The 144,179-nt window shown below is 36.2% G+C and overlaps 4 protein-coding genes across 4 annotated transcripts; all 4 read left to right on the forward strand.

The window, feature by feature from the left end:
• Positions 1-1,433: 1,433 nt before the first annotated feature.
• Positions 1,434-54,338, forward strand: si:ch211-39f2.3 (uncharacterized). Its single transcript, XM_056470153.1, has 62 exons — positions 1,434-1,504; positions 2,890-2,972; positions 5,443-5,832; positions 5,918-5,998; positions 8,087-8,491; positions 8,633-9,019; positions 9,124-9,210; positions 13,605-13,985; positions 14,106-14,162; positions 14,377-14,751; positions 14,851-14,904; positions 15,219-15,635; positions 15,802-16,188; positions 16,279-16,347; positions 21,044-21,430; positions 21,954-22,340; positions 22,457-22,546; positions 23,933-24,316; positions 24,892-25,338; positions 25,437-25,826; positions 25,915-25,980; positions 26,480-26,875; positions 26,998-27,408; positions 28,888-28,932; positions 29,111-29,232; positions 29,599-29,877; positions 30,033-30,128; positions 30,231-30,384; positions 30,526-30,779; positions 30,998-31,144; positions 31,231-31,810; positions 31,958-32,541; positions 32,652-33,216; positions 33,317-33,921; positions 34,141-34,696; positions 34,795-34,991; positions 35,155-35,290; positions 37,890-37,937; positions 38,400-38,441; positions 38,576-38,697; positions 38,915-39,193; positions 39,361-39,456; positions 39,547-39,700; positions 40,062-40,315; positions 40,573-40,719; positions 40,806-41,385; positions 41,533-42,116; positions 42,228-42,792; positions 42,894-43,498; positions 44,252-44,807; positions 44,906-45,102; positions 45,257-45,392; positions 45,540-45,587; positions 45,797-45,844; positions 46,946-46,978; positions 47,161-47,289; positions 47,400-47,584; positions 47,693-47,847; positions 49,725-49,970; positions 50,422-50,584; positions 52,856-52,958; positions 53,125-54,338. The coding sequence occupies exons 2-62, from the start codon at positions 2,924-2,926 to the stop codon at positions 53,226-53,228; spliced, it is 15,996 nt and encodes a 5,331-aa protein (XP_056326128.1). The 5' UTR covers positions 1,434-1,504; positions 2,890-2,923; the 3' UTR covers positions 53,229-54,338.
• LOC130238112 (uncharacterized) lies at positions 54,111-71,265 on the forward strand. The gene is made up of 8 exons (XM_056469019.1): positions 54,111-54,117; positions 56,687-56,947; positions 67,023-67,412; positions 67,497-67,592; positions 69,044-69,448; positions 69,611-69,997; positions 70,104-70,195; positions 71,239-71,265. Exons 1-8 carry the CDS (start codon positions 54,111-54,113, stop codon positions 71,263-71,265), a joined length of 1,665 nt encoding a protein of 554 aa, XP_056324994.1.
• Positions 71,266-72,579: 1,314 nt separating this feature from the next.
• On the forward strand, positions 72,580-96,567 carry si:ch73-181m17.1 (uncharacterized). Its single transcript, XM_056470157.1, is given in 28 exon segments — positions 72,580-72,949; positions 73,070-73,126; positions 73,347-73,721; positions 73,844-73,897; positions 76,528-76,944; positions 77,111-77,497; positions 77,588-77,656; positions 79,282-79,668; positions 80,170-80,556; positions 80,653-80,733; positions 82,939-83,319; positions 84,638-85,099; positions 85,223-85,612; positions 85,747-85,812; positions 86,689-87,084; positions 87,234-87,638; positions 87,830-87,874; positions 88,521-88,642; positions 88,999-89,277; positions 89,893-89,988; positions 90,094-90,247; positions 90,446-90,574; positions 90,684-90,868; positions 91,265-91,419; positions 91,882-92,127; positions 93,870-94,032; positions 95,990-96,092; positions 96,238-96,567. Coding segments are annotated over 28 exon segments (6,327 nt in total). The 5' UTR covers positions 72,580-72,717; the 3' UTR covers positions 96,342-96,567.
• A 2,709-nt stretch (positions 96,568-99,276) lies between these two features.
• Positions 99,277-110,333, forward strand: LOC130238113 (pancreatic secretory granule membrane major glycoprotein GP2). The gene is made up of 13 exons (XM_056469020.1): positions 99,277-99,322; positions 100,093-100,476; positions 102,352-102,411; positions 102,606-103,016; positions 105,017-105,415; positions 105,495-105,557; positions 105,825-105,926; positions 106,029-106,213; positions 107,754-107,905; positions 107,987-108,232; positions 108,645-108,804; positions 110,006-110,108; positions 110,230-110,333. The coding sequence occupies exons 1-13, from the start codon at positions 99,277-99,279 to the stop codon at positions 110,331-110,333; spliced, it is 2,415 nt and encodes an 804-aa protein (XP_056324995.1).
• Positions 110,334-144,179: the final 33,846 nt, after the last annotated feature.

A 144,179-nucleotide genomic window follows, 5' to 3' on the forward strand; every position in this document is an offset into this window, starting at 1 on the left:
CGCTTCTCGAAGCTTGGATGGAGCGACAGCATGCACTGCCTGTGAGCACCGCATTAACATGCTGGACCCCATGCTGGACTTATTGTACAGTAATTTAAAAGCTGTTATACTTTATAGTAAATTCACTGTATACTGTATATTAAATTAGCAGCTATTTTAAACTATAGTAACGCCACTTTATACTGTATAGTAAATTAGCAGCTCTATTATACGGTACAGTAAATTCGTTATATACTGTATAGTAAATTAGCAGCTCTATTATACGGTACAGTAAATTCGCTATATACTGTATAGTAAATTAGCAGCTCTATTATACGGTACAGTAAATTCGCTATATACTGTATAGTAAATTAGCAGCTATATCATAACAATATATAAAATTATAACTATAGTAAATTTGCTGTATACTGTAAAGTAAATTGGCAATTATTTTAAACTGTATAGTAATGTTGCTATATACTGTATTGTAAATAAACAGCTATATTATACTGTATAGTAAATCCGCTATATAATGCATAGTAAATTACTAGCTATTATACTCTATAGTAAATCCACCGTATACTGTATAGTAAATTAGCAGCTATTTTAAACTATCGTAACACTACTATATACTGCATAGTAAATTAGCAGCTATTTTAAACCATAGTTATGCTGCTACATAATGTATAGCAAATTAGCAGCTATATTATACTGTATAGTAAATCCACAGTATACTGTATAGTACATTTTAAACTGTATAGTAATGCCGCTACATACTGTATAGTAAATTAGTAGCTATTATATTCTATAGTAAATCCACTATAGAAAGTATTGTAAATTTACAGCTATATTATACAATATAGTTAATACACTATATACTGTATAGTAAATTAGCAGGTATTATAGTGTATGGTAAATCAGCAGCTAGGCTATATTATTTTATATAGTAAATCCACTGTATACTGTATAGTCAATTAGCAGCTATTTTAAACTGTATATTAAATCCGAACTCTCAGCATTAGACCATTTGTAATGTATTGTGTCTCGTATTACAAAATATATAATATTTTGATATAGTTTAATTAAACCTGAATCTAATGATATACTGTAATACATGGATGGCATGCTTGTGCTGTATTCTACCTTCTACTCCTGTAAAAAATAGTGTTCACAAAGAAAATAATTGTAAATTTGTGTGCTTTATATAGCAGATTTTGTTGCTAGATGATGAAATAACTGTAAAATTCAAATACTAGATATAAGGTTTAAGGTTGGTACGTGACTAGATTCTGTTCCTTCAAAAATACAAGGAAGTAAGAGCATTTAAAGTCAGGTAAACGCACAACATGCCATGCATTCAACTAATGGAAGAACTGGTTTAAAGTTATTGTTGAGAATGGTTACCCGTAATGGCCCACCCACATTTATCAATAATACACATTAAACGTGCAGTTCAGCTTCATTGTGTTCTGGTTGAACTGATGAAGTGAGAATCATTCTGATTTACTCTGCAGCAGCAACTCAGGTGAAGTTACTACTCGTTCATCTCATCTGACTATACTTATTGTTTACAATGTTTTGATTGAGTATTTTATTATTATTATTATTAATATTTTTATTATTATTGTTATTATTATTATTTTAATTAAAATCTAATAATAATAATATTACTATTTTCTCTTTAGTCTATAAACATTTTAATACATGTGTGCATTGCTTAGTTAAAGTAATTGCAGCATTTATACAGAACTCAGCATTGTATAGGTACACAGAGTTAAAGTAAGATATTTATATATATATATATATATATATATATATATATATATATATATATATATATATATATATATATATATATATATATATATATATATATATATATATATATATATATATATATATATATATATAGTTGAAGTCAGAATGATTAGCCCCCCTTGTGTTTAACAGATCTGAGAAATTTTCACAGTATGTCTGATAATATTTTTTCTTCTGGAGAAAGTCTTATTTGTTTTATTTTGGCTAGAATAAAAGCGTTTTTTTTTTAATTAAAAAAATATATATATATATTTTAAGGTCAATATTATTAGCCCCTTTAAGCTATTTTTTTCAATAGTCTACAGAACAAACCATTGCTGTACAATGACTTGCCTAATTACCCTAATCTGCCTAGTTAACCTAATTAACCTAGTTAAGCCTTTAAATGTCACTTTAAGCATTATAGAAGTGTCTTGAAAAATATCTAGCATAATATTATTTACTGTCAACATGGCAAAGATAAAATAAACCAGTTATTAGAAATGAGTTATTAAAACTTGTGTAAAAATGTTTAGAAATGTGTTGAAAAAAATCTTCTCTCCGTTAAACAGAAACTGGGGAAAAAGTATATATGTATATGTGTGTTTATGTTAAAAGCTTAAAAATAACTACTAGAACTACAACTATATAACTAATTTCACATTCTCAAATACTTTAATAATTCATTTAAATTTTTTTAAGATATAAAGTTTTTTTTTTTCCTTTTTTGGTCACATTTTAACAGAAAATAGAAAATGCTGATTGTTTTATTGTTTTGTTTTTTGACAGTTTTGAGGTTATGGTAAAGTTACTGACACAAAAATGTGTTTTCTTTTCTTTTCTTTTCCTTTCTTATCAGGAAGTCTTTTATGTCCACCAAAGCTGTATTTATTTATTGAGCAGATAGTACAGATAAGATTTAACACTGGAGACTAGATTTCCTGTTCAAGTCGTCTGCTGTGACAAGAATACAAGTTACTTTACTTTTTTCACAGGCTGTATTAATGTCATGCAAATGCAGCATTGATGAAAAAAGAGAGATACTTTAAAATAAATACTTAAAATCTTGACCATTAATGCATTTGTCTATGTATTTTGTGTTCATTTCTACAGACCACTTTGACCTCTCTAGGAGCAGTCTCCCGCAATGAGGCTTCCAATCTCATTGTGTGCGTCACTACTCCTGTTGGTTAATGGTAAGAGTTTCATTAAAATGTAAAATATGTTACAATTGATTATATATTTAGTCATTTTATATTATATTTAGTTATAAATGTGAAACTTTTTGATTGCTCACCTATAAAAGATCTGTAAGCTGTAAAAGATATTGCGGCACCCAAAATATTTATCTGTTCTAGAAAGATTCATAGAAACCAGAATTATGTCTGGCATTTGTTTCCTGTAAGTATGGTTTGAACTGATTAGATGGTATCCTTCAGTAATAAAATTACTTTCTGTTTGATCGCTTCTGTCAATATTGCATTTATTTGTCTACATAATAAATAATTTACTTTTTTTACATTATTTTATTAACATTATTTTTGTCCTGTTTATTATCATTTTCATAATGCTTATTATGTAAACCAACAATACACTTCATTTAGAGTCTGAAATAGATTAAGTTAACTAAAAGTGATTTTATTTAGTTACACTAAATCTAAAAATCTAAAAGATTTGATTTAGTTACACATTATTATTATACATTATTATTATACACTATACATTCCATACACTGTAAACTATACCTGGCTGCCTTAAAGTTGTAAGCTGAATCAAATTAACCTCATGAGTCCATTAAACTGTTAAAATTATGTTAAACTGACTTAAAACAGCTTGCATAGCTTATGAAATGAAGTTAGAACTTGATTAACTTAGTTTAATACAATGAATTAAAAATGTGCTGTTATGACTAATTGTTCATATAATGTTTTACAGTGTAGGAATGAATCAGAACAAATTATGAAATGAAAGTGTTAAACCAGCTCAGCAAGTGTCATTCCTCAGCAAGTGTCATGACAGAAGACTAAACTCACTATAGTTTAGCAAATACTGCTGTTGTAGTGTCACATAATGCTTTTAAGTGCAATTGCATTTGTTTGCACTTCAAATATGTGGTAATATAAACATTTGGGCTGTCAATTGATTAAAAAAATTACCTAATTAATCACACTTTTTTGTAATTAATCATGATCAATTTTGAAACACCATATTTATTACAGAAATAAAAACACAGGCATTTAAGTGCCATTTGAATTTCAAAACAATCAATGCCAATACCAAACAAAAAAGATTTCCATGTTGGATTCTAAGTGGACTACAAAAAAATACAGGCATTGCAAATATGGGAAATGGGAAATTATAATAATAATACTAATAATAATAATAATAATAATAATAATAAAGTATTGAATACAAACAATTGTACTCATTGTAAAGTTGTATTGTGAGTTGAGAACATTAATTATAAAGTAGAAACAATTTTACTTAGTCCTTAACATTTAGCCAGTTGCTAGGACCAGTCCAGCTAAGTCCAGTCTATTGACATTATTGGGGGACATTGACATATGTGGCCAAGGGGTACATTAAAGGCATGTACCACAGACTATAGACTTCTTACAGGGATTATGGTGACAAATAGAATTTGCGTATGTATTATATCATATTTGCATCAAATTACATGAAACGAATTACTGCTTATGCAAGGTGTTTGCAGTACAGCATATGGGACTGACAGTTAATTTCACGTTATTCACGGTTTTCAACCTCATGTGGATGTTTTATGTAGCATTATTGTATATTTTTTATAAAATTTAAATTATAAATTTATATTGGTGTGTGTGCATACGTATTTTTGTTTATCTCTGACATGCATCTGTTTGTTATTTTTATTTTTTCAACATCTTTTGTCAAGCAATTTAAATTCAATGATTTTTTTTTATCTCTCTTGCTGCTTGGGCAACAAACATGACATTTGTTGTAGTTTCCACTCTCCACTGTAGAGGTTTACACGTATGAGAAGATTACTCTTCTGAGAAGCCCAGGAATGTGAAAAGGGTCCTAATCCCTGCAGAGACAAACAACTTATTGCATGTTTGTTTAATTATCATTTCAATGTGCAGTGTCAGCTACAGAAGATATTTTAACATAATTGAACATTAAACCTTTACAGATTTTTCCACATATTAAAAGATGAGTAAATAAATCAATATTTTGAATAAACAATATAAGCCAATAAAAAAAAAAGAAAGAAAAAAAGTTTTATGTTCTGTATGAGCAATGTCGTGTAGCACTGTGATATGGCTGTATATTATAACGTCAACCATCTTTGCTCTGCTTAATATGAAATACTGACGGCAGCTGATGCGATGAATCAATTATGCAGTTTAAATAAATAAACTGCATAATTGCAATCTAAACAACTACATTCTCTCCTTAAAAACCCTCAAAAGTACATTATGTTGTCCAACAGCTGCAATGTTTGCCAAACTGTAGGGAGTTTATTGATCTGCTGTTACTCTATGTGAGTAAAACACAAGGGTGAAGAGGCTCAAGTTATGACATTGCAGAATATTGCACGGCTATATATATATATATATTATTATTATTTTTTTTTTTTAATGAAACACCTGTTGCTTTTTCACCAACGACCCTTTCCTTTTATAAAAGGTGCTTTCAGCAATGTCACCATTGATCCTTGCTACAACTATGAATCTCTGGATCGCCCCTGGAGAGCCACAAATCAATATGGCTTTTTCATTTGTGATGACTCTTTCTCCTGGAATGGCTGGTACCGACTTTTCTACAATGGACTGAACATCCGGATGCCAGAGAGCTGCGTTAGTGGAGGCAGCTGTAACACAGACATCAGCCTGTGGCTCAACGGTTCCCATCCTCGGGTACAGGATGGTGTGGTAACCATACAGATCTGTGGGTCCAATTTAGTGAGCGGCTGTTGTGATGACAGATTCACTCCCATCAAAGTCAAAGCTTGCCCAGGCAATTACTATGTCTATGAACTTCTAAAGCCAGAATATGGGTGTTCAGCATACTGCACAGGTACTGTGTTTTCCTCGCTTTTTAGAAATTGTGCATATTTATATGAAGTTTAGTTTTCATTAATGTCTTTTCTCCCTTTTTACAGACATCACCTCACTTCCCCAGACAACTCCAAGTCCAGCTATTAATGCATCAACTCCACATCCAGCTATAAATTCATCAATGTGTAGGTTGCAAAATAATACCAAATATGTATCACACACACAGAAATATGTGGCATAGTTAACAGTGCTTACCTGTATCTTGTTACAAATCTCTAAATTTTAAAACTAGAACTGCCAAGGCATTGTCATTTTGATCATTTTTAAAATTTGCAGTGTAAATTTATCGTTGACTTAAAACTCATACAACTTTTTTTTTTAGCTCTTTCACAATTAAATATTAGGAAAGGGTTGTAAAATATAATGACAGACATTCCATGCTTCATTACAAAATGGATTGTTTATTAATTTTAAAATATTTCCCAATTTTTTTTTTTTAACAGACAAGTTTAACACAGTTTTAAACATAAAAGTGTTTGTAACAAAGTAACTAGTTTAGTAACTAATTTATAATAACTGAGTTCTTTTGTCTTTGCCAATATGTTAAATATGTTAATTAGACAAGTCTTTGGACAACAGTGGTTTGTTTTGTAGTCAGTCCAAAAAAAATTAAGGTGCTAATAATATTGACCCTAAAATAGTTTTAAAAACGGCTTTTGTTCAAGTCAAACTAAAACAAATGAGACTTTCTCAAGAAGAAAAATGTATTATAGGAAAAACTGTGGAAGTGTCCTTGCTTTCTAAAGCATCAACTAGGAAATATTTGTTTTAAAAAGACAGAAGATTTCACAGACGAGCTAATAATTTTGATTTTACTGTATATGGAATAACAGTTTTTGAAACGCAATAAGCAGCAATAAGCATAACTTTGTAACTTTGTAAATATGACCTGACAAACCATTCTGAGCATTCTTACTTGACTATCCTAAATGTTACATTCTAGTATTTTAAATGTTAAACAATATAGGTAACCAAACAGTTTTAATGACAATTAGCTTCCATTGTATGGACAAACACATAAATAAAAAATAAAGTGTCCCAATTATGCTAAATCAAATGTTACCTGTCTGTAAGTATGTAGTGTAGACCTTTGTGAATGTAAAAAAATTCAGCAAAATTTTTAAGTTCATTGTTCATGTCAGATCACCGTATTTTCTCCTAAAAGAACAAATCAATGCTGAACTGCTAAAGCAAGTCGTCATTGCATTTTCACCTGCATAATAGATCTGTGTAGAATTACAACTTTACACAATCTCTCAGCATGCCTTTGCCAGCGCACAACACTCTTTAACCCACTCTCAAACACTTAGGCCCAATCCCAATTCTACCCCTTAGCCCTTTTTCTTACCCCTACTTCTTGTTTTGCGTGTACACACCAAGGGGTAAGGGTATCCCAATTCTCTTTAGCTTGAAGGTGTAGAGATAATGGGAAAGGGGTGAATAGCCCTTCGAACAAAGATTTTTCAGGACCACACTCGAAACCAAGGGGTAAGAAAATAGAGGTAGCAAAATGCTAAAAAATCTAAAATTCGCGACCTTTAATCCCTAATAATAACTCCTGCACAGCAGTCCCACAACATTCTGACACTCGGTGACACTCGAACACCCTGTCAGTAATGTCTAGTGGCTGAGAATGAGCTTTTTAAAGTGTCTGCTATAATGTTAAAGTGGTTTTTTGTGTGTTTACATAGATGAATATGGCCACTGTGTAAATACCCAGTATAGTTACGATCTTTTTGCCACATTAGATTGTTATGATAACATAATATATGCCTTCAGTGATTTCCTGAAGATAAATACCAAAAAATAGCACAACTGGAATCACTACAGCAGTCGCAGCGTCGGATCTCACATGAAGCATGAGATCCCAAGGACATATGATGACGTGTGCAGGTGCTGTAATGCTGTCCAAATTCGTAGGAGTAAATTTTGAAGCCCTTCCACTTAACCCTCGGTTATAAGGGCCAAGAGGAAGGGGAAGGAGTAGGGGTACAAATATAGAATTGAGATTGGGCCTTAGTGTTAGCACTCTAACCACAACGCTTGTCTGCTTTGGTATCTCTGAACTTTCCCAGATTCAACATAGAAGCCTAAGTAAAATGTACAGTTATGTATTCAGTATTTCTTTCCTATGTAAGAATAAACCATACAACTGTTTAGAGTTTACACTAATACCAAAAGATTTAAAAAGTAACTTTTTTTTATCTCCTCAGCTAATGTAACAGGTTATGATCCGTGCTACAGCTACAGCATTCTTGATGATTACTGGAGAAGCACGCTCAATTACTGGCATTTGTATGGATATATGTCTGGACATGATGACACTCGTGTTGCATGGCAGGGCTGGTATCGACTCTTCATTAATGGATCGAGCGCTCAGATGCCTGAGTGGTGTTTCAGCTCAATGTCATGTGGAGGTTTTACTTCTCTGTGGCTCAATGGTTTACATCCAGATCTAGAAGATGGAGTTGTTACTCGTGATGTCTACGGCTCTGTTAACGACCAGTGCAGTTCCTATCAATCCAACCCAATCCAAGTCAAAGCTTGTGCTGGAAATTACTATGTCTACAAGCTAATAAAACCAAAGCCATCGATCCCAGTGCCTACATACTGTGCAGGTAACAGAGACATGAACAAACACACTGTAAAAAAAAATTAAAAAGTTGACTCAACTTAAAACTCTAAGGCAACTTGCTGCACAGCTTTTTTTGAGTTGACTACACAATACGAATAATGCACTCTCTATATTTTTACTATAGTTCCATTCAGCCCTCCAAATACTGAACCCTGCTACTACTACACCAGTCTGGATGACCCTCAGAGAGCCACTGATAATTTTTACAGCAGTAATATGTGTGATTATAATGTCGACTGGAATGGCTGGTACAGGCTCTTCTACAATGGTCAGAGTGTCCAGATGCCAGATTTTTGTGTTGGTGATGGCATGTGTGGCTCTACTCACCCACTTTGGCTCAATGGCTCCCACCCAAGACTAGAAGATGGAGTGGTCACCCGACAAGTCTGCAGTCCCACCCGGAATGACTGCTGTGGTTCCAGATCTCATCCAATACAAGTCAAAGCCTGTCCTGGAAACTATTATGTGTATCAGTTTGTCAAGCCACAACAGTGTTCATCTTACTGTGCAGGTACACATATTTTCTTCATGTAGGGGTTGATTTGGGACTTTGTTTAACTGTTTTTGTTGTGATTGAAATGACGGGTTTTAATCTAAACCTTTTTTTTCCTTTAGATGTCACAGGTGTAAATATCCCAACTACAATGCCATCTACAACAGTGGCAATAATACCAGTAGAATCCACTACTGAGCCCTATCTAGGTATAGTATTGTACTTTTTCTACATATAATGTTTCTAATTTCATAGTTTTTTGATTATAATCATTATTATCATCATCATCACCACCACAATAGGTTTTATTTTTAAAGCTGAGTGTGTGGTGTACTTTTTTCTCATAGACTACATTCACTTAACGTTTTAACATCAATGACTGTATTATTGCAATACAGCATTAACTAGCTATTTTTGCTATAAATCATTAGCGTTATCAGCTATAAGCTAGCTATAATTATTCATATTGTTATCATAGCCTATATGTTTTTAATATGCTCAATTTAATTTATATATAAAACAAAAAACAATTGTCTTTATTTGGTTGCATATCTTTGTGTGCTTGAGGTCTCATTTAACGTTATACGTGGAGATAAATACACTTCAGTCTTCAACTTTCGCCCGGTCGACATTCAACCCCAGTCGTTTCGGATTTATTACGTCTGCGACTAACATTATTTCTGTGTATTTAATAAATTAAGATATAAGATATGTTTTGAAGTACTCCTCAAAACGCAGAACCATTTACGGGCAATTCTTCAACTCCGGGGCAGTTTAAGCCTTGTGAAGTTGAGTAAAATGAACTTGTTCGAAATTAACATAGCATAGCCTCATAAGTTTAAAAAAATTGTCTAGTTTTAAGATCTGTAAGAGGACAAACTTAGATATGAGGAGAAATTGTTAATATTTAAAAAATTTTCCATCGCGAACTGAACAAATGTCATTTCCACCACATCTTAATATACAGCTTTTATTTCACATTTACATTTGTCAATAAAAGAAATTAGTCCATTAGGACCAAATGCTGAATTGTACACCTGCCACACTTTAAAATTTTATATTAATTTGGTTAAGAATTAATATTAATTAGTTTTTTTCTTATTAGAAAAAAAAAATTACTCAATCTGTATATTGAATGGAGCATGAACTCATGAATTGTGAATACACTTTTAATGTGTGATAAGAACTTTAAAAAAAATGTAAAAAATGTGTGATGGAAATAACAGGGCGGTGGTGGAAATGACAGGGTGTGGTGGAAATGACAATGATTCAATTCAATTCAATTCACCTTTATTTGTATAGCTCTTATACAATGTAGATTGTGTCAAAGCAGCTTCACATAAAAGGTCATAGTAAATAGTAAATAGGAACAGTGTAGTTCAGTTTGTAGAGTTTAAATTCAGTTCAGTTGAGCTCAGTTCAGTGTGGTTTAATAATCACTACTGAGAGTCCAAATACTGAAGAGCAAATCCAACGATGCGCAGCTCTATAGATCCCGAACCATGCAAGCCAGAGGCGACAGCGGAGAGGGAAAAAAAACTTCACTAATGGCGGAAGTGAAGAAAAAAAACCTTGAGAGAAACCAGACTCAGTTGGGCACGACCAATTTAATTTCTCCACTGGCCAAACGTCTTGTGCAGAGCTGCAGTCTCAGTGGCGGAGGCTGGAAGCTGGCCTTAGTGAAGACTCGTCTGTCTCTGGAGCGTCACAGGAATCAGTCTCATGTTCTCCACTCTTCCATGACCATCACAGTAGCTGCTCAGGATACGGCCTGGTCCAGGATGAATCAGTGTTAATGTAGAAAAACATTAGATATTTATTAGAAAAAATATTAAACTCTTTACTAAGCATAACCATACATTTTTTGCATGTGTAAAGCTGAAATTTATATATAAAAACTGATTTGTCAAACAGATGAACAGTAAGTGCATACTGTAAATAACTGATTATTTTTCAAATATTATTAATTTTAAAATAAAATGAATTGCACATCTACAGGGGTTAGACAATGAAACTGAAAGGCCTGGTTTTAGAGCACAATAATTCATTAGTGCAGTGGTGCAGTTGGTAGCACTGTTGCCTCACAGCAAGAAGGTTGCTGGTTCGAGCCTCGGCTGGGTCAGTTGGCATTTCTGTGTGGAGTTTGCATGTTCTCCATGTGTTTGCGTTTGCGTTGCGCTGTGGTGACCCTCTAATGAATAAACAGACTGAAATGAAAAGAAAATGAAGAAATTTAAAATTCATTAGTATGGTGTCGGACTTCCTTTTGCGGACAATATACCATCAGTTCATCTCAAGAATGACAGACACAAGTCCTGCACAGTGGCCAAAGAAATTTTGAGCCATTCTTTTTGCAGAATAGTGTTCAGGGTCACTACGTGATGCTCCTGGAGGAAAACATTTCCTGACTCATTCCCCTACAATACCCTATAGTGCTCAATAATATTTGGGACTGGTGACTGTGCAGGCCATGGGAGATGTTCAGCTTCAATTTCATGTTCATCAAACCACTCTGTCACCAGTCTTGTTGTGTGAATTGGTGCATAATCATCCTGATACACACCACCGCCTTCAGGATGCAATGTTTGAACCACTGTGTGCACATAGTCCTTCAGAATGCGTCAGTAGTCCTTGGCAGTGATGCTTCATCTATCACCAGTATTGGGCCTAGGGAATGCCATGATATTGCAGCCCAAACCATCACTGATTCACCCCATGTTTTACTCTGGGCATCAATAGTCTTGGTGGGATGCTTCTTTGGGGCTCTACACCAGAACTCTGCAGGATGTGGTAAATATAGTGAAGGTGGATCTCGTCAGAGAAGAAAACATTCTCCATTATCCACAGCACAAGATTTTGCCTGCTGCATCATTGAAACAGGCGTTTGGCATTGGCACGAGTGAGCAGTTGGACATGTAAATTGACCCTGTGGAGGTCCCAACCAACAGTTTTGGTGGAAACAGTTGAGGTGCACATTTAATTATGCAGTGAGTCGGGCAGCTGTAGTTGTTTGTTGTATGTGTTTTGGATACAGTCGGTGTAAGGACCCGGACATCCCTTTCAAACAGCTTCCTCTTGCGTCCATAGTTACTTTGGTTGGATGTGGTTCTTCTTCTTGGTGGTTTGCTGACATTACTCTGGATACCGTAGCTCTTGATACATTATGAAGACTTGCTGCCTTATTCACAGATGTGCTAGCGAGATGCACACCAACATTTTATCTTCTTTTGAACTCTGATATGTCACCATATGACATAATGTTGTGTCCATTGCAATATTTTAAGCAAAACTGTGCTGTTACTCTGCAAATCAGACCTTCACACTTTGCGGTTTCTGGTGATATGTGAAATCAATGAAGACTGGCCACCAGCTGCTCAAATTTAGACATGAAACCTCTAACACTAAATTGGGCAGTGTTTCAGAGTCATTGTTCAACCCCTGTACTTTTGCAATCCGTATTAATTGTGTTTTGAAACCATAAATGCCATTTCCACCACATGCTGTCTTTTCCACCACGGTGGGCAGCATGGTGGAAATGACAGTGGTGGAAATGACATTTTTACAGTTTATTGTTAAAAAGATAGAGATGGCTTCACTGATTAGCTTTGAATTGATACTAGCATTTTATGTATACAAAATACACATATTTACCTTAATTTTGTTTGTTTTTTAAAATGCCTTTAAAGGTACAACATGTTTGTAAATGACGTAGAATAAATGTATTTACCTATCAAGCAATATTTATCTTGATTTTTCTTCAAGTGTTGTTGATGAAAATTTAAGTTCCCTCCATCTTGAACATGTTCTCAGATGGCACTATTCATTTTCATAGAAACAACCTAAATAATCCTTCACAAAAATTGTTTAAAGCGAAATTTCAGTGTTGTGGTGGAAATGACACAGATACTGTGCGACAGCTATATTTTGTATAAAAAATTATATTGATAATAGTCTTAAATTAATAACTATAAAATATTTAAATTATTTCACTAGTGATTCGTTAAAATACATTAATAGTTACCACATAAATCATATTTTAAAATGTTGTTTTCATTGTTGAAGTGTAAAAGTCTGGGTGTGCGACAAGGCAAAAACAGTGATTTTGAGCCCTAAAAGGAGGTTGAAATAATATGAAAAAAAATATAATAGAAAGCTGGTAATTTTTTAAAAGTAGGTTTTATTGTTAGTTTGACAAAGAAAAAGGAATTTGATCAAAATGATGTATATTTTTGGATATATGTTCAAAGGATTAAAAGTGCCCGTAGTTGAAGAATTACCCTTACAAACTTCTAGCCTATATTATTTTGGAACCGAGTTGTTTTTATGTCTTGACTGGTACTACCGCGGTTAAAACTAGCAAAGTACCCCTCAGAAATGTAAACCTACATGACATTTTATTTGCAGGTTCTAACATGTTTTCCTTTTTTTTTTTTTTGCCCATTTCATTTTTAAACCCCATGTTGTTAGGTCGCGTTCTTGTTTTACTCAAATTAAAAGCCTACAATTATCAGGTGGTGCATATTTATATAACCAGACAATGTTGCCAGTTCTGGCTGTTTTGTATGTGTCAGTGAAAAAAAAAACTCATTTCATGCATTTGCAGCACTCCAGTATGACCCGTGCGATAGCTACACTGTGTTGGATGAACCTTGGAGAGCCACAGACAATCGATTCACCTTCGATCTACGGTGTGACACTTATGTCAGCTGGAACGGCTGGTATCGTCTCTTCGTCCATGGCCAAAGCGTTCACATGCCGGACACATGTGTTGATCGGCTGAGCTGTGGCACTCATGCCCCTCTGTGGCTAAATGGTCCACATCCACAAATCGAGGATGGAGTGGTGACCCGAGGTGTCTGTGGTCACTGGTGGGGCAACTGCTGCGCTTTCCAGTCTAATCCCATCAGAGTGAAAGCTTGCCCAGGAAATTACTACGTCTATGAATTTGTCAGCCCTAGTTTCTGCTATGGGACCTACTGTGCAGGTATGTGTTTGCATTTAACAGACAGATTTGCGTAATGATATGAGATTTGTTAGACAATCGATCTGTTTTTTGTATATTTATTTCATTGTGTGTACATTTATTTATGTATTTATTTTATAGATGTCAGGAACACTAGTATCAGTGTTTCAACTGTGACTCCACAAACTGCCTTGGCTGGTAAGTTAGAATGTTGTGCCCTTTGCTGACTGTGTGTGTGTGTGGGTATATATATATATATATATATATATATATATATATATATATATATATTTTCTATATAATTTTCTATATCATTATATATATCATTATATATATATATATAATTATATTCTATATCAGTCTATAGTGGCCGTGTATTTATATATTTTCATATAAATGTTTGTAACACCAGCTTTCCAGATTGACCCATGCTATAACTACACAGCCCTGGATGATCCATGGAGGGCAATAGACTATCAGTTAGCATACAATTGTGATGCTAGTTTGAGTTGGGTTGGCTGGTATCGTCTCTTCCTCAATGGTCAAAATGCTCAGATGCCAGAGACGTGTATTGCTGAATTTAAATGTGGCACTGTTGCTCCACTGTGGCTAAATGGTCAACACCCAAGAGTTGAAGATGGAGTGGTCACCCGAGATGTCTGTGGCCACTGGAGCGGTGACTGCTGCAATTATATATTTGATCCCATGAAAGTGAAAGCCTGCCCTGGCAATTATTATGTGTATGAGTTCAAAAACCCAGTGTTCTGCTCTACGGCATACTGCGCAGGTAAATATATTTACATAGATCTATGTATGTAGAAGTGTATTTTTTATTTAATTTACAAAAAAAAAAGTATTTATGTAATATTCACCAAAAACTTTTCAGAACTCAGCAATGGTACCAACGATATAACTATCACACCACCGACCACAACAACTGGTAATGTAATGTTCTGTAATCTTCTCCTTTAACACTTTTTTATTGATTGGTTGATTTTTTTAATATTATTTATTTACTTTTAGGTTAAAGTTTATTTTTTTTAAATAACTCATAATATATAATAAGGACTTATTCACTGGGTTTTGAAGTGTCTACAATATTGTGCATGGTTTGCCAATTTGGATTGTCCAATGTCTATTATTACTTGCATTACGACAGAGAGCAATCAGTTAGTTTAATTCTATTTAAACAAAGTCATATGTAAAGGCTAACATTTCTAACCTCTGTCACTTTTTTCATCCTTTGTCTCCTAGATGTCACAACTCCCGTCTCTGAACCGTGCACTCAGTACAGTATTCTTGATGATGGCTGGAGAGGTTTAGGGGTACTCGGCCACAATTCCCCATACAATGTCCACGATGACACCCTTGTTGAATGGAGCGGCTGGTATCGGCTGTATTTGAATGGCACAAGTGCTCAGCTCTCTGAGTGGTGTGTGAGCTACTCAGAATGTGGTGGTGAAACTGGACTATATCTCAATGCCTCTCATCCCAAACTTGAGGATGGAGTGGTGACCCGTGATGTGTTAGGAATGTCATCAGGGTGGTATTTCAGCCAATGTGGCAACTATAGATCCACCTCAATCCAAGTCAAAGCCTGTCCAGGAGATTATTACGTCTATGAACTCGTCAAACCAAGCACATTTATGCCTAGGCCTACATACTGTACAGGTGCTTGTGTATAACATGGTTCTTTTTGATATAAGATTAATATTGTGTATAATATAGCTAAGAATTGCATTCTATTTAATGATATGTAGTAAAGAATCAGACATTTTGACAACATTCTAACAATACTACATTTAAACATTATAACAACTTTTTTTCTCCTTAACAGTTGCTTTCAACAACATCAGTAATGATCCTTGTTACAATTATGAATCACTGGATCGTCCCTGGAGAGCCTCAAATGAAAGTGGTTTCTTTATCTGTGATGGCGCTTTCACCTGGAATGGCTGGTACCGACTTTTCTGCAATGGAATGAACATCCAAATGCCAGAGAGCTGTCTTGGTGAAAACAGATGTAACACACAAAACAGTCTGTCACTCAATGGTCCTCACCCTGAGATAGAGGATGGAGTGGTGATCAGGGAGGTCTGTGGAAGCACAGGGTTTGGCTGCTGTGCTTTCAGATCAACACCTATCAGAGTCAAAGCTTGCCCAGGCGATTACTATGTGTATGAATTATCTGATCCATCATTCTCCTGTTCAGGATATTGTATAGGTGATACATTTAAACTTAACTTTTAATAAGTGGTTGGTTCTAGCACACAAATTGTCCATGCAGTAATTTGTTACACTTTCCTATTTTCAGATGTCAGCACACTATCTCAGCTTCCCACTACAAGTCCAGCTGCCATCACTGAATCCAGCATTACCTTGAGTATGTTTCTATTGTACAATATGTAAAAATCTTTACCTGTCGCTTAAAAGAATGATCAAACATAATTAATCCAGGGTTCCCATGGGTCTTGAAATATCATGGAATATTAAGGGTCAGGAAAGTCAAGGAATAATTTTGAATCATGGAATATGAGGGATTTTTTTGTTTGTCATTTTAAATTTTACTTTGCATTTATCAAAATTTATTTTTTTATAACATATTTATTTTTTCATTCGCATTGTTTTTAGCTGTTTTTGATTTTACAATAGGAAAAATATAATTATTGTGGCCTTACTATTTAAAACATTTGATAGATGAATGACTACAAATGATTAAAATAATATATATATATTTTTTAACTCTTGGCAGCACTGTGGCTTAGTGGTTAGCACGGTCACCTCACAGCAAGAAGGTTGCTGGTTTGAGTTCTGTATGAGTCAGTTGGCCACTATGTGGCATTTGCATGCTCTCCCAGTAGGTTTGCGTTGTTTCCTCTAGGTGCTCTGGTTTCCTCCACAGTCCAAAGACTTGTGCTATATGTAAATTGGATGAACTAAATTCGCCGTAACGTATGACTGTGTGTGTGAATGTGAACGTCTATGGAGCTTTCCCAGTGCTGGGTTGCACCTGAAAGGGAATCTAATGTGTAAAACATATGCCGGAATAGTTGGGGGTTAATTCTGCTGTGGTTACCCCTGCTATATAAGGGACTAAGCTGAAGGAAAATTAATAAATGAATGTTAAAATCTCTTCAACAAAAGCATTAGAAAATCCGGTTACATTTTCATATTGTAGTAATTGATTTATCAAACAGCCTTGTTCAACCAAAGACTATAGAATACACAAAACGTGTCACTTTTATAGATTTGAATGAGGAAATGTGTAACAGTCAATATGGTAAATAAAGCCCCACCTGCTAGTACAGGAGCCTATCAGCAATCGCTATAGACTGAAGTTTCTGCGAGGGAGGGGCTCAGATCAGTGTTTCTGCAGATTGTGTGTGATTCAAACATTTAAAAATGAAACAAAAGAGGCAGTTGCTTAATTTTATTGGTGATTCCTAATATGAAATTTAATCATAAACTTGGCAAGCAATTTTGGAGAATTTGTTGTTTCCCTATTCAAACAGAATGCCCGAGCATACTTACCGAGAGGCATTTCAAAGATGACCACAGAGTGAAATGACTTGCCTTAATAAGGACCTTGGTTTAACTGAGCTTTGGCTGAATGCATGTTGCCTTCATGCTGTAACACGGGGAGTGACACAGACAACTGAAGTTTGGAATTGTCACTGTAACAGAAAACAAGACTCGCCAATGGAAGTGAGTGTGTGTGCGCTGCTTAAATGGTGTAGTCCATTTACATGCAGATTTGTAGTTCTGTGTGTAAATGTTTACCAGCGAACTCTAGTGGTAGTAGATCGCTGGTGATCATGACAGAGCCCCCCCTCTAAGGAGTGGCTTCCAGCCACTCCTAATACTGTTCAGGCGGGAGGTGTAGTGGAGGCGGAACAGGGAGAGGGATGGAGGGCCAGGACCATGCAGCAGAGGTGTACCTGAAGCATGGGGCTGAGGAGGGCCTGGAGCGTGGAGCTGCGGAGGGCCTGGAGAGAGGAGCTGCGGAGGGCCTGGAGAGAGTGGAGCTGCGGAGGGCCTGGAGAGAGTGGAGCTGCGGAGGGCCTGGAGAGAGTGGAGCTGCAGAGGGCCTGGAGAGAGTGGAGCTGCGGAGGGCCTGGAGAGAGTGGAGCTGCAGTGGCCCTGGATCGTGGAGCTGCGTAAGGTCTGGAGCGTGGAGCTGCGGAGGGCCTGGGGCGTGGAGCTGTGGAGGGCCTGGGGCTGCGGAGGGCCTGGGGCGTGGAGCTGCGGTATGTCTGGGGGCTTAGGTTCAGCAGGCAAAGACGGGTCAAACACCCACAGTGGGTCAGGAGGCACTGGTTCAAGGGGCACTGGCAGTTCATCAAACCCCAGTGGGCCAGGAGGCTTAGGCTTAGAAAGCACTGGCAGTTCTTTAAACCCCAGTGGGTCAGGAGGCTCTGGGAGGTCACATGGCTTTGGGAAGTCACACAGCTCTGACAGCCGTTTGTGGAACTGAGGCGGCGGCGACCCTTCAGGAAACTCAGGCAGCGGCCATTCCGGAAGCTCAGGCTGCGGCCATTCAGGAAGCTCAGGCAGCAGCCGCCGCCATTCAGGAAGCTCAGGCGGCGGCGGCAGCAACTCTGGCAGCAGTGGTGGCATTGGCTCTGGCAGCAGCTCTGGCTGTACTGGCGGTGGCGGCAGCTTTGGCAGCAATGATTCTGGCAGCTCCGTTGGTGGCAGCTCTGGTAGCACTGGTGGCAATAGCTCTGGTGGTGACAGAGGATCTGGCAGCTCTGGCAGCACTGGAAGTGACTGAGGAACTGGCAGCTCTGGAGGATCTGGCAGCTCAGGAAGTGACTGAGGAACTGGCAGCTCTGGAGGATCTGGCAGCTCTAGAGGTGGCGCCGGCAGCTCTGGCAGTAACAGCTCTGGTGGTGGCAACAGCTCTGGCAACTCAGGTGGTGGTGGCCATTCTGGTGGCTCAGGTGATGGCGTTTCAGGAACTGGAACAGGAACTAATGGCAAGAACAGACTCGGAACAAGAAACCATCTTCTGAACTGGTGACAGACTGGCGCTTACCATATAGAGAGTTGGTTGTGGCCACTTTGTGAGCTGGAGGACTGGAGGCGGCCATTTTGTAAACTGGCAGAAAGGAGGCAGCCATCTTGTGAGCTGGAGGACTGAAGACGGCCATTTTGTGAACTGGCGGACTGGAGACAGCCATCTTGGGAGCTGTAGGACTAGAGACAGCCATCTTGTGAGCTGGAGGAGGACTGGAGACAGCCATCTTGTGAGCTGGAGGAGGACTGGAGACAGCCATCTTGTGAGCTGGAGGAGGACTGGAGACAGCCATCTTGTGAGCTGGAGGAGGACTGGAGACAGCCATCTTGTGAGCTGGAGGATGACTGGAGACAGCCATCTTGTGAGCTGGAGGATAACTGGAGACAGCCATCTTGTGAGCTGGAGGAGGACTGGAGACAGCCATATTGTGAGCTGGAGGAGGACTGGAGACAGCCATCTTGTGAGCTGGAGGAGGACTGGAGACAGCCATCTTGTGAGCTGGAGGATGACTGGAGACAGCCATCTTGTGAGCTGGAGGATGACTGGAGACAGCCATCTTGTGAGCTGGAGGAGGACTGGAGACAGCCATCTTGTGAGCTGGAGGAGGACTGGAGACAGCCATCTTGTAAGCTGGAGACAGGAGTATGGGTGATGCCAGCATAATGGTGTTAATGTGTTGGGCAGCAAGCCCTGTCGCCAGCGGGTCTTGCTGTCTATTGCCCCCCCCCAAAAAAAAAATATTTAGAGGTCTCCTCCACCTCGCCTACGTTGAAGGTTGAACCAATGGCTCATAAAGCCACATCCAGGGCTTGTTGGAAAGACCCCCGAGAACCATAACGGATGAGGGTAGATTTTAGTGGTTCATTTAGTCCATGATAAAAGAAATCAATGAGTATACAGTCCAGGAGGCAATCTGTCATTGGCAATCTCTAGAAAAGAATTAATATGGTCCTCGAGGGAATTCGTGGCTTGCCTTAATCTGACGAGACGTCCTGCTGGATCCATGTTTGGCCGAGTCTTCTGTAACACGGGGAGTGACACAGACAACTGAAGTTTGGATCCACATGCAGGTTTATTCGGAGTCAGGCAAGCAAGGGTCAACACAGGTGCAAACAGATGAATAACAGCAATCCAGAATCGTGGTCAATATAACAAGCGAGAGGTCGAAGGCAGGTGGCAGGTGGCAGACAGGGAGAACTGGATAAACAAGGTGATGTAAATACACGGGCAAACAAGACTAGAAAACGCGTTGAATTGTCACTTTACAGATAATAAGACTCGGCAATGGAAGTGAGTGTGTGTGTGCGCTGCTTAAATAGTGTTTGTAATCAGTCTTTGACAATCCTCAGGTGGTGCGAGTGTAATCAGTAGAGACTTGGAGCAGGTGTGTGTGTATGGCATGACTGAATATGTAGTCCATTTACAAGGAGATTTGTAGTCCTCTGTGTGTAAATGTTTACCAGTGAACTCTAGTGGTAGTAGATCGCTGGTGATCATGACACATGCGACATGATGTCACTAAAGAGAGTCACACAGAATTATCTCAGAATCAGAAAGTTCTGGATGGACAGTTTTCTATTCATTATAGTAGATCTTGGAAATTCGGGGAAAAGTCCTGGAATTTGACATTTACATTTTGTTTGGAGCGGGGACCCTGTAAAGCATGTAGATCTAATCAATATATTAAATCACATGTCCTATTTTTACGTTTGAGTGATAATTTAATAATGGATTTCAGTCCAAATTAAACTAAGTTAGGGACCTGATTGAGTTTAATTGACAGGTGATCAACCATAGGTTTATAGTACAGTATGTACCTCTGCTGCTATCTGCTTATCTGTAAACAAATACTGTCACAGTTAATAAAGTAACATTGGTGGACTTGAATCTTTACTTTGTATTTCAAGTCTGTCACATACTAAGTTGGTCTTGTTTAGGTCTATTTAGACCAAGAATTACTCACTTAAAATGTTGTGTGGTTAACTTATATGTAGAACAAAGTAGCACTGTTCATTTTTAATGTTTTTTCTTCTCTTTTCGTTACCTACAATCAATGCAGATTATGACCCGTGCTATAACTACAACAGCCTTGACAATTACTGGAGAGGCGTATACAATACCTGGATGGCAGATGGACATGGATATGATGACTCTCGTGTTCACTGGGATGGCTGGTATCGACTCTTTATCAATGGGTCAAGTGCTGAGATTCCCGAGTGGTGTTTCAGTTATATGTCATGTGGAGGTTACGTTTCCCTTTGGCTTGGTGGCCCTCATCCACAAATTGAAGATGGAGTTGTTACTAGAAAAGTTTACGGCTCTGTTAATAACCAGTGCAACAACTACAGATCAGACCCGATCCAAGTCAAAGCGTGTCCTGGAAATTACTATGTATATAAACTTATTAGGCCTAAGCTAACAATCCCAGCTCCTGTATATTGTGCAGGTACATTCTCCTTCATGACTTATATAATGGACATCTACTGTCATTTCATTTGAAAAATGCATTTACAGACTTGTCAATTTTAAATGTTTTATTAATTATTGTAAATTAAATTACATTATATTTAATGCAATAAAAAAGTTAGTACACCTCCTTTGACAATTAAAATTTTTTTGTATCATTTTATGAGTAAAATCGGATCATATACATTATATATTCTTAGCAGTTTTAGTTATGTTTAAGTTATGTTTAAACCTTTATTTTTTATTTTAAAACATCTGTTCATTACACTTTTATTTAGTTGTCTCCTAACCATTCATTGGGAAATCGTCTCAGTGATCTGCAGTCTTTTTTCAGCCTTTAGTATTCATCAAATGAATGTAATGTAAAACAAATTAAAAGGATTTGCACAAATATGTCATTTTATAAGATATCATAGAACATATTAATTTAAATGTGAGATCTACATGTGTTCTCATTTATGCTGTGCACTGACACATCTATTTTCTTTATATTTTCACTTTAGTTTCACTTAACACCCCAAATACTGACCCCTGCTATGACTATACTGGTCTGGATGAGCCTTGGAGAGCCAGCAACACTTCTTACTACAGTTATATATGTGATTATAATGTCGTCTGGAATGGCTGGTACAGGCTCTTCTACAATGGTCAGAGTGTCCAGATGCAAGATTCATGTGTTAGCATTGGTATGTGTGGCAGTTATCAGCCACTTTGGCTCAACGGCTCCCACCCAAGACTAGAAGATGGAGTGGTCACTCGACAAGTCTGCAGTCCCACCTGGTCTGACTGCTGTGGTTACACATCTCATCCCATACAAGTCAAAGCCTGTCCTGGAAACTATTATGTGTATGAGTTTACCAGGCCAACATTCTGTTCATCTTATTGTACAGGTAGGTCTTGTGATTTCTTTTTGTTTGTTTATGATTTATTTAGGTTGAGTTTGAAATTGATTGCCATTAACTAAAATGTATCATTCATTCATTTATTTATTTTCCTTGTGTTGTAGATGTTACCAGACATAACAACATATTAGCATCTACAACAGCCGTGACAACTACAACTCCAGAATCCACCACTCTACCCATTACAACCTTAGGTAATGTTCATTTATTTCTTTAAAATGCCCTATGTGAATCATGTGAAAAGTATAAATTTGCTCTCAGGTTAAAAAATCATAACCTGGGGCCTCATGTCAAAGACTTGCATTGAATTAATACTAAAACATGGACAAAGCTGTAAATGTGCGTACACAGTAAAAAAAATCAGATGTATTGAACACTGCGTATGCAGAATCCCACGCATATTCTCTTTGTATATCCGAATTACATCCCTCCCTGACTCCTCCCCCATATAAATATGGTAATGGCTCCACTTTAGCAAAATCAAACAAAAAAGCAATGGCAAAAGCAAGCAAGAAGGGAAACTTCACAGAATGTGAATTGGAAGTGCTCCTATCAGAGGTAGACCGGAGAAAAACTGTGTTATTTGCAGGTTTGTCTTCCAGAATTAATAACAAAAAAAAAAAAACAGAGTGGGAGAGTTTAGCTGACGTGGTTAACGCAGTGGGGTCGGAACATCGCACTGTGAATGAATTAAAAAAAGAAATGGTCCGATGTAAAAGTGCAGGTTAAGAGGAGCACAGCGGCGCATCGTCAAAGTGTGGACCGAGCAGGCGGGGGAACAGGGGATGCTCAACTAATACCCTTTGAGGAGAGATTTGCCTCAATTGTGGGTGACACGTTACTGTCTGGAGTAGTATCCGTGTCTGTGGGAGACACAGATGTATTAGAGGAATACTATGTTAGGGCGGTGAGTGCGAGATAGGGCATCATTGTGTCTGCGCTCTTGGTCAGTTTGTGCGTTATTGAGGGGGGTAACAGCCACGTCTTTTAAGGGATAACCGTGGTCTCCTAATATGCAGTTAAATAATTATGCTTAATAAAATAAAATAAACTTAGCTGGAATAATATCCTTAAATACATCACTCACCAAGAAGTGCGTAAAAATGCATTCCTTTGGATTCAACCATTGACAATGTCCTCTAATAAGGCCAACACTGCCATTGCCATAGACAAAGGGTTGTATACATTTGCAAATGCTATATATATATTGTGTCAATTAATCCATTTTATCAATTATAAATGAATTGCAAGTTTTTCACATGTGTTGGTGCAATGCTTTGTAGTGTGCAATTTAACATAATTGCCTCTAGGAGTCACCAATGGAAACAAAACAAACACACAAGAAATACACGTATGCCAGACATGAAGTTGGCGCGAACCAACGCACATTCTCGTTATTTTCATCATTAGAAAATCCAAAGGTGCGCATGAAACCTGGCGTACGCTAAGTTTTTGTCTGTACGAAGCATTGATACATGAGGCCCCTGGTCAAGGTTGTAAAGTCAAGATTAAGATTAACATGTAAATTCTGATTAAAAAAAATATTTCTTCCTATTTTTTATTTTACTTTTCCACAACAGAGGCTGATCCTTTTGACCCCTGCTATAACTACACTGTGATAGATGATTATTGGAGATCAGTTAACAATACACAGTCCTCCTCAATACGGTGTGACATGTATGCCAACTGGAACGGCTGGTATCGCCTCTACATTAGTGGCCAGAGTGCTCATATGCCAGACACATGTGTTAATGAGTATAGGTGTAGTACTCATGCCCCTCTGTGGCTAAATGGAGAACATCCACGAGTCGAGGATGGAGTGGTAACCCGAAGTATCTGTGGTCACTGGAACAATGACTGCTGCTATTTTCATTCCAATCCCATTCAAGTGAAAGCCTGCCCTGGAAGCTACTACGTCTACGAGTTTGTTTCACCAAGTTTTTGCTATGGGACCTACTGTGCAGGTAAAGCATATTTCTGTAACATTTGCCCTTAAATATTGAATAGTTGTCAGTTTGTCAGTTAGCTTTTATGCACAAATCATTTACAAGTACAAATGTACTGTAACCTATAGACTTTATCTATATTTAGGGTGAATGTGTAGACACATTATAATAAAACAGTTCATAGTCTGATTGCATCTGTATGTTGTTAAAACAGTGAAATGCAAACTTTCATTCACACATATTAATACAAGTAAGCCTTAAATAATAAAAAAACAGATTAGTGGAAAAAACAACAACAAAGGGATAATAATAAAGTAAGGCCTATTTTTATGCTAATGTCCTACTTTAAGAAAACATGAGATTATTTTTACCAGTTTTGTGTTTGCTAATCTATTATTCTGATTTAGTCACGGACCCTCTTTACAGTATGTGCAAGTTAATAGTTAAAAGAAGTTACACCAGTGATGATTTTTTAAATTCATCTTTACTTGATTTACTAAAGTCAAAAGTATTATTAAAAATGAAACAGCTTGTATTATATGTAAACTACAGTAGAAACCCCTCACTTTTCTTACTTTTTTCAACTATCTTAGAAGTCACAACTCAGAGCTCTGACCCATGCTCTGGATACAATGTTATTGATGAAAATTGGAGAGACTTGCGCCAGAACTACTATAACTATTACTCAAACCATGATGACACTCTTGTTGAATGGAATGGCTGGTATCGGCTGTATTTGAATGGACAAAATGCTCAGCTCTCAGAGTGGTGTGTGACAGCAACAGGATGTGGTGGTGATACTGGACTGTTTCTCAATGGTTCTCATCCACAACTTGAGGATGGGGTCGTGACCCGTGAAGTTTTGGGAACATTGTCGAGGTCATCATGGTATTGGGGGTGGTATTGGTGGTACAGCTTCTCCCACCAATGTGGCTACTATGAATCCGCCTCCATCCAAGTTAAAGCATGTCCAGGAGATTTTTACGTCTATGAACTTGTCAAACCCAGTACCTCAATCTTTAGACCTGCGTACTGTACAGGTGAAGTTTTATGTATTATGTTGTATGGTATAATGAAAAAAAGTACTCTTTAATACATTTAAGCAGTGATTTGAATAATTACTTTTTATCCTAAACAGTTGCTTTTGACAGTACCAGTAATGATCCTTGTTACAACTATGAATCTCTGGATCGTCCCTGGAGAGACACAAATGAAAGTGGATTTTATATTTGTGAGGAGAATTTCTCCTGGAATGGCTGGTACCGACTTTTCTACAATGGAATGAACATCCGAATGCCAGAGAGCTGTGTTAGTGGAAGCAGCTGTAACACAAATAACGGTCTGTCACTGAACGGTCCTCACCCTCAGATAGAGGATGGAGTGGTGATCAGGGAGGTCTGTGGAAGCACATGGAATGGCTGCTGTGATTTAAAGTCAACACCCATCAGGGTCAAAGCTTGCCCAGGCGATTACTATGTCTATGAATTTGTGAAGCCACCTACATACACATGTTCAGGGTACTGCACAGGTACTATTAATCTGTTGTTATTATTATTATTATCAATAAATTAAACTGTCTATATTATTTCTCTAATCTCTTAAATTCCACTTTTCAGATATTAGTACTATAACAGAAGCCTTTTCCTCTACAAGCCCAGCTTCGGGTATTGGGTCCAGCATGTGTAGGTTTTATAGTATATTCAATTCATTTAATGTACAATGAGTAGTGGGTAAATAAATAGCCAGTTCTTTTGCTTTTTAATTATGGTAATTAATGAGTTAATGGCATACAGTGGTTGTTTATGTATCGCGTCTTTTGTGCATTCAAGTTTGTTATATCTAATGAAGATGCAGAGCAAAACATCTAAATTTTCCCCAGGGGAGCATGATCACAGAAGTGTGTTTAAATTGGTCAAGTAAGCAACACACCTTTCACTTGCCAACACTTTTAGATGCAATATGTGAACAGCCACTTAGAGAACCAAGATGGACTGATTGTTAGCATTAATGCCACCTGACCAAAACTCAATCAACCAGTTCCATTTTATTTAATACAACCAGTTACAAGCTTTATTATTTCATTTTTCCATTAACAATGTGATGTCAGTATTTTGCAATATGGCCACCATTATTACACATATAAATTTAATCTTTTATTTAATATTTTAATGTTTTTTTCAGCCACTTTCAACGGAGATTATGACCCATGCAATGACTACAACGTGCTTGACAACTACTGGAGAAGCACATTTAATTATGGGTATCAATATCAATATGACGACAGTCGTATTGAATGGCATGGCTGGTATCGACTCTACATTAATGGAATTAGCGCTCAGATGCCTGAGTGGTGTTTCACTTACATGTCATGTGGAGGTTTTAGTTCTCTGTGGCTTGGGGGACCTCATCCTCAGTTAGACGACGGAGTTGTTACTCGAGAAGTCTACGGCTCTGTTAATTACCAGTGTAGTTCCTATCAATCCAACCCAATCCAAGTCAAAGCTTGCCCTGGAAATTACTATGTCTACGAATTAAAAAAACCAAAGCCATCAATTCCAGCTCCTACATATTGTGCAGGTAGAGTCCTTCCTTTAAACTTTTTACATTTCTGCATCTACATATCTGCTAAAGATTGCATTAACTGTAAAAATCATGTTTGTGTGAATTCAAATAAAATCTTTTTACTGTTCCTAATACAGATCCATTTACCCCTCCAAGTGTTGACCCTTGCTACAACTACAACAGTCTGGATGAGCCATGGAGAGCCACTGACCACTCATACTACGATAAATATTATTATTATTATTACAATGTAATGTGTGATTATAATGTCAACTGGAATGGCTGGTACAGGCTGTTCTACAATGGTCAGAGTGTCCAGATGCCAGAGTCATGCGTTAGTGGTGGTATGTGTGGTACTTCTATGCCACTTTTTCTCAACGGCTCCCATCCACAACCAGAAGATGGAGTGGTCACTCGACAAGTCTGTGCTTCCTCATGGAGTGGCTGCTGTGATTACAAATCGCATCCTATTCAAGTCAAAGCTTGTCCAGGAAACTATTACGTATATGAATTTGTCAGGCCACAATACTGCTCCGCTTACTGTGCAGGTAGTGTATGACTTCTTTATTTGTTGTCAGTATGCAAAACAAACAAACAAACAAACAAACTTGCAAATCATAAAATGCACATCATAAAAAAAACTTTAGTTGCATGGGGAGTAAAAGTGTTTAGTAGTAGCGGAAATAATAATAGTTGTACATACATTTCTGGTATGCATTAAATGGGTTTATGTACAGTTGAAATCAAAATTATTAGCCCCCCTTTCAAATTTCTTTTCTTTTTAAAATATTTCCCACATGATGTTTAAAGAAATTTTCACAGTATGTCTGATAATAGGTTTTCTTCTGGAGAAAGTCTTATTTGTTTTATTTTGGCTAGAATAAAAGCAGTTTAAAATTTTTTAAAACCATTTTAAGGTCAAAATTATTAGCCCCTTTAAGCTAATTTAGTTTTTTTTCCAATAGTCTACATAACAAACCACTGTTATATAATGACTTGCCTAATTACCCTAACTTGCAGAATTAACCTAATTAACATAGTTAAGCCTTTAAATGACACTTTAACTGTATAAGAGTGTGTCTTGAAAAATATCATGGTGGCGCAATGGGTAGCACAATCGCCTCACAGCAAGAAGGTCGCTGGTTCAAGTCCCGGCTGGGTCTGTTGGCATTTCTGTGTGGAGTTTGCATGTTCTCCCCGTGTTTGCAAGGGTTTCCCCCACTAGTCCAAAAACATGTGGTATAGGTGAATTGGCTAAGCTAAATTGTCCATAGTGTATGTGTGTGAATGAGTGTGTGTGTGGATGTTTCTCAGTAATGGGTTGCAGCTGGAAGGGCATTCGCTGTGTAAAACATATGCTGGATAAGTTGGCGGTTCATTCCGCTGTGGCGACCCCAGATTAATAAAGGGACTAAGTCGAAAAGAAAATGAATGAATGGCAAAGATAATATTATGAGTTATTTAAACAATTATGTTTAGAAATGTGCTGAAAAAAGGCAACGCGGTGGCGCAGTAGGTAGTGCTGTCGCCTCACAACAAGAAGGTGGCTGGTTCGAGCCTCGGCTAGGTCAGTTGGTGTTTCTGTGTGAAGGTAGCATGTTCTCCCCGCATTCTCCCCGTGTGGGTTTCGCCCGGGTGCTCCAGTTTCCCCCACAGTCATGCAGTACAGTTGAATTGTGGAAGGCTAAATTGTCTGTAGTGTATAAGTGTGAATGAATGTGTATGGATGTTTCCCAGAGATGGGTTGCGGCTGGAAGGGCATCTGCTGCTTAAAACGTGTGCTGGATAAGTTGGCGGTTCTTTCTGCTGTGGCGACCCCGGATTAATAAAGGGACTAAGCCGAAAAGAAAATAAATGAATGTGCTGAAAATTTGTTTCTCTCCATTTAACAGAAATTGGGAAATAAAATAAACAGAGGGGGCCTAATAATTCTGACTTCAACTGTATATATATATATATATATATATATATATATATATATATATATATGTATATAATTTTGTTTACCATATTTGTTTTCTTTACAGATACTAGCATCCTAAATACAACGACAGCAGCAAATATTTCCTCAGGTATGTGGTTGCAATTTACAAAAACAATGTAAATGTGGCATCACATGGTAACAGAACACTGAAATATTTATAGTTACATTTTGTAGTATATAATACTAAATCTGAAATATATAATGTGAACTTTATTTAATACACCCCCCACCCCCCTCCAAAAATGTTTCTGTCTACAACACATTAGGACCATTTTATCCATATGGAGTTGGAGACATAGAAACTGTTCGCTCTGATGATGGAATTTCATCAGTCATCTACTTTCTTCAACCATTTTTATTTTTTGGACAGACATACAATCAAGTCTATGTAAGTGATTCTGGTATTATGTTCTTTATACCACCATTGCATGATGCTAAGTTTCCCATTATATAACTTTTGAATACTCAGTCATTGTAGGGCTACACAATTATTGTGGTTATTTGGCGTCCTTGTACTCAGTCTCTCAAATAAACTCCATTACCCTACTAAAAAAAGAGCTTTCAGGTCACCATTGCCCAATAAACTAAACCAGTTATATGATATTACATTGAAATAACTTATGATGATTAGAATGTGGTTAAGTACTCCCCAAAAAGATGATTTTCTGCTGTCTCTTCAATATTGTGAATATTAAAGTTTAAGCATTTTTGACTTACAATATTGTACACTTGGTAACATTAATACTTTTTTCAGATCAGCAACAATGGATTCTTGACTTTTGATTGGCCATGGTACAGCTACTATCCATACCAATTCCCAGGTTATGGTGGACAAGATATCATTGCTCCATTTTGGGCAGATATTGATAACCGCATCACTGGTGTCATTTCGTATCAGCAGTACACCTCCGGCAGCGTGATTTCAAATGCCACACAAGACATTAACCAATACTTCCCAGACCTGCGCTTCTCTGCTACTTGGGTCTTTGTTGCAACATGGAACAAAGTTCCATATTATCCAAATTCAAGAACCGTAAGAAATCTAATCTGACTTTATAAAATCGTCTTGTTTAACACCACATCAAATATATATGTAATCCCAAAAAGTAGTGTTGGAATAGTTACTGTGTTTGTGGCTTTTAAAAATAAGTGCTGACCAGCATGTGATTATCACATTTGTCTTTTCAGGAAACATCTTTTCAAGTGGTTTTCATTTCTGATGGCCATTTATCCTTTATTTTGATGAATTATGGAACAGTTGCTCCAACTTATCGATTTGTACAGGTGTGAAAAACAGAAGTTGAATCAGCACCAACTGACAAACTTTACAAAAACACTAAAATATTTTTTCTTATTCTTTTAATTGCTTATTTTTATCACATACAGGCTGGTTATGACACCAGCAGTTCTAGATACTACTTCTCAATTACGGGTTCGCTACAGAGTGACATCACAAACTTAAACCACAGCAGCAATGTCAATGTGCCTGGCAGATGGGCCTTCAGAGCAGATGATGGATCACGGGGTTGTCAGTTTAATGGTAACAATTTTTGCTTCTTTTTAGCTTATTGATTAACCTTTTAATCATTATTCCTTGACATTATTTAGGTCTTTATTCTACGAATGTGCAGATGTATTGATTTCAAATGTGAAAGCCACTGTTTTTTACTTTTTATTATAGGTTTTGCAGTCCAGCTTGGAGACTCTTTCTGGAGTGATGCCACCTGCCAGCAGAAATGCATTTGTACCAACAGTGGTCTTCAGTGTAGCCCGGAGCCATGCAGTTATTCCCAAGCCTGTCGTCCAGCTGTCTTCCAATACTCTTGCCAGAACATTCCACGGCAAACATGTACCATCTCTGGTGATCCTCACTACTACACCTTTGACTATCAGGTTTTTCACTTTCAAGGGACCTGCACATACGTTCTATCAGAGGTTAGTGTTTCTCCATTACAGGTGTTGCTAAGCTTCCAGAGAGCCACCATTATGCTTTTATAGTAGCCATTATTATTCTGATTGGCTGAATCAGGTGTGTTTGATGAGGTTGGATTTGAACCCTCAGAAGCATGATTGGCTATGTCTACTCTATAGTGGCTTTCTGTTTATTGTTTAATAGCTGTGGATCTGCCAATAATCATTTAATCTTTGTTTAGGCTTGCAGCAATGGATTGCCATACTATCGCATTGAGGGCAAAAATGAGCATAGGGGTAGCACGCATGTGTCTTGGACACGGATGGTTAGAGTGTTTGTCTATGATGAAGTAATTGAACTGGTCAGAGATCACAACTATGAAGCAAGGGTCAGTATAAGTATTTATTTTAATTCTCTCTCAATCGCTGTCTTTTATTAAATTTTCTAATTCACTGTTTTTCTAATGTTGTTCAGATTAATGGAAGCTTTGCAGCAACACCATTCTCTCTACGCAATGGCTCCATCCAAGTCTATCAATCAGGTTTTTCTTTGGCCATCAGCACAGATTTTGGTCTGCTTGTTACATATGATGCATACAGCTACGTCAGCATCTCTGTACCATATGACTATCAGAATGCCACCTGTGGTCTGTGTGGAAACTATAACCTGCGCTCTGATGATGACTTCCGTTCACCCAGTGGGGAGATCTTGAGCTCAGATGTGGACTTTGCCAACAGTTGGAAAGTAGATAGTGACACTGACCCTGAGTGCCATAATGTCAGGTGCACAGGTCTGGCTTGTGCTGTTTGCACCACAGATGAAAGAAATCTTTACAGTGACACAAACCACTGTGGAATCCTAGGAGATGTTGCTGGTCCTTTTGCCGCTTGCCATTCTGTTCTTGCCCCACAGACGTACATGGAGAACTGTGTCTATGACCTTTGTTTGGGACAAGGGTACCAGCCAATTTTGTGCCAGGCTCTGAACGTGTATGCCACTCAGTGCCAACAACAGGGTGTACATCTTGGGCAGTGGAGGCAGCAAGGATTTTGTGGTAGGCCTCTTGATTAGATGAATGATTTGAGTAGAACTTTGACATCTGTTTAAATATCAAATTAGGTCTCTGTTTACTCTGTTTTGTAATATTACAAAATATTACAGAAATTGATGCATATTCTTTATTTTCTTCCTCCATTCACAGAAATTCAGTGCCCTGAACACAGCCATTTTGAGCCTCAAGGAACAGGCTGCCCAGCAACATGCAGTAATCCATCTGCCCCAATGAACTGCCCCTTGCCAAATCAGGAAAGTTGCATCTGTGACCCTGGGTACATTCTCAGTGCTGGAGTGTGTGTGCCTCAAGCAAACTGTGGTTGCACGTTTGAGGGCTTTTATTACACTGAAGGACAATCAGTGGTGTTGGACGGTGACTGTGGGAGACAATGTGTGTGCAGCAGCATGTCAATGATCTGCTATCAGTATCAGTGTGGTCCAGGAGAAGTGTGTGAGGTCCATAATGGCATCAGAGGCTGCAGACCTATTGGTTATGCAACCTGCTCAGTTGAAGACCTAGGGTCATATCACACCTTTGATGGACAAATTTTCAGATACGCTGGAGCATGTGGACTGACCCTAGCTAGGGTGATGGGGCCATCCTCTCTGCCACATTTTGTATTGACTGTAGAGAAAGTACCCAGAGGTCTTCAAGACTTTGCCAGATTTCTGAAGTTCGAGGCAGGAGGAATCCAGGTCTCCATTGAAATGGGAGAGGGAAGCAATGTAAAGGTAATACAGCATATTGACGTGTAAATATTTTATTTAGAATGAGAGCATTGTTGCATTCTGTTTCAATCTGTCTGCAACATGAAAAGTCTCTTCATACTTTATCTCTTCAGGTGGATGGACAGATGGTTGGTCTACCCGTCAGTGTTGGCTCAGGTCAAATCCACATCTATCACAGCAGTGTGAGGGGTTTTGTTTTGGAAACAAACTTTGGGGTGACAGTGAGAGCCGACTGGCCACACATTGTCCGCATCACAGTGCCAAGCACCTACAATGGCACACTTGGAGGACTTTGTGGAAACCTGAATGGAGATATTGCTGATGAGTTTTACACACCAGATGGTGTCCTTTTAAATGACACTCAGCTGTTTGCAGGCAGTTGGCGTGATGGATCCCTATCAGCCCACTGTGAGGAACCATTTGACAGCTGGGAGCCAGGACATTTTCAGAGCAGGAGCCAGTTCAGTGAATTGTGTGGTATCATGGCTATGCTTGATGGACCATTTGCTGAATGCAGCAGGACTTTTGATCCTCAACAGCGAATTGCTGATTGTGTTCAGTTGCTGGAGCAAACACAAGGTGCCAGAGAGGCTCTATGTGAGGCTCTGCGAGGTTATACACTGCTTTGCCAACAGAATGGAATCGTGGTAGAAGACTGGAGAAATGTCACCAGCTGTGGTAGGCATCTTGTTTTGAATGTGTGAACCTAAAACTTGATTCTATGTAACTGTAATGTTAATGTTTTCTGACACTGTCTTTGTGCTTTTTTAAATTCCAGAACCCGCCTGTCCTGAAAATACCCATTATGAGGTATGTGGCACCTCCTGCCCTGCATCATGCCCCAGCCTCTCATTTCCATTCCAGTGCAGCTTGCAATGCCAGGAGGGATGTCAGTGTAATGACGGAAATGTGTTGAATGGAGATCACTGTGTGCCCCCCATGGGTTGTGGTTGTCACTACTCTGGGAAGTATTATCAGGCTGGACAGAATTTCTGGCATGGTGAAGAGTGCCAGCTTTTGTGTGTTTGTGATGGAATTACTGGAAATGTCCACTGCACACCCTCATCTTGCAGTGAAGAGGAAGTCTGTCAAGTGTTGGATGGCGAATATGGCTGCCATCTTCGTCCTCAAGCACGTTGCTCTGCTTCTGGAGACCCTCATTACATGTCTTTTGACGGAACCTTCTTTGACTTCCAGGGCACATGCCGCTATGTTCTAGCCACAGTATGTAATGACACCATCGGTCTTCCACATTTCCAGGTGGATGCAAGGAATGAACCATGGCATGGACTCACAGTGGCAATTACAGTGGAAGTATTTGTCAACGTCTCTGGGCATTTGGTGCACATGTCACAGGATATGAATGGTCATTCTGCTGTTGAGGTAATCAAACATTGCTTATTGAAAAAAATTAACTATTTTTATTGACAGCCTTGTATAATTGCAATGAGGTCATGATATTCAACATAGAGTACCTTTTACCCTAATATTTCTTTCTTGCCCATGTTTAGAATTGGCAAAATCGCCTAATTGTATTGTGTCAGGTGGGAAATTACCTGCTTGAGGATAAGCTATTCATTAAATTATTTTCTGTTCAATCAGGTTGATGGAGAGACAAGAAACCTCCCCGTTCTGCTTGATTCTGGTGCTGTATCTGTCTACTCCAGCGGACAGTACATATATGTATCTACTGACTTTGGTTTCATTGTGAGTTATGGAGGCTCCTGGACACTGAACATTATCGTACCACCAGAGTACAGCAATGTTACATGTGGCCTATGTGGAAACTTTAATGGCCAGAGCAGCGATGACTTCATGACTCCTTCAGGTGATCTAGTGCGCTCAGCAGACCAGTTTGGGGCAAGTTGGAAGGTTGAAGATGGCCTGCCATGCATTGATGGCTGTGGAAACAATTGCCCAATGTGCCAAGATCAAACAACTGCCCGTTCGCTGTGTGATATCATCAGGTCCAATGAAGGCCCATTTAGCTTCTGCCATGTTTCTGTAGACCCTCAAGCCTACTATGATGACTGTGTGTTTGATGTGTGCCTTTCTGGAAACCGTAATAATGTCCTGTGTCGCTCAATCCAAACCTACGCTAGTGCCTGTCAGGCTAACAATGCTGTTATCTACCCATGGAGAGAAAGTGCATCCTGTGGTGAGCGAGATTATTGTCTTCTATTTATATTATTTTGTGAACAAATGGTACATGTTTATGATATGTTTGATATTAAATCATGTTTTCTACATTCCCAGCCATGGCCTGCTCAAATAACAGTCACTATGAGTTGTGCGGAACAGACTGTGGTCATACTTGTGCCAGCAGCATTGATGCTAGTTGTGATCACACATGCTCAGAGGGATGTTTCTGTAATGATGGATTGGCGAGGAGTGGAGGACAGTGTGTATCAGTGGAGCAATGTGGCTGCTCATATGATGGATTCTATGTTAATGTGAGGACTAATTTTGTGGTTTGATAAAGTTCCATTAGATCTCACCAAATATTAAAAAGCGGAGCCTTGTATCTAGAGTATCACTTCTGCAACAACTCCTCTCAAATGCTATCATCCTCTGTTCTCTAATCATTGTTAATTGTTTTGTGATGTGATTTCATAGGTTGGCGAGCAGTTCTGGAATCTAGAATGTTCTCAAGTCTGTGAGTGTTTTGCTCCGAATGATCTGCGCTGCTCTGCTTACTTCTGTTCACCAAATATGGAGTGTACGGTCAGAAATGGACAACGTGGCTGTTACGGTCAGTTCATTTCTCTCTTTTTTTATTTGTAGTAGCAATAAATACAGTACAATGATTCCATCTAAGAGAGTGTACATTTCCCAGTGCTAAATGTTTTTTCTTTTTTACAAACTATAAAGTAACAGAATACAATAAAAAAAAAGTTTCATAAAATAAAATATATGACAATAACAGTAACAATAAAATGCTAACATAATATCAACACTAAATATACATAGGTCAGAGAGGGTCAAATATTTATTTAATCACTCAACTTCAGGTTATTATCAACTGTGAATTCCTTATCTAAACAGAGGATTAAGAGAGGGAGTGCAATGGGTCGTAAATGGAAAAATGTTTGTTCTGTGGATGGGAATTAGATAGTATTATTTGTATATTTCTATGAAGATTGGATAGAGCAATCTAATGTAATCAGTCCAGAGATTTCTAAATGCGTTAATTTGATATCGAAGGGAGAATGTATTTTTTTCCATCACATAAATATTATATACTATCTCTAGCCATTCTTGGGTTGTTGGGGATTTAGGAAGTAACCAGTGTCTTGTAATTGCTTTTTTGGCTGTGATTATTAAATATCAAGTCAGTATTTATCAGATTTACTTATTTGAATGTCAGAGCTTCCAAAATAAATAACCATGAATTGAAAGGGTAGTGTAATATTAAGGAAGTTTTCCATTACTCCATGTACTTATACCCAAAATTGTTTTATTATTAGACATTGACAAAAGAGTGCCAGTGATTAGGTTCCTGTGACCCACATTGTCTCCAGCACTTAGTGTCCTTTCCTGTGGCGTATGCTCTTTGTTTTGGTGTGATGAAAAATCTTTCATCCAAATTTTCTCCACATATGTGAGTTAGTACATTTTGATGTAAATCTACATATTTCCAACCTCCGGAATAATGAGATTACTTTCCTTTTCTCATTTTTCTGTAACATATTCCATTGTGTGGGGTTCATTCGATCTAAATCCTTTATAAAGTTTTGAAATTATACCTTTACTCCCACTGCCTTTGTAGGCATCTGTAAAAATTTTCAGTATTGAGTCATCCAGAAACGAGCATATGCGTTTCCCAAACAACGACGTAACTCGCGGCTGAACTATTATAGTACGATGCATAGTTTGGGAAAAGAACGATGTAGTGACGAGTGTTTCCCAAAACCCCTAGTTTTTCTGTCGCAGATCCATCGCTTGAACCACATTAGTTATAGTGTTAAACGCCAATAATGATGCTCTAAACGGGGTGGAGTAACAACTTCTTTTGTTTTACACAAACATGCATTTAAAATAAAATCCAATATTAGTTTTACATAATAATTGAAATATATGTAAGCGGCACATATAGGGCCTGTGTTTTCTTTACTAATATTATTGAGAGGTTGAACATTGCATATTCTATTCTAAAACATAAAATCACTTATAAAAACTAATACGTTTTCTAATATCATATATAAATCATATAAATAAATAAATTAATTAATAAATAATGAGGCTATTTATTATAAAATGAAATTTAATATATATTAATTATTAGGAAATTTAAAAAAATCCTACTTTAATAATAGTATTATTAATATTAATGATGATGATGATGATGATTATTATTATTATGAAGTAGGAAATTGTTTATTATTATTTTTTTTTGAAAAGTATACTTTTGACACCTGTAAACCACAGCAGAAAGTTCTAATCAACAGGCCCATGTCATATACAGTACAGATACTCAATAAATAACCCACTATAAATTAATAGAATTAACGTATGCTATGTTTTTGTTTTCACAAGCTTTGGAGACGTAACATAAATTCCGCTTTTAAATAATAGGTCAGTAATAGCTTTCGCCATGAGGCTGTGTTCAAAATGACATCAATGCTTTTAAAGTGCACTGCGAAGGGAGCACAATTGTAAACATGAAGATCGCTAAAACTGAACTGTAAAAATAGTTTGAAAGCAAATTACACCTAAGAGAGATGACTTTAATGCTGTTTTATTTTTAATCATTCCAACTTTGAATGTTAGAATGTTCTAAATGAATAGGGCATAGAGGGGATAGGTGGGAATAGAACACAGCCAGGAACTATGTTTCTAACTACAGCTCCAGAGGTGTAGTTGCAAGTGCACAAGTTTGCAATGCAGTTTGCGAATGTTTGTTGGAATGATGGATTTGGGAAACGGCAAATCAACGAACTATGTTTGTAATGACAGAACTTGTAAACTTAGTTGGCTAACAATGGTTTTGGGAAACGCACTCCAGGTCTATTTATTTTTAAGGTATCTATAAAAATCAAATTTATCCAGGCTATATTCTTTCTTCGCATTTTCAAAGTCTTTCAAAAGGCCTTTTTCTGTGAGTGAGTAGAATGTAATGGTCAGTTAATTTCTATACTGTAATGTTCCTCAAAACCTTTCTTCTAGACTTTTACTAGCTAAAATGGTTTGCTTTATCTATAAATACTGTAAATGTTGTTTTGTTTTTGTTAGTGCAGCAGTTATCCATTCATATAAAGCATGGGTAGATGATCACTATTGCACTTAATACGGATATCCGACTTGCCATGCTATATTGTAAAACAAGCCTGTCATGTAATTTCTCTTTACAGAAGAGAGTACGACATACATAACCACAACCAGAGCAAGTCCTCCCTCAGGTATATGCATATTTTATTAATGAAGATTTTCTTTTTAAACACTTTAAAATATTTGACAGGTGGCAAAATGTTACCTCAAGGGTCTATACATTTATGCATAATATTATGTTTATTTGCATGGATGGTATAAAACTGACATTTGCAATTGTTCTTTTGACAATCAGCTCATGATGACAGTAAAATTATATAACGTTACACGATTGCCATTAAAATGTTAATTTCATCATTAATAAAATTATAAGCACACATAAACACTTTTTAATTGATTAAATGATTGTTGTTGTATTGATTTGTATTAAGTGGTTAGCTTGGTTTGGGACTTTAAATATATTTTCAGGACTTTTTATATATTTCTCAATGTAAGGGTTCTAGAAAATGAGAATATTTTTTGTGACCATTAGGGATTTAAGCATTGGCCCATAATGTTAAAAATCTCTCTTTTTTTTCACTCTTTCTTTTCAGGGCAGAGCACTATTAACATGACCACCAGACCAATCCCCCCAGGTATTTTCAAAACCATTTGAAATTTTTTGAATGTTTATTGAAAAAGCAAATAATTATTAAATAAATGTATGCATACACACATACAAATTGCTAAGATGGTTTCACCTTTGATATAAATGTACAAATTTCCACAGCTGTGTTTTATCCATTTGGTGATGGAGACACAGTGAATGTTCGTTCTGATGATGGGGGCTCGTCTGTGATCTACCTTCTGCAACAGTTCATATTTTTTGGACAAAGATATAGTCAAATATATGTAAGTCAGTATACAAAGCAAGCTTGTTCATTCGAAAATGTTTTCAACAATGTGTTGATGTCTGACTTTTTAAAACATATAAAACATTGTAATGGCTTTGTTTATGTATTGTTTACCAATTACTTAACAGTCTTGTAGCCTATAAGTATCTCTTAAAACCATGACTAAATCTTGCTTAAAGAAGCTGTACATTATAACTCGTGTTAATCTGTTTCAGGTCAACAACAATGGAGACTTGACTTTTAATGGGCAGTTTAGCAGCTGGACTCCATTCAGGTTCCCAGGTTATGGTGGACAAGACCTCATTGCTCCATTCTGGACAGATTTGGATAATCGTGGGAATGGTGTGGTTTCATATCGTCAGTACACCAACGGCAGTGTGCTCACAGAGGCCACAGAAGACATTAACCAATACTTCCCTGATCTGAGCTTCTCTGCTACTTGGGTCTTTGTAGCAACATGGGACAGAGTTGCATATTTCCCTCAGTCAGGAACGGTAAAAATCCTAACTCAATTTCTGTCCTTGATTGATAACCTATTAGAGAAATTGAAATGAATTAACCAAAGAAAGAATAATTGTTACATATTCTATGATTCATGTAATTAGCGACAAGAACTGTTTTAACCAGTATTGACTAGCACATTTATAATTGTATTTTTCAGGAAACATCTTTCCAAGTGGTTTTGATTTCAGATGGCCATTTCACATTTGTATTGATGAATTATGGAACAATTGCTCCAACTCAACGTACAATACAGGTGTGCTTAACATGGCAACTAAATTAAAGATAGTTATAAGACTATGTACGTAAATAAGATACTTAAAGTGTTTTATCATAATTAATACAGGCTGGTTATGACACCATCAGCTCTAAATACCATTTCTCAATTCCTGGATCTTTCTCAAATGACATCACAAACTTGACATACAGCAGCAATGTCAATGTGCCAGGCAGATGGGCCTTCAGAACAGATCATGGATCACGGGGTTGTCAATTTAATGGTATGTTTTTTTTTTTTGTTTTTTGTTTTTTTGCCTACTGTGCTCCTAGACTAGGGGTGTCTACATTTTGTCATGGAGGGCCAATGTCCTTCATACTTTATTACCCCTGCTAAAACACACTTGAACCAGCTATACAATATCTTCTATGTTGCTGGAAACTGGCAGATATTCATGTTGGCGATTTGTGGAACTAACATCTGCAGAAAGATGTGCGTTAAGAGAAGGATTGGACACTTCTGTCCTAGACTAAATAATCGTTCTGTCCTGTCCTAGACTAAATAAATTTTAAGTTTATTAGTGAACTAGGAAATCTTGATCCAGTAATTTCAAGATTAAAGCCATGTGAACTGTTATTTTTTAGGTAGTGCAGTCCAGCTTGGAGACTCTTTCTGGAGTGATGCCACCTGCCAGCAGAAATGCATTTGTACCAACAGTGGTCTTCAGTGTAGCCCTGAGCCATGCAGTTATTCCCAAGCCTGTCGTCCAGCTGCCTTTCAATACTCCTGCCAGAACATTCCACGGCAAACATGTACCGTCTCTGGTGATCCTCACTACTACACCTTTGACAATCAGGTTTTTCACTTTCAAGGGACCTGCACATACGTTCTATCAGAGGTTAGTCTTTCTCCATTGTAGGTGTTGCTAAGCTTCCAGAGAGCCACCATTCTGCAGAATACAGCTCCAACCCTGCTTCAACAGACCTGTCTATGGTTTTTTTAGCCATTATTATTTTGATTTGCTGCATCAGGTGTGTTTGATGAGGTTGGATTTGAACCCTCAGAAGCATGATTGGCTATGTCTACTCTATAGTGGCTTTCTGTTTATTGTTTAATAGCTATGGATCTGTCAATAATCCTTTAATCTTTGTTTAGGCTTGCAGCAATGGATTGCCATACTATCGCATTGAGGGCAAAAATGAGCATAGGGGTAGCACGCATGTGTCTTGGACACGAATGGTTAGAGTGTTTGTCTATGATGAAGTAATTGAACTGGTCAGAGATCACAACTATGAAGCAAGGGTCAGTATAAGTATTTATTTTAATTCTCTCTCAATCGCTGTCTTTTATTAAATTTTCTAATTCACTGTTTTTCTAATGTTGTTCAGATTAATGGAAGCTTTGCAGCAACACCATTCTCTCTACGCAATGGCTCCATCCAAGTCTATCAATCAGGTTTTTCTTTGCTCATCAGCACAGATTTTGGTCTGCTTGTTACATATGATGCATTCAGCTACGTCAGGATCTCTGTACCATATGACTATCAGAATGCCACCTGTGGTCTGTGTGGAAACTATAACCTGCGCTCTGATGATGACTTCCGTTCACCCAGTGGGGAGATCTTGAGCTCAGATGTGGACTTTGCCAACAGTTGGAAAGTAGATAGTGACACTGACCCTGAGTGCCATAATGTCAGGTGCACAGGTCTGGCTTGTGCTGTTTGCACCACAGATGAAACTAATCTTTACAGTGACACAAACCACTGTGGAATCCTAGGAGATGTTGCTGGTCCTTTTTCTGCTTGCCAGTCTGTTCTTGCCCCACAGACGTACATGGAGATCTGTGTCTATGACCTTTGTTTGGGACAAGGGTACCAGCCAATTTTGTGCCAGGCTCTGAATGTGTATGCCACTCAGTGCCAACAACAGGGTGTACAGCTTGGGCAGTGGAGGCAGCAAGGATTTTGTGGTAGGCCTCTTGATGAGATGAATGATTTGAGTAGAACTTTGACATCTGTTTAAATATCAAATTAGGTCACTGTTTACTCTGTTTTGTAATATTACAAAATATTACAGAAATTGATGCATATTCTTTATTTTCTTCCTCCATTCACAGAAATTCAGTGCCCTGAACACAGCCATTTTGAGCCTCAAGGAACAGGCTGCCCAGCAACATGCAGTAATCCATCTGCCCCAATGAACTGCCCCTTGCCAAATCAGGAAAGTTGCATCTGTGATCATGGGTACATTCTCAGTGCTGGAGTGTGTGTGCCTCAAGCAAACTGTGGTTGCACGTTTGAGGGTTTTTATTACGCTGAAGGACAATCGGTAGTGTTGGACGGTGACTGTGGGAGACGATGTGAGTGCAGCAGCATGTCAATGATCTGCCATCAGTATCAGTGTGGTCCAGGAGAAGTGTGTGAGGTCCATAATGGTGTAAGAGGCTGCAGACCTATTGGTTATGCAACCTGCTCAGTTGAAGACCTAGGGTCATATCACACCTTTGACGGGCACATTTTCAGATACGCTGGAGCATGTGGACTGACCCTAGCTAGAGTGATGGGGCCATCCTCTCTGCCTCACTTTGTATTGACTGTTGAGAAAGTACCCAGAGGTCTTCAAGACTTTGCCAGATTTCTGAAGTTCGAGGCAGGAGGAGTCCAGGTCTCCATTGAAATGGGAGAGGGAAGCAATGTAAAGGTAATACAGCATATTGACGTGTAAATATTTTATTTAGAATGAGAGCATTGTTGCATTATGTTTTAATCCGTCCGCAACATGAAAAAGTCTCCTCTCACTTTATCTCTACAGGTGGATGGACAGATGGTTGGTCTACCCGTCAGTGTTGGCTCAGGTCAAATCCGCATCTATCACAGTAGTGTGAGGGGTTTTGTTTTGGAAACAAACTTTGGGGTGACAGTGAGAGCCGACTGGCCACACATTGTCCGAATCACTGCGCCAAGCACCTACAATGGCACACTTGGAGGACTTTGTGGAAACCTGAATGGAGATATTGCTGATGAGTTTTACACACCAGATGGCGTCCTTTTAAATGACACTCAACTGTTTGCAGACAGTTGGCGTGATGGATCCCTATCAGCCCACTGTGAGGAGCCATTCAACAGCTGGGAGCCAGGACATTTTCAGAGCAGGAGCCAGTTTAGTGAACTGTGTGGTATCATGGCTATGCTTGATGGACCATTTGCTGAATGCAGCAGGACTTTTGATCCTCAACAGCGAATTGCATATTGCGTTCAGTTGCTGGAGCAAACACAAGGTGCCAGAGAGGCTCTATGTGAGGCTCTGCGAGGTTATACACTGCTTTGCCAACAGAATGGAATTGCAGTTGAAAACTGGAGAAATGTCACCAACTGTGGTAAGCATCTTGTTTTGGATGTGTGAACCTAAAACTTCATTTCATGAAACTACAATGTTATTGTTTTCTGACACTGTCATTGTTTTTTTTTTCTTTTTCAGAACCCGCCTGTCCAGGAAATACCCATTATGAAGTATGTGGCACCTCCTGCCCTGCATCCTGCCCCAGCCTCTCATTTCCATTCCAGTGTAGCTTGCAGTGCCAGGAGGGATGTCAGTGTAATGACGGAAATGTGTTAAATGGAGATCACTGTGTGCCCCCCATGGGTTGTGGATGCCACTACTCTGGGAAGTATTATCAGGCTGGACAGAGTTTCTGGCATGGTGAAGAGTGCCAGCTTTTGTGTGTTTGTGATGGAATTACTGGAAATGTCCACTGCACACCCTCATCTTGCAGGGAAGAGGAAGTCTGCCATGTATTGGATGGTGAATATGGCTGCCATCCTCGTCCACAAGCACGTTGCTCTGCTTCAGGAGACCCTCATTATAAGTCTTTTGATGGAACCTTCTTTGACTTCCAGGGCACATGTCGCTATGTGCTAGCCACAGTATGTAATGACACTGTCGGGCTTCCGCATTTCCAGGTGGATGCAAGAAATGAACCATGGCATGGACTCACAGTGGCAATTACAGTAGAAGTTTTTGTCAACATCTCTGGGCATTTGGTGCACATGTCACAGGATATGAATGGTCATTCTGCTGTTGAGGTAATCAAACATTACTTGAGAAGCCTGAAAGTGAAAAGAAAAAGTTAATGAGACATGGTTCTGAACCGCATTCCTTGAGGACAACCAGCACTGCATGTTTTGGATGTCTACTTTGTCCATCAAACGCATTTCAGGTCTTGCAGACTCTGTACATGTGCAGAACTGGTGGTTTTCCAGGAACGTGGTTGAGAAAAACTGACTGATCTACAACATACAATACTTTAGAGCAGGAGTGCCCAATTCTGTTCTGTTCTTCCTGCAGAGTTCGGCTCAAACCCTTATCAAAAACAACTAAACCATCTGAAGAAGCACTTGGTTAATAAAAACAGATGTGTTTGATCAAGGTTGCAGCTGAACTCTGCAAAAAGGTAGATCTTCAGGAATAAGATTGGACACAGGCACGTGCACAGATAGGACTCAACCCTTTCTCGGGGATAAAAAGTGCCCTTCAAAAAGTAACTAAAGTGCCCCATTACGCGATCACCTCCGCGCCTCCCCCTATCTTCAGTTTGCGATCGTCTTTTCTCTCCCCCACCCTCCCCACTGGTCTTTAATTTGCGACCCCCCCCCCCCTCTCTTAGCGTTTTTTTCAGCACATGCTCGTTGGAAAGTCTTTGCACGGTACTGATTGGGCACACCTGCTTTAGAGCAATTTCACTCTGGTATTACTCTCTAGCCCATGTCCAGAAATTAACTTAGTAGTTCAGTGCCTCATTTAAAGCTGCTTATTGACATTATTCTATTTTCAATCAGGTTGATGGAGAGACCAGAAACCTCCCCGTTCTTCTTGATTCTGGTGGTGTATCTGTCTACTCCAGCGGACAGTACATATATGTATCTACTGACTTTGGATTCATTGTGAGTTATGGAGGCTCCTGGACACTGAACATCCTCATACCACCAGAGTACAGCGGTGTTACATGTGGCCTATGTGGAAACTTTAATGGCCAGAGTAGCGATGACTTCATGACTCCTTCAGGTGATCTGGTGCGCTCTGCAGACCAGTTTGGGGCTAGTTGGAAGGTTGAAGATGAGCTGCCATGCAATGATGGCTGTGGAAACAATTGCCCATTGTGCCAAGATCAGACAACTGCCCGTTTGCTGTGTGAAATCATCCGGTCCAATGAAGGCCCATTTAGCTTCTGCCATGTTTCTGTAGACCCTCAAGCCTACTATGATGACTGTGTGTTTGATGTGTGCCTTTCTGGAAACCGTAATAATGTTCTGTGTCGCTCGATCCAAACCTACGCTAGTGCCTGTCAGGCTAACAATGCTGTTATCTACCCATGGAGAGAAAGTGCATCCTGTGGTGAGTGAGATCATTGTCTGCTATTTATATTATTTTGTGAACAAATGGTACATATTTATGATATGTTTGATATTAAATCATGTTTTCTACATTCCCAGCCATGGCCTGCTCAAATAACAGTCACTATGAGTTGTGCGGAACAGACTGTGGTCATACTTGTGCCAGCAGCATTGATGCTAGTTGTGATCACACATGCTCAGAGGGATGTTTCTGCAATGATGGATTGGTGAGGAGCGGAGGACAGTGTGTATCAGTGGAACAATGTGGCTGCTCGTATGATGGATTCTACATTAACGTGAGTATTAATAATAATTTTTGACAAAGTTATTTGATAAATATCAGGATATCCAAGATCATTTAATTCATTACTCCTAAAACAACACCTCAAATATGCTCAAATCCTGTATACTGGAAATGTGATGTTATGGTTTTGTGATTTGATTTCATAGGTTGGCGAGCAGTTCTGGGATCTAGAATGTTCACAAGTCTGTCAGTGTTTTGCTCCAAATGATCTGCGATGCTCTGCTTACTTCTGCTCAGCAAATATGGAGTGTACGGTCAGAAATGGACAACGCGGCTGCTTTGGTAAGTACACATTTATTAAATGCTTTATATCAACTTTTTTAACTTGCATCAGTAGACATAAAGTAAATGACTTGTAGTGCACTTTGTAAGCATGTCAGATGTTGTGTTTAATGAAACATAAGTATAATGTAGTTTTATTCTTTACAGATGATAGCACCACGTACCTGACCACCACTACAGCAAACCTTCCTGCAGGTATTTCCATATACTTTTGGTTTGATATAATTTGTCTCAAAGGTTTATAACAATAGAAAAAAATATCATTTTTATAGAGTGAATTAGAAATTACTTTCAAAACCGATGCTGCATAATAAAATAGGACAATCACTGTTGCCTACTATAGGCGTGTATTCAGATTTGAAAACTAACAAGGAAAAAATATAAACTTTTTTTTTGCATGGCAGAGGAGAGCACCACAGACATGACAACCACCACCACAAGGCTTCCCTCAGGTATTTTAATACAATTTGAGTAATAAAACACATTGAATCATAATTTATTCAATGTTTAGACTTTTCCTTATTCATTTTTAGTTATTGCGTCTACTGAAGCCATTTATCCCTATTATGTACACTTTCTCAATACAACCACATATAAAAGCCAGGTGCAAAACTGAAGTACACACCTCATAATAACAGAAAATAAATGATTCACAATTAGACGATTGCATTTTTACTCTAAGCTGCTATTTCGGTAAGGGTAAACAATGACTCGTAAGCACATTGTGAACCCTTTTCTCATCTTTTTTTTTAATCACATCTTGTGCCATCAAATCAGTGAAATAGCTCCATTGCTCATCAGTAGCACCCATCCCCACATACAAAATCACAGTCTGACAATTGTTTTCTTATCCCTTACTGCCCCACCTACTACCTGGCTGCCTTAAATGTCGATTTTGACAGAATAAAAGTCTTCAATCACAAAATCAAAAACAATAAAGGTAATACTCCAACATGAATAGTATACAAAAAGCAAATACTCAAACCTGAATACAATAATTGACACATGTAAACTTAATAATAATCAAATCATCCAATCAACCTATTTAATCCAAACATAATAATAATAAAATAAATAAATGGCTCCAACAACGATTACAGTTATACTCACAACCAGTAACTTAAAGTGTTTAAGTGTATTTTTTATTTTATTTATTTTTTCAAATCCATTTGTTAGTTTGTAGCATATATAGTCTACAAAATTTTTAAGTTGTAAGTATATATATATATATATATATATATATATATATATATATATATATATACATATATATATATATATATATATATATATATATACATATATATATATATATATATATATATATATATATACATATATATATACATATATATATATATATATATATATATATATATATATATATATATATATATATATATATATATATATATATATATATATATATATTGTGTGTGTGTGTGTGTATGTGTTTTATCATAGTATAAAAGTTTTAGCATATATATATACTATGACATGTCAGATGTTGTATTTAATGAAACATAATTATAATGTATGTTTATTCTCTACAGACGACAGCACCACTACATCAAACATTCCTGAAGGTATTTTCAAATGCTTTTGGTTTTGATATGATTTGTCTTAAATGTGGTTGGCTTATGTCATCGCACAATAGAAAAAAAGGCAGTTGCTTTTGCTTATATAGGGGTGTAGTCAGATTTGGCAAGTAACAATTTTAAGTTTGTTTTTTTAAAGTTTGACATTTGTCATGTGGTTCCTCTTTTAGCAGAAGAAGATCACTGTTCTGAGTTCAACTGCACAGAGAATGAACATTGTGAAGAGAAACATGGTATTTATGGCTGTTCCTGCAAGAAGAACCATCACAGATCTCAGCCTTCAGCAGCAGACTCCTTTGGTCAGACTCATTCCACAAATAACATCTCAAATACAAAATATATATTCATTTTAGATTATATTTTGGTTTCTGGTCACCGCTGACATTCTTTTTGATGCGTTCTCTCTCAGACTTCACTGAAACCTGTGAAAATAGCTATGGCTCCATATCTCTGTCTCGCTGTCAGCTTTTTGATTCTGGCTTTCCTTCTGGCATCTTGCACCTCAATGACCCCAACTGCAGAGGAACAGTCCGAGATGGCCAAGTAGAGTTTTACTTTGACAATAATGAACACATCTGTGGCACAAGTCTAACGGTAGGATTCATAATGCATGATGATACTCAACAACACATGCTTTTCAACTATTTTTATAATTTATTACAAATCTTCAGTTACAAATGTTTAATTAACATGTCCCTACAGGCCAATGGCACGCACATCATCTATGAGAACTTAATTATGGGAGAACCAAACACAACTGGACTTCTCGTTAGCAGAACAAAAGCCCTGAAGCTTTCTTTCAGCTGTGTTTATTTGCAAACACAAACACTCTCCATGGACATCAACCCTCTTGAGAGGTGGGACACATTCACTTCAGCCAAATTTCAATCAGGGTTAAAAAATGCTGGGTTAAAAACAACTTTGGTACCATCGTAAATATGTAGGCAAATTTTGAATCTCACCAGACCCATACAACCTATTCCCAATCTGCTGTTGGTGAGCCTATATAAATTGTAGCCTCGGTTGGCTGGTCTCAGCTGACAGAAGTTTTACATATGTGTCGAATATATCTAATACCGGACAACGAATGACTAAACACAGGGACTTAAATACACTGGGGGTGATGACAATGATTACATACAGGGGATGAACACAGGTGACACAGATAAACATTAACAAATGGCCGGAATGGGAACAAAGGAGCAAATGACGCAGGTCACATGATGAAAACAAAACACACAAGGAAGGCTGGGTGAGACAGTACACCGCCCCCCCCCCCCCCCCTTTAAAAGTTGCGCCCTCGTGCCTAAACAAAAGGAGGGGTGAGAGGAGGTGATCAGGTGAAAGTCTGTGAGGGAGGACCCGGGAGATGAACTGGAGTGCGTGGAAAGGAGGAGGTGGAGGAGAAGGTTAAGCAGGAGGAGGACCCAGGACACAGCCAGGAGGACAGCCCAGGGTAGAGTCCACGGAGGGAGGAGCCATGGAGGAGGAGTGGTTACCGACTCCAGTGGGCCGACCATGGGAGACTGCACAGCTGGAGGTGGAGCCCAAGGGGTCGACAGAGAGCTGTAGGGTGAAGGTGACGCTGAGGTCCCAGAGGGCCGAGGTGAAGCGAACAGCTCACCCGACTGAAGCGACGGCACCGGTCCGGATGCCCGCAGTGGAGCCAGAGTGAGAGAGGACCAAAGCGTAGCTGGAGGAAAGGAGGAGCTCAATGAAGCTGGCAGGATGAAAGGATGAGGCGCAGCCAGAGGAGCGGAGTCAAGGTCCATGGAGGAGATGAGTGGGTGGAGTTGTTTGGGTGGGGTGCTGCTCATGATCCTGGAGCTATCGTCTTCGGGAATGAACTGGGCTGGAGGGCTGTCTGGGAACAGTGGGAGGGGCGTGACTTAGCTCCAGAAGTCAATGAGCAGCATATCAGGGTCCAGGGCCAGCTCACACTCTGCTGTGGGTTGGTGGGTGGGACTCTCGCTCGGTCCCTCAATGCCCACCAGCGCTCACACACCTGGTCAGACGGTCGGTTGAGCTCCTCCTGCTCGGTGGTGTTCCACTCTTAACACTCTGTGTTAATGCACATTTCAAAGTATTGTAAATATTGAATACAAATTCCTTCATTAAAAGAGGTTTTGACTTGGGCAAAAAAAGATAATTATGTGTATTGGGTGATGGAAACACATTTACTGAATAAACTCGAACATAGGGAACATAACAACCACTTGACTAATCAGCTATCTCCATTGAGCTTGCCTTGTTTACTATTGGTTACTAGTTTAATACTACAGTAGGCTGCTCTAATAATTTGAAGCCAATGCACCTAAATTTGCGTTTAGGATTTTGTTTCTTTTTTTTTTTTTTGCAAAAAATATTAGGTTAAGATGGAAACTTAACATATTTAAAGTCTCTTTATCACTGTTCTTCTTCATTCTGATGCTTCATTTGACCTTCAGTAGATCATCTAGCCTATTGACCATGTCTACATGCCTAAATATTGAGTTGCTTTAATGTGGTTGGCTAATTATAAATTTACGCTGATGAACTACTAAACGTATAATGAGTGACACAAACATAGACTGGCAACATCCACATTCTCAATCCAGACTGATTATGATTGATTATCAATCCAGGCTGTCTCAACCCAGCATTTTATTGGAGTGTGATTAATTATTTAAGCTATTAATCATCTGAATTGTCCTCATTTGTAGCTTATGCATATCTTGTGTATTATCTCCAACAGCACTGTGCATAAGACCCTTCCTGTTGGTCAAGGTACATATCGGGTCCGAATGATTCCATACCAGGATGCAGAATTCACCCACCCCTTCGCTGGTAGCGTGGCTGCAGAGGTGAGCAAACGTATTTTTGTGGAGGTTCGTGTTGATGGAGTTGACGACCGCCAGTTTGCCTCAGTGATCGACACATGCTGGGCTACACCTGTGAATGATCCTCACGATCCTCTCCGCTGGGACCTCATTGTTGACAGGCGAGTTAATGTGGTAAAACTTCACAATATCAGTACATAAATAACGATGTTCTAAAATGTAAATTAAATGTTACTTCATTATAAACTAAGGATAAGTTAAGGCGAGCAAAAACCAACTTCAACTACATCATGAGTCACATAATGGCTACCTTAATTACCTGTTGGTACACATTTGTTCATTAATCATCACTTTACTTAGAGGGGTACATTATCATAGGAGTTTATAAGTATTTGGTACATCATTATTCATGTACTGTTATTGTAAAGCATTACCGTTAAGGCTTTTATTTCTTCCTTCACACTATCAAGTCATAGAATAAAATACCATTTGTTACATCTAGAATGACTTGAATTGAATTACTGATTATTTACTTTTATCATCATTTGAATACTTTAAAACAGAAAACCTAATCTTTACTATAACTTTCCTATACTGTTGTAAAATGCTCAGGTGTCCCAATCCAAATGACGATACAGTGGAGCTGGTGCAGAATGGCGTTTCCACGTTCAGCCGTTTCTCATTTGAGATGTTTATCTTCACTGCAAACTCCACAAAGGTTTACCTGCACTGCGCTATTCACCTTTGCCTTCTGACAGACAATCACTGCTCAGTGGTGAGTTTAAGTTATAAACTGTTTTAGTGTTTGTGTTTGGTATTGATTTCCAAGGGCTTTTTTTAATTAAATGAGTTTTTTATATAACTACCTGATTAATTGTGTATATGTTGTCGATATTTTAAGTTAAAGGCCCAAATGTAACGGAATACTTTAGTCAAACAGAATACTATAAACAGAATACTGGTAATCAAGAAAATGTTATCATATATAAAACACTATAATATATACAGTAATAATATAATATACACTCACACTAGGTAAACCTTACTAATAGCGGGTTGGAACCCCTTTTTTGCCTTCAGAACTTCCTTAATCCTTTGTGGCATAGATTCAATAAGATACTGTAAATATTCCTCAGAGATTTTGGTCCATATTGACATGATACGATCACACAGTTGCTGCAGAACTGTTGGCTGCACATGCATGATGTGAATCTCCCATTCCACCACATCCCAAAGATGCTCTATTGGATTGAGCTTCAGTGTCTGTGGAGGCCATTTGAGTACAGTGAACTGTCTTGTCCAAGAAACCAGTCTGAGATGATTCATGCTTTATGACATGGCTCATTATCCTGCTGGAAGTAGCCATCAGAAGATGGGTACACTGTGGTCATAAAGGGATGGATATGGTCAGCAACATTACTCAGGTAGATTGTGGCGTTGACACGATGCTCAGTTGGTACTAATGGGCCCAAAGTGTGCCATGAAAATATCCCCCACACTATAACACCACCACAAGCCTGAACTTGATACAAGGCAGAATGGATCCATGCTTTCATGTTGTTGACGCCATATTCTGACCCTACCATCCGAATGTCACAGCAGAAATCGAGAGTCATCAGACCAGGCAACGTTTTTCCAATCTTCAATTGTCCAAATGTGGTGAGCCTGTGTGAATTGTAGTCTTAGTTTCCTGTTCTTAGCTGACAGGAGTGGCACCCAGTGTGGCCTTCTGCTGCTGTAGCCCATCCACTTCAAGGTTCGACAAATTATGTATTCAGAGATGCTCTTCTGCATACCTCGGTTGTAACGAGTGGTTATTTGAGTTACTGTTGCCTTTCTATCAGCTCGAACCAGTCTGGTCATACTCCTCTGACCTCTGGCATCAACAAGACATTTGCGCTCACAGAACTGCCGCTCACTGGATATTTTCTCTTTTTTTGACCATTCTCTGTAAACCCTAAAGATGGTTGTGCGTGAAAATCCCAATAGATCAGTAGGTTCTGAAATACTCAGACCAGCCTGCCTGGCACCAACAACCATGCCCCGTTTAAATTAACTTAAATTACCTTTCCTCCCCATTCTGATGCTCGGTTTGAACTGCAGGAGATTGTCTTAACCATGTCTACATGCGTAAATGCATCTAGTTGCTACCATGCGATCGGCTAATTAAAAGTTTGCAATATTGAGCAGTTGAACAGGTGTACATAATAAAGTGTGTATGTGCACACTATATACAGTATAACAAAAAATAAACAATCGGAACTATTTCTGGGTAGGACTGCAACATTATGTATAATTAATAAATTAAATTAAATTAAAAATGCTTTTGAATCAGTCCCAGGTGTTGATCTAGATCAGGTTTATGCATGTTAACAAAGTGTTAAATTAATCTTTATATACACTTAGTTGTTTATTATGAATTTATGAGAATTTGTTAGTGTGCGGACAAAGTAACTGGATTCAACACAAAGTCTACAAGACACCAGCTTTTTGAGTGGTGTCTTAATGCCGCTGATTGGCCATTCTATATGTGCAAGAAAAACATAATTATAATTCATAAAATGTAATTTAAATTATAAAGCCACAGATCCCTTCATTGCAACATTCATAAAGACATAAAAGCCGTTTAATTGTACACAGCCATTTTTGCTCTTTTATCATATATTGGCAGAGCATTTTGTTTATTTTGGCGGACTTTTTGCCATACATCCATGATTTGACCCTGAATGAAACACACATATTCATTCATTCATTCATTCATTCATTCGTTCGTTCGTTCGTTCGTTCGTTCGTTCGTTCGTTCGTTCATTCATTCATTTATTCATTCATTCATTCATTCATTCATTTAAAGCATGCTGTTGGCTTTTCAGTTTCTTTTGTTTATTTGTTTGTTTGTTTGTTTGTTTGTTTTCACAAAATCTACCAGTAGGAGTTGATGAAACCACACTGATCAGCAAAATCTTGACATCTTGCTTGAGCCAACCTCTGTAATATAACCAACTCACACAACTTGTTTGTCTTTGTTTTTTTGTTGTTGTTGTTTTAGAACTGTGACTCTGAACACCACAGGAGAGAAGAAAGATCCGCAGATATTCATGACAGCGCTCACATATCCTTGGGTCCATTTATGTGGTCTGAAAATGACAAAGGTAACTTAAGCAATATCAAATTAGCCACAGTGTTGTAGATTATCTTAAATATAGTGTCATGATATGAAAAGTAAAAACTTACATCTTAGTGATATTAAATTAATTATCAGCTTAAATGTAATATAAATATATCATTAAATGACTGCTGTGTAATATCTATTTACAGATTTGCCGGTACCACGCCAAATCCCTGTAGCAAGAGCTCCATATCTGAGTGTTTCTCTTACTGTATTGCTTATTTCTCTGATGTGTTTGCTGAAGTTCTTCTAGAATTTTTCCACTAAGGAACTTTACATGTCTAAACTAAACTTTTCATCTTTTTCTTAATGAACCTCTGAAAATCTCTGGCACTGATTCCACATCGTTACAAACTTTCTATATACAGGACTTTTGGGTGATTACCTAGAAATTGATCAGTTAATTAAAGGATTTTTACATTTACAAAATTATGTCTATCAGATTCTACTGATTTGTATCAGATTCTGTAAGTCTATATACAATAAAGCATTAAATAATGAGATTATGCAAATCACACAACAATAGTGATGTATTTATTGGTCAAAGTTATTTTGCTGCATTTTTCTTTTGTTGTACATATATTAGTGAAATAGAAATATGCATTTTTCTTACATTACTTCTGTAAATAACAAAATGATTAACAGAATGACTTTCTTTTCTTCCTTTTTTTGTATATTTGAAGAACATAACATACAACACGACATACAATAAATCGATGAATTTAGAAATTATCAAAACAATGATTTTAATACACACTTGTTAATTAATAGTGACGTACAGCTCCTGTATTTGTAGTTTTTTTACACACTTGCCAGATTTTTCTTAAGTGTGTTTTGGATAAAAGCATATGCTTAGTGAAAATATACAAATGCATTGTAAATACACATATTATTGAATTAAATACCTACATTAAATATGTATTTTTAAATTAAAACAATGTAAAAGTAACCCAAAAAATACTTTGGCATGACATTTTGATATCCTTGTCAAATTATTTTAACAAAAAGTGATTTGTTTTTTCAAATGGACAGCTTATTAAATGCAAGTGTCCACTTTAAAGTTTCAATATTTAGGTAAAATGTAACAACTACTTACTACTACTCTGTACTACTTATAATCAAATTCTAAACTAGTATGGGAGGTTTGATGGTATTTCACTTGACTTTAGCCTCTAAAAACATTTTAAAATGTGTGTTTAAAATGTGTGATATAGTTGCTGCTGCATCACAAATATTTTCTTTTTCTTTTCATAATACTTAAAACATGTTCAGAGCATTGTTAAAGATTTTTACAAATCGACTGCTGTAAGGATTGCTTTAACTGTTGCTTAATAATATCTATTAAAAAAATCTGACAAATGTTCTACTGATTGTTTGACATGATTGCTTTATGTTTGGAATACAATATTATGGTTTAAAATGTAAGTGCAAATGGTCTCCCAGGTTGTAGGGTGACAGTAAATGAATGATGATCTACTAATTTTCCTACATAAAATAAATAGTGGTAAAATATGTATTCAGAAGTCTTATGCTGGGTTCACACCAAACATGTAATTAAGTATTCACGTAAGGTACAAACGTACAGTCAAAGCAAAGTGAATAGAGGCAAATGACTGTCACATTGCATGAATGATATGTAATGCGTGACACGTGAACGCCGTGAACACGTGGAATTAGCTTAAATCACATCTTCCATGCAAGTTAAAAAAAATGTAAATGGAGCAGAAATTTTGTGTTAGGTGAAAACATCCATTGGGTAAACCAGAGCTAGTGACATTGTGCTTTATGTTTGGTGTTACCCCACCATATTAGGTTGTTAAAACCAAATCAAGTATTTGCATGAGTAGATTACATACAACGTTGATGCAAATGTGGAACAAAGGCGTTTGCCTTTGAATTTACTTCTTCGTCTCATCTACAACCGCACAAGTTCAAGTAATTCAATTTGAGCTGAACGTGTGTTATGTGAAAAACATCTCACAAGTAAACTGGAGCTAGTGACGCAGTGCTCTTTGTTTGGTGTGAACCCCACATTAGACCTTTCCAACTGTAAATAATGAAAAAAAAAATCATAAAAAAAAATCATAAGAAAATAATATTTTTTTTTAAGCTTAATGGCAGGGCGATGACCACTAAGTAGTTAAAGTTGCCTATTGCTGGAGAAATCACTTGTAAGTGTTTTAATCCTCCTAAAAGTTTAGAATTATAAGAATGTGAGGTGGGCTGCACGGTGGTGCAGTGGGCAGCACGTTCACCTCAGCAAGAAGGTTGCTGGTTCGAGCCTCAGCTGGGTCAGTTGGCATTTTTGTATGGAGTTTGCATTTTCCCCCCTTGTTAGCGTGGATTTACTCCGGGTGCTCCGGTTTCCCCCACAAGTCCAAAGACATGGTACAGATGAATTGGATATGCTCAAATTGACCATAGTGTATGTGTGTGAATGAGTGTGGGATGTTTCCCAGTGATGAGTTGCGGCTGGAAGGGCATCCGTTGCGTAAAACATATGCTGGATAAGTTGGCGGCTCATTCCACTGTGGCGACCCCAGATTAATAAAGGGACTAAGCTGAAAAGAAAATGAATGACTGAATGAAGAATGTGAGGTGTGCAGTTCAGCAACATTGCGTTCTGTTTGACCTGTTGAGCCTTTCAGTCTGAGTTGACTCTGAAGCACCATTTCATCTCAGGTGAAGTTCCCCTTTGTCTATACATGCTTTAATGCTGTTTTCATAACTCTTGAATCTTCATTAGCTCCTGTTATGTTGTAATAGTATTGCATTAATATGATTATTGTTTAATTTTTTAAGGCTGGATTTATATCTTCAGGATCAGTTCTGCAACAATGATATTTCTAATCACGTTGTGTGTGTGCTGCTGCTGCTGCTGAATATTGGTAAGATTTACACCTATTTTAAACAACCTATGACCACAGATTTGTTGTTTTAATACTACTTATTTTACAAGATGCTGAAATTTGAGTGATCTGACAAGAAGTTTTTTATTTTTTGAAAGAGTCCATGGACAATTATTCTTTTGCTTTGGGTTCACATCATCATGATTTGCTCTATTTTTCCTCCTTATCATTTAATAATCTTTTTTTGTAGTCAAAATGAGATATCAGAGTTTGGGGCCTCGTTTACAGTATAAAACCTAGTGAAGTGTGCAACACATGTAAGACTTTGCACATCTCTATGCAACAAATGAGACTCCTAGATTCACCAAATTCTTCAAATGTTGTGATTTTTGACTCCAGTAGGTCTGTTAATGTTTTTGAAAGTCTTTTATGCTCACCCAGGCAACGTTTATTTCAAAAATATTGAATTAAAATACAGTGATATTGTCAAATATTATTACTGTTTCCTTATATAATTTAAAAGATCTGTTTTCGTTTTATTATTTTACAATTGTTATTTAATCTTGTGACGGCAAAGCTGAATTAGTGTAGACTTTGATGTTCAGAAATCCTTTTAAAAATGCTAATTTGGTGCTTCAGAAACAGTAACTTAAGAAAACTTAAGAAAAAGTTATATTTATATGTTATGCTATTTTAACCTTGTCACAAAATGTGCCTACTTTTAGCCAGTCAGTAAAAATTGAACATCCAGTATTTCAGTGCACACAACCCATGCATCTTATTCAAGCACATGCAGCTGACAAATGCTATCATCATTAGTCTTACTGAAGAACTAAGAACCTTTTTTTCTTCTTTTGAACAGTTGCTTTCAACAACATCAGTGCAGATCTGTGTTTTAACTATGAACCTCTGGATCATCTCTGGAGAGCCGCAAATGAAAGTGGATCAGACATTTGTGACGAGTTTTGCTCCTGGAGCGGCTGGTACAGACTTTTCTACAGTGGACTAGACATCCGAATGTTAGAGAGCTGTGTTAGTGAATACAGCTGTAATGCAGAGCACAGTCTGTGGCTCAATGGTCCTCACCCAAGGATTGAGGATGGAGTGGTGACCAGGGACGTCTGTGAGTTTTTTTTTTTTTATTGTGGCCTGAGCTAAATGATGTAATGTAGATTACATTTGTGTTTCTGTAGTATTTGTAGAACATTTGTTATCACTGATAGCTGGGTTCATCTCCAGCTTAAGGGCAGTGTTAGTGTGAATGACTTGAAAGCCATTGACTCACACCATATGAGGGAAAACCGGTAAAGTGAGGTTTTACTTTGTCTAGTCTGCACCAGTTATCAACAATAAGATTTTGACTAGAAATGCTTGATAAATGGTGCAGACCATGTATATTTCAAGAAAGCTTTAATATTCAACAAGGCTGCATTTTATTGACCAATTGGGATAATTTGGTCAGTTCAATTAAAACATTTAAATTCGTTTTTTGTAATTTAATATATTTAAAATTCAATTTATTTTGTGTTAAAGTTGTCGTCAAATGTCCCACAATCATTCCAAAATCAATCTGATATGCTGATATTATTAGCTGTTATAAAGAACTATGCAGCTTAATGTTTTTGGTTAAACAGCTTTGAACCATGTTTAACATTATAAACATCTTTACTTTCGTTCGCTTTATTAATGCTTTCTTGTAGTTTCTTGTTAATGAAAGTTAATCAACTAATGTTAACACATGAAACATGATTTTTTAGAACTAGTTTTAACTAAGATAAATAACAGCTATTGAACTAATGTTATTTTTTAATTAAAGCAACCATATTTAAAAGCATGATTGCTATTAGTATAGTGGACTCCATTAACTGAAGGTTTATTTGAAGAAGTAGTATGGGGAGAAAACTGCCACCTTTTGATTACTGTAGGCTTTTAAAAAATATATTTTACATTTGCTTCTTTTTAAATGTTTTTGAGTTCTCACTGTGAAAATCCTTTTTTCCCCAGTGAAATTTGCTGTCTCATGGTTAAACACAAGATCCTCATGTTTCTGACTGACACACCTGTGAGTTCCCAGTTGAACAGGAAAAGTCTGTAACGCTTAATTTTCAAGTAAGTCATGTGATCTTCATTCCGTACATTCTAGATCTCAGATGTACTGTTAAATGTACTATGTGTAATAGGCCTTCAGGTGTACTGTTTTGTTTGTTTTGTTTTGTTTTTTCAAAGAAACACAAGATTTAAAAGATTGCAGTGATGCGATGCTAATATTTTCAGTCTGCATTGTGGTTGGTCTTGTTGAACATTGTCCATCTGTGCAATGGGGTATATGCACATGGACTTTTAATTTCAGTACGCTACCCCCAAGGCTTCCGGTTAATTGTCATTCCATCCAAAATCGCCACGTTCAAGATCTGATTTTTTAAGCCAGGATCTGCCTGGCTGAGATATGATATAAAGTGGGTCTCAGACCAAACAAGAAGCACTGTATTAAATTATATTTTTTCTGCGCCATGTCTTTAAAATATGGAAATTAATTTTACCCCAGTATTTTTAATGGAATTTCTGTGCTAGCCTGCCGCTAATGACGGCACCTGCGTTTAAACGGTCCTTTGTCTCATTTTACACTTTAACAACGAAATGGATGCTAACGTCTATTTAACTGATTACATTAGAATTACATTGCAACATCGATACTACAAAAGGAACCTTGTGAAATTGAAAATAGTCACATTAAGCTCTCACCGGAAGTTCATTATTGGCTGAAAAACACCAGCTGTGCATACAGCCCATTGCTCTCAGTTGCTCTTCCACTTAGGAGTTATGACATTTGCTATATTTCTAACCTCATATTTTATGCACATTTTTAATATCTGAATGGAAATGCCAATATTTGTATAAATTCTTAAAATTAAAATTAATAAATAAAATGTTTTCGATACAATGCCAGAAACACATTTAACTAATAAATTCATCAGTGTGCAAAAAGGAAAAAAAAATTCTATTATTTTGACTCAACAGGTGGGTAATAACTTATGACCAATAGTTTATTGTTAAACTTGTTTACTTGGATTGTGTAACCCTGTGCATTTTCCAGGAAGTACACATGAATGCATTTACTGTAAAATAAACTTACAGAACAGGTATAATGTGCGCTTTTGTTTGCACAGAGCAAAAAACAAAACCTTAAATGACCTAAATACTAATCATTTTTTTCTTTCTTTTTGGGGATTCTGGATTAAATGCTGTTTAAACAGATAATACTGCTGGTTTAAGCTGACTTATAAAAAAAACTGTTTTGCTGCTTCGAGTTTGCAAATGCATCACAGTCTCTCCTTTTTTGCAGTGTTTCAGCAGAATTGATGGTCCTGCTGGTCAAGGCACATGGCAGGATCTGGATGATTCCCTGTTGTTATGCTGGATTTTCTGATCTAGTGTGAATGTAATGCTGAACAAGCAGATCTTTGCTGAAGTTTGTTTGCTGACAGCTGTCAGTTTGCTCTGTGACTGATGCATAGGGTCATGAACGATCCTAAATGTTCTTGCTACAAGTGAGAGTCTTAATTCTCCTTTTGTTTTGTTTTGTAAAATGTAAGAACATGAATTATCGTAATAAATTAATAGTGATTTTTTTCTTTTGGGGTGAAATATTAATAAAGCAATAGCTCAGTGCCAATGTCAATGAAAACGATCAGTTAAATAGGATTTGTCAGATTTGTGCCATTACTGTATATTATGTTCATACTAATATCTATCTGTAAATATTACCCATAGATTTCTATAATCGCATGTATAACTTTTACATACAGTGAGGAAAATAAGTATTGAACATGTCACCATTTTTCTCAGAAAACAAATTTCTAAAGGAGCTTATCAAATCTGTTCTGTATTTTATATTTTCTATTGGACTCGAGTCAGGTGATTGGCTGGGCCATTCTACAGCTTTATTTTCTTTCTCTGAAAGCATTTGAGAGTTTCCTTGTCTATGTTTTGGATCATTGTCTTGCTGAAGTGTCCACCCTGGTTTAATTTTCATCATCCTGCAAATGTAGATGGTGGACTGAAGCAGCTAATATTAATATACTTTTACCCTGTCTCATTTCATTTTATTACACATAACTTCATTTGTAAATTAATTTGATTTTTTTCTTGGCATATATGAATTTCCTTGGTTGTTACCAACATCCTGTGAAAATTTCAGGTCAACTGCATCTTTAGAAATATGTTTTCTGAGAAAAATGGTGACATGTTTAATATATCTTATTTCCCCCACTGTATATACTGCACTTGCTGCTATTGCACTCCTGGTTAGAGCTAAATTGCGAATAGTTGCCTTGTACATGTGTAATGTATAAGCTGCTTTTACAAAATCTACATTGATAAAGCTCTATATAAATAAATAAATAAAGAAAACGACAATAAATTTGAATAATCTAATCTAGCGCTTCAACTCTTCTGGAATGGCTTTCCACACAGTTTGCGAGTATGTTTATGTGAACTGCTGGCCAGTCATCTTGAAGCACTTTTGTTCACTTTAGGTTCTCATGTTGGATGAGAAGGCCTCAAAGTGTCTGTTCTCATGTTCAGTTAGGTTGAAGTCAGGACTCTGTGCAGGCCAGCCCAAGTTCCTCCACACCAGTATCATCTGTGTCTGCATGGACCTTGCTTTGTGCACTGCAGTGATCTAGGAACCAGAAGAGGTCATATTCAAACTGTCCACACCAAGTTGGGAGCATTAAATTGTGTAAAATATATTAGTTAGGGCTTGGCGATGGGAGCTAAAATCAAAACCTTGATTAATTGAACGCTGTGATCTAAATCTTTAATATTGATGATCATATATTGATGACTGACAATTATATATTGATATTATTATATATTTATTAAGGTTTTGCTAAAAATCAAATGCATCATAATCGTGCTATTACAGCCATGTATATTCATTTAACATATTCTACTGGTTGTTTAAGAGTTAAGGAGCTGTGAGAAATTCTTATCTAAAACATTATAACATTGTCTTTAAAAACGCCAGTGAGCCCATACATGTGATTCTTTTGCTCACAGAGGCTGTCTGTGTGTGAACTGATCAATCTGTGGAGAATTAAAGCGATAAAAAGACAAAACTTTGTCTAAGTTTACTTATGTCTTCACATTAAAATATATTCCTTGTGAATAGGAAGAAAATAATTTGACATTACAGCACCTTACCTGATTCTGATCACAGATTATTCATTTTCATTTGTACTGTAAACAGGGCTTGAAATTAACACTCGCCAAATGCAGGTTAGATAGACACCCCCACTAGCCTCTTTGTCTGGTTGAAAATAATTTTTAAATTGCCAGAGCTGCCTCATCCCTAAAGATTAGAATTTTAGTTTAAGACCGTTTGTCAATATGCGTGCAAATGTGATCTTCGAATCGAGAAGCAGCACGACTGATAACTTTTCGCATGAGCAAAAGAAAGCAGGCAATCCTCGCTCACTGATGTGATCACCCTTTCACTACCGCACACAAAATGTTTTTCACCTGCTTTGTTTTGCTTACAGTTATTTTTGGTAATATGGTTTAGTTATCATCCTTTACAATAGCATTGCTTTAATAGGAGATAACTCTCAATTTATACTTAGTTACCTATTTATCTGAGACCTTTAGCCTGGACAAACTACTGTGTATACTGTAGTTCTAGATAAATGAGGATGCTTTTTTAAATGTCAGTTGTTTTTAAGAACATTTTAGTTGAATAAAAAGTGTATGTATACAGCTACAGTTGAAGTCAGAATTATTAGCCCCCTGTTAATTTTTTTCCCCAACTTCTGTTTAACAGAAAGAAGATTTTTTTCAACACATTTCTAAACCTAATAGTTTTATTAACTTATCTCTAATAACTGATTTATTTTATCTTTGCCATGATGACAGTAAATAATATTTGACTAGATATTTTTCAGAACACTTCTATACAGCTTAAAGTGACATTTAAAGGCTTAACTACTGTAGGTTAATTAGGTTAACTAAGCAGGTTCGGGTAATTAGGCAAGTTATTGTATAATGATGGTTTGTTCTGTAGACAGTCGAAAATAAATTTGCTTAAAGGGGCTAATAATATCGACCTTAAAATGGTTAATCAAAAATTAAAAACGTTTTTTATTCCACTCTAAATAAAACAAATCAGACTTTCTCCAGAAGAAAAAATATTATCAGACATACTGTGAAAATTTCCTTGCTCTGTGAAACATCGTTTGGGAAATATTTAAAAAAGAAAACAAATTCAAACGAGGGCTACTAATTCTGACCTCAACTGTATATTTAGCTTGTTTTGACTTATTATTCAAAATTTGTGACAAGGAAAAATTAGTTTAGTGTGGCCAGAGAAAAAAAATCATAAATCTTTAGTGTTGAGTGAAATAATTTAAAAAAGGCATGTGGATATATTTATATTTATGTGTGTAGGTTGAGAACCCCTGCTGTAATACATGGATGGTGGCTTTTTGTGCATATTATTCAGTAATATTTGCCTTTTTTTTTTTTTTTTTTTTTTTTAAATGGTTCACACGGAAAATAATTGTAAAACTCTTTGCTTTATAAAGCAGTTTCTGTTGTTAGATGACAAAACTATTAAATACTAGATAGACTCGGTAAATGTTTGTATGTGACAAAAATTCAAGGAAGTAAAAGCATACACAGATAAAAGCACAACATTCCATGGATTCACCTAATGGAAGAACTGGTTTAAAGTTAATGTTGAGAATGGTTACCCGTAATGGCCCACCCACATTTATCAATAATACACATTAAACGTGCAGTTCAGCTTCATTTTGTTCTGGTTGAACTGATGAAGAGAGAATCATTCTGATTTACTCTGCAGCAGCAACTTAGGTGAAGTTCCTACTCGTCCATTTCACTCTTCATATTCTTTAGAATGCTTTTATTATGCATACTATTATTATTAGCTCATTTTGTTTACCAATGAACAATTGAATAATTTCTGCATTTTAGATACAGTAGTCACAGCTTTTAAAGCATATGGCAGTTTATAAAAGATTGACAAGAGATTGTTCTAATCTGCAAAAAAGTTCTAATAACAAAAAAGAAAATGCTTAGTGTATAGCTTTTTACATGTTCATGCTTTAAACATGTTCAGGGTTCATTTTTAGATACAGTAGTTGCAGCTTTTATGCACAACTAAGCATTTTATAAAGCTGGCAAACAGTGTAAATTTAAGATTGCTGAACTATCATCAATTTGCATGATGGGAATGCAAAGCATGTATGGAAATTTTTTGTAAAAGCTTAAAATTATTTTAGAACTAATTTCAGACTCAAATACTTTTTAAATTCCTTTCAATTCATAAACTTTGTTTATTTAGCATTTTTTGGTCTTTTTCTTTAGATGCTATTTACTGCTTTAGTACTTAAGTACTTTCACAATTTAGATTTTTTACTTTTCTGGACATATTTTATACTCACGTCGATGCAGTGGCGCAGTAGGTAGTGCTGTCGCCACACAGCAAGAAGGTCGCTGGTACGAGCCTCGGCTGGGTCAGTTGACGTTTCTGTGTGGAGTTTGCATGTACTTCCTGCATTCGCGTATGTTTCCTCCGGGTGCTCCGGTTTCCCCCACAAGTCCAAAGACATGCGCTAAAGTTGAATGTGGTAGGCTAAATTGTCCGTAGTGTATGTGTGTGGATGAGTGTGTGGATGTTTCCCAGAGATGGGTTGCAGCTGGAAGGTCATCCGCTGCGTAAAACATGTGCTGGATAAGTTGGCGGTTCATTCCGCTGTGGCAATCCCGGATTAATAAAGGGACTAAGCCGAAAAGAGAATGAATGAGTGAATTTTATACTCACCAGATAAAATAGATAAAATAATAAGCAATTCCAGCAATATAGATGTGATGAATTTGCTGCAAAAATTCAAAACATATATTGACAGAGAAAGTATTTACATTATATTGAAACATCTGTTTAGATATTTGAAACATCTAACCACAGAGTTATGGGATCAGAAAAATATCAGTCTGTAAATACTTTTTAGATTTAAAATAAGGAAATAAACATGCGTTATGGATGTGACCAAAAAAGTCTGCAAGTTTACAGTATACAGCATACTTTGTAGAAATTCTGTGAATTAAACTGCACAACCCAAAATAAACATCGAAAGGATAAAAGCTGACTTTATTTAACAAACATGACAGATTTTATTTAACATAAGCATTATAAAGATGAGACCCCTCTCTGTTATGGATTTGACGGATGTGAAATTGCCACTCATGTGACTTTTTAAAATCAAATATAACTGTTTGAAAACATTAAGAGACATTTTTGAGTAGTTTTACACTGTTTTACACAAGCCTACACGAAAACCCTAGGAAAGGTTTCTCTTTTTTCATGCCATGGTTGACATTTGCATGGAATTGCTCATAAGATTTAACACTGGAGACTAGAATACCGGCTGGTAAAATCTTCTGCTGACAGAAGAGTAAATTATACATTTTAAAATGTATTAAAATAGAAAACTGCCATTTTATACTTATTACTTCTTTTACAGGGCTAATTAATATCACACCAACAGCATGGGTGAATAAAAGAGAGATTATTTAAAAATAAATAAACAAATATTACTTGACCATTAATGCATTTGTCTGTGTATTTTGTGTTCATTTCTACAGACCACTCTGACGTCTCCAGAAGCAGTCTTCCACAATGAGGTTTCCAATCTCGTTGTGCGTGTCACTACTCCTGTTGGTTAATGGTAAGAGTTTTATCATTAAAAGAAATCTTTTATTAACAATTTAAAATATATGTTTATATGTTTAGTAATTCTGTCATCATTTTAAAAAATCGTTATAAATGTAAAACTTTTTTGACTGCACACCTGTAAAATATGAGTAAGTTGTAAAAGATATTGCGTCACCCAAAATATTTATTCATCTATTCTAAAAAGATCTGTAGAAATCAGAATTATACCTGGCATTTGTTTCCTGCAAATACGATTTGAACTGATTAGATTGTATCCTTGAGGAGTAAAATTACTTTCCTTTTCATCACTTCTGTCATTATTGTATTTATTTGTCTACACAATAAAAAAATGACCTTTCTGGTACTTAATTTGATCATTTAATCATTTTTATAATGCTTATAATGTAAACATGCAATACTCTTTATTCAGGGAGTCTGGAATAGATTAAGTTAATTTACTAAAAGTGCATTTATTTCCTATACATTCCAAAGGATATGAGCGAGGAGAACAAATGTTGAAATGAATGTGACCAGCTGACAGCTGACTTTCTGTTATGCACTTTATATCACACCGCCTGCATTATTCCTCAAGTGTCATGGCAGACTCTAAACTCTCGATAGTTTAGCAGATGCTGCTGTTGTAGACACAATGCTTTGAGGTGCAAATGTAATTGTTTATTCTTCAAATTTTGGTAACATTTATTTTTAAATAGTGCCCTTCATGGAGCAAAAAGTTCAGATTAAATTAAAAAACAAAAAGCATGTTTAACCAACTTAATCCAGACATAGTTTGGATCTTATGGCCAGGCCATGAGAGGGGTCTTGTGTCTGACATTGCATCATTGAGATATGCAGTCTCAGCTTTCATCATCAAGGCTGCATATTAAGGCAGATACTATTGAAGGACACACCAAGTCGATGCCAAAGGACCAGTGGCAATGAAAATCAACTGTGTTGTTGGCTTGTGTTGGCCGCATCTGGACCAAAAAGGCCTCATCATGTTAAATGAAAAATGTTTCATCGAGAATTTCAAAATATTATCATTGAAAATCACAGCTGTCTCTCCTTTTCATTTTTCAGTTGTGCATTCAACTTCATTTGGATGTTTTATATAGCACTGTTGTATATTTTATACAATTAAATTATAGTTGAGGTCAGAATTATTAGTCCCCCTCTGCTTTTTTTTGCTTTTTTTTAATATTTCCCAAATGATGTTTAACAGAGCATGGAAATTTTCACAGTATGTCTGATAATATTTTTTCTTCTGAAGAAAGTTTTATTTGTTTTATTTCGGCTAGAATAAAACCAGTTTTACATTTTTTATGAGCCATTTTAAGGTCAAAATTATTAGCCTCCTTAAGCTATTTTTCGACTGTCTACAGAACAAACCATCGTTATACAATTATTATATATAATATAATTACCCTATCCTGCCTAGTTAACCTAATTAACCTAGTTAACCCTTTAAATGTCACTTTAATCTGTATAGAAGTGTCTTGAAAAAATATTATTTACTGTCATCATGGCAAAGATAAAATAAATCAGTTATTAGAGATGAGTTATTAAAAAATCTTCTCACTGTTAAACAGAAATTGGGAAAAAATAAACGGGGCTAATAATTCTGACTTCAACTGTATATTGGTGTGTATGCATATGTGTCTTTGACATATGTTTATCTCTGACATGCATAATCTGTTCTGCACATCTTTTGACAAACAATATGTTCAATGATTTTTCTTTCTCTTTTGTTGCTTGGGCAACAAAAATGACATTTGTTGTAATTTCCACTCAACACTGTAGAGGTTTACACATAAGAGGACTCTTCTGAGAAGCCAGGGTCCTAATCCCTGCAGGGACTTGCATTAATTAATAAATAATTATTGCTTGTTTGTTTAATTATAGTTTAAATCTGCACTGTCAGCTACAAAAGATGTCATAAATGAACATTAAACCTTTACAGATTTTTTCCACATAATAAAAGATGAATATCTAAATAATTATTTTGAATAAACAATCATTTCATTTGTAAATATACATCCTTTGCTGTCATTCCTTTGCTGGTTTTGATTTCTGATATATATATGAAGAGTTTAGATGCAAAAACCTCTAAATGTTGTCTGAAATTTTCCTCCAAAATTAGCATTTTTATCAGGCTCGTGTGTGTATGTTCATCACTTGTAACATCACTTTTATGGCAAAGAATAGGTCCTTTTCCTGGTATTTAAAGTGTTAAAGTGAAATATCTCAACATAAACAAAGGAGGCTAAGAACATTTTTTATATATATGTATGTATGTATGTGTGTGTGCGTGTGTGTGTGTGTGCGTGTGTGTGTGTGTGCGCGTGTGCGTGTGCGTGTGTGTGTGTGTGTGTGTGTGTGTGTGTGTGTGTGTGTGCGTGTGTGTGCGTGCGTGCGTGTTTGCCTTAAATGTTGCTTTTTCACCAACAACCCTTTCCTTTTATAAAAGATGCTTTCAGCAATGTCACCACTGATCCCTGCTACAACTATGAATCTCTGGATCGCCCCTGGAGAGCCACAAATCAATATGGCTTTTTCATTTGTGATGACTCTTTCTCCTGGAATGGCTGGTACCGACTTTTCTACAATGGACTGGACATCCGGATGCCCGAGAGCTGCGTTAGTGGAGGCAGCTGTAACACAGACATCAGCCTGTGGCTAAATGGTTCTCATCCTCGGGTACAGGACGGTGTGGTAACCATACAGATCTGTGGGTCCAATCTTTGGAGAAGCTGCTGTGATGACAGATTCACTCCCATCAAAGTCAAAGCTTGCCCAGGCAATTATTATGTCTATGAACTTCTGAAGCCACAATTTGGTTGTTCAGCGTACTGCACAGGTACTGTGTTTTCCTCGCTTTTTAGAAATTGTGCATATTTTCTGAAGTTCAGTTTTCATTAATGTCTTTTCTCCCGTTTTATAGATATCACCACTCTTCCACAGACAACTCCAAGTCCAGCTATTAATACATCAAGTCCAGCTATTAATACATCAAGTCCAGCTATTAATACATCATTGTGTAGGTTGCTAAATATTACTAAATATGTATCACACCTAGAAATATGTGGCATGGTTAACAGTGCTCAACAGTATCTTGGTACAAAACTATATAACGGGAGAACTTGCAAAGCAGTCATTTTAACCATTTTTAGTCAAGTCAATCTTTGTTAAAATAAAGTAGTAGTAACCTGACTTTTTTTAAAAAATCTTTTACATTTAAATATTACAAAATATATATCAACAGACATTTGAAGCTTCATTATAAAATGTTTCCCAAGTTCTTTTTAACAGACAATATTTTTTTCGACACATTTTTAAACATTAAATATTCAATAACTAGTTTCTAATAACTAATTTTGTCTGCCATTATGACAGTACATAATGTTTTTACTTGTTATTGTGCAAGATACTAGTGTTTAAAGTGCAATTTATGAGCTTAATAAATGTTAATTAGACATGTTTTTTGACAACAGTGGTTTGTTCTGTAGTAATATTGAACCTTAATAGTTTTAAAAACTGCTTTTTTTCTAGTCAAACTAAAACAAATGAGACTTTCTCAAGATGAAATATTTATTATAGGAAAAACTGTGGAAGTGTCCTTGCTTTCTAGCATCAACTAGGAAATATTTGTTTTAAAAAGACAAAAGATTTCACAGGAGGGCTAATAACTTTTAACTGTATATTAAGACAATTTATAAAAGCAATAAGCAGCTGTGGTTAGCAGCTACTGTATATTTGCTTTATTATTAATAAATCTCAAATGAAGCTTTGTAAATATCACCTGACATAACATTCAGCACAGTCAAGTTGGAATCCTCAGAATGACATATTCTAGTAGTTCTAATGTAAAACAATATAGGTAACCAAACAGCTTTGATGACAATTAGCTTCCATTGTATGGACACACACACAAATAAAAGTATCCCTATTATGCTAAATCAAATATTACCAAGAAGTGTGTAGTGTAGATGTTTGTTAATGTAAAAAAATGCTAATACCATACAAATAAACTTACTGTCCCCTAAAAGAACAAATCAATCCTGAACTGTCATAGCCATGTCGTTATTGCATTTCACTTAGATAACAGATCTGCATAGAATTACAGCCTGCCTTTGCCAGCTCACAACACTCTTTGACCCACTCTCAAACACTTTACTTAGATTGCGCAACTGATCTTGAAGCATAATGAAAGATTTGACCTTATGTTTAAGATTTTAAATCACACACGTTTGAGATTTATCAATAATAAAGCAAATATGGCATCTAACCACAGCTGCTTATTGCTTTTGTAAACTGTTATTTCATATGTAATTAAAGGCAAGCTTTACCAGCTTCAACATAGTAGCTTAAGTGGAAAAGTACAGCTATGTATACAGTATTTCTTATCTATGTCGGAATAAAACATACAATTTGTTTACACTAATAACAAATTGCCAGGATTTAAAAAGTAACTTTTTTTTATCTCCTCAGCTAATGAAACAGGTTATGACCCATGCTACAGCTACAGCATTCTTGATGATTACTGGAGAAGCACGCTCAATTACTGGCATTTGTATGGATATATGTCTGGACATGATGACACTCGTGTTGCATGGCAGGGCTGGTATCGACTCTTCATTAATGGATCGAGTGCTCAGATGCCTGATTGGTGTTTCAGCTCAATGTCATGTGGAGGTTTTACTTCTCTGTGGCTCAATGATTCACATCCAGATCTAGAAGATGGAGTTGTTACTCGTGATGTCTACGGCTCTGTTAACGACCAGTGCAGTTCCTATCAATCCAACCCAATCCAAGTCAAAGCTTGTGCTGGAAATTACTATGTCTACAAGCTAATAAAACCAAAGCCATCGATCCCAGTGCCTACATACTGTGCAGGTAACAGAGACATGAATTGTAGTGTCACCATATCACAACACCACACTGTAAAAAAAAAAAAAAAGTTGACTCAACTTAAAACTCTAAGGCAACTTGCTGCACAGCTTTTTTTTGAGTTGACTCCACAATACGAATAATGCACTCTCTATATTTTCACTATAGTTCCCTTCAGCCCTCCAAATACTGAACCCTGCTACTACTACACCAGTCTGGATGACCCTCAGAGAGCCACTGATAATTTTTACAGCAGTAATATGTGTGATTATAATGTCGACTGGAATGGCTGGTACAGGCTCTTCTATAATGGTCAGAGTGTCCAGATGCCAGATTTTTGTGTTGGTGATGGCATGTGTGGCTCTACTCACCCACTTTGGCTCAATGGCTCCCACCCAAGGCTAGAAGATGGAGTGGTCACCCGACAAGTCTGCAGTCCCACCCGGAATGACTGCTGTGGTTCCAGATCTCATCCAATACAAGTCAAAGCCTGTCCAGGAAATTATTATGTGTATCAGTTTGTCAAGCCACAACAGTGTTCATCTTATTGTGCAGGTAAACACATATTTTCTTCATGTAGGGGTTGGTTTGGGACTTTGTTCAACTGTTTTTGTTGTTTAAAATGACAGTTTTTTTTGTAAAACATTTTTTTCCCCTCAAGATGTCACAGGTGTAAATATGCCAACTACAATAACATCTTCAACAGTGGCAATAATACCAGTAGAATCCACTACTGATAACTATCACGGTATAGTATTGTACTTTTTCTTAACATAACTGTTTGATACATTTCTAATATATGACTTTACTCTTGTTTTTTATTATATATTTATTACTATCATCATTGTCATAACCACCACCACAGGTTTAATTTGTAAAGCTGCATGTGTGGTTTAGCATTTTTTTTTTTCTCTTCCTAATCATAGACTGCATTCCCCAATTTTTTTCAAATCAATGATTATTATTGCAAAACAGCGTTATTAGTTACAGTGCATTCGGAAAGTATTCATAGCGCTTCCCTTTTTGCACATTTTTTATGTTACAGCCTTATTTCAAAATGCATTAAATTCATTTATTTCCTCGTAATTCTACACACAATACCCCTCAAGTCTTTTTGAATATGATACCACAAGCTTGGCACACTTCTCTTTGGGAAGTTTTGCCCATTCCTCTTTGCAGTACCTCTCAAGCTCTATCAGGTTGGATGAGAAGCGACGGTGTACAGTCATTTTTTAGATCTCTCCAGAGATGTTCAATAGGATTTTGGTCTGGTCTCTGGCTGGGCCACTCAAGGACATTCACTGAGTTGTTGTGAAGCCACTCCATTGATATTTTGGCGGTGTGCTTTATGTCATTGTCTTGCTGGAAGATGAACCATCGCCCCAGTCTGAGGTCAAGAGCACTCTGAAGCAGATTTTGATTCAGGATGTCTCTGTACATTGCTGCATTCATCTTTCCCTCTATCCTGACTAGTCTTCCAGTTCCTGCTGCTGAAAAACATCCCCACAGCATGCTGCTGCCACCACCATGCTTCACTGTAGGGATGGTATTAGCCTGGTGATGAGCGGTGCCTGGTTTTCTCCAAACGTAACGCCTGACATTCACTCCAAAGAGTTCAATTTTAGTCTCATCAGACCAAAGAATTTTGTTTCTTATGGTCTGAGAGTCCTTCAGAAGCCTTTTGGCAAATTCCAGGAGGGGTGTGGCTTCTGTCTTGTCACTCTACCATACAGGCCTGATTGGTGGATTGCTGCACAGATGGTTGTCCTTCTGTAAGGTTCTCCTTTTCTCCACAGAAGAACGCTGGATATCAGAAAGAGTGACCATCGGGTTATTGATCACCTCCCTGACTAAGGCCCTTCTCCTCCGATCACTCAGCTTTGATGGCTGATGATGGAGGTCACTGTGCTCAATGGACCTTTCAGAGCAGCAGAAATTTTCCTTTAATCTTCCCCAGCCTTGTGCCTCAAGACAATCCTGTCTAGGAGGCCTACACACAATTCCTTTGTCTTCATGCTTGGTCATGCACTGGGACCTTATAAAGACAGGTGTATGCCTTTTCAAATCATGTCCAATCAACTGAACTTACCACAGCTGAACTCCAATGAAGCTGCTGAAACATCTCAAGAATGATCAGTGGAAACAGAATGTACCTGAGCTCAATTTAGAGCTTCATGGCAAAGGCTGTGAATACTTCTGTACATGTGATTTTTCAGGTTTTTAATCTTTCATAAATGTGCAACATTTAAAAAAAATCTTTTTTCACATTGTCATTATATGGGGTATTGTGTGTAGAATTCATTCATTTTCTTTTCGGCTTAGTCCCTTTAATAATCTGGCGGTCACCACAGCGGAATGAACTGCCAACTTATCCAGCATATGTTTTACGCAGCGGATGCCCTTTCAGCTGCAACCCATCACAGGGAAACATCCTGTGTGTAGAATGTTGAGGAAATTAATGAACTGAATCCATTCTGGAATAAGGCTGTAACAAAAAAATGTGGAAAAAGTGAAGCGCTATGAATGCTTTCCCGATGCACTGTATAGCTAACTTTTTTCAAAAATCATTAGCAGAATTAGCAACTATAATGTCCATATTAAAATCATTAGGCTATGTGATTTTTATGATGCTCAATTTAATCAATGAATAATACAAAAAAAAAAAAACAGTTGTCTCTATTTGGTATCTTAATGCAAATTTGGTATCTTTCTTCCGCAAATTTAATAAATTAGGATATAAGATATGCTTTGAAGTGTTCCTTAAAATGTTGATGCATATACAATCTTGAATAGCCAAACTGTATATTATTTATTAACAAAGTCCTGTTTCTGTCTTGGCTAAAACTAGCAAAGATTTCCACGGAACTGTACAGTTAAGTAAACCTACATAGGCATAAACTTACAGTACTTTAATTGCAGGTTCTTAAACTTAAATTTACATGTTTTTTACGTTTGCTTGCTTATTTAATTTTGAAATGCTGTGTTGTTGGGTCACGTTTTTTTGTTTTAGTACTCAAAGTAAAAGCCTACAATTTGATATTGAGATCAAGAAAACTAGGTGATGTTACCAGTTCTGGCCATTTTGTATGTGTTGGTGGAAAAATACCTCATTTTATGCATTCGCAGCACTCCAGTTTGACCCGTGCAATAACTACACTGTGTTGGATGAACCTTGGAGAGCCACAGATAATCGATTCACCTTCGATCTAAGGTGTGACACTTATGTCAGCTGGAACGGCTGGTATCGTCTCTTCGTCTACGGCCAAAGCGTTCACATGCCGGACACGTGTGTTGATCGGCTGAGCTGTGGCACTCATGCCCCTCTGTGGCTAAACGGTTCACACCCACAAATTGAGGATGGAGTGGTGACCCGAGCTGTCTGTGGTCACTGGTGGGGCGACTGCTGCGCTTTTAAGTCTAATCCCATTAGAGTGAAAGCTTGCCCAGGAAACTACTACGTCTATGAATTTGTCAGACCTAGTTTCTGCTATGGGACCTACTGTGCAGGTATGTGTTTGCATTTAACAGACAGATTTGCGTAATGATATGAGATTTGTTAGACAATCGATCTGTTTTTGTCGTACTTGCATATTTATTTTATTATTAATTTATGTATTTATTTTACAGATGTCAGGAACACTAGTATCAGTGTTTCAACTGTGACTCCACAGACTGCCTTGACTGGTAATTTAGAATGTTGTGCCCTCTACTGTCTGTATACTGTATGTGTGTGTATGTGTGTGTGTGTGTGTGTGTGCGTGTGTGTGTGTGTGTGTGTGTGTGTGTGTGTGTGTGTGTGTGTGTGTTTGTGTGTTCATTATATTAATATATTAAATTATTTTCTAAATCATTATATAGCGTCTGTGCATTTAAATATTTTCATATTAATTTTTTATAACACCAGCTTTTCAGATTGATCCCTGCTACAACTATACAGCCCTGGATGATCCATGGAGGGCAATAGACTATCAGTTATCATACAACTGTGATGCTAGTTTGAGTTGGGTTGGCTGGTATCGTCTCTTCCTCAATGGTCGAAATGCTCAGATGCCAGAGACATGTGTTGCTCAGCTTAGATGTGGCACTGTTGCTCCACTATGGGTAAATGGTCAACACCCAAGAGTTGAAGATGGAGTGGTCACCCGAGATGTCTGTGGCCACTGGAGCGGTGACTGCTGCAATTATATATTTGATCCCATGAAAGTGAAAGCCTGCCCTGGCAATTATTATGTGTATGAGTTCAAAAACCCAGTGTTCTGCTCTACGGCATACTGCGCAGGTATATATATATTTCATTATATATATTTCATTATATATATTCAAATATATTCACATTCATCTATGTGTGTAGAAGTGTATTTTTGACTATTTTCATCTAATATTCACCAAAAAACTTTTCAGAACTCAGCAATGGTACCAACTATCTAACTGTCACACCACCGACCACAGCAACTGGTAATGTTCTGCTCTCCATTGACACTTTGTTTTAATTGAATAAAAACATTTTTTTTAGACAATAGGGGCTAGTTGTGTCTCTGGATACGTTAAAAAGCTCAATGAAAGAAAACTTGACAATGGTTATATTTTCATACCATAATAATAAGATTTGCTTTTATCATTATAACCTTTATTATCAAAGCATTACAAAAGGTTTAACAATATGTAAATACAATAAACTTATACACAAAAATGTACGGATAAAATAAACAAATGTTTCAAATATAATAAAAGTGGCAAAATACAGTAATCTATGATTCAGTTAAATTATTATTATAACCATTTTTTTTATAACACTCATTCTTTGTTAATGGATTTAATAAAAGATATATATACAGTGTTGGGCAAGCTACTTGAAAAATTTAGTGAGCTAAGCTATTAGCTACATCTAAGCTACTTTTGCAATTTTCATTTTTAAATTGAAGCAACTTAAATCCAAGTCAATCATATCTTAGTGATCAATAAAACTGTCAATAAAACATATGAGGCAGAATAGGTTTGTTCAAATTATAGTATATAACAGCAAAAACAAAAAAACAAACAAACAAGAAAATCAGGTCTTACACAATTAAAATACTATACTAATTTATAGTAAAGGGAAATATTCAGGAATAAGCACTATATTGTCTATATATTTACAATGTTCATTAATAAGTTACACTACATAATGTAGTATCATTAGTAACTATCATGAACTAATAGTAATTACTATAGTATACTTAAGCCTTTACTACAGTAAGCAATATATATATATATATATATATATATATATATATATATATATATATATATATATATATATAACATTTAATAATATATTACATTATAAATATATATTTTAATAAATATTTAATAAAAAAAGTACCACAACAAATTAATTTGAGTACTTCACTATTGTGTCGTTCAAAAACATCATAGTACTTTTTATAAATTATATATAAGTAAATTTAAAAATAAGTAAAGTATTTTTTGAGCACGGCATCGGATTTAACGTTATTGCATCTTAACATGTACTTCTCGAGGGATGATCACAAGGATCCTGCTTCAGAAATAACTCCTCTCCCTCAGTCATCTTTCCATCAAGCAAATTTCTCGTGCTAGCCTAATTAACAGTAACGTGCCAAAAAATTGTCGACCACCTTAAAACAAGAAGAAGAAATCACCATTCTCACAATCATATGGATTTACTTTCATCGGCTAGACACCGGCCTCACAGCTCTGTGAATGCTGGTGCCGTCACTTATTGATCCACGATCGGTAAATGTAGCTTGTGTGATCGCAACTGCGCTACTTGACTAAAAAATTGCTTCGCTATATATATAAACTAGGCAACGCAGCGGCGCAGTAGGTATTGCTGTTGCCTCACAGCAAGAAGGTTGCTGGTTCGAGCCTTGGCTGGGTCAGTTGTCGTTTCTCTGTGGAGTTTGCATGTTCTCCCTGCGTTCGCGTGGGTTTCCTCCGGGTGCTCCGGTTTCCCCCACAGTCCAAAGACATGCGGTATAGGTGAATTGGTAAGGCTAAATTGTCCGTAGTGTATGAATGTGAATGAGTGTGTATGGGTGTTTGCCAGAGATGGGTTGCGGCTGGAAGGGCATCCGCAGCGTAAAACATGTGCTGGATAAGTTGGCGGTTCTTTCCGCTGTGGCGACCCCGTATTAATAAAGGGACTAAGCCGAAAAGAATGAATGAATGAATATAAACTAATTTCTAAATTTCGAGAGGAGCACACACTTATGATTGATAACAGCTGGTCCCTCATTAGCTAGGGCATGATCCACCAATCAGACAACTCCTAAATCACTATAAATAATCAGAGTATCCTACCTTAGCCATCTTCGTCTTGAAGAAGCCCCCCTTCCACCCCTACTTCTCCCCTTTCCTTGTCAGAGCAGCACGGAGGGCCAATGGTTAGCATCATTGCCTCACAGCAAGAATGTCACTGGCTTAGATATTTAACTGGCCAAGTCGGCATTTCCGTGTGGAGTTTGCATGGTCTCCCCAGGCTCTCTGGTTTCCTCCCACAGATCAAAAACATGTAAAATAAGTAAATTGACAAAACTAAATCGACATCATAGACAAGCATTTAATTCAGCATATACTCTCTATAGCTATTCATAATCTACATTCACAATTATCAAGCAGGGGAGTTCTCGAGACCTACCTGAGCACAAACTCCCCTCTCGCCCTGCAACGGGAGAGAGCCCTGAGATTCTTGCACCCGGGGACAGCAAGCCAAACACGCTTTATAATCAATTATCAGCTAAGTGCGAACTCTTGAAACAGGGTTGCATTTCTGCTGTTATCTAAGTACTTACATCAGTCATTTATTGATTGTGAATTATTATTATTTTAAACTGAGCTGCACAATTTTTATCATGCAGTGGTGTAAACCAGTTTCTAAAATGCATACAAATATAAATAACTCATCATAAGAACTTATTCACTGGGGTTTGAAGTGTCTACAATATTGTGCATGGTTTGCCAATTTGGGTTGTTCAATGTCTATTATTACTTGCATTATGACAGATAACATTAAGTCATATGTAAAGGCTAACATTTCTTACCTCAGTCACTTTTTTGTCTCCTAGATGTCAGAACTCCCGTCTCTGAGCCGTGCACTCAGTACAGTATTCTTGATGATGGCTGGAGAGGTTTAGGGGTACTCGGCCACAATTCCCCATACAATGTCCACGATGACACTCTTGTTGAATGGAGCGGCTGGTATCGGCTGTATTTGAATGGCACAAGTGCTCAGCTCTCTGAGTGGTGCGTGAGCTACTCAGAATGTGGTGGTGAAACTGGACTATATCTTAATGCCTCTCATCCCAAACTTGAAGATGGAGTGGTGACCCGTGATGTGTTAGGAATGACATCAGGGTGGTATTTCAGCCAATGTGGCAACTATAGATCCACCTCCATCCAAGTCAAAGCCTGTCCAGGAGATTATTACGTCTATGAACTCGTCAAACCAAGCAGATTTATGCCTAGGCCTACATACTGTACAGGTGCTTGTGTATAACATGGTTCTTTTTGATATAAGATTAATATGGTGGTATATTATAGCTAAGAATTGCATTGTATTTAATGATATGTAGTAAAGAATCAGACATTTTGACAACATTCTAACAATACTACATTTAAACAGTATAACAACTTTTTTCTCCTTAACAGTTGCTTTCAACAACATCAGTAATGATCCTTGTTACAATTATGAATCTCTGGATCGTCCCTGGAGAGCCACAAATGAAAGTGGTTTCTTCATCTGTGATGGCGCTTTCACCTGGAACGGCTGGTACCGACTTTTCTGCAATGGAATGAACATCCAAATGCCAGAGAGCTGTATTGGTGCAAACGGATGTAACACACAAAACAGTCTGTCACTCATCAGTCCTCACCCTCAGATAGAGGATGGAGTGGTGATCAGGGAGGTCTGTGGGAGTGTGGGGTTTGGCTGCTGTGCTTATAGATCAACACCTATTAGAGTCAAAGCTTGCCCAGGCGATTACTATGTGTATGAATTATCTGATCCATCATTCCCCTGTTCAGGATATTGTATAGGTGATACATTTAAACTTAACTTTTAATAAGTGGTTGGTTCTAGCACACAAATTGTCCATGCAGTAATTTGTTACACTTTCTTATTTTCAGATGTCAGCACACTATCTCAGCTTCCCACTACAAGTCCAGCTGCCATCACTGGATCCAGCATTACCTTGAGTATGTTTCTATTGTAAAAATGTAAATATTTTTAGCTGTCGCTTAAAAGAGCCATCAAACATAATTAATCCAGGGTTCACACGGGTCATGAAATATCATGAAATATTAAGGGGCCTATTTCAGACATTGAAGGGTTAGGAATGTCTGAATATTTATTTTTTGTTGTCATTTTAAATTTTACTTTATATTTATTAAAGTGTATTTTATAACATGTGTTTATTTTTTAATTCATATTGTTTTTGGCTGTTTTTTTATTGTTCAGAGCTGAACTAGGCCTTGGATTTTACATGTGGGAAAAAAACTTAAAAAAAATTTGATACATAAATGACTATAAATTATCAAAACAATAAAAAAAATGTTCAAATATCATATCTTGTTAATTAAATATCTTATTATCAATGACACCATTAGAAAATCCTGTTACATTTTCAAATTTTAGAAAAAGATTTACCAAACAGCCTAGTATAGTACAAATTAACTTTGGCTGAATGCACGTTGCGATGATGGGACATGATGTGACTATGCCCTATTCATTTAGAACATTCTAACATATAAACTTGAAATGGTTAAAAATATAAAAGCATTAAAGTAATCTCTCTTAGGTGTAATTTGCTTTCAAAGTATTTTTACAGTTCAGTTTTAGAGATCTTCATGTTTACAATTGTGCTCCCTTCGCAGTGCACTTTGAAAACATTGATGTCATTTTGAACACTATAGCTATAGGTGACCTATTATTTAAATGCGGAGCTTATGTTACGTCTCCAAAGCTTGTGAAAAAAACATAGCATACGTAATGCTTTATTTAATAAATAAACAATACCCTACTTCATAATAATAATAATCATCATCATCATTAATATTATTTATATTATTATTAAAGTATGATTTTTCATTTCTTAATAAATTATAAATATTAAATTTGATTTCTTAATAAATATCCTCATTATTTATTTATTTATTTATTTATTTATTCATATGATTTATATATGATATTAGAATACGTGTTAGCTTTTGTAAGTGATTTTATGTTTTAGAATAGATTATGTAATGTTCTCAATATTTGTAAAGGAAACATAAGCCTTATTTGTGCCATTTACATATATTTCAATTAATATGGAAAGCGAGTACATGTTTTTGGCACATGTCTTTCTAAAAAAAGTAGTTACTCCACCCCGTTTAGAGCCTCATTATGGGTGTTTTATGTTATTACGTGATTCAAACGATGGATCTGCGACAGAGAAACTATGAGTTTTGGGAAACACTCGTCACTACATCATTCTTTTTCCAACCAATCCATCGTACAATGATAGTTCAGCCGCGAGTTATGTTGTTGTTTGGGAAACGCACAACTAAGTGAGTTTGATTGACAGGTGATCAACCACAGAATTAAAGTACAGTACACACTTCTGCTACTATCTGCATTAGTTTTCGGACAAACAAACACTTGATTACAGTTAATGAAGTTAATTGGTGGACTTGAATCTTTATTTAATGTGTATTTCAAGTCGGTCACATACTAAGTTGGTCTTGTTGTGTGGTTAACGTATATGTAAAACGAAGTAGCACTGTTTATTTTTTGTTTAACTTTATCCTTCTTCTCTTTTCACTACTTACAATCAATGCAGATTATGACCCGTGCTATAACTACAACAGTCTTGACAATTACTGGAGAAGCACATACAATAACTGGTTGGTGGATGAACATGCATGCGATGACTCTCGTGTTCACTGGGATGGCTGGTATCGACTCTTTATCAATGGGTCAAGTGCTGAGATTCCCGAGTGGTGTTTCACTTATATGTCATGTGGAGGTTACGTTTCCCTTTGGCTTGGTGGCCCCCACCCACAACTTGAAGATGGAGTTGTTACTCGAAAGGTTTACGGCTCTCGTTATAACCAGTGCAACAACTACAGATCAGACCCGATCCAAGTCAAAGCGTGTCCTGGAAATTACTATGTCTATAAACTTATTAGGCCTAAGCTAACAATCCCAGCTCCTGTATATTGTGCAGGTACATTCTCCTTCATGCCTTATACAATATACATCTACTGTCATTTCATTTGAAAAATGCATTTACAGACTTGTCAATTTTAAATGTTTTCATTAATTCTTGTAAATATATGTAAATATATAACATGGCCAGCATAAGTTACTACACCTCCTTTGACAGTTACATTTTTGCAATTGGATCATGTACAGTATAAATTCTTTGCAGGTTCAATTACATTTAAACTTTATTTATTTATTTATTTATTTATTTATTTATTTATTTATTTATTTATTTATTTATTTATTTATTTATTCTAAATACCTGTTCTTTACACTTTTATTTAGTTGTCTACTAACACATTGGACATTTTTTAATGTAATGTAAAGCCAATAAAAAGGATTTGCACAAATAAGTCACTTTATATAATATCATTGAACATATTAATTTAAATGTGAGATCAACATATGTAGTTATTTCTGCTGGGCACTGATACATATATATTCTTTTTATTTTCCACTTTAGTTTCATTTAACACCCCTAATACTGACCCCTGCTACAACTATACCAGTCTGGATGAGCCTTGGAGAGCCAGGAACAATTCTTACTTCGGTTATATGTGTGATTATAATGTTAACTGGAATGGCTGGTATAGGTTGCTTTACAATAATCAGAGTGTCCAAATGCCAGATTCATGTGTTAGCAATGGCATGTGTGGCAGTTATCAGCCACTTTGGCTCAACGGCTCCCACCCAAGACTAGAAGATGGAGTGGTCACCCGACAAGTCTGCAGTCCCACCTGGACTGACTGCTGTGGTTACACATCTCATCCAATACAAGTCAAAGCCTGTCCTGGAAACTACCATGTGTACAAGTTTACTAAGCCATCATTCTGTTCATCTTATTGTGCAGGTAGATTGCCTTTTTTCAGTTTTAGGGTGTATTTGAAAAGAAGTGGCATTGATTATTAATTTATCATTAATTAATTTATTTTTTCTTGTGTTGTAGATGTTAGAGAAATTAGCAACTTATTAGCATCTACAACAGCAGTGACAATATCAACCCAAGAATCTCCCATAGCAACCTCAGGTAGCACTGTGTACTTTTTATTCATGTCTTCAATAATTTCCACAGGATTTGTATGCGGCATTTTTGTGTTATTTTATTTGCTCTCAGATTAGAAGATCAGTAGGAAACTATATTTAATGGTTTGTGTAAGCAGATGTACAGATCTAGAATGCAAAAATTAGATCATTGGATTTGCTATTCATTGGAAAGCTCTTTTAAAAATGGATCTTTTATAAGAACTATTATTAAAGAGCCCCTATTATACATTAAAAGGGTCATATTTTGGTTTTAAGGGTCTCCAACAACAGGCTGATATGCATGCAAGATCAAAAACACTTTCATTGTCTTATGCATTTATTTTTACCTAATTAACCCAGCGACTCCCATATGAATCGTTCAGCGATTCATTTGTTCCCAAACCTGTCTTTAGTGTGAAACTAATCTGCGCTGATCGAACCGATGACAGCGTTTGGTTGATAGCTTTTTAAAAAAAAAATAATAAATAAATATATATATATATATATATATATATATATATATATATATATATATATATATATATATATATATATGTCGTAGTGGGCATTTCACTCTATTCTTCTTTTTTTTTGCTACTGTTTATGGGCGGGGCTGCAGGTTTGTGCACGCAACAATTAGGCGGGGCTTACGTTTTGTATCAACGGCTAAAGACTCGTTATCAAGACAATTCATTTGAAGCACTATGAGTTGACTCTTTTACAAATGAATCAATAGTTTTAAACAGTGTCCACTTTTAGATTTATGCCTTAGCTGGATATTTCACTTTACTTAGAGCTGTGTTACAATCTACATGGAAGGTTAGTTTCAAAAGCCCATTATAGGGGCTCTTTAATAACTTAAATTTAATGGAATCTAATGGAAAAAAAAAAAAAGGTTTGTTGGTTGTATATGCTATATGCTTTTTCCCATTCCCTCTGCATGCAGACAAATTAACGGACACGTGTTTAGAATAGTTCTCTTTAGGCTAGCCTACATATTATGACTTCAATTAAAAATGTATTTTAGAATCTATTCAGTTTGAATTTCGTACCTGTATGTGTTCTGTTGTTCATGCAGGCTTAAATGCCATGAATTAATTTGTAAGTTAATTCTTTAGTTTCATAGATTTAGAAGGACTATTCCAGGAGCGAATTATTCCATTTCATAATCAATTATTAAGTATAACTTTAAATAAACAAGGATATTCTTTAATAAGACGTGGTCATAGAAGTGAATTTATCATTTGAATTATGTTCAGAGCTCCATAGTTTAAAATAGGCTAACAGTTAGTTAAACTATAGTATAAGATAACACACACACAGCTGCCTAAATAAATAGGCTATAAAATACACAGTTGATAGGCGAGGCGGTGGTGCAGCGGGTAGTGCTGTCGCCTCACAGCAAGAAGGTCGCTGGTTCAAGCCTCGGCTGAGTCAGTTGGCATTTCTGTGTGGAGTTTGCAAGTTCTCCCAGTGTTTGCGTGGGTTTCCTCCGGGTGCTCCGGTTTCCCCCACAAGTCCAAAAGACATGCGCTATAAGTGAATTGGGTGAGCTAAAATTCCATAGTGTATGAGTGTGAATGAATGCGTATGGATGTTTCCCAGTGATGGGTTGCAGCTGGAAGGGCATCCGCTGCATAAAACATATGCTGGATAAGTTCGCGGTTCATTCCGCTGTGGTGACCACAGATTAATAAAGGGACTAACCCAAAAAGAAAATGATCGAATGAATACACAGTTGATCACTTAGGCGTATTAAAATATTATTTAAAAAACTGTACTAAAAAGACAAAAAGCACAATAAAGAATACCATAACTTATTTTATCGAAGTGCTTTAATTTGGTTGTGGTACTAGTTTACCGGTGAGCAAGTGCATGACTATGGAGCAGAATACTCACACAGTTCAGCATTGCTCACATGCTCTGGCTGCTACAGTATATCAGTCCAGTATGTTCACTATGTTACATAACTGCCCCCTGCTGGCCATGTATTTTTTGTGTTGTGCTGTGCTGCACTTTACTGCAGTAACATGCGACACCACTTTAGATAACTCGCGCATTTTTAGTAGCCACATCTGTACAAACTACTCATTTACAAATTGTAACCTGGTCAAGTCGAACTCCAGTGTTGTCGGGTCAAGATTAAGAGTAACATGTAAATGCTGATTCAAAATAATGATTCTATTTTTATTTTACTTTTCCACAACAGCTGATCCTTTAGACCCCTGCTATAACTACACGGTGCTCGATAATTATTGGAGATCAGTTAACAATACACAGTTCTCCTCCATACGGTGTGATTCGTCTGTCAGCTGGAATGGCTGGTATCGCCTCTACATTGGTGGCCAGAGCGCTCAGATGCCAGACACATGTGTTAATACGTCTAGGTGTAGTACTGAATCCCCTCTGTGGCTAAATGGAGAACATCCACGAGTCGAGGATGGAGTGGTGACTCGAAGTATCTGTGGTCACTGGAACAATGACTGCTGCTATTTTAAATCCAATTCCATTCAAGTGAAAGCCTGCCCTGGAAGTTACTACGTCTACGAGTTTGTTTCGCCAAGTTTTTGTTTTGGGACCTACTGTGCAGGTAAAGCATATTACTGTAGCGTTTGCCCTTTAAAATATTAAATAGTTAATTTTTTTTATCAGTTAGCTTGTATTCTTTATGTCACAAAAAATTTGCAAAAACTGAACCAATATGATGTAGCACAGATATATAACGCACATCTTTATAATACATTAAATAGCATCAACTGTTTGATTGCAAACAGTTAAAAGAGTCTAACTGCATCTGAATTAGGGATGTGCACATCGATGCTCGAGTATCGATATATCAATATAACAGAAATTGGGGAAAAAATAAACAGGGGGGCTAATAATTCTTACTTCAACTCTATTTTTTCCCCTAATTTCTGTTTAACGGAGAGCAGATTTTTTTAACACATTTCTAAACATAATAGTTTTAATAACTCATTTTTAATAATTGATTGTTTTTATCTTTGCCATGAAGACAGTAAATAGTATTTGACTAGATATTTTTCAAGACACTTCTATACAGCTTAAAGTGACATTTAAAGGCTTAACTAGGTTAATTAGATTAACTAGGCAGGTTCGGGTAATTAGGCATGTCATTGTATAACAATGGTTTGTTCTGTAGACTATCGGGAAAAATTTGCTTAAAGGGGCTAATAATTTTCACCTTAAAATGGTTTTTTTAAAAAAATGTTTTTATTCTAGCTGAAATAAAACAAATAAGACTTTCTCCAGAAGAAAAAATATTATCAGACATACTGTGAAAAATTCCTTGCTCTGTTAAACATAATTTGGGAAATATTTAAAAAAGAAAAAAAAAATTAAAGAGTGGCTAATAATTCTGACTTCAAGAGTATATATTTACATGTAATATTTTTTTTAATTAACATTATTTTGAAAAATCACATTAACATTTTAAATAATAAGTGGTATTGATATCATAAAAATGTTGACAAAAAGTATCGGTATCGTAATGCATTAAAAAATCGTGGTATCGCCCATCTCTAATCTGAATTAGAAATTTTGTCTTTCATTCACACATATTAATACATGTAAACCTTAAATAACAAATAACAGATTACTGAAATATTGACAAGGAATAATAGAGGAGGCCTAATTTTATGCTAATGTCCTACTTTTAGAAAATGTGAGTTGTTTTCATCAGTTTTATGTGTGCTCAATCCATTATGCTGATTTAGTCACTGACATTTTTTACAGTATGTGCCAGTTAATAGTTAAGTAATTTAAATAATACAGCAGACATGATTTCTTTTTTTACTTGATTTACAAAAGCCAATATAATTATTAAAAATGAGCATGTATTATATGTAAACTGCAGTGCAAACCCTTCACTTTTCTCTCAACTATCTTAGAAGTCACTACTTCCAGCTCTGACCCATGCTTTGGATACAATGTTATTGATGAAAATTGGAGAGACTTGCGCCAGGATTACCATAACTATTATTCATTCTATGGCCATGATGACACTCTTGTTGAATGGAATGGCTGGTATAGGCTGTATTTGAATGGAAAAAATGCTCAGCTCTCAGAGTGGTGCGTGACGCAATCAGGATGTGGTGGTGATATTGCACTGTTTCTCAATGGTTCTCATCCACGGCTTGAGGATGGGGTGGTGGCCCGTGAAGTTTTGGGTACATGGTCAAGCTCGTCATTGGTTTGGTGGTGGTGGTGGTATACGTGGAGCTTCGGCATCTCCAAGCAGTGTGGCTACTATAAATCCGCCTCCATCCAAGTTAAAGCTTGTCCAGGAGATTATTATGTCTATGAACTACTCAGACCCAATGCCTCAATGATCAGACCTGCGTACTGTACAGGTGAAGTTTCATGTATTGAGTTGTTTGAAATTGAGAAATGTATTGAGATGGTTTCATGAAAAAGGTACCTTTTAATACAGCATTTAAGCAGTGATTTCAATAATTACTTTTTTCTCTCAACAGTTGCTTTTGACAGTATCAATAATGATCCTTGTTACAACTATGAATCTCTGGATCGTCCCTGGAGAGCCACAAATGAAAGTGGATTTTCTGTTACTGATGAATTTTTCTCCTGGAACGGCTGGTACCGACTTTTCTACAATGGAATGAACATCCGAATGTCAGAGAGCTGTGTTGGTAGATACGTCTGTAATGCGTTTAGTGGTCTGTCACTCAAGGGTCCTCACCCTCAGATAGAGGATGGAGTGGTGATCAGGGAGGTCTGTGGAGGCGAAATGTTTGGTTGTTGTGCTTTCAGATTAACAGCCATCAGGGTCAAGGCTTGCCCAGGCGATTACTATGTCTATGAATTTGTGAAGCCTCTAACATACTCAAATTCAGGGTAGTGCACAGGTACTATTATTCTTTTATAATAATAATAATAATAATAATTATTATTATTATTATTATTATTATTATTATTATTATTATCATTAAATTAAAAATGTCTATATTATTTCTCTAATCTCCTAATTTCTACTTTTCAGATATTAGTACTATAACAGAAGCCTTTTCCTCTACTAGCCCGGCTTTGGCTATTGGGTCCAGCATGTGTAGGTTTTATAGTAACATTAAATACTTTAAATGTTAGATGGGTAGTGGGTAAATAAATAACAATTTTTGGGGTATTTTTAATAATGGTAATGAGTTAACGGCATACAGTGGTCGTTCACGTCTCATCTCACGTCTTTTGTGCGCGCAAGTTTATTATAGCAAATGAAGATGCACAGCAAAACATCTACATTTTTCACCATAGGAGCACGATCTCAGAAGCGTGTTGAAATTGGTAAAGACAAGGCAACACATCTTTAATTTTCCACACAATATGTGAACAGCCACTTAGAGAACCTAGGTGGACTTCTGATTGTTTGCATGAATGCCACCTGACCAAAAGCTAAATAACCAATTCATTAATCCATTTCCTTTTTGGCTTAGTCCCTTTATTAATCTGGGGTTGCCACCGCGGAATGAACCGACCACTTATTCAGCACGTTTTTACACAGCGTATGCCCTTCCAGCCGCAACCCATCACTGGGAAACATCCATTCACACTCATTCACACTCATACACTACGGACAATTAAGCTTAACCAGTTTACCTGGACCGCATGTATTTGGACTTGTGGGGGAAACTGGAGCACCCGTAGGAAACCCATGTGAATGCGAGGAGAACATGCAAACTCCACACAGAAATGCCAACTGACCCAGCCGAGGCTCGAACCAGTGACCTTCTTCCTGTGAGGCGAAAGCACTGCCTACTGCGCCACCACTTCACCCAACAACTAATTCCATTTTATTTATTACCAGTTACAAGCTTTATTATTTATTTTTTCCATTAGTAAAGTTTCGTCAGTATTTTGCAATATGGCCACTATTATTACACACATAAATCTAATCTTTTATTTAATATTTTAATGTTTTATTTTTCAGCCACTTACATCAGAGATTATGACCCATGCAATGACTACAACATTCTTGACAACCACTGGAGAAGCACATTAAATTATGGGTCTCAATATCAATATGACGACAGTCGTATTGAATGGCATGGCTGGTATCGACTCTACATTAATGGAATTAGCACTAAGATGCCTGAGTGGTGTTTCATTTATATGTCATGTGGAGGTTTTAGTTCTCTGTGGCTTGGGGGACCTCATCCTCAGTTAGAAGACGGAGTTGTTACTCGAGAAGTCTACGGCTCTGTTAATGACCAATGCCGTTCCTTTCAATCCAACCCAATCCAAGTCAAAGCTTGCCCTGGAAATTACTATGTCTACGAATTAAAAACCCCAAAAATATCAATTCCAGCTCCTACATATTGTGCAGGTAAAGTCATTCTCTTACACTTTTTTACATGAATATTAAGAGAGATGATGTAAACACTGCATTTACATATCTGCTAAAGATTGCATTAACTGTAGTAATCATATGTGTGTGTGAATTCAAAGAAAATCTATTTACTATTCCTAATACAGATCCATTTACCACTCCAAGTGTTGACCCTTGCTACAACTACAAAAATCTTGATGAGCCATGGAGAGCCACTGACCACTCATATTACAGTAAAAATTATTACTCTGTAATGTGTGATTATAATGCTTGGTCCTGGTATGGCTGGTACAGGCTCTTCTACAATGGTCAGAGTGTCCAGATGCCAGAGTCATGTGTTAGTGCTGGTATGTGTGGCACGAACTACCCACTTTGGCTCAATGGCTCCCATCCACAACTAGAAGATGGAGTGGTCACCCGAGAAGTCTGTGGTTCCTCATTGAAAGACTGCTGTGGATTCAAATCTCATCCCATTCAAGTCAAAGCTTGTCCAGGAAACTATTATGTATATGAGTTTGTCAGGCCACATTTATGCTCTGCTTATTGTGCAGGTAGAGTACAGTATGAGTTTATTACTTGTGTACTGTTATTTTTGGATATGCAAAACAATAATAATAATAAATCATGCAAAAAATTTTAGTAGTAGCAGAAGTAAAAAAGTAGTAAATACATTTCTGGTGTGCTTTAAAATAGGTCTATGTGTGTATATAATTTTATTTCCCAGTATTTGTTTCTTTTACAGATATCAGCGTTATAAATACAACAACAACAACAAATATTTCCTCAGGTATGTTATTGCAATTTACAAAAATTATGTAAACGTGGCATCACATGGTAACAGAACACTGTATTATAATGCTAAATCTGACATACAGTTGAAGTCAAAATTATTAACCCCCTGTTTATTATTTGCCCAATTTCTGTTTAACAAAGAGATTTTTTTTCAACACATTTCTAAACATAATAACTCATCTCTAATAACTGATTTATTTTATCTTTGCCATGATGATAGTAAATAATATTTTACAAGATATTTTTCAAGACTTCTATACAGTTGAAAGTGACATTTAAAGACTTAACTAGGTTAATTAGGTTAACTAGGCAGGTTAGAGTAAATAGGCAAGTTACTGGATGGTTTCTTCTGTAGACTATCGTAAAGACTAGTTAGCTTAAAGGGGCTAATAATTTGAGCTTGAAATAGATTTTTTAAAAATTAGAAACTGCTTTTATTCTAGCTGAAATAAAACAAATAAGACTTTCTCCAGAAGAAAAAATATTATCAGACATACTGTGAAAATTTTCTTGATCTTTTAAACATAATTTGGGAAATATTTTAAAAAGAAAAAAAATTCAAAGGGGGCTAATAATTCTGATTTCAACTGTATATAATGTAAATATATAAAATGTATGTTTTGTCTATAACACTGATGCAGGACCATTTTATCCATTTGGATTCGGAGACAAAGAAACTAATCGTTCTGATGATGGCATTTCATCAGTCATCTATTTTCGACGACCATTTATATTTTTTGGACAGGCATACAACCAAGTATATGTAAGTTATTCCTTAAATTCATGACGTGATTTTATTTATATCACCATTGTATCATGCTAGGTTTCAAATAATTTAACTTAATAATCAAAGTATGCTTGTAGGGATATACAGTTATTGTGCTTATTTAGTGTACATGTACACAGTCCAGAATTCAATCACGCAGCTTAAAAAAGAGTTTATGGTCATTATTGTCCAATGAACTAATCCAGTAAACCATATTATAATGAAATAACTGTAATAAAAGGTGATTAAATAAAAAGTGATTAGAATGTGGTTAAGTACTAAAAAAGACGATTTTCTGCTTTCCCTTATAATATAACAGACTTAGAGTTAAATAATGTACAATTTTTTCCCAGATCAGCAACAATGGATTCTTGACTTTTGATTGGCCATGGTACAGCTACTATCCATACCAATTCCCAGGTTATGGTGGACAAGATATCATTGCTCCATTGTGGGCAGATATTGATAACCGCTTCACTGGTGTCATTTCGTATCAGCAGTACACCTCCGGCAGTGTGATTTCAAATGCCACACAAGATATTAACCAATACTTTACTGACCTGCGCTTCTCTGCTACTTGGGTCTTTGTGATAACATGGGACAGAGTTCCATATTATCCAATTTCACGAACCGTAAGAAATCTAATCTGACTTTATAAAATCTTCTTGATTATTACCAAATCAAAATATCAACCCAGGCTCATTCTGAAAATGTACTTCTGTAAAAATTTCTGGAGAGCACCAAATATGTCCCAGGAGCTATGCTTTTTTGCAGTTTTTATTTTCGCGAATCCATCAGAGGCCACTGTGCACGCTTTTTGAGATCTCAAATTTCTCTTGCGAGTGCCATTTGCACCTGCTGTTCTCGTGTAAACCCACCAGAGGTCGCTGTTGACTGACTATTTGACTGAATGACTGACTGACTGACTGACTGGATGATCGAATGACCCACCCTCCTCCTTCCCTAAACCCAACCAATTGTTTTGATTGACCCACCCACCTACCCACTTCCCTAAACCCAACCAACAATTTTCTAAAGCAATGCAGAAAAAGAAAAGCCATGTGCAGCCATATGTATCTCTAACTACATAATTTGCGATCTCCAGAAACTTACATAGGGCTACGTTTTCAGAATGAGCCTATGTTGCAATATATATGTAATCCCAAAGCATTTTGAATGATTACTGTTTTTGTGGCATTTAAAAATTTGTGCCGAACAGCATGTGATTATCACATTTGTCTTTTCAGGAAACATCTTTTCAAGTGGTTTTCATTTCCGATGGCCATTTATCCTTTATTTTGATGAATTATGGAACAGTTGCTCCAACTCATCGATTTGTACAGGTGTGAAGAACAGAAGTTGAAACAGCACCAACTGACAAACTTTACAAAAACACTAACATATTTTTTTTTCATATGCTTTCAATCACTTATTTTTATCACATACAGGCTGGTTATGACACCAACAGTTCTAGATGCTACTTCTCAATTACGGGTTCGCTACAGAGTGACATCACAAACTTAACCTACAGCAGCAATGTCAATGTGCCTGGCAGATGGGCCTTCAGAACAGATCATAGAACACGCGGTTGTCAGTTAAATGGTAAAAACTTTAGCTTCTCTTTAGCTTATTGACAAACCTTTTAAACCTTTTTCCTTAACATTATTAGGTCTTAATTCTACAAATGTGTTGATTTTAAATGTGAGAGCCAAGTTAAGCTACTTTTTAATATAGGTTTTGCAGTCCAGCTTGGGGATTCTTTCTGTAAATTTGTCAGTCATCATGTGGTTCTTCCTTTAGCTGAAGAAGATCATTGTTCAAAGTTCAGCTGCACTGAGAATGAACATTGTGAGGAGAAAAATGGTGTTTATGGCTGTTCTTGCAAGAAGAACCATCACAGATCTCAGCCTTCAGCAGCAGACTCCTTTGGTCAGACTCATTCCACAATAACATTTCAAATACAAAATATATATTCATTTTTGATTATATTTTGGTTTCTGGTCACCGCTGACATTCTCTTGGATGCGTTCTCTCTCAGACTTCACTGAAACCTGTGAAAACAGCTATGGCTCCATATCTCTGTCTCGCTGTCAGCTTTTTGATGCTGGCTTTCCTTCTGACATCTTGCACCTCAATGACCCCAACTGCAGAGGAACAGTCCGAGATGGCCAAGTGGAGTTCTACTTTGACAGCTATGAACACGTCTGTGGCACAAGTTTAACAGTAAGTCAAATCAGCTTTATTGTCAATTCAACCTCATGTATAGGTACAGGATGTACAGAGAATTGAAATTGCATTATTCTCAGACCCTAGGTGTATAACAGATAATATTAAGACATTAAAGTAGAAAATTAAAAAGAAGTTACAATAAATACAATTACACATTTAATATAATCTAATAATATAAGTACAAATAACAATTGTAAACAATATAGTTACTCTTAACAATACAGTTACACTTAACAATACAGTTACACTTACATGGCAAAGAGTGCAAACCAGAGTAGTGCAGATGCAAAATAGTATATAGAGATTGACATTGCATGATAATACTCAACAATACATAATTCATTGCAAAGTCTCTTCAGTTACAAATGTTCAATAAACATGTCCCTACAGGCCAATGGCACACACATCATCTATGAGAACTTTATTGTGGGAGAACCAAACATATCTGGACTTCTCATTAGCAGAACAAAAGCCCTGAAGCTTTCTTTCAGCTGTGTTTATTTGCAAACACAAACACTCTCCATGGACATCAACCCTCTTGAGAGGTGGAACACATTCACTTAAGTCAAAATTAAATCTGGGTTAAGAAATGCTGGCTTAAAACAATTCTTATTTTGTTCAATTTGGCAACCCATTGTGAAGTCAAAAAATGTATTGAATCTAAATGTCAGAATGTCAGTGGATCTTTATTCACACATATCTGTACCATCCGAAAAGTTTAGAAAAATTTTAAAACTCTTTAGACCCATACAACCTATTCCAAATCTACTTTAGTCCAATTTTGTTGCGCCTCTACATAAAGTGTATGTATAATGAGTGAAACAAACATGGGCAGGCAAAGTGGTGTCAGCATCCACATTACCAATTCAAACTAATTATGAATGATTATCAATCCAGGCTGTCTCAACCCAGCATTTTATTACAGTATGGCTAATTATTTGAACAATTAATTATCTTAATTGTCCTAATTTGTAGCTTATGAATATCTTGTGTAACATCTTCAACAGCACTGTGCATAAGACCCTTCCTGTTGGTAAAGGTACATATCGGGTCCGAATGATTCCATACCAGGATGCAGAATTCATCCACCCCTTCGCTGGTAGCGTGGCTGTGGAGGTGAGCAAACATATTTTTGTGGAGGTTCGCGTTGATGGTGTTGACGGTCGTCAGTTTGCCTCAGTGATCGACCAATGCTGGGCTACACCTGTGAATGATCCTCATGATCCTGTCCGCTGGGACCTCATTATTGACAGGCGAGTTAATGTGGTAACACTTCACAATGTCAGTACATTAATAACAATGTTCTAAAATGTTAATTAAATGTTGCTTAAGTTAAGGCATGCAAGAACTAACTTACCTATACCACATGTCTTTGGGCTGTGGGGGAAACCGGAGCACCCGGAGGAAACCCACGCGAACATGGGAAAAACATGCAAACTCCACACAGAAATGTCAAGTGACCCAGCTATGGCTCAAACCAATGACCTTCTTGCTGTGAGGCGACAGTGCTAACCACTGAGCCACCTTGTCGCCCCCTGCAGACAATACAACAACTATTATTTAATGTATTCCTCATGATTTTTAATGTTAATTTTTTCAAAATAAGCACATTCCAATTGTGGTTCTTGCAACAATCATAAAAAAAGTTGCAACAGTAAAGCCTTTACCACTTTGTAATGTTGCCATTCTTTTTCACAACACTTAAAATATGTTTACTGACTGAAGACACCAAGTGATGAAGGTTTTTTTCAAGTCATGAGGTGTAATTTTGTGCCATTCCTGCTGCAAATTCTTAAGGTAGGCAACAGTACGAGGTCTTCATTGTCGCATTTTGCATTTCAAAATGCACCAAAAATTCTCTATTGGAGGCAGGTCAAGACTGCAGGCAGGCCAGTCAAGTACTTGTATCCTCTTCCTCTGCAGCCAGGACTTTGTAATGTAAATTGTGGTTTTGCATTATCTTGATGAAATCTGCATGGGAATCCCTGAAGCCAGCATATTGTGCTCCAAAATCTCTATGTACTTTTCAGCATTAAAATGAAGATGGCGTTCATTTCTCCCAAAAAATACCTGAAAACTGATTCATCTGACCACAGTATTCGTTTACACTGTGTGATCGTTTATCCCATATGCCACAGAGCTCAGAGAAGTCGATGGCGCTTCTGGACACTGTTAACATAGGGCTTCCAATTGGCACAATACAATTTTAACTGCAATTTGTGGATGTAACTACATATTGTGGTACTTGACAAAGGTTTGCCAAAGTAATCCTGAGCCCATGTGATGATATCGCTTCGAGATGAATGACGATTCTTGATGCAGTGCTGCCTGAGGGATCGTGGAAGTTTTGGCTTGCACCCTTGTCCTTAACACACTGAAATTCCTCCAGATTCCTTGAACCTTTTAATTATGTTATGCACTGTTGAAAATGAAATATCCAAATGTCTTCCTATACTTCTTTGAGGAAAATTGTTTTTAAACATACTAATAATTTTTTCATGTTTTTGTTGGCAAACTGGCGATCCTCAGCCCATCTTTGCTCCTAAAGGACTAGACCTTTCTTGGATGCTGCTTTCATACCAGATCATGATTACTATCACCGATTGACATCACCTGTAACAAATCACTTATCATTGCTTAACCAATTCACCTGATTACTAACCCTAAATCGCTCCTGTCCCAACTTTTTATGGAATGTGTTGCAGGTCTGAATGACAAGAGAGGATGTATATTTACAAATGAATTGAAGTTGATGAAATGAAGTTGACCTGACAAAACATGTTTTTGTTAAATGTTTTGTGTTCATATTGTTTGCAATGAAATACAAGTCAGTTTTCCATACTGTCCCAGATTTTTCTAATTTGTAGCTGTAATATTATACCATTTTTTACATCAAGAATGACTTGAATTGAATTACTCATTTACTTGCCATCATTGCTTGAACACTTGAAAACAGACAAACCTAATCTTTCCTATACTGTTGTAAAATGCTCAGGTGTCCCAATCCAAATGATGTTACAGTGGAGCTGGTGCAGAATGGCGTTTCCACATTCAGCCGTTTCTCATTTGAGATGTTTGCCTTCACTGCAAACTCCACAAAGGTTTACCTGCACTGCGCTATTCACCTTTGCCTTCTGACACACAATCACTGCTCAGTGGTGAGTTTAAGTTATAAACTGTTTTAGTCTTTGTGTCTGGTTTTGATATTTCATTTATTGGGTAATTTATTATAATAACCTAATTGTGTCCATGTTGTCTTTTAAGTTAAAGCCCAATTATGGGTTTATTAATGTTTCAGAATACTTCAGTCAATCAGAATACTGTAAACCTTTACCAAGAAAATGTTATCATATATAAAGCATGTATAAATGTATGCACTATAAATTATACATAAAAACGTTACCCATTACAGCATTGGACAGCTATATTATGTCTAAGTAAATGAAATGTATTAATTAATTAAATTAAATTACAATTAAAATGCTTTTGTATCGCTTCAAGATGTTGGTCTACAGCAGGTTTATGCACTTACTGTCGTTGTTTACTATAAATTAATTATAACTTGTGAGCTGTGGACTAAATAATTGGGTGGTGTCTAAATGCCACTAATTGGCCATTGCTTTTACAAGAGCACAAGAAAAAAATATTATAATGCTAAGCATTGCAGAAGAGTGTAAATACAAATCAATTGTAAAGCAATAAATCCCTTTATGAGCAACAGCCATAAAGCCAAAATAGCTTTGTTTAATTGTGCATGGCCATTTTTGCTCTCTTATTTTATATTAGTTGGGCATTTTGGTTAATTTTTTTTGCCATATGCCTATGATAATTCTCTGACCCTGAATGAAACACACATTTATTTATTTAACCCTGTAAGACCCAAATATAGAAAACAAATAGCCATTTTTGACCTCTCAGATATTGTTTAAGGAGGCCTCTGATGTAGATATTAAAGATTTTTCACATTTTTATATTTTAATAATGTTTTAGTGGTGTTGTAATATTGCAACGTTGGGCCTAGTTGTGAGCAGAATTTCAGTATTTGTATTCACTTTGTCTGAACAGGTATACAGAGCATTTAAGCATTCATTTACAGCGTTATTCACTCACTTAGCCCCATAGCAATATACAGTTGAAGTCAGAATTATTAGCCCCCCTGTTTATTTTTTTCCACAATTTCTGCTTAACGGAGAGAAGATTTTTTCAACACATTTCTAATCATAATAGTTTTATTAACTCATCTCTAATAACTGATTTATTTTATCTTTGCCATGATGACAGTAAATAATATTTTACTAGATATTTTTCAAGACACGTCTATACAGCTTAAAGTTACATTTAAAGGCTTAACTGTGTTAATTAGGTTAACTAGGCAGGTTAGGGTAATTAGGCAAGTTATTGTATAGCGATGGTTTATTCTGTAGACTATCGGAAAAAAAATAACCTAAAGGGGCTAATAATTTTGACCCTAAAATGGTGTTTGAAAAAAAAAATTAAAAACTACTTTTATTCTGGCCGAAATAAAACAAATAAGACTTTCTCCAGAAGAATAAATATTATCAGACATACTGTGAAATTCCCTGAATCTGTTAAACATAATTTGGGAAATATTTAAAAAAAAGAAAAAAATAATGTAAGGGGAGCTAATAATTCAGACTTTAACTGTATATCATGAGTAACAATCTCACAACAATCATATTTTTTATGAATAAGCATTTATTAATAAAAATATTTGGAAAATTTATTTTGGTCATATTCAGTGTGGTTTGAATGAAGTCTGTGTTACTTGCAGTTATAGAAAAAAACATGGGAGAAGTAGTTGTCTGCGTAGATCTTGTAGTTTTGACCCTTTGGAAGTGTGGAGGCGTGCTTCATCTCAACATCACCTAGTAACCCAAGTTCAGTTTTGGCTAGCTGTTGGCCTTCCAAGATGTGTGTGTGTGTTTGCGTGCGTGCGTGCGTGCGTGCGTGCGTGCGTGCGTGCGTGCGTGTTTTAACAAAATATACCAGTAGGGGTTGATAAAACCACACTGATCAGCAAAACCTTGACATCTTGCTTGACACAACAACTGTAATAATAACCAACTCACACAACCTGTTTGTCTTTTCTTTTAGAACTGTGACTCTGAACACCACAGGAGAGAAGAAAGATCCGCAGATATTCATGACAGCGCTCCCATATCCTTGGGTCCGTTTACGTGGTCTGAAAATGACAAAGGTGACTTATAAAACAAGATAAAGTCTGTTTGAATTAAGCAATATCAAATAAGCCACAGTGTTGTAGATTAGTCATGAATTAATTATCAGCTTAAATATAATATAAATATATCATTAAATGACTGCTGTGTAATATCTATTCACAGATTTGCCGGTGCCACGCCAAGTGCTAGTAGCAAGAGCTCCATATCTGAGTGTTTCTCTTACTGTATTGCTTATTTCTCTGATGTGTTTGCTGAAGTTCTTCTAGAATATTTCCACTAAGGAACTTTACATGTCTAATCTAAACTGTTTATCTCTTCCTTAACCTCTGAAAATCTCTGGCACTGATTCCACATCGTTACAAACTTTCTATATACAGGATCAGTTAATTAAAAGTTTTTTACATTTACAAAATTATGTCTATCAGATTCTACTGATTTGTATCAGATTCTGTAAGTCTATATACAATAAACCATTAAATAATGAGATTATGCAAATCACACAAAAATGGTGATTTGTTTTGGTCTGTTTTGCTGCTTTTTTCTTCTGTTGTACGTATATTAGTGAAATAGAAATATGCATTTTTCTTATGTTACATCTGTAAATAACAATAATTAACAGTATTGACTGGTTTTTCTTCATTCTTCACTGATACAGACTTTTGTTGTATATTTGAAGTACAAAACACAACATGACACACAATAAATCAATGAATTTAGAAATGATCAAAACAATGATTTTAATACACACTTGGAAATTTATAGTGATGTACAGCTCCTGTATTCTTGTAGGTCCTGTAGTTTTGTTCTTCTTGTTGTTTTTCTTTTACATATTTGCCACATTAGGGTTTTCTTATGGGTGTTTTTAATCAAAGCATCTGCTTGGTAGATTTTTATAAGCTTAGATTTTTTGATATGTTTGTCAAATGATTTTATTCAAAAGGAAGGCATATTAAATGCAAGTAAAGTGTCCAGTTCATTCATTCATTCAGTCATTCATTTTCTTTTCGGCTTAGTTCCTTTATTAATCAGGTCTCGCCATAGTGGAATGAACCGCCAACTTATCCAGCATATGTTATACACAGTGAATGCTCTCCCAGCTGCAACCCAGCACTGGGAAACAACCATACACTCTCACATTTACACACATACACTACAGCCAATTTAGCTTATTCCATTAACCTATAGCGCATGTCTTTGGACTGTGGGGGAAACCGGAGCACCCGGAGGAAACCCACACGAACACGGGGAGAACATGTAAACTCCACACAGAAATGCCAACTGGCCCAGCTGGAGGAACCAGCAACCTTCTTGCTGTGAGGTAACCACTGCGCCACCGTGCCGCCCAGTGTCCAGTTCAATTTTTAGATAAAATGAAACAACATACTTTTCATAACCTGTCTACTTTACTTATTTACTTACTCCCAGGGCTGATTATATCAAAGTTGATATTTAGCCGCACCATGTTAGTGTTTTGGAACATCAAATTTTTACAAGGTGGGTCATTAGCCCAATGCTCAACCTCCAAGGACCAGGACATATAATCATACACTACAAACAATTTAGCTTACCAAGTTCACCTATAGCACATGTCTTTGGACTGTGGGGGAAACCAGAGCACCTGGAGGAAACCCATGTGAATACAGGGGCACATGCAAACTCTCCACAGAAATGCCAACGGAATTTGTGAGACATCAAAATCCAAACTACTATGGGAAGTTTGGTGGTAAGTAGTTTGAATTTAGCCTCTAAAAAACAACAAAAAAAGCAGGATGTGTGATATAGTTGATGCTGCATCACATTTTTGTATCATCATATCATTTAAAATGTGACAATTCAGACCATTGTTAAAAATATAGAATGGATGTTATATTTTGATTTGAAAACAATTGATTTTACTGTAAGAATTGCTTTAAACTCTTAAATTGTTCAATAATATCTATAAAATATCAGTCACTAGAAATGTTCGACTGTTTGGCTTGATTGCTTTATGTTTAGACTGCAAAATTATGGTTTAAAATATGTGCAAATGGTCCCACAGTTTGTAGGGTGACAGTAAATAAGTTTTAATATTTTACTCTTCCTACGTAAAAAACTGTGGTAAAATATGTATTCAGAACAGAAGTCTTTTGCTGGGTTCACACCAGACATGTACAGTTGAGGTCAAAATTATAAGCTCCCCTGTCCAATGATGGCTAATAATTCTCACTTCAACTGTAGTTAAGTATTCACATAAGTGAATTACATACAAAGTCAATACATTAATAATAATAATAATATATTTTATTTATAACGTGCTTTTCTAAAACCCAAAGCGCTCATTGTGAATAATTGTCACATGGACTGAATGTTTGACATGTTAGCCATGAACACATGGAAGTAGCTTCAATCAAATCTTCCATGCAAGTTCAAACTGGAACACATTGAACTGGAGCAGAAAATTGGTGAAAAACATCCCGCGTGTAAACCAGAGCTAGTGATGCTGTGCTTTGTGTTTGGTGTTACCAGCCATATTGGGTGGTGAAAACCAAATCAAAATTATTTGCTCAAGTAGATTACATACAATGTCGATGGAAATGTGGAACAGAGGTGTTTGCTGCAATTGCACAGAATTCACTTCAGTCTACAACCGCACAACTTCAAGTCATTCAACTTGAGCTGAAAATGTGTGTGATAGAAAAACATCTTACAAGTAAACTCAAGCTAGTGACGTAGTGCTATTCCTTTGGTGTGAACCCCGCATTAGACCTTTCCAATGGTTTCCAACCAACCTTTTTTAAGCTTAACGATGGCAGGGTGGTAACCAATTAGTATTTGAACTAACCTATTGCTGGAGAAATTACTTGTAAGTATCTGTTTTGATCCTCCTACAATTTTAGAATTATAAGAATGTGAGGTGTGCAGTTCAGCAACATTGCGTTCTGTTCGACCTGTTGAAGAGCCCTTCAGTCTGAGTTCACTCTGAAGCACCATTTCATCTCAGGTGAAGTTCTGCCTCTATTCACTATATCAGACATCTATTCATATTTTAAAATAGATTATATACAGCAATTTTTGCTATTGTTTCCCTTTGTCTATGCATCCTTTAATGATGTGTTTTTCTTCATTAGTTCCTGTTACTTTGTATTAGTATTGCATTCATATGATTATTATTTCTTTTCTTTTTAATGCAGATTGAAAATCTTCAGGATTGGTTTTGCAACAATGATAATTCTAATCTCATTGTGTGTGCTGCTGCCGCTGAATATTTGTAAGATTTACACTTATTTTAAACCAACCTGCACCACAGATTTGTTGTCTTAATATTACTTATAGGACAAGATGCTTCAGTTTGAGTGATCTGACAAGAAGTTTTGTATTTGACAGTAGAAGAAGTCAATGGACAATCATTCTTCTTTGGGTTCACATCATTATGGTTTACTCCAGTTTTTCCTCCTTATCATTTAATTATCAATTATGTAGTGAAGTTGAGATGTCAGAGTTTCAGGCCCTCAATTACAGTATAAAACCTAGAAGTGTGCAATACATGTATTTTTTCATTAAGAGCTGATATTTAACATGCAAATATGCCTGTTAATGTTTTTAAAAGTCTTTTATGCTTACCCAGGGAACATTTTTTTAAATCAAAAGAATATTAAAACAGTAAAATACAGTAATATTATGAAATATTATTACAGAATCTCTTTAAATTATTACAGTTTTCTTTAAAATATCTGTTTTTGTTTCAATATTTTAAAGCTGTTGTCCATCAACAATTAACAATCTTTTTAGAAATACTAATTTGGTGCTTCAGAAACAGTAACTTATGAAAACTTATGATCTTATTAGTTCTATTTAAATGTTATGCTATTTTAACCTTGTCACAAAATGTGCCTACTTTTAGCCAGTCAATAAAAATTAAACATCCAATATTTCAATGCACGCAACCCATGCACTGTATTCAAGCACATGCAGCTGAAAAATACTATCATCATCAGTCTCAATGAAGAACTAAGAACCTTTTTTTCTTCTTTTGAACAGTTGCTTTCAACAACACCAGTGCAGATCCGTGTTATAACTATGAACCTCTGGATCGTCCCTGGAGAGCCACAAATGAAAGTGGATCAGACATTTGTGAAGAGTTTTTCTCCTGGAGCGGCTGGTACAGACTTTTCTACAATGGACTAGACATCCGGATGCCAGAGAGCTGTGTTAGTGAATACAGCTGTAATGCAGAGCACAGTCTGTGGCTCAATGGTCCTCACCCAAAGATTGAGGATGGAGTGGTGACCAGGGACGTCTGTGGGGTTGAAGGTTCAAGCTGCTGCGAATATATTCCTTTGCCCATCAAGGTCAAAGCCTGTCCAGGCAATTACTACGTGTATGAATTTGTAAAAACATCCTTATGTTCAGGTTATTGTATAGGTACGGTGCTTTCTCGAATTTATTTTACTAAGTAATTATCTTGGCTTGAGAAAGCAGCTTAACTGGTGCTGGTCATGAGACAATTATAATGATCTGAAGTTCATTCATACTACCATATTCATATAAGAGTTTATAAATGCTTGCAAATCTGTTTTAAGCGTTCCTACTCAGACTGTGGGCCATTTCGGATGTCTGGTATAAATTCAAATGTTAACTCCTCGGACAGATTTAGAACTACAACCTTCAAACTTGGCACAGACCTTCAGACTGGTCTGGTGTATTGTGGTATAACTTTTATAACCTTTTGGATTTCTGTTTTTTCTAAAAGTGATATTTAAACCTGGCAACAACAACAAAAACATATGCACTCACCGGCCACTTTATTAGGTACACCTGTCCAACTGCTCGTTAAGGCCAATTTCTAATCAGCCAATCACATGGCAGCAACTCAATGCATTTAGGCATATAGACATGGCCAAGACAATCTTCTGCAGCAAACTGGGCATCAGAATGGGGAAGAAAGGTGATTTAGGTGACTTTGAACGTGGCATGGTTGTTGGTGCCAGACGGGGCTGGTCTCAGTATTTCAGAAACTGCTGATCTACTGGCATTTTCATGCACAATCATCTCTAGAGTTTACAGAGAATGGTCTGAAAAAGAGAAAATATCCAGTGAGTGGCAGTTCTGTGGGCACAGATGCCTTGTTGATTCCAGGGGTCAGAGGGGAATGGCCAGACTGGTTTGAGCTGATAGAAAGGCAACAGTAACTCAAATAACCACTCGTTACAACCGAGGTATGCAAAAGAGCATCTCTGAACACATAATACTTCGAACCATGAGGCAGATGGGCTGCAGCTGCAGAAGACCACACTGGGTGCCACTCCTGTCAGCTATGAACAGGCTACTATTTGCACAGGCTCACCAAAATTGGACAACGTTGGATAAAACGTTGCCTGGTCTGATGAGTCTTGATTTCTGCTATGATATTCGGACGGTAGGGTCAGAATTTCAACACCACAGTCTACATGAATATTGTTGCTGACCATGTCCATCCCTTTATGACCACAGGGTATCATCTTCTGATGGCTACTTCCAGTAGGATAACACGCCATGTCATAAAGCGCAAACAATCTCAGAGTGGTTTCCTGACTATGACAATGAGTTCACTGTACTCAAGTGGCCTCCGCAGTCACCAGATCTCAGTACAATAAAGTACCTTGGTGTACTAATATAGTGGGCGATGAGTGCATTTACATTTGTTAGATGTATTAAAAATGTAAATCTAAACAGACACACACAAATAGTTGAGTCAAAAGTTGTTTTCTATGCAGCCCCCACCCCCACCCATACACACCAATAGCTTTTTTATTTATTTATAGGTGACATTTTGAGTTTGGGGAACTTTTATTCAAAATAACTAAATGCAAACCATGTTAGAAGGCTGTGCTCTAAATAATCCATAACCATAGTGAAAACTATAAACATAGTACAAGAAGTACATTTTGTTTTTGTAATTTGTGAAAATAATGATATACTTGGTATTTTAAAATGACATTAGCATAACAAGAATATCTGCGACAAGAGCACTTGAGTTCACTTTGTTCTGTTCCTACAGATAAGGTTCTTTCTTAACTCTGTACAGTATTGGAATATATAACAGGTCTGTAATATTGAATCGGAAAGGCTCATCTCAAATGTTTATAATTATTCATCTATCTTTTAAAACTGCCAAGCTAAAATCTGGCTTGAAGCTATTAAATCTGCTTGAAACTTTCAGGCTTTCTCAAGCCAACATATGTTTAGTATGACAAACGTGTTTATGTAGTGTCTTAAATTATTTATTTGTCATGTTTTTATTTTTCTTCTCCTCTTTAGATGAGAAAACTATATCTGCGACAACTACAGCTACAGTTACTGCAATCAACATATCTTTGCGTAGGTCTTGCTAGTATTACGTTCCACTTGAAATATAAAGCATCTCTAGGTCATTAGATTTTAAGTTCATTCCAATGCTAAAAGAGCAGCAAGGTTTTACATTGTTTCAGGGTTTTAAGTTCTAGATGTCACACTACACATTGATTTTCTAATTATTTTCTTTTTTGTTGTTGTTGTTGTCTTTTTCATATCAGCCACTGTAACAAATACAGATGATGACCCATGCCTCAACTACAACATTCTTGATGACCAAAACAGGAGCCCAAATGATTTCTTCTTTGTTCATGATTCTATATATGGACATGATGACACTCGTGTTGAATGGCAGGGCTGGTATCGACTCTTCATTAATGGATCAAACGCTCAGATGCCTGAGTGGTGTTTCAGCTCAATGTCATGTGGAGGTTTTACTTCATTGTGGCTTGGAGGTTCACATCCACAACTTGAAGATGGAGTTGTTACTCGTGACGTCTACGGCTCTTATTTTGAACTGTGCAATTACTACATATCTGATCCAATTCAAGTCAAAGCTTGTCCTGGAAATTACTACGTCTACAAACTTGTAAAGCCAAAACAAATGATCCCAGCTCCCACATATTGTGCAGGTACAGTTATTATCTTCATTTGATAAAATAGCCAAGAAAATATTTCAGCTGAAATAGTTAAATATTTAATCTCAACTTAAAAGTTCAACTAAAAATGTCAAACGTAGTCATCAGTTTTAACTGGAAAATTCAAACAATAGAATACAGATATCACTAAATTTTCATAAACATTTTGTTGACTGTGAGTTACATTGCCTTTACATGCCATATAATTCTCATTAGAGTATTGGTAGACTGTCTGCTTTAAATCTGCTGATGCTGCTGTACCCAACCCGATCTGAGCTGGGATTGAACTAGCGATTATTTGCATGCGAGTCGGTTGCTCTAACAAAGAGACCATGGCCTCTAGCATCTGTTGCTATAGCACCTTTAGAGGTCAGAGGAGTGAGGTTTACCTGCATAGCACTTTGCTAGCTGGCCTCCGTTACACTCACCCGACTAAATCTCACTCCCATCCTGGATGAGCCCCCACGTGTAACCCACCGGTTCTACTGCACCCAACCTGGTCTGAGCTGGGATCGAACTGGCAATTATTTGCATGGGAGTCGGTTGCTCTAACAAGGAGGCTAAAGACCATGTCTTTTCGTGTCCATTGCTAGAGCACCTTTAGAGGTCAGAGGAGTGAGGTTTACCTGCATAGCACTTTGCTAGCTGGCCTCCATTACACTCACCCCACTAAATCTCACTCCCATCCTGGATGAGCCCCCACGTGTAACCTACCGGTTCTACTGCACCCAACCTGGTCTGATCGAACTGGCAATTATTTGCATGGGAGTCGGCTGCTCTAACAAGGAGGCTAAAGACCATGTCTTTTAGTGTCTGTCGCTAAAGCACCTTTAGAGGTCAGAGGAGTGAGGTTTACCTGCAAAGCACTTTGCTAGCTGGCCTCCACCCCAACCTTGTATTGTAACTCAAAATTAACAAAATGTGTTAAAGTGACCTTTAAAATAATGTTATACTCATTATATTGTTTGCATTTTCCTGATAAAACTGACGCCTGATTTTAAAAGATGAGATTCTGTATATTTTATTTTTATAAAGATAAATAAATGCTCTTTGATATATTTTGAATGAATCAATTTCAGTGGTGCGTGAGTGACCACAGCATTTTTTTTCGCTTTACTACTAGTTCAAGAGTTCAGATTTGATGATTGATTATGAAGCTTGTTTGTCTCAGGGAAAAACCCTAAGCTCATAAGATCCTCAGGCCCGGGGCTCCCTCCCGTTTGCTGGGCGAGAGGGGAGTTTGAGCTCAGGTAGATCTCGAGAACTCCCCTGCTGTAGCAGTTAATGAAGAGATAGTGATTGCTCTTAAGAGATAACTACTTACTAGGTTCATGTCTATGGTGCCAATTTGTATTAGTCAGTTAACTTAAGTTGCATGTTTTTGGATGGTGGGAGGAAAACGAGCACGGGGAGAACATATAAACTCCGCACAGAAACGTCGACTGGCTTGGAAAGGACTAGAACCAGTGATGTTCTTGCTGTTAGGCAACAGTGCTAACCACTGGGCCACTGTGCCACCCATCTAGGAAAGGAGTAGGGGTGGAAGGGGGATTCTTCAAAATGGAGATGGCTGTTATATTGATCTTAGGGTATTTATAATGGCTTAGGAATCCTCTGATTGGTGAATCATAAATTGGATAATGCGGAACCAGCTGCAAGCAATCATAAGCATGTGATCCTCTCGAAGTCAGTTTATAAATAAACTTCACTCAGCACCAGTAAATATAAATGAACATCTAATGGGAGATGCACCATACAATGACTATTAAAGTTTTATTCATGCATAAACTGAAACAAAATAAACAAAATGAGATCAGTCTTGGGATGTAAGAACCAACAATTTATTAAAATGAAGATATCAAAAAGCAGAAGTTAGAGAAAAAAACGTGTGGTGCAGATGAATACACTCGAAATACTATAAAGAATATTTGTATCACTGCACCCAGTGTACACAGACTCCTATGTAAATATTGTCTTTTTTCTTGCCTTAACAGTTGTTGTGACCAGTCCACCGAGTGTTGATCCCTGCTATAGTTACAACAGTCTGGATGATCCATGGAGAGCGAACTCATCTTTGACTGGTGATCGCAACAACACAAGATGTGATAGCGACATCCCCTTGAATGGCTGGTACAGGCTGTTTTACAATAATCAGAGTGCCCAGATGCCAGAGTCGTGTGTTAAAAGTGGCACATGTGGCACTTTGTACCCACTTTGGCTTGATGGCCCTCACCCACAGCTAGAAGATGGAGTAGTCACCCGAAAAGTGTGTGGTTCCCAATGGAATGACTGCTGTGGTATCTCTTCTCATCCCATACAAGTCAAAGCCTGCCCTGGAAACTATTATGTGTATGAATTTGTCAGGCCGCTATACTGTGCAGCTTACTGTGCTGGTAAACACACTGTCTTGTGTTCAATACATGCATATAACACACAGAATATACACTCCCTGCCCTCTGTTATTTATCACAGACTTTAAGCAGGAATTAGTGTTCACAGTAACAACAGAGGAATTTTCATTTACTGAATTTCTTGGTAAAGTATTTGATGTGTTATTTCATGTCATTGTCATATTTTATGAGATGTTTCATGTCTTTTGTAACACAAATACATGTAGATTTGTATTTACATGTTTTCCAATTGTCTGATTTAGGACTATTTTATTTAATGAAGTGATTTTTATTTGACTTAATATAGAATTTATTTAATTTGTGTGATGTGACATTTATTAAACTTAGCAGCCAAATATATACATATGTCATTGAACAAATTGTCATTAATCTTGTGGTTATTCTTTTGCAGGACACTGTTCTGAGCTCAACTGCACTGAGGATGAACAGTGTGAAGAGAAAGATGGCATTTACGGTTGTTCCTGCAAGAGGAAGCATCAGACGTCTAATTTTGGTTGAACTCATTTCACAACAACGTTTAAAAAATATATTAATTCTTGATTATTTTTTGGTTTCTGGTCACCGCTGACATTCTCTTGTATCTGTTGTATCTCAGACTTCAGTGAAACCTGTGAAAGCAGCTATGGCTCCATATCTCTGTCTCGCTGTCAGCTCTTTGATGCTGGTTTTCCTTCTGACGTCTTGCACCTCAATGACCCCAACTGCAAAGGAACAGTCCGAGATGGCCAAGTGGAGTTTTATTTTGACAATAACGAACACATCTGTGGCACAAGTATTGTGGTAGGATTCATTATGCATATGTTCATATGGGAATAAGAACATCTAATCCTTTTAAAAATGTTTTGTTACCTCTGATGATACATGCACATTGCAGAAACCTCTAATTCATGTGTGCATTTATATGTGGAAGACAGTGTTTAGAGTGTTTGCTCGTCTGCAATTTATCAAGTAGACGTCTCCAACTGGATGTTAAATAGACGTTTAGTATTGAGAATGTAAAACATTAGCAGATATTTGTACAGAGTAGATGTTTTCAGACCAAATGCTCTTTAAAATATATATTGCAGACATGTGCTATCTGAAAAAGGCTGGAGTACACTATATGAGTTTTCTTATCAGAACAGATTTTAAAGCATGAGGTATCATACACTCGGTGGCTATGTGAATGGTTACACAAAGTAAAATTGGATATCCCACACTACAAATCTGGGGATCATACACTGCACCAGAGTTTCAAGTCATTCGGAACACCACAAATTCATGCTGAAACCTGTGACTATTAAAGTAAACTGTATTACATTACAGTTTAAACAAAAATGGACATGGAAGAGTGCAAAATTGCTTATAATGAATTAAAATGTGTACAAGACAAGTTTCTTTAAAAAAGGACAAAATAAATCGAGTCCTAAAAATAAAAGATCCTAATACTAAAAAATAAGCCAAAGTACAAAAGAAAAAGAAAAAATAGCTGACCATGCTGTGGCATTGTCCTGGCCATATTGTTTAAAATAAAAAGCCATACCAGTGGCATGAGGCATGCAACATAAATTGTGCTTCCTATAAGTAAGCTGCAGATTTCTTAAGTCACAACCCCTGGGGTACACTGTAAAACCCAAAAAGTTAGGGTAACCATTTGAGGAAACCGATTGCAACAAACCATTTAAGTTCAAAAACTGAACCTAATGAGTACTGTGAACTTAATACATTTGAGTTGAAGTAATGAGGTATTTAATTAACTCATTGCACACTGAGTTCAAAACTCTTTTCAAATGAGTAGAATTAACTTTCAGTAAATTTTGAGTTAACTACACTCATTTCATTTGTTAAAGTTGACTGTTGGCATTTACAGTGTTTATAGTATTTATAGTTTCAGGCTTGACAAAACAAGAGTTTTTCTTATCTCAATATCTTTGTCTCGAAGAACCACCCCTACTCCCCCTCCCTTTCCAGATGGGAAACACGGTGGCCCAGTGATTAAGTGGCCCACAGTCCAAAAACACGCAACCTAATTAAATTGGAAATACAAAAAACTGATACCATAGCCAAGCTCTTAGCGAGTACACCTCTCCTCAGCCATCCATATCTGTCATTAGCCAGAAATAAGCCGGGGGGAGTTCATTGAGACCGACCGAGCTCAAACTCCCCTCTCGCCCTGCAAACGGGAGGAAACCCAGGGCTCGAGTATCTCATAAGCTCAGGGCTCTCTCCCAGGACAGCATGCCAAACAAGCTTTATTTTCAATCATCAGCTAAGTGTGAACTCTTGAAAGATGTTTAGTATATTGCAGCCTTAAACGTTCAAATTATCTTCCCCTCAACAGGAAAACGGAACCCACATCATCTATGACAATTTAATTCTGGGTGAATCTGGAACTGGGCCTGTTATCAGCAGGACAAAATTCCTGAAGATACATTTCCAGTGTGTTTATTCATTAGCACAAACCTTCTACATGAACATTGACCCTGAGGGGAGGTGCGAATTGCATTTATATATGGCAAATGTTTCTAAAACCACACGAACAGCTTTAAAAACAATCTTCTGTTATTTCTAAAGCACTGTGCAAAGGATCGTTCCTGCTGTTCAAGGGACATATAAGGTCAGGATGATCCCTTATAAGGATGCTGAATTTTCTCAGCCTTTTGGTTCGAAGGTGAATATAAGCCTGAACGAGCAGATTTATGTGGAGGTTTATGCTGATGCAGTTGACAGTCTTCAGGTTGCTTCAGTGATTGACAAATGCTGGGCCACACCTGGGAACAATTCTGATGATTTACTCTTCTGGGACCTCATAGTTGACAAGTAAGCCACTTGTTTACCTTGTTATTTTACTTCTTTTTATTGTATATTTATATGTATTTTAAACAATAGATGTACAATTGGATCATTGATCATTCATTAGTTGGAAAATAATTCATTTTTGAATATTTCTGATGATTTTGGGTGTGCAAATCGTGCAATTTTAATGATCTTCTTAAATATTTATTTTACATTAGTTAATTTACACATTTTTTGAGAGAACATTATTATTATTATTATTATTAATATTATTACTAATACTAATAATAAGTATTATTATTATTATTATTAATGTTTTCATCATTTGACAATATTATATTATGTTATGTTGTGTTGTGTTATATTAAATATAATTATTATATAATAATACATTATATTTTTATATACTATTATCAATTATTATCTTTATATCCAGGTGTCCCAATCCAAATAACCAAGTGAAGGTTCTGCAGAATGGTATTTCCATATCCAGCCGTTTCTCCTTCAACATGTCTATCTTCACTGAAAATGCCACCGAAGCCTACCTATACTGCACTGTTCACCTTTGCATTCTGACAAACAGTAACTGCTCAGTGGTGAGTTTATAGATCCCTTTTTTTAGATATTTTGAATTGGCATCCATGAAGCACACACACCTCACTGATACTTGTGGTTGTTTTCTGCTGTAACTAAGATGATTATTATAAAAATGTGGGATTCTTAATGTGTTCAATAGTAGCCTACAGTACTCTACTCACCAAGGCTGTATTTGATCAAGAATACAGTAAAAAAAAAAGTTGTATTACAACTTAAAATAGTTCACATATTTTCAAAACACTGGGTGTGTGTTTTGCAGCTTCATTATCCCAGTCTTAGATATTACATGATTCATCAACAATCATTATAAAATGATCTGCTGCTCAAAAAAGCATGCATTATTATTATTATTATTATTATTATTATTATTATTATTATTACTACTACTTCTACGACTACTATTATTATTACTATTATTATTATCATCATCATTATTATTATTATTATTAGTTGTAGTATCATTATTATCACCTGTGTGTTGAAAAGTGTTGAGATGGTTTTTGTTTATTTATGTGAAAACTGATACGTTAAAGGTAACTTTAGTTACATTTACATCAAGAACACATTAAATAGTTCAAAATTGAAAGTAAAAAAAATATTTGGCAGAATAGTTGACACTCCATTTCACTGTGGTGACCCCTGATAAAGAAGGGACTAAGCCGAAGGAAAATTAATGAACGAATGAATTAAAGTAATAAAAAACTTCAAAATGTAAGTACAAATAATAATTGATTACAACGGCATGGAAAATCAACATATTACCACATATTATAATGCTAAAAATGTAGTTTTAAACCACAGAAATTAATTAAACTTACTCTACATTCAATAAGAAAACCATACTTTTGAAATTGTAATAATCTTTAACAATTTCAAATTTTTTACAGCAGCCGTAGTAAGTAGAATAGTCTTCATTCTATCAACATTCAAGCTCATTCCAAACCTTTTATATATATATATATATATATATATATATATATATATATATATATATATATATATATATATATATATATATATATATATATATATATTATTGAGTATTGGCAAACAACTTCGAGCCAGGAATTGAACTCGGGTCATGGTAAGAAACATTTTGCTGTGTGTCAATGGACTTGGCACACTAACTGAAAGGCTATCGGAGTAGAAACGTACCTCAAACTTTTGATGGGTAGTGTATGTTTTGCTTATAACTTTTAGGACTGTGGCTCTGGACGTAACCGGAGAGAGATCAGATCTGTGAACATACTGGACAGTTCTTCTGTATCTGTGGGTCCGTTGATGATAAACTCTAAAGACAAAGGTGATTTCTGTTATTTAATCTAGACTATTTTGATATTGTTCATCATTCAAATCTGCCACATTTCATTCATGCAGTTGATCATCATTAACATACTCTTTTACTCCTCCTTATTCATTCTTAGAGATACATGCCCAAAACCAAGTGCTGGTGTCCATGGCTGCAAGTCTGTGCGCGTCTCTGATTATGATAGTTGTTTCTATGATTATTGTTTTGCAATATTTTTAATAAGAATCACTGTAGGGATACTGGTTTTACTATGTGTTAGAACTCTGAGAAATCTGGGGTTACACTTTATTTTGATGGTCCCTATTGCACATTTTGTTTTCAAAAAGTTGCATTGCAACTACATGCCAATTACTTCTCATTTGAGTGTTGGTAGACTGTCTGCTTAATATCTGTTGATACTGCTCCTTCAACAGACATTTACCTGACTATAAGAAACTTTGCAAGTACACGACTTACTCTAACCCCAACCCTAACCCCAACCTAACAGTCTACTTATAATCTAATAAGAATTGGTTGCGTGTATAACTCAAATTCCACAAAAAGTGTTAAAGGGACTATTAAAATAAAGTGATATCAAATAAAATTCTGAATTCCAAGAGATTGAATTCTGGAAAAAAGGTTTGAATTGAGAGATATAAACTCTAAATTATTTTATTTTGCACATTTTTATATTAACATTAAATTCTTTCTTTTTTTCTCTCTGGATTGTGTTATATAAATGTGTGACTAAATGTGCAAGTTTAGTACTTAAAATGATGAAATACAACCTTACAGTTCTGAAGAAAACTAAATATTTTTCACAGTTGTGTGTTTGCATCTATTAGCAGTTCAAGATGTTTTGAAAAATTGGGAAATTGTAAGAGATATACTCAGAAATCTGATTATTTATTTCAATAGCAATTCTGACTTTTTTCCCCCCTCAGTTTGAGATAACGTCTCATTTTTATGTCAGAATTATGACTTTATTTATGACTTTTTTTTCATTTTATTTTAATGTTTAATGTTAAATGTTTATATCTGACAGTCACTTTTAAAAAATTTACATATACACTGTATGTATGTAAAAAAAAAATCACATTTTGTGATAAGCTCAGAGTTCTAACTTGTAATTCTACAAATTGCAGATACGTAAACTTAAAAATCGTACTTCTATTTCTCCCAATTCTGTTTATATATCACTAATTTAACTTTTTATTTTCTCATAATCAAAAAATGTATGATATAAACTTGCTAATGTGAGTTATAACTTGAAATTGTGAGTTACAACTACAATTCTGAGAAAAAAGAGAGAAATGTGAGAAATAAACTTTATTTATTTATTTTTTAATAGCAGAAATGGGCTTCTTCCTTAATCATTACTTATGTGGGATAACATATAAAACAATAAATTAAAATGCATTAAAAATCATTTTTGTATGTGTTTTCATTAACAAGGCAATAATAAATCCAGGGGTGCCACTGGCCGGTACAGACTCTATGACAACATTGAATATATCATAAATATATCAACCGATGTTTCAGACTGTTTCAGAATTTAAAATGCATGTGTGTGAGATCATTGTAAATAAATCAGCTTAGCCAGCCTTGACCAAGCAGATTTATTCACAACAATCTCACAGAAATGACTAAACAAAAAACAAACAAACAAACAAAAAAGTATTTCCCAATATGGTACAGTTGACAGTAATAAACAATCAGTCTTCATGAAAAATACAGTTTATGTCTATGAAAAAACCCATATGGAAACATTAATATGTTTTGGGGTGTTGTTTTGCTGCATATTTAAAACTTTGCATCACAGAGTTCAGGTTATTCCTGAAACCCAAACCCACATGTGTTGTACTTTTTAAACCGATCTTAACTGTAAATACAAAGAACAACAACAACAACACTGACAGAGGCCAGAGGTTAATTCATCATTACTGGCTTCAAAGAAATATTTAAACTCTTTCGTCACAACCTCATTTTCTCATGTCAACAACAAGAAAAAGTGTCAGAGGGCAAAGGTTGAATCATCAACAATAGGTTCAAAGAAATATTAAAGATGATCTTTGAACAATAATATCTCCTGTCAGCAGCAACAAAAAGGCAAGCAGCGTATTGGATTAAGTGTTAAACTTTGACGCAGAGAAACTAAAAGAGTACTTTCTATACTCCAGTCACCTTTATTTTCAGTGTTGAAAATAGATTTTACAGTGAATGTGTCCTTTTTAAACAACCGTTTAATAACTGTACACCACACCAGAGATGCCCAAACTACACTGTAAAATGCAGGGTTCCACACGGTTTCTTTATGTTGTCCCAACACAAATCAACTAAGTTAATTTTATTATTTTTACAAATTCAAATGGATTGAACATAAAACAATTAAGTTGTCTTGCCCAGAAAAAAAAAGAATTGTGTTGTTTCAACTCATTTTAAATAAGTAGTTTGAACAAGTAATTTTTTTCTAAAGTGCAGGCGCAAAGTTGGCCCATGGTAACCTTTGATTTGGCCCGCCATCCCATCTCAGAAGAGATGGAGAATGATGGGAAAGTTGGGGCGAATGCCTTTAACAGAGCTCGTCATTTCTAATTTTAACAAAACCTTTTGTTTGTTTGCTTAATTGTTGAGACACTACAAAGCAAATAAAATTATTCAATTAAACTTTGTGCATGAATCAGATTTTAAAAAGTAAGCATTATCAATGTGCAAATCAAGTTTATTCAATGTATTCAGCATTGGACACCATTGTGTTTATATATATATATATATATATATATATATATATACATATATATATATATATATATATATATATATATATATATATATATATATATATATATATATATATATATACAAGTCCCCCTTTAATTTTTTTCTTTTTTAAATATTTCCTAAATGATGTTTAAGAGAGCAAGGAAATTTTCACAGTATGTCTGATAATATTGTTTCTTCTTCAGAAAGTCTTATTTGTTTTATTTCGGCTACAATAAAAGCAGTTTTTATTTAAAAAAAAATATTTTAAGGTCTAAATTATTAGCCCCTTTAAGCTATATATGTATTTTGATAGTCTACAGAACAAACCATCGCTATACAATAACTTACCTAATTAGCTTAGTTAAGCCTTTAAATGTCACTTTAAGCTGTATAGAAGTGTCTTTAAAAAATATCTAGTCAAATATTATTTACTGTCATCATGGCAAAGATAAAATAAATCAGTTATTAGAAATGAGTTATTAAAACTATTATGTTTAGAAATGTGGGGGTCTAATAATTCTAACTTCAACTGTATATATAATTATTAATATAATTGTTTTTCAATTGATTTTTGGTTTATCAATTAATTTTGTTTATAAATTAGGGAATTATCATGACAACTTTAATGTAATAGTGTGATTTATTTAACTTCGGCCCACATCCCTCAATCAAGTTTGTTTTTTGGCCCTTCATAAGAAAAAGTTTGGGCACCCCTGTTCTAAATCTACAGCATTATGTCGTAATGTGTAGTTATGTGTTTAATTGTATATTATCGTAAACAGTAATCAACATAGTTTATCACAATTAAGCAAAGAAGTTTAATTGATGATCTGGATATTAGATCATGTTATGATTTCTGTTTGCAGCACATTTCTTGCTAATGTCATGTAGATTTGGAGTAAATTGCAAAGTGTTACCTATATATTTATTTATCTATTTATTTAATATATTTATGCATGCATGTTTGTATGTGTGTGTATATGAAGAAAAAAACTGTTATTATGATATTTGGTTCACTTTATTCTATTTGAGTAAAATAATTTTGTGATTAATTATAATTTTTAATACGTATTTTAATTCAAAACGATTGATTACACTATTTTGAAAAAGACCATATGTTTTTACCTTTGCAAGAGGAAACACATATGATGGTTTCAGTCGGATAGTCTAGGGAAGTGTTCCACCTAGTGGTTCTTCGGATAATACAATCACGAGGTACTTTTTATGCCCCACGTGTTTGAAAACACGACTCACTGTGATGGTTGAGAAAACGACTTGCTTTGCATAAGTATTTCCCCTTGAAAATGAAGTAAAGCGGCATTGTCTATAGTATACAGCCCATGCACAATGTTTCACGCCACTTTGCAAAGTTTGAACACTCCGAGGCACTGATTCGAAACAAGAACTCGTCGAGAGAGTGGACAAATGTCTCAGTGATTGACATGCTGGACAACTGTACAGGTAAGATGCTCATTACTCTCTCTCCGCTGGGACCTTTGTCTCAGTATGAGTAAACACATGACATCTGCTTCCATTTAACTCTCTATTTTTATTTGTTTATTTATTTAGTTATTTATTTTATATATGTAAGGGTTGCTGTGTTGTAGGCCGTAGCTTACAAATCTGCCGTTGATGTAGGCTATATAACCTATATACAGTCTATCGTATCGTATGCTGATTGTTCACTATCGCAACAGGAGTTCGATTCAGTGAATATTTGTATCTATTATATTTCTAAGAATATTATAAATATTATATCCATCCATCCATCTATATCCTCCTGAGATCCTGCCCATTGACTTGTGTCCTCTGTAGTGGACATTGTGTTTTCATGAATTTTCTTTGAATTTTTTGAGCTACTCTGTCAAGTCCTGTTGTACTGTTCAGAGGACATCCTGGGCTTTTTAGTGATATGTCATTTCATTAGCTGCCATGCTAGGAACCACTTCTTAAACTGCATCCAAAATGGCCGACATACAAAAAAAAAAACACATTTAATGGGAAGGAGAGTAAAATCTAACTTTTTAAATGTTTTTTTTTACTATTATTATTACATGTATATTTGTTTATTAAATTGTCTGGAACAATACATTTAGCTTTCAAAGCTGTTTACTTGTTTGCATTTCAAAATATCATCCGTTGTTAAATGTCCACTATAGTGGACACCAGGACCATCTTAATGTAATTAATGACTGCATGTTGTAGGAGGCAGAGATGATTCTTCATAAAATAGTTGAGAGAGACTCTGACTTAGAGTCTGGCAATCAGATAATTAGAGAATGACAATCAGTTTTAAATCGCTTTTATGTTAAATTTGTTTTGGATGAACATCACTTCTTATTTTATTTATTTTTGTAATTCGGTTCTCTTTCAGACTAAACTGTTTCAAGAATTTTAATACAAAAGGAAAAAATGGCTTTTGTTCAGTTTTTGTTTAATATTGGATTAATATCCCTTTACAGCCATATCCTGTACAGTATTGTTGTCTGAGTGACGGTCGTTTCAAACTAAAATGGTCCTGTGGTCCACTACAGTGGACATGCTGTAAAATTAAAAATAAAAGCATAACGTAAAAACTCTAAATAGTAGAATCTTTTTTTAACCCAAAGGATGTAGGAAATCACAGATTTTTTTTTCTTTGGGTCTCAGGAGGATATATATATATATATGCAACATATGATGTTATTTCTAAGCAGTTGTGAAATCGTGAAGACATTTATAAAACATGTAAAGAGGTCAAATAGGAACCAGGAATGATTTTGTTACAAACAGGAGATGGATTTCCAACATTGAGACTGGGTTAAAATACAATATGCGTTGTGCTATTTGATCACATCTTGTGACATCTTGACCAGTTTTTTGGTTGTGTTGAAATCGTTGGTCCATGTTGTGTTCATATTTTAGTCAAACTACCAAAGTTCATCTGCTGAAAAAACCCAGCATATGCTGGTAAGGTAGGATTTGGTGCTGGTTTGGTGGTTTAAGGTCTTATTTTATTCATTTGTTTATTGCATTTATACAGGGACAATGTACAGCATGTGCCAGAGTTTGGCTATAAGGCTAATTTACATCTGTAGTCCCTGGACAGGAAGTTGTAACAAGTTTAATAATATTTAAAAAATGTTTTTAATAGTGCAATATTTTACAGTGTTACAGTATAATACACACAATACATCATAGTCAATAAAATCAAGTCAAATCAGTGCTTGCATATTTGATTTTTTTTTAAGCCAAACTTTAAGGACAGTTTTAAAAACATTAACAGTGATTCTCTCTGTAATATGCACTGGTATTTTATTCCATCTTTCCGCTGCTTTGACTGAAAAAACTGATTGTCCAAAAACAGTTCTCTTGAGTTTAACTGTACAATCACCTCTAACCCATGACCTAGTCTGTCTTATATTGTCCTTGCAGTCGATCACACATTGTTTGAGAGGTGGTGGTGCAAGATCATGAAATATTTTATACATTTAGCACACATCAGCATAAACTCAGAAATTGTCAAATGTTTATAATTTATGTAGTTCAATACAGTGACAGTAATAATAGCTCCTTGACCTTTAAGCCAATTTTTTTTACAGTTTGTTTATAAATAATATACAATAGTTTTAATGTTGTTATGTTCACCAACTTGCTGGTCCTTTATCGGCACTTGCTTTTCCTTTGCTGGCAAGGTATGTTTTGATGCTGGTTTAAGCAGGTTCTTGCTGGTGATTTGCTGCTCATATACCAGTGACTAGAAAGAACCAGTTAAACAAGGTATACCGCGGTTTGGAAAAGTCAACGTTTTAAAACCGCCAAAATTTTCTGTAATACCGTTCCTAAGGTATGTGTAATATTTTTATTTCCTTTTTTTTTTTTTTTTTAGAACAACAGTATCTCCATCAGAAAAAAATATCCAAAGATGCCATTTTAAATTGTAAAGAAATTTGTGTTTTTGAAACAAATAAAGACAGCAGAAGTCAAAGATTCATTTAAATTATTATATAAAATATTTTAAATCTTTCAAAAAAATAAAATATATTGTTTTCTAAGGGGAAAAAAGTTAGTTTTTTACCCAGACATTTAAAAAGAATAGAATTTAGAGCAGTGAGCACAATACCGTGAAACCCTGATATTTTTATCAAAGGTTATCATACCGTCAGAATCTTATACCTGCCCATGCCTACTTGGGACCCCCCAGGGGGTCACGAGACAATGATGGGGGGTCGCTTGGTGATTTTCCAAAAATTAAATTCATTTTATTAAACTATTAGAATTACAATATTTTAACCTTAACCTACAAAAGGACAAAAAAGTGGTTACTAGTTACATTAAAAAAACAACATGCAAATAAAAAGCCATCAGCCCTTCCATTTTTTTTTTGCGACCCCTGGAATGATTATGTAATATTAAAGGCACAGCACATTGATTTTAAGGCACCAGGTTAAACTTTCTGACACCTTTATGGCACTCGCGTACAAGTGGCGTTCTTCAAAATTAAATGATGAATACACTTGTGCTTATAGCGATATGTTCACTGCTGTGTAAGGTTTTTATATTTATAACCACCTCAGAGGATATTGGGGGTCACGAGTCACTAGCATTGTAATTTTGTAAGTTTTGGAACCCCTGCTATAGACCCATAGCAACAGTAAGGTACAGAACCCTTTTCTTTTTTGTTCACACACATGTTGGTGCAAGAACAAGTGATTATGTCCACGGGCCCAGATCTGTGTGGTATCTTACTGATTAGGATGTTTTTTTTTTTTTTCCCGTAAAAAAACTGTCCCCAACATGTCTACAGTACAGAATGTCTGTACTGCATTCTGATCAATGAGCATTAGATGGCACTGCATGCAAACCTTTGTGTCCTGAGCCTGGAGTCACTTTGAGGCACAGCGTTACATTTGTATCAGCATAATTTTCTCAGTTCTCTGCAGAGCAGACATTTGTATCTTAATGGTGCATTGTGTAAGTGTGTGTGTCTCTGCCACTGAAAGAATCATGTTTGTCTAACATGATCGATATGCATCTCACCTCGTCAAGCTGGGGATGAAATTGAAATTGATTTGTGAACAGTGTTATTCAAAAGATCCACCCTGAGATGCAGCTCCTTTGTCTGCAATGACACAAGTCTGTGAGATATAAAAGGGTCATGATGATTTCTCTGAGACTTCACTTCCTTGACGTTTCAAGATTTGTTGTACTCTACATGAATTATTATCCATGACTACACCTTCACTCGCATATATTTTTCAGCAGCAGATATTATTCCATCTGTGGTTCCATTACTTTGAGTAATGCGTCCTAATTAGCTAACTATAAAGATGAAACACTTTCATTTATAATGCATTATGATTTTTGCATTTTTAAAATGTGAGGTGCGCCTCACTCCATTAGGAAAATGAGAGCCCATGTTGTTCTTTTCACACAGAATCACGTGTTGTAGGATGCCAGCGAGCCCAACGTTTGCTCTCTGGTACAATGTCTGGCACACTGATGCTCAAACGCTCGCCAAAGCATTCGAATAGCATGTAATTACAGTAAATTCATGCATCCTGCGTCCTCTTATGAATTTGTTCACATTGTCAGTGCTTCAAAGGAACAGTGAAAATCCCAATGAAAAAAGCAGACTACAAAAAGGAGATTCAAGACAGGATGTTCATGCTGCTCTTTTCCATATAATAAAAGTGAATGTGACATGATGTACTACTAATGTCTATATGACTAATTTTCTTTTTAAAGGCACAGTTGACCCAAAAAGTGAAATGTACTCACTATTTTCTCACCATCAAGTGATTCTAAATATGTTTGAGTTTCTTTATTCTGTTGACTACAAAAGAAGATATTTTGAACAAAGCTGAAAACCTGTAACCACTGACATCTATAGTAAATACAAATACTAGGACAGTCAGTGGTTACCAGCTCTTTTCAAAACAGCTTTTTTGTGATCAACAGAAAAAAGACACTCAAGCAGGTTTTGAACAAGTAAAATTTGAGGAAATTACAGAAATCATAGAATTTTTCTGTTTTCTCTTTAAGACTTGTTTAATATAGTATTTAAATAACGGGAAAAAATATATTTATATACAGTTGAAGTCAGAATTATTAGCCCCCCTGTTTATTTTTTCCCCCAATTTCTGTTTAACGGAGTGAAGATTTTTTTTCAACACATTTTTAATCATAATAGTTTTAATAACTCATTTCTAATAACTGATTAATTTTATCTTTGCCATGGCGACAGTACATAATATTTTACTAGATATTTTTAAAGATATTTACATTTAAAGGCTTAGCAAGGCTAATTAGGTTAACTAGGCAGTTTAGGGTAATTAGGCAAGTTATTGTATATTGATGGTTTGTTCTGTAGACTATCGAAAAATATATAGTTTAAAGGGGCTAATAATTTTGACCTTAAAATGGTTTAAAAAAATTAAAAACTACTTTTATTCTATCTGAAATAAAATAAGACTTTCTCCAGAAGAAAAAATACTATCAGACATACTGTGAAAATTTCCTTCCTCAGTTAAAGATCATTTGGGAAATGTTTAAAAAAAGAAAAAAATTAATAAATCAAAGGGGGGCTAATAATTCTGACTTCAACCGAATATACCTGACAAAAGACTTGTGGCCTATCCAAGTTTTATAAACAACAAATAATAACTTGACTTCTAGTTGATCATTTGGTATCAGAAGTGGCTTATATGAAAGGCAAAGGCCTCTAGATTACGCTTATTTTACCAAAATAAAATACGATCATGCCATGATTTTTAATTATTTAATTGGGACAGTAAGGTCTGACTTTGCTTAGACAAAAGTCTTGTCACTTAACAGAAATAATGTACAGTATTGAATATAAAGTCATGGTGCAGTGGAAAAAGAATGAATATTGTGTATGACTCCCATGAGCAAAGAAAGCGTTTTTGCATGCAGGACTCCCAGAGTTCATCAAGATTTTTTAAATTCATCTTCAATGCCTCCTCTTCCATATTACCCCAGACATGCTCAATAATGTTTAAATCTGGTGACTGGGCTGGCCAATCCTGGAGCACCTTGACCTTCTTTGCTTTCAGAAACTTTAATGTGGAGGCTGAAGTCTGAGAAGGAGCGCTATCCTATTGAGGAATTTGCCCTCTCCTGTGGTTTGTAATGTAATGGACAGCACAAATGTCTTTAACCTCAGGCCGTTAATGTTGCCATCCACTCTGCAGATCTCTTGCACGCCCCCATACTGAATGTAACCCCAAACCATAATTTTTCCTTTACCAAACTTGACTGACTTCTGTGAAAATCTTGTGTCCATGCAGGTTCCAATAGGTCTTCTGCAGTATTTGTGATGATTGGGATGCCGTTCAACAGATGAATCATCAGAAAAATCTACCTTCTGCCACTTTTCAAAATGATCAACTAGAAGTCAAGTTATTTGTTGCTCTTACAACTGGGATCGCCCACAAGACTTTTGTCAGATAGTGTAGTGCATATTCAATTCTTCACAATGAGATACAAATTCGACATTGTACATGCTACAACTGTGAATATTTAGGTTTTAAACAACTTTCAAAAGATGGATCAAAGTAACAGATTCCCACTAAAAATGTAAGAGACCTTTAAGAGCAGTATTTCTTGAGCTTCACACTGTACTGTTTCTGAAGTGAATTCCCTAAATAATCGTTCCCTGCGGACACAAAATTCAGCATGTCTTTTGATGATTGCTGTTGGTGTGGCAATCTTATACTGTTCTGAAACCATCTGCTGTCCAGTATTTCTGATCAAAGTAATATTACAGTGAATAAAGACTAAAGTTATGATCAATAATTTTACCATAATCAACAGGGGCATCAGGTTTTGTTTGTGCGTGGAAGGCTTTGCAGAGCTCGCAATTTAAGTGTTGCCATGTCTACTCTCTATAAGCAATTATATTCTAATAAATGCATTTGGGATTAAAATATGTAAACACTGATGGTCAAAATATTTGTATTCCTACTATGGACGTCAATGGTTACAGGTTTTTAGCTTTCTTCAAAATATCTTCTTTTGTGTTGAACGGAATAAAGGAACTCAAAAAGGTTTATGGGGTGTATTAAGCAGGCAGGGTTTTTAAATTAATTTTATTTCGGACCTGTCTTATTTAACATTTTTTTCTATCAAGATCTGGCAACATTTGAGTAGCACATCTTTCCTTGTGATTTCTTACTCCACATATACAGAACAGAGAAACAACTCTGATACATGCTGACATGTCATTAATATCTAGTTGTTCAGTCCAATTCTGTGCACATTGCAAATAAGTTTTGTCCGTTGCATGCATTTATTTAAAAAATAATACTTGTTATTCAGTTGTAAATGCTGTTGTTGTCACTTCATGGATTACTGACAAAAGTCTTGTCGTTGATCCCAGTTGTAAGAGCAACAAATAATAGCTTGATTTTTAGATGATCAAAGTGGCATAAGGTAGATTTTTCTGATGAATCAGCTGTTGGACTGCATCCCAATCATCACAAGCACTGCAGAAGACCTATTGGAACCAGCCCAAGATTTTCATAGAAACAGTCAAGTTTGGTGAAGGAAAAATCATGGTTTGGGGTTACATTTAGTATGGAGGTGTGCGAGAGATCTGCGGAGTGCATGGCAACATCAACAGGCTCAGGTATCAAGACATCTGTGCTGCCCATTACATTACAAACCACAGGAGGTCAAATAATTTAGCAGGATAGCACTCCTCATACTTCAGCCTCCACATCAAAGTTCCTGAAAGCAAAGAAGGTCAAGGTGCTCCAGGATTAGCCAGTCCAGTCACCAGACTTGAACATTCTTAAGCATATCTGGGGTAAGATGGAGGAGGCATTGAAGATGAATAAAAATAATCTTGATGAACTCCAAGATCATCCAAGTCATCCAAGATCATGGGAGTCATACACAATATTCATTCTTTTTCCACTGCACCATGACTTTATATTCTATACTGTACATTATTTCTGTTAAATGTCAGCCTTTTGTCTTTGCAAAGTCAGACCTTACTGTTCTAATTAAATCATTAAAAATCAAGGTATGATCATATTTTATTTTGGTAAAATAAGTGTAATCTTGAGGCCTTTGCCTTTCATATAAGCCCCTTCTGATACCAAATGATCAACTAGAAGTCAAGTTATTATTTTTTTGTTCCTAAATCTTGGATAGGCGACACGACTTTTGTCAGGTAGTGTACTTTCTGTAAAACACTAGGGATATGTAAGCTAAAAGGTGCTAAAATGTGTCATTTAGATACTAATATGCCGTTTTTAAGGTACCAATATACGTAATTAATCAATAACCATAAATAATGTTCAAATGTGTCAGTTTTGAAAAGCCAACACCCTGGGACAGTTGTTTGACCTTTTTTCCTGACTTTTCATTTCCATTGCAAGAGAAAAGCAGCCCAGGTGTTTTTTAAATGAATGATGATTTTTCTTTTCTCATTGAAATAACCCATTCATGCAAACGGATATTCACATACCTTTATAACCTTGAAGAACACCAATTATTGACTTGGCATCGGTCAGAATTTCAAAATCACATTCTTAACTTCAATAAAGCGGATATGCAAAGATTTTTATTGTGCTTTTTTTCATAACAAAGGCAAAAAGGCTGTCACTGATACACCATTTTAAAAGAGAGTAAAGTACCATTTTGGCAATAATTAGGGCTGCACAATATATTATTTTAGAATTGATGTCTTGAATTGATTGTACTGAACTCCATTAGTCACATCACAGGGCCTGCCATGCTTGTCAGTTGTCACTGCAAAGTTTAAGCTTAAAAGTGTCAAGTTTATTATTTTGGATGTGTTTTTAGGGCCTGTAACTGTGTATTTTGTAAGCTTTTTGTAAGTTTGTAACCTTAAATAAATAAATAAACATTAATATTTGTTATACAATGAAGACAATGCAATGTTTTTTTTGTATTGTTTTGTTATTATATTTGATTATTAAATTTTTATATCAGCATTAGACTCCCCAGAAAACCATATAATTATGGACAAATTGTTTTCCATACTTTTTTTATCCATGCTTGTGATTTAGTTTATAATATTTTATGCAGATGCACTCTCCTACAAAATACTTTCAATAAATCTAAAATTATACCTTCTTTCAGAGTAAAGCTATTTAATTCATCAGGTGAAAGTTGTATTTGTATCGCAATATAAGTGCAGAAAAACAAAACATTGCAATGTCATTCTTCTTCAAAATCATGCAGCCCTAGTAATAATAAATACATTTTTAAGTACATTTTTTAGGTTATTAATTGGGGTAGGTAACTCTAAAATGATAACTGTAATCATTTTAACCACCCTTTAATTGTTTCTAACCTTTGTGACTTTCATTCTTCTGTTGAAGAAGATTTTCTGAAAAATGTTACCGTTCACTTCCATAGTATTTGCTTTTCCTACTACTGTATGTAAGTCAATGGTTCAACAAAAGAAATTAACTAATAAATATTTTAAATATTATTATTTGTATGTTTATTAAATACATTATTAAATATTGAGCAAATTTTCTGTTTATGATTTAGCTTATTACATTTTATGCAGATAAACTGTCTACCAAAATCATTTAATCTAATCATTTAATCATTTCAATCTAAAATTAAGGGCCCTATCATACAGCCGGTGCTGGTCTAAAGTCCAGCGCAGAGCGTGTTAGTTATGCGCCTATGCTAGTCCAAACACTTAACACACACAAGATGTACAGCAATACACAAATATATTTACATATGAAAAAAAGAGATTAAAATGTTACAAAAATTATTACTTTCTACATAATTATATGCATATTTATATTTGTCTTTTATTAAAAACAAGTTTCGATTTGTCCATCTGTCGGGTTTTAGAGATGTATGCCCCATATCACCATTTGGGGCATAAGAACAGGACGTTGTTTGAATTGACCTACATTTTTTTGACCACACTTCATTATTATTGTTCATTTATTCGTTTGCTGGAAATTAGAACTGAATTTAGAAATAGATTTGGAACCATATTTTTCTGTCCTTAAAATAGCAAAAGGGCATTAGGATGCCCTTAATACTTTTGCGCCACGCGCTTTAGACTTTGCGCCTAGACCATTAAAATAGAGCCCTAAAACTTCTTTCCAAGTAAAGCTATTTTATTCATCAAGTAAGGTTTGTGTTCGTATCGCAATATAACTGCAGTCAAACAAAATAATGCAATGTCATTCTTTTTCAAAATAATGCTGCCCTAGTTATAATAAATACATTTTGAATACATTTTTTAGGTATTTCACTCCAAAATAAAAATTCTGTCATCAATTTACTAACCATTTACTTGTTTCAAACCTATGTGACTTTCTTCTGTAGAACACTAAAGAGGGTATTCTGAAAAATGTTTCCATTGACTTCCATTAATACTTGTTTTTCCTATACCATGGAACTCAATGGTTACAGGCCTTTAGCTTCTTATTTTGTCTTCAACAGAAGAAAGAAACTCATAAAGGTTAGGAACCACTTTAGAGAGAGGTAATAGTAAGTACATTTTCATTTTTGGGTGAACTATACCTTTTATGTTCAGAGATGTACCTTTTGTAAAGGTATTGGTATGGTGACAGCTTTTGTACTCTTTCTTTCTGAAAATGGTCACCATTCACTTCCATTGCACAGGAAAAGGGCAGCTTAAGCATTCTGGATAACCTCTACTTTTGTGTTCTATGAAAAGAAAGTCAGGTGCAGTGGGTAGCACAATTGCCTCACAGCAAGAGGGTCACTGGTTCGAGCCTCAGCTGGGTCAGTTAGCATTTCTGTGTGGAGTTTGCATGATCTCCCCGTGTTCGCGTGGGTTTCCTCCGGGTGAATAGGTGAATTGGGTAAGCTAAATTGTCCATAGTGAATGTGTGTGAATAAGTGTGTATGGATGTTTCCCAGTGATGGGCTGCAAGTGGCGTCCGCTGTGTAAAACATATGCTGGATAAGTTGGCGGTTCATTCCACTATGGCGACCCCTGATTAATAAAGAGACCAAACCGAAAATGAACGAATGAATGAAAATAAAGTTAGTTTTTGGATGAATTTGATGAATAAACTTTGACAGAGTTGTCTTTTCTCAGTTCATTCAACGTATAGAACATACACAAGCATACATATTTATATATCCAGCTTGACTGGGCCTGCCAGAGCCTGAACTGGGTGAATTATTATTTAAAGGGCAGAGAGATGAACTAATCAAACAGAGGACAAGGGCCATTAACCAGCCATGAGAGAGAATAAGAGAAGGGGAGAGAAAGATTAATAACAAGCGTCTGCGATTCTACGAAAAGCCTGTTAGCCTGCAACTCACTGGAGCTTCGGATATTTTAACATACGATGTTACCGAGTTGTTAACATGGATAATGAACACACACAAACACACACACAAAAAAGTTCAGCACCGAGTTCATCTTTTTCTTTTGTTGTTTACTGCAAGTATTCAGAGATGCACTATGAAAACGCCCTTTCTGAATGTATGTCCCTCACCAAAGAAACTGATTTATGAATGATAATTAAATGCTCGCTGGAAGAACCAGCAGGAGAAGTCACAAATGTACACACACACACGACACAGACACGTACAGACATTTGCTGATTACTTTTGGCCTGGCCATTCATTCATGTGTCTGTGTGGATTTTCTCTCTGCATTTTCCCTATAATGAAATGCTGACTTTGTGGCATGTTTGATTTAAATGATTTTGGCATACATTGATATCACCGGCTCGGAAATGTGATCTGTGCAAAACTCATTAAAATAGCAGAAACTAATATCAGAGAGACCAATAGGACATTACCTGTACCTGTCTCCTCCAGGGAGCAGAATTATCTGGGAAACACAGCGTCGTAAACAGGAATCCAAGTTAATGATGCTTTAATGATTCGTCAAATAATGGCCTGCGAAGCTGTATTTAGCTATCCCAGTCGCAGATACATGCATTTTTTGAATGAACTGTCTCTGGATCTTTCTTGTTTGGCAGTGATTCATACTGTAGATGAAAAATCAGGGCTGTTTTCTCTGAGGAGGTTGATATAAAACTTACTGTGGTGGAAGTTAATCTATGCGGTGGTTTCCAGACTTTATATGATGTCTCTGCTTATGAATGAGGACGATACATATGTTTCTGAGATTGTGTTTAAGATGCATCACAGTTCATTTGTGGGTGCGGTGGTAAAGAGAACTTTATGAAGCATCATCTTTATGATGCAGTTTCTGTACAACATTGCCGTTTTTACTGGAATTTAAACTAGATTTCATTAGCTCAGATTAGATTTGATGTCTACAGTGAGACGGAGCATCTTGGCAGTAAGACTACATATTTTAATGCAATATTGTAAAAACAAAAACAAAATGTTTAAAAAGGAACATTCATTGACAATGATGAGTAAGAATTTTTTACAGTATTTATGAGTCATGTTAAAGTTAAATATTTAATATGGAGCTACTGTTTTTTACAGTGTGACCGGAAATTATTCATAGCGCTTTTTCCACTTTTTTTTGTTATGTTACAGCCTTATTCCAAAGTGGATTAAATTAATTTATTTCCTCGTAATTCTACACACAATACCCCATAATGACAATGTGAATAAAGATTTTTTTTGAAATTGTTGCAAATTTCTTAAAAATAAAAAACCTGAAAAATCACATGTATGTAAGTATTCACAGCCTTTGCTCAGTACTTTGTTGATGCACCTTTGGCAACAATAACAGCCTCAAGTCTTTTTGAATATGATGCCACAAGCTTGGCACACCTGTTTTTGGGAATTTTTGCACATTCCTCTTTGCAGTACCTCTCAAGCTCCATCAGGTTGGATGGGAAGTGACTGTGTGCAGCCGTTTTCAGATCTCTCCAGAGATGTTCAATAGGATTTTGGTCTGGGCTCTGGCTGGGCCACTCAAGGACATTCACCATGTTGTTGTGAAGGCACTCCATTGATATTTTGGCAGTGTCAAATTATGTATTTTTTCAGGTTTTTTATTATTTAATACATTTGCAACAATTTCAAAAAATCTTTTTTCACATTGTCATTATGGGGTATTTTGCGTAAAATTTTGAGGAAATAAATGAATTTAATCCATTTTGGAGTAAGGCTGTAACATAAAAAAGATTTGGAAAAAGTGAAGCGCTTTGAATACATATGCACTGTAAGTCACATTATTTTCATACACTATAGTAAAAGGTTTTGGTGTCAATGCAGTCTAAAAGGCAATTGCTTTAATTCCAGTAAATTGCATCAAAAAGATAATACATAAAGTATCTCTTTACCACTGCAGCCACAAATGAACTGTCATGCATCCCAAACACACTCTCAAAAACATATGAATCATCCTCATTCATAATCAGAGACATCATATAAAGTGTGAGACTGGTTTGCTCTATACCTCAACATGAACTGTGTCAGATTTGGGGCTCGGAGTGGAATGGAGTGAACCGGGGTTTGAGAAGGATGGTAAAACCGTACGATAATCAAGTGGCCTTGATGGGTTTTCTTTTCAGTTTGCCTTTAAAAATGCTATTGGTTGGGTTTAGGGAAGGTGGTCTGTAGGTTAGTCGATATCAAGCTGAAATATTATGCATGTAAAGGATGTTTAATTTGTAGAAATGTACACAGCGGCCTGTGGTGGATTTACAAGAAAGGACACATATGAGAAAACGTGCCCTAGTAACCTGTTTGAGATTGTCAAAAATGTACACAGCGCCCTCTGGTGTATTGGTGAAAACAAAAAGTGCCAGAAGACGTAGCCCAGGGTACATATTTATCGGTTCTCAAAAATTAAACCTAAATCATAAAGAAATAAAATTTTTACAGAATAATAAAATGTGATCTCACTTTGGACAAAAAATAGTATTGACATTTTATGTGTGTTTCAAGTTCCCAGAAAGCATGCAAAACTAGCAGTTCCCAGAGTCTTCTTTGATGTATGACCACTCAGGTTGCTAAACTGGACGTCCTGATCCAGGACACTCACAGTTGAGCATGTGTGCTCATCGTTCACTTGTCTTTATGTGACAGAAAAGTTGTCCTTCATCCTCAGCTGTCTCTTTTCCAGCTTGCAGCACATAGGTGCAGTTCTCCTGCATCTCCATCTCTCTCTGTCTCTCTCTCTCTCTCTCTCTCTCTCTCTCTCTCTCTCTCTCTCTCTCTCTCTCTCTCTCTCTCTCTCTCTGATGTGACATGGCTCACTAGCCTGACTCTCCCATTAAGGCTGCACATACACCCGGCTCTTCTCTTCGCTGGCAGTCCTACTTCTCTCCTGCTCCCTCTCATCCTCCTCCTCTTTCGTGTTTTCTTTGCATTATGTCATAAACTGACGGCTTCTGGTTTTTGTTCTGTCTGTTCTGACAATTGAAGCAAGCAAGAAGACATGCAGGGCAAGAGTGGGCAGGCATATGTCAGACTATGCTACACTTTTTTTTTTTGAGAAGCTACGGTTTATGAAAATAGAGATGTATATAGGGTTGTACGATACTGTCCCAAAATATTCCAGTATTATTATTTTTTTTGTTTTATAATGATTATTGAACAATATTTAGCTATAGCTGTTTTTTTTGCTATATTTTTGTGCTTGTAGTTTGGCTGGTTCAGGGCTCTCATGAATGTAAAATGCAAACAGTAAAAACACCAATAGGTGGCAGCAGTGAATCATTGAATGATTCACTGAATCTTTCATTCAAATGATTTTTAAAAAGCTGATTCTTTTACAATCTATTCATACTTTAATTTGTTTTGATATTATATTATTTTTGAACATCTCTCTCCGTAAAGAGTGTGCTGTAAAAAATGTTAATTAACAGTTTCTGTATTTTGTAGTCAACAGGTGTTTTTTGTTTATTTACGGTTATGAATTTTATCATGGGACCTTAATTTTCGCTTTGTAGATTTTAGATGAAAAAAATCTAACTCTGCAGTGGAAAAAAAGTGATGTTTATTAGCATTTAGTATTTTGAAACAATATATTGTATGAAAAACTAAGATATATATATATATATATATATAATGACTGGAAGTTTGTTGCTAGTATTTTTACTGTAATTTACAACACCAATATAGACAAAATATCACTTACTATTACAAATTTCTATAAAAGTTACTTTTTGAATGTGTCCCACATAGAAAGTTTTAGGAAAAATTTAGGACCCATAATGCAACTGAAGAGCACAAATAAATAATAATAATAAAAAAACAAAACAAACATGAATCTGATAATGTATAGAATTTTTTACAGTGTAGAGTAGAATGTCCAAATAAATATTGTTTGAAAATGCAAGACCCCAGGACAGGATGTATGCATGGCACCAAAGCAACACAACTGATGTGTGACCGTAACCCGAAGAATGTAGTACTAAATATCATTCTTACACCGCATTTTTATACTGTACAGAATATACCATTTTTAAAACAAGTTTAAATGTAGCACTTAAATGATTTTGTATGAATGGATTGATGAATTATAGACACAGTTCATTTGAAAACAAATCAATTCAACAATTAAATAACAGAGTTGCTCTTATATGAATAGACCTTCAGTATTAGATTTATAATTATATTCATTGGCAGAAAACAGACAATATTGTGTCTAAACTGTAACTTAACATTAACATTTTACTTGTTTTACTATTTTTCTAAATGAATCAACACAGGTTCATTGGGAATATGCCCAGGGATTCATTTTTTGAGAACCGAGAAATATGTGCTCCCAGCTACATATATGGCTGCAGTGGCTTCTCTGGTGTGACTGGTTTGCTCAGTAGCTCACTATAAATGATGTCAGACTTGAACTCGGAGTGGAGTGGACCGGTGTTTAAGATCAGGAAAGTGCAGTAAAACGAAACCCAAAAAGGAGTGTGCTATCATGATGAAAGCATTCGGCTACAATGGTGTTTCTTTTCTAGTTTGCTTTTGAAAACAATATTGGTTGGGTTTATTGAAGGGGGTGTGCGGTATCATGCGGGTCAATTGATATCAAGCTAATGCACAGCAAGCCAACCGTCGAGTAGGATGTAGTGATGGGTTATTCTTGAACGATTCGTTCATTTAGAAATTGCCGGAAAGAGCACATTCACGTCTAGAATGCACTGATGCGAGACATCTACTCCAGCCAATCAGAACATTCAGACACATTGACATCCACGCTGTTTATGAATAAAATCCTTTGAATATTTTTCGAGGCATATTTGGCTGCTGGATGTTATTCAGATAACGTTTCTATGTTCCTTAATGCCAAAAAAATATTTATAAAATGCTTATGATAAACCGCTGTTTGTTTACCTTCAAGCTCTGCTTCAGTTGCTTGATGCGTGTGCACATGAAGCAGCTGGTGAGCGCCAGCACACACACATACTATGTACCATCAGCAAAAGGCTGACCCCTTCTGTGTTTACAAATACTAGCGCAGTCATTTAGAGGCCATTTCTGGTTAATGATGTCAGAATTTACCTGTATTTTGGAATGGATGTGTGAACGGTCTTTTCTGGGAAAATTCCGTAACATCCTTGCCTGTGTGAACAGTGCTTTTTTGAATGTACCGGTAAAGTTCCTGTAATTTTCCGGATATTTACCAGTATCACTGTGTGAAAGGGGCTTTAATGTATACAAGTAATTTAAAGGGCACCTATGATGAAACAAACATTGATTAAGCTGTTTGGACAGCACTGTGTGTAGGTATAATGTGTCATTTGTCATATTGAATTGATATAAACAAAACAAGTCTCATTTTAAGATTTCCTCAAGTTAAAATAGGACCCAAATCCCTGTGATTTTGAGGCCCACTGCAACATGACTTAGGAGTGCAGTTTTCCCCGTCCACCAAATTGATTGACAGGCACCATGTTTGTATAATAACATGTAAACACGTGTCCACAGAACATTTTTTTGCCAATAAACTGGAATTAAAATATATATTTTTTTAAGTTTTATAAGTTTAAAGCTATTTTAAAACAGAGCATGTTTGTAATAAAGACCGTAAAATCGCTATTTAATTTTTAACAGCTATAATCACCATGGCCACATGGTGTTAGAAAACGCTAATATGTGTGTGTGTGTGTGTACCTCAAACGTCATTTGTGTGTGACTTGATTTCAGAAAGGCTTGAATAAACTCCACCTCAAATACATCAAATAAACTTACTGGTCGTTTTGACCAATGAGCTGTAATTCAGCTTCATCTGAGTTTGTCTCTATCACTGTGCCGTTTACGCATTGTAATGCATGATGAAAATCAGAGAAGCAGCTCATTTGCATTTAAAGTCACAGGCTACAAAAACAACTACACTGTATTCAGACACCAAAATGGGCATATTTTGGAGGCTATAATAAATGATCTAATGGGTGTCTTGAGCTGAAACTTTACTGACATATTCTAGAGACACCAAAGGCTTATCTTACATCTTGTAAAGGGTAAAATAGGTGCCCTATAATGTATTGTGATGGCCTGAAGGGTTGGTCGCACAGTTCTGTGCAACAACTTGAGTATATTTTCACACACACACACACACACACACACACACACACACACACACACACACACACACACACACACGTAACCATACAAACATGCACACAACTATGCAGACATGACATATTTTGACAATCCATTTATAGTTTCTTTCTTTGTATTATTCATTATGGTAAACACAATACACAATACTTTCTTTCTTATTCTTTATTTGTAGAAACTATACATGTTGTTACTTTGTTATTAATTTGGAGTGTGCACAAATTTGTTTCGTTGTATAATTAATGTTTCTTTTGAGTTACCGAGCGGTGCGCTGGAGACAGGAAGTGGCGGCCGGGTGGCTTCCGGGGTGACAAAGCTTGGAGTCCGGGCAGGAACGCAGGATTTATCCTAAAATGGTTCCACCTGGGCAAACCAACAGCTTAGTGATGCAGGAGGGGAAGAGATTTTAGGTATCCTCCTTGTTTAAATATTTTGCGTAGATTTTTTTAAACTTGGTTAATGTTTAATTTTATTTTTTTTGTAGTAGTGTTATTGTTGAGTTTATTCTGTTTTTGTGTTGTATGTAATAATGTGAATTTTGTTTTCTCCCCTTTGTAATTTAAATGAGCTCATCTTTTTCTTTATAAGCCTGGCTGTTCTCTATTGTGTTAGGTCATTTTATGTTGGCCTCATGCTCCTTTATTTTAATTTTTTGTTTAAATATATTATTTTGAGGACTTATGTCCTATCTGTTGAGAAATACATCTCAAATGGAAGATTTTCAGCTTGTGTTCTATTTCCTTTGACCTTCGGTCCCCTACAGTATAATAGCAATTTCAACAAAATCATAAAACAATTTTTTTTTTAGAGTTAAAAGACAATTTAGCGTATTTATTAAGGAAACTAGGCTTCACATTTTTACTGTTGCATTTTACATATTTTAACAATTAAAATTACAATCATTTTTACAGAAAGTATATCATCATTATAAATAAAACCTGTTAACTTTTGCTACAGGCAACAATTAACAAAGAATCTTAATATGCACAGGTACAAATCCTAGTTTTCACTGATTAAAAAAGAAAGAAAGATTCTGTAGTGATTCATCACCCCATTCTTATAATAGCAGTGCCTTATTTAGCAGTAATTACTTCCGTTCCTTAGTGAGCGAGCTGTTGTGCTTTAAGACTTCTGCTGCTCTAACAGAGGGAATTGTTGGCTTCAGAGCAATATAAGCTTATGACTGATCACAGACCAGTCCAGATGCTGAGCTTATCCTTGGAAAGCCCTGGTTGGCATGGCGATAGGCCCTAAAGCGCACCCTCCATCTTTGTTGGCGGCTGGGGGAGTTTTTTCGGGTGAACTCAACAGATGCTTCTCGGACTGTGAACTGCTCCGAGGGGGTTGTGGAAATGGGAATGAGCTCTGGATTTACTCTGAGGTGAAATCAGATGTTTTGAGCTTTATGACACCGCGTGTGTGTGGAGCATATGGAGGGTCGCTGGTTTAAGAGGTCTCTGGGATCAGGCTCGAGCTCTTTGGGGCTGGTGGTTGTTTTATAATGACTGAAACTAAGCTTAGAGGACCGCTTTATTCTCACAGACTTGATCTGGACACAACTACTTAAATGTATACTGTAGTTTAATATTTTTCCAGTGTCAAAAATATACATTTATATTCAACCTAGCCTCTTCTGCAGGTTAAAAATAATTTTTCAATTGTAGTTTGTTTAAAGGCAGGGTTCGACAACAAGGATGGCCCAATATGCGTGCAAATGAGATCTTAGGATAAAGAAGCAGCACGACTGACAAAAAAAGTGTTCACACGAGCAAAAAATCGGTGAATACCGAATGAGAGGATGATCACTCGTGTGCACGGTTGATGTGATGCATGTGACTGTTCAAAAAGCCTGCGCAGTTTTTGGCACGAAGGTGTGCCTGAAAACGCAACTGCTGCAATCATTTCCCTTTCAAATAGACTAACTGGACAAAAAGCGATGCTCGGGCCCACACTCCTGTTGCTTTCAAGAGCTCCAGAGGTTTTTAAAAAATGTCTTTTTGCAACCAACACCAGTTGCCACTTTCGCTTTAACCATTTTTTGGACAGATTATTGATTGGCCTATGCATGCGATCATATGTTCATTATCACACACAATATGTTTTTCACCTGCACTTTTTTGCTAATAGTTTTTTTTCTTATTAGTTTAATTATAATTTTTTACAATAATAGGTCATTAACTCCCCATTTATGTGTAGGTAACTGTGATCTGAGAGACCTATAGCCATAGTTTTAGATACATGGCAATGATTACTATTAATTAATTTTTTTGTAAGTAAAAAAGTGCATGTATACTGCTATATTTAGCTTGTTTTGACATTTAAAAATTGTGGCTAAGAAATTATTATTTATTTATTTTTTGTTGTGATCAGAGAAAAAAATTTGGGAAAATAAATCGTTAGTGTTGAGCCCTGAAAGTCATGTGAAATAAAAACTAACTGCAATACCACACTATGAAAGCACAACCCATTTGCTCATGCTCATTGAGCGAGGTCATACATACTGTAACACACAAAAAGGTAAATGAATGAGGAGCCATCTGGAAATAACACACAATCTAAATCAAGTAATTTTAGTATGCTGAAGTCACATTTTATGCATGTAAAATATATTTTCATAACAACAAAATTGCGGCTAGTGAAAATAACGAGTGGCTATAATGTTGGAAATCGTCTAGCCACAGTGGCTGGTGATCAAAAAATGTCAAGCCCAGTTTATATTATATGTTTGACTTGTTTTGCACATTTATGTGTGAAATTGCGGAAAATAATAACTTACTGCATATAAATTAGTGTTATTTAAATTATCCTATTTTATATGTTGGGGAAAACTATTAAATAATTTTTTTATAAACACCAAAATATTTAGTTTTTTTGTATTTATGTATATTTTTGCAATAATTTCTTTGAATTTAAATGTATTATCTTTCTATTTCTAAAGGCATTAGGGGACCTAATACATATGTTACGGATATAATGGTTTTATTTAAATGTAATATATTTTTGGCTAAATTCTTTTAGTCAGGATAAAAATATAAAATTTCTCTTATGCTTTTGACATGTGTCAGGGTGGCTGTGTTAATTGCGTTAATCATTTTGACATAAACGTATGAAAAAAAAAACTAATTAAGTAGATTAATGCATTACTGTAAATTGACAGCTCTCAGGTCCTTTTAAATTAAGCATATCTATTTTTATGTATTAAAGTAAGAAACAGCACTCCTTTAATAACAACAAACATAGTAACCAATGACTTCCTGACATCAACCAAATGCTATTTTTTACAAAGGCTTGACAAACGCAGATGTGATAAATTTCAGATAAAAACAACTTCAAATCCTCTGTTCTCACACAAAGCCATCATATAGCTTCAGGGTTTTCAAGTGATGTGAGGATGAGTAAATAGTCATAGCATTTTCATTTTCACTTTTTCCTGACATTCTCATTCTCGCTGTTGGATGTAGTGTGTCCAAATATTCAGCCGAAGAGTCAGAGAGACTCTTTTAATCACTCAGGCTGTCAGTTACAGGGAGCGAATCGGGCATTTCTTGGAGATTATGCTGACTAATGGCTGCTCTCCTCGAGTTTTGCAGAAGAAAACATTAGGACAAGTGCTGCTGGAATAATGAATGGCGCTGCATGTTTCTCTGAGCTCCTCACCTCTCATCTTCAGCACCGTCAGCCGCAGTCAAGCGCGTTTCATTTCATCCTTCCTTCAGCTGTCAGTTCACATTCACGTTAGGACAATGACTGAAAGGGGCCGACACACACCTACCTCCACTTTTAATTAGTCTTGACTGTCTAATTAACTGGGCCAGCATTGCAATATTAGTATAGCTGTGTATATACTCTATGAAGATGGAAGATGGTGTTCATGCTTCTACGTGGAAACCAAGATTGCTGGTGCTGATTGCTGAGTGGTCAGGTGGCCCTTTCTGTTGTGTTTGGTCTATCAATTACAGCATGTTTCGGAGATCAAACACCTATTATGATTAGGCATGGGCCGATATAAGATTCTGACGGTATGATGTTTGTGTGAATGTATGTATGTACTTTATATACGTAAGTGTGTCTCTGTGTGTGTGTGTGTGTGTGTGTGTGTGTGTGTGTGTGTGTGTGTGTGTGTGTGTGTGTGTGTGTGTGTGTGTGTGCGGGTCATGCCAACTGATAGGGTCAGGTCACTCTGACCTCTTCCAGAGGTCTGTTGCACTCAGCTGTTTTTGGTTTTAACCCAGGTACTGTAAGTTGGGCTTAGTTTGAGCAAGCTTTTTTGGACTTCAAGTGAGTTGGTTTTGAAATTATTTCCCATAGTGTTTTGCTCTATATCAGGGATGCCCAAACTCGGTTCTGGAGGGCCGGTGTCCTGCTGATTTTAGCTCCAACTTGTCTCAAAACACCTCCACGAATGTTTCTAGAAAGCCTAGTAAAAGCTTGATTAGCTAGCCTAGGTGTGTCTGCAGGACACTGGCCCTCCAGGACCAAGTTAGGGTATCCCTGCTCTATATGTCTGTCTTGGGGCCTGTACCATCAAACTGGATTGTCAGTTTAAATAAGTGTATTTACAAGTAAAATTTCTGTTTAGTTTGCACCAATTCTGGGTTAAGCCCCAGAGCAGGTTATCCTTTAAGTGAACGATACCATAGCAATAAAGATAGAGCTAATTAAAGCTGACCTGTACCTTCACAATACCTAAAACTCAGTGTGCACTTTTTTTCTAGTAAGGTTATCTAATATATCGTGTTTTTTCCTCATTGAAGCTTGACCTGAATGGTGAATAGTTTTTTTATATATATTTTTTTTTTCCAGACGACACATGATTTAAGTCATTTTGCACAGATTGCGTTAGATTTGTGTTGTAGGAGTTTATTTCGCCACTAAGGGACAGAGTACATCCTTCTCTCACTTCACACAGAAGCAGAACAAGAAACAAAAGTAGGACTTCCCTGGAGCAGACAGATGGACACATGAGCGGTGCTTAAAGGCAATTTTCCAAGTAAAGATTAGAGAGGTTTTGTGTTCATGGGAAGGGCCCATTTCCTCTTATCCAAAACCATTCACCACACCAGTGAAGCAGCTCTTGTTCCATCAACATCTGCTGTGAAGACATTTGAATTTCTAACATTCTAGTTAACAACTTGCCTTAGTGATTGATAAATATTTAACACATTTCATCCATTTTTTATCATGTTATTTGATGATTTTTTTTTCTCCCCCAAATGCTGTTTATCACCACAAAGGTTCACTTCTAAAGGGATCATGGCCAGAAATAACTTGTTTTGAAGTCTGCCACATAGGAAAAGTGCAGAGGTGAGGATGCTTGTTTTCAAGAGTTTGGGGGCGGTATAGGGTTGTGTAAGTCTGCATTATTTTGATTTTAAAAATGCAGTAAAATGTGTTAATTTATATCTTATAGAATTTAAAATGACTCTATGTATATTAATATATTTGAAATTAGGCATGTGCCGGTATAAGATTCTGACGGAATAATAACCTTGGATAAAGATATCACAGTTTCACGGTACTGTGATTACTGCTCTTAAATCTATTCTTTTTAAATGTGTGGGTTAAAAAACAACATCTTTTTCCCCTTTGAACACAATATATTTTATTTTGAGAAACATTTAAAATATTTTGGAACAGTAAACTTGTCAGGCTAAATAATTCAAATGAATCATTGACTTCTGCTGTCTTCATTAGTTTCAAAAACACTGATTTCTTCACAATTCAAAACAGCATCTTAGGATCTATTTTCTGCTGAAGATATTGTTGTCCAAAAAACTAACACAAAAAAAGTAAATAAAAAATCGTACACATGTACAGCAGAAAATTTTGATGGTTTTAAAACCTTGACTTTTCCATATCGCAGTTTACATTGAAAACGGTTATCTTCCCATGCCTATTTAAAATGTAATTTATTTATGTTGGATAAATCTGATTTTTCAGTATTCAGTGTCATGATTGGATATTACAGAAATCATCTTTTATTTATTAATACAGTTAAAACAGTTTTCTATAAATATGTCATGAGAAAAAGTTAGATTAGCAATAATTTTTTGTTGTATACATGTCTATTAAAAAACAACTAAAGGCAAAGTTCACTCCAAACTGAAAATTCTGCCATCATTTACTCACACTTTACTTGTTAAAAATTTGTTGTAGTTTAGTTTCAAATGTGATGCAGGGGGTAGCGCTGATGTTTCACAGCAAGAAGGTTGCTGGTTTCAGCCCCAGCTGGAAGGGCATCCGCTGCGCAAAACATATGCTGGATAAGTTGGCGGTTCACTCCGCTGTGGTCCACCTGATTAATAAAAGGACTAAGTCGAAAATAAACGAATGAATGAAATATATTTGGAATCCTATAACCATTGAATTGGGCGCCATTGAATTCTCCCATTGTTCGCGTGGGTTTCCTCTGGGTGCTCCGGTTTCCCCCACAGTCCAAAGACATGCGGTATAGTGAATTGGGTAAGCTAAATTGTCTGACGGGTATGTATATGTGCTAGTCCTCCACGTTGAGTGTTGGGATGACGACCAATCTTGTAAAATTTGATATTACGAAACACCAACATGGTGCGGCTAAAAGTCAACTTCAATATAAAACGACCATGGGGTAAGTAAGTATAACCATTGAATTCCATTTTTGTTTTTCCTACTTTGGAAGTCAATTGCTACAGGCTTCCAACATTTTTCAAAGTATCTTCTTTTGTGTTAAACAGAAAAACGAAACTCATAATAATAAAAGTGTAAATAGTGAGCAAGTTTAAATTGTTGGGTGAACTATCCCTTTAAACATAAGAGCATATTATATGCTTTTAGATTAATATTATTACCTTATTACCTTTAAATTGATTCCAGTAAAGTTGTGGGATTTCTAATTGTATATATTTAATTTTCCTGCTTGTGCTGTCCTCTATATATATATTATATATATATAATAAAATTGCAAAAAAGCAATGTTCTTTCTAACTTTTTCATGACATTTTCATAGAATTCTTTTAACTATATTAATAAATAAAAAATGTAGTAATATATAAAATAATATAACGTATATATTTGCAAAAAAAAAAAAATCTAAATGTATATTTATTTTTCCGCTTGTGCTGTCCTCTAAAAGAAAGGAGCACACACAGTTTTATATTTCCATATATATTCAGTAAGTTGCCGGAGTGAAAGCTGCTGTAATGTACTCTGCTGGGTAATCCGGGCTTCATATCACATCATCCACCGCTTCTAAAGTTCAGAGTCAGTCTGAAGTCTGATGGTAGTCAGGGATCGCTCTGACAGACATCCGTCATTGTAAAGCAAAGCCAGACAAAACAAAATCCATCCTCGTTGAGTCTGTCAACCACCATTAGTTTGCTGTGACAGAGCGGATCACTGACAGTTTAACCAGCCTGGGGAAAGTGACGCAGCCGACTGGTGACACATCCGTCATGGAAGTTGTCGGATCTAACATGGCAATGTTGAAAACCATGCATTCGGCGTGCACACGGGAGAAAAGAGGAGTGAAGGACTGATAGATTACAAAGAGCAAAGTGACATTTCTTTTGAGAGGTGACTGAGGGCTTTTTGAATAATTACCACACTGATCGTTGTATTGATTGGCTGAACTTTTGATTGACGGTTCTGATTATCTTTCAGGACATATTTGGGACCTTGTAATTTTGTTTATCAGATTTTTTTCCCCTCTTTCATACCTGTCATTTAAGAGACATTTATCATGGTCACGGAGTAATTTGCATACCGTCGCGGAATCATCAGAAGCACTGGTATTAATGAGGCTTAATTAAATTAGGTTCAGCCTTTCGCTCTGCATCAATTAACTATCAATTAACTTTGGCTGAGATCAAGGAATATTCCATTTATAATCCCTGTATCAATACATTTCTAAATTAATTATGTTTAATCTGTTATCTCGATCGTTAACATTTCAATCAAAAAGTTGCGAGAGAATAAATAAATGATGATACAATGACATATTGGGTTGGGGGGAAAGCGCAGGTTTGTCCTTCTATAAATCCTGTAGTCTAGTTAGACTGGAACAAAGTTAAGTCCTCGCAGTTAGAAATAAATCTCATAGATGAACTCGAGGGAAACTGAATTTGGTGTGCAATATGTTGTCCAAGTATAGGCAAGGCAAGTTTATTTATATAGCTCATTTCATTCACAGTGGTAATGAGTAATAAGTAACAATTATAGTATGCAAACGGTAATAAGAGACAAGTATAAGAAAATGAAAAACAAAGAATACAAATGATTAAAAGGAAATTAAAATATGTTGAAACAGGTTTTAAAAGAATGAAAACGTAAAGAAAGACATAATACAATCTGTCGGATACAGCACAGTGCTCGTTCAGTATAAGCACAGCTAAACAGATGTGTTTTCAGTCTTGATTGGAATGTGGGGTTGCATTGTGCAAGCTTTGTGATTGGTCGGTTTGGTAGTGGTAATGACTGTGGGCGGTACAGAGAGCTGCGTTTTACGCAATGTATGTTTTAATTTCGGATGTTCAGTGTTGATGTTTAATAAATAATCATAGATAATAGATGTATGTATTACTTCAATTATTTTCAAATCTTGTAGTCCACCCTACATTCAAAAATCTCTCACTTGTAACGTGAGCATATTTACTGTACAAAACTTGTCAGTGAACTTTTAGAGCAAAACATAAAATAAATAAATAAAATAATCGTTCATTAATTGTAATTGAGTTAAAATGTTCAATTAATCAAGATTTTGATATTAGGTCAAATGGCCCTGCCCTACCAAGGGGGAATAGTTGCCGAAGGCGTATTCACCCTGCTTTGACTGAACGCTTAGAATTTCTAATTTATTAATAATCTGAGTGATCTGTTAGCTTTGTATTCAGTAAGTATATCAGTAATATATTGAGGTCCAGGCTATTTAGTGATTTATAGACAAGTAATAATACTTTAAAATCTATTCTGAATGTAACTGGCAGCCAGTGTAAAGACCTGGGGCCTCATGTGTCAACGCTGCATACGCACAAAAAACAGATTTTACCCTCCCGTTTGGATTTACTAACGATGAAATTAACATGAGAATGTGTGTTGGTCCACGCCAACTTCATATCAGGCGGATGTGTATTTCTTGTGTGTTTGCTTTATTTCCATTGGCGACTCCTAGAGGCAATTATGTTAAAGTGTACACTACAAAGTATCTGAGGCGTGCAATGCCAGCTGTATGGGACGTGATCATCTGCATATCTAGCATGTATATAAGGTTTACATACCATGCTGTTGAACCACGGTAAAGTTAGTTTGACATTTGACATTCGTTAGACATTCAATTTTAAGCCAATTAAATTCTTTGCTCCTGTTATAGTTTGAGCCAAAAATAAGCCAGATAGGCACAAATATGTGCCCTTTATGTTGCATAAGGCTTAATTTCTCGATTAAAAAAAAAAAAATTAACCATAGGAATGAATTAAACAATTCAACCATATGAAGTTATACAATAAAACCAGTACCAAAATGTTCAGAAAAAACATCCTGCTTATTGCACAAGACTTCTGCACTTTATTTATTTTATATTTTTAAAATATCTTTTAAAGTAAAAATTGTAAAAGTCAATTAAACTCTGACACCATTTAAGAGAAAATATTCAAATCAACTCTAAAATTGTGTGTTGCCCCCAATTGAGGCAACTCTCTCCTCAAAGGGTGTTAGTTCAGCATCCCCTGTTCCCCCACCTGTTCGGTTCACACTTTGACGGTGCGCCGCTGTTCTCCACTTAACCTGCATCTTTACATCGGACAATTTCTTTTTTAATTCCTCGCTGTGTGATGTTCAGACCCCACTGCGTTAACCGCGTCAGCTAAACTCTCCCACTCTATTTTTTTTCTTTTGTTATTAATTCCGCAAAAAACTGTTTTTCTCCGGTTTACCTCTGATAGGAGCACCTCCAATTCACATTCTGTGAAGTTTCTTGTTTTGCTTGCTTTTGCCATTGCTTTTTTTCGTTTGATTTTGCCAAAGTGGAGTCATTACCATATTTATAAAGGGGAGGAGGCAGGGGAGGGGTTTTGCGCTCATGCACGTGCGCTTAGTTTCATGTTAATTTGGAAGTACAAAGAGAATATGCGTAGGATTCCGCGCACACAGTGTTTCATACATCTGAATTTTTTACTGCGTTCGCACATTTACAGCTTTGTTTGTACGCAATGTTTTAGTATGAATTCAACGCAAGTCTTCGTACATGAGGCCCCAAAAGACAGGTGTGATGTGCTCTGATTTTGTATAAACAATTTTATTGTCATTTTAAGACCACACATTAAATAATGGTAATAACATATTATTTCATATATTGTAGGTCTTTTTCAAAGGTTGAAGAAGGATGTTTTTTCTGTTTCTGGAGAAGGATGTTTTTTTTTTTTTAATTAGTTAATGTATATTCATTAGGGCTGTCAATTTAATGTGTTATTTTTAATTAAACAGTGAAAAAAATAACACTTTTTTGCACAGTTTGTCCACCCACTTATTACCTTAATTTTACTTGATAGGAAACAAACAAATAATGTCATGAAATCTATTGGTGTAGATTATATGTCCCTAAAATTCAAGATCCCTCAAGATGTGTTTTTCTCATATTTGTTTCACATATTACACTTTATGTTTTAAAGTAAATCACACTAGTGCTGTTTTTGTCCTGAATAGTGTCATTGTTCTGGTAGATGTCTCTTTAAGAGCCATTTTGAGTGTACCAAGCATCTGAATTCAGGAAATTGTTTTTTTTTATTAAACCCTGGAGAGGTTTTAGTGAGTTAGGATGTACAGAATAATTGAGTAGACTCCATTTTGAAAATGAATATTAATAAATATTAATTAATAAATGGATATATTTATTAAAATAATATTTTTGTCACAAAACATATTTAAAAATATGATAATAAAATAAAATTCAAGCAAAATATTGCCAAAAAATCACAACCTACAAAATGTACAAAAAACTAAACTTTTCAATTTTTTGCTTCTCTTGATTTTACCTCTTTTTAAAATTTGTATTTAATATTTTTCTATAACGTATAAATTTGGCTGTACTAGTTTTTGCACCATTATTGTAAGTTATTTTGTTAGATTAGCTCCAGATTTGGCTTCAGTACTGACTAATCTAATGTATATGCACAGATATAATATTGTACAGCTTCCTATTAAAAATATGAATTTGAAAGATAGATTTGTGAGGGGTGTACTGTATGTGTCATTTTGAGGTGTTTTTTGTGATTTTGGATTAGAAATAAGATTTGGGCCTATTTTCTTTTACAAACTGAGGCTACATTTTAGGGTTGTATAATATATTGAAGTGAAATCACTATTCAGCAAAAGCAGTTTTCATGCACATCTTTTTAGGGAAGCACTGCTAAATATGCCAAGAAGAAGAAACCCAGGAAATCACACATAATATTTAACTGCTTTTATTGATTCAGTGATGATTTGAGTCACATAATTCGTATTTGCTGTCTCCGAACTTCCGTTAAGGGCGCATAGTGCATATTGTGTACTGTGGGACTTTTCAGGGCACGAACATTTTAGTGCACTGGAAGAATTTTGCAATTGAGATAGCACTTAAAATGGCTGACGACCTGATCAGTGCACTGACTGACTGAGATCCACTGTATAGTAAATGTTACTCCATCTGAAAACAGGTGCTGAAGATTTACTACTGATAACAGAACCGGCTTTATTGGCAAATTGAGCTTAAAAATGGCCTTTGAACTATTGTGCAGTCCTAAATTACATGACACCTTTTTGACTTAACAAAGTTGATGAAAATACATTTTCAATGCTTCATTAATTGTTAAAACAAGTATTTGTGTCTGTGAAAAGTGCTAAATAAATGCATTTTACTTGCTTTTTGTACTTTTTTTATTTTCAGGTATTTATTTTTCTATGGACATATGCTTTCCTAAATTGCAGTGCTTTGAGCGCTCTCAGCCACCGCAACCATGTTTCAAGTGCAAGATTTTGAAATCAATAACCGTGTAAACTACAAAAACATAAAGTCTCTACTCTGTTAGGCATCCCTGGAATGATGAATGTGAATTTTGCAGAAATATTGCATCTTAGAAAGTAGCATCATGTTGCTCATGACCTTTTGAAACAGGCTTCGCCTTGGGAGGGCTCCTATGATGCCTGAAAATGCCGTCCTCATGAGCAGCTCTTTAGGTTTTGCAACAGATCACGGGTTTTGAGAGGAACTTTTATTATCGTTCTTACAACTTTACAGACTGCAGGACATCATCATGTTAAGTGCAAGTATTAACGACTTCTGACAGCTAGTGAAGTTTAAGTCCCATCAGTATTCCATTCGAGCAGGATGGGAAGGTCATTACTGAATGCAGATAAATGTTACAAGAGATAAAGCACTGACCTCAGATCAGCCCAGAAAAATGAAGAAAGGTCAGATTTACATTTCTTCCCTCTCACTTTTTTCCTTCATCCCTTCACCTCAGCTTCTCTCTCTCAAGTCTTTCCTTTGCGCATGTGTCTTATTTCGTTTAATCACATCAAACAAGAGGTCATGGTGGATAATCAGTGTTTATTACAAACTCTTCAGATGCTGCGCTTCAAGTAGTTTGGTTGTTTGGGTTCTTTGCTTCCTTTATTCTAATGCCAACAACCCACACATATAATCTGTGTAGTATACAATTTGTTATATAACGTATACCATTATATGCCACAGTAGATTTCCTGGATTTAAAATGGATTTGAAAATGAAGATGTGTGATTTAGGATTGCTGCATAACTTTTTAACATAAGATTGGATTAGACTAGGGCATATTTGACAGTAATATATATATATATATATATTAT

This window comes from Danio aesculapii, chromosome 12 (genome assembly GCF_903798145.1).
Source record: "Danio aesculapii chromosome 12, fDanAes4.1, whole genome shotgun sequence".
Lineage (NCBI taxonomy): Eukaryota > Metazoa > Chordata > Actinopteri > Cypriniformes > Danionidae > Danio > Danio aesculapii.

Coding starts and splice junctions, on each gene's coding strand:
- si:ch211-39f2.3 (XM_056470153.1), top strand. CDS start 2,924: ATGAGGCTTCCAATCTCATTGTGTGCGTCACTACTCCTGTTGGTTAAT. Junction 27,409..28,887: donor CTGCTCCGCTTACTGTGCAG/GTAGTGTATGAC, acceptor TTTTCTTTACAG/ATACTAGCATCCTAAATACA. Junction 30,129..30,230: donor CAACTTATCGATTTGTACAG/GTGTGAAAAACA, acceptor TATCACATACAG/GCTGGTTATGACACCAGCAG.
- LOC130238112 (XM_056469019.1), top strand. Junction 67,413..67,496: donor TTGTTCAGCGTACTGCACAG/GTACTGTGTTTT, acceptor CCCGTTTTATAG/ATATCACCACTCTTCCACAG. Junction 67,593..69,043: donor AGCTATTAATACATCATTGT/GTAGGTTGCTAA, acceptor TTATCTCCTCAG/CTAATGAAACAGGTTATGAC.
- LOC130238113 (XM_056469020.1), top strand. CDS start 99,277: ATGATAATTCTAATCTCATTGTGTGTGCTGCTGCCGCTGAATATTT. Junction 99,323..100,092: donor GCTGCTGCCGCTGAATATTT/GTAAGATTTACA, acceptor TCTTTTGAACAG/TTGCTTTCAACAACACCAGT. Junction 106,214..107,753: donor TCTGTGGCACAAGTATTGTG/GTAGGATTCATT, acceptor TCCCCTCAACAG/GAAAACGGAACCCACATCAT.